The following is a 144,179-nucleotide window of genomic DNA, read 5'->3' as shown; positions in this document are numbered from 1 at the left end:
TTCACCAGGGTAAGCAGGTGTAGGGACCCAAGAGAATTACCATGGGTCGATGAGCCGTTTACAATAAACGTTAAATTTAATTATGAGAATAAGAATATATTTATTAATTTAGTAAGTAGGAAAATGTTTGCTATCAATCTATGCCTGCCCCACCGATAACAGCTGTTGACCTACTTGTAACAGTTACCGATGTCCTTCACTCGCTAAAATGAATTTCTCCTGCGCCCTTATGGTAGGTTAGGCAAAATGCAATACTTCCAGACTTGAATATTTCGTCCAAACGTTAAAGGCTAGCTCTTTAATTGGATATTTTAATGAGGTTATCAGGCTCATTTGGGACATATACTAATTCAAGCAGAAAACACGTTACAACTTATAATACTTTTAAATTAATGATTCCAAATATGCTCATGTAATTGACATTCTCTTGCCTCCAAGTAAGAAAATTAAAGTGAGGGAAATGTTAGTGTTTATTCAATTTGTGATTTCAACCTTTAATTGGCTCTTTTAATATTTCGTTCTCAACTTTGATAGGTACAAGCGCAGAGAATTCTCAAATGGCTAAGTGGTACTCATAGTATGTATCTAACATAGTTATTTAAATTTTTAATAGATCAAATGTGTAATAAATATTAATGTACAAACTATTTGGAATCTCAAACAAAATATCTTACTAGAGATACACTAAAATTATTTTTATTTGTTTTTTTTAGGTTCTACTATTAACTTATGTACAGATCAGAAGATGTATATATATATATATATATATATATATATATATTAATAGTAATCTTATCATATATTTAATTAATTCAGATTTAGATAGGTTTAGTATTTATCAAAGTTTATAATATATTCCTCTTTAGAAGAAACACAATCGCAGAAAATATATTTACATTATCTCACCAAATGATTTCTTCACCACAAAAATTATCTGAGCCAGCAAAAGGTTTTTTTCGCTTGCCGAAATACTATTTATGGTTAGTAAAAGACAAATTTGGACTAGGTCCACTCTACTTATATAACACAGCTGTATCAATGGTCTGTAGGAGAACAAACAGGAAGTTGAGTCCAATCAATTAGTGTAAGTACACATTAAAATTAAAACTATGATAACATAAGGGATGTCATAATTAAACGTATTAAATAAAATATTTCATTATTAAGCTTGTATTTACAATAAAATCACTGTACACTTTGTTTCCATGGTAATCAATTACGAAAAATCATTCTAAATTCAAAATTGAAAGAAGAAACATGATCAGATCCGACATTAGTAAAATTGGATAATCCAGCTGTCTCTAATTCTGCAATACACAGTTTTTTACACTACAAAACAAACTTGTGTACAAAACAAATTGTCTCCTATTTTTCAAACTGAACATGATTCACAAGATCAACAGAGATACATGAAATATACATAGTTCAACTGAAGTAAATTCAAGGTTCCAGTAACAAGATCATATTAGACGAAGACAATGATTGGAGGTGCCAGGATGAAATTTCTCATACAAGGTTAGTTAACACAGAAATATCATTATTTTCCTCCAGGAGTGAAATTATGAAATATTTTTCATACTGTTCAATAACCACAATAAGCAGACCAGTTTCTGCTGCTCCAGGAACCAAATCTTGGAATTAAATTTCATGTCCTAGTCCAATAAATGCGAGAAGCAGGAAAATTCCTGTTGTTCCAAGAAATAAATGTTGGAATGAAATTCCTTGTTAAGTTTAATGCACACCACAACAAGACAATGTATTTGCTGTAACAGGAACTAAATCGAAGAACCAAATTTCTTGTGCTTGTTCAAGAAACGCCAGAAGCAGAAAAATTCCCGTTGTTTCAAGAGCGAAATCTTGGAATTAAATCCCTCGTACAAGTGTTTTTGATGTACCAGGAACCAAATTTCTTGTGCTTGTTCAAGAAACGCCAGAAGCAGAAAAATTTCCGTTGTTTCAAGAGCGAAATCTTGAAATTAAATCCCTCGTACAAGTGTTTTTTATGTACCAGGAACCAAATTTCTTGTGCTTGTTCAAGAAACGCCAGAAGCAGAAAAATTCCCGTTGTTTCAAGAGCGAAATCTTGGAATTAAATCCCTCGTACAAGTGTTTTTTATGTACCAGGAACCAAATTTCTTGTGCTTGTTCAAGAAACGCCAGAAGCAGAAAAATTTCCGTTGTTTCAAGAGCGAAATCTTGGAATTAAATCCCTCGTACAAGTGTTTTTTATGTACCAGGAACCAAATTTCTTGTGCTTGTTCAAGAAACGCCAGAAGCAGAAAAATCTCCGTTGTTTCAAGAGCGAAATCTTGGAATTAAATCCCTCGTACAAGTGTTTTTTTATGTACCAGGAACCAAATTTCTTGTGCTTGTTCAAGAAACGCCAGAAGCAGAAAAATCTCCGTTGTTTCAAGAGCGAAATCTTGGAATTAAATCCCTCGTACAAGTGTTTTTTATGTACCAGGAACCAAATTTCTTGTGCTTGTTCAAGAAACGCCAGAAGCAGAAAAATTTCCGTTGTTTCAAGAGCGAAATCTTGGAATTAAATCCCTCGTACAAGTGTTTTTTATGTACCAGGAACCAAATTTCTTGTGCTTGTTCAAGAAACGCCAGAAGCAGAAAAATTTCCGTTGTTTCAAGAGCGAAATCTTGGAATTAAATCCCTCGTACAAGTGTTTTTTATGTACCATGAACCAAATTTCTTGTGCTTATTCAAGAAACGCCAGAAGCAGAAAAATTTCCGTTGTTTCAAGAGCGAAATCTTGGAATTAAATCCCTCGTACAAGTGTTTTTTTGTACCAGGAACCAAATTTATTGTGCTTGTTCAAGAAACGCCAGAAGCAGACAAATTCCAGTTGTTCCAAGAGCAATGTCTTGGAAGGAAATGAAGTTTAGCACACACCACAACAAAACAAGTATTTGGACAACAAGGAATGAAATTAAGGAATCAAACTTCTTGTGGTATTAAACACCAGAAGGAGACGAGTTCTTGCTATTCCAGTAGCAAAAGTTTGGATTAAAATCTTCCCTGCAAATTTAGAAAACTCCAGAACAGACACATTTTCGAGACACATCAGTTCACGGATAAAATCAACACAGTGGAAAAAATCACCGTAGTTCCAGACGAGTAACATTTCAAAATAAAGTTTGTCGAAGAGGTTCAATAAACATTGGAAGAAATCTAAATTTGGATTCCAAATCTAATACAGGATCTCCACAAGTACTTCAAGTTGAACATAAATAACAAAGAAAGATTAATTGAACACTACAAGAATATTTGTACAGCTGGATAGTTCAAAATTAATTGTACATTGCTTATTTGTTTCATTTATGTATATGTATTCTGTCAATAAAAACCTCCTAAAATTAATATCCTTTTTATTGACAATTAAATACGCTTACAGTGATAAATTTTGCTTTCCACAATAATAAATACAATATGGCTGTTTAGTAAAATTGTGCCCTATATCTTATATCAAGGTATTTGCATAAACTTAGTATAATGAAACATTTTAACCACATTATATACTTACTTCATAAATGGGAAATAGTTCAAAATCACCACTTTATAAAGAAGTGTTTGCGACACATAATACAACTTGCATAACAATAATCAGTTGGCTATCTCATCATTTGCATTGGTATTCAAAGAAACATTGTTTTCAGAAATAAAAGAAATGCAATTTAATATTACAACCTAGATTTGTGTTCTTATATAGACTGTTACATTTATAATTTTCAATTCGAGATATAAGGACCCGCCTTGGTGACCCAGAAACCACAAAGATACTAGGTAGAGGACCTCCAAAGTACCAAAAGTAGGAACTCGGTATTTATGATATTCAAATAGTTGTTAATTGCAGGGGATGGGACTGTTAAATTTGGCAGGTCAATTTCTTGAGTTGGTTTCGTGATGAGTATATGATGCTCTTCTACTTCGGTTTGCTTCAAGCATTTTTATATTGTACACTCGTGCATATTTTCTATTATGACTAACCGTGGGGATTCAATTCAATTTTTACTATAAATGGATACTCTGAGAGTTTCTTCAGTGTAATATTTGGATCAGAAGACAGGTATGCTCGGAGATCAATTGTGATGGTTGGCTGCACTGCTCAGCTATTCACTTACCTCATCACATTCATCAACATTCGTGTGTTGGACTTTATGCGATTAAGTTGTGGTTGCCGATTCTCGTGAACTGTAGCTTGAACTTATAGCTTTCGACCAAATCTCTGTACTTCTGGTATTTTAGTTTTATGGTTACAATGTAATTCTCTTCCTGTATATCTTGTGTGTTCATCTTTTCCAATAAATTACTAATATATTTTACCATATAACCTGTCCTTACAAATTAATATAAATACATAAATAGCTTAAATTCTGCACGTCTAGGCTGGGCCTGACATGTCCGGATCAGGTCCAGCCAACCCAGCTCAAATGGCGATGGACGCCTTTGAGCTTGAGAAAGCGGTAGAATCAATAATTGATTCAAATAACCTCAATAATATGGAATCAGACCACTCTTATAGTATATCTACTACTGACAATGAATTAAAACGTAAAAGGGACCATACCGATGATGATCATGACGCTAATTCACAGTCAAAAGGTATAATAGAAACAACGTTGAAAAAAAGTTTTACTAAAAGATACTATACAATAAAAAATCAAGGACCTTATGAAATAATAATCCAACATAAAGAAAAACGTAAATTAAATCCATTTCAAGTAGGAAAAATAATAAAACTACATCACAATGATATAGATTTTATTACACGTGTAGGTAATAACCTTTCAGTAATCTGCAAAAATTACACTGCGGCAAATAACCTAATTGACTCACAACATTTAATGAATTACAATGTTTTTGTCCCCTCCATCAGGATCTATTCTATAGGTGTAGTATATGTAGAGCCTGATGTGAATGAAAATGATATCCTAGCTGAAGCGGTCAGTGAGCATTCTCTAATTCAAGCCCATAGAATTAAAAGGAGAGTAAATAATACTTTGGTAGACACACATTTCGTTAAAATAACTTTTGAGTCGGACAATCTCCCTGAATTCATTACACTTGACTATGTTAGAATGAAAGTTGAAACTTTTGTGATCCAGGTGTTTACAGTGTTACAGGTGTTTCTCATACGGACACGTGGCTAGCTCACCATGTAACAAGGACAGACTATGTAGGGACTGTGGAGAGAAATTCCATTCTGAGTCTGAACCCTGTTCACAACCCGTTAAATGCATACATTGCTATGGTCCACATAGCAGCTCATCTAAGCTTTGTCCTGAATATCAAAGACAAAAACTCATTAAAAACAGAATGAGTACCAATAAAGAAGACTACTTCACTGCTAGCTCACACTATCCTATTACTTATAAAGTAACAAGGGAAAATCGTTTTAAAAAACAAACTTATGCAGATAAAATAAAAACTAACTATGATACTGACTATCCTGAGCTGCCCGTTTCATTAAATAATAGGCCTACTTACATTAAAACTAACAGATTTTCACCTCTTAGTGACCTAATTAACAGTGATAACAGTTCTAGTGATAGTAAATATGTATATAGAAAACCTAAAGATAACACCTTAGGTTACAATAGTAATAGAAACTACATACAAACTTCTTCAAACAGTAACTATAATGTCAACAAAATAGGTCAAAACACAGTTCCAATCTATAATCAAAGTAGGCCTACAGTAAAACAAATCTCTTCACAGTCGGATACTGAAAATAATAGGGATCAATTAAAAGTACTTCTACATGATAAAATTAATGAACTAAGGGGTAAATGCCTAAGAATAAATTTATCTAATGCTAATACAGCGAAAAAACAAATTGAAGAAATTTTTTCTTCATACCTTATAAATACAGACAGTCTAAATAAAGGTAAAAATGTTAGACCACCAGGAAGACAAAACAGAGTTGATATAATTGGTAAAGGTAATACCATCAATACTAAAAATAAATAATGTTAATCATCAACACCAAGAATAATTAATGATAATTGAACTTAACCATTTCAATGGAACTCTAGATCTCTAAAACCTAAGTGGCCAGAGATCATACAAATATTTAATAAACAAAAAGTTCACATAGGTTTAATACAAGAATCATGGCTAAATGATAACGACATGTTAATGGATAGTAACTATTCAGTACTTAAAGTTAATAGAAATGACGGCTATGGAGGGGTAGTGTGTATTGTACATAGATCGCTGTGTTGCAATACCATTTATGCACATAGTGATAGTGCAGTACAAGTCCTGAGTATTCAGATTCAAAACTTTAGAGTACCTATTAATATATATAATATATATTGTAATAATAAATATATACCTCGGTCATTTTGGAGGGATATTTTTGGAAATGATCATGGTTATACAATTATTTGTGGTGACATGAATGGTCATCATCCTTATTGGAGCACACAAAAAGCTAATTCTAGGGGAAATGATATATTTGAGGAGTGTAGTAATTCCTCTTTTATTTGTATAAATGATGGTAGTGTCACAACTCTACCAACACCGTTGCATCAACCATCAGTTATTGACCTATCCTTTGTAACACCTAGTATGCACTCACTCCTAATTAACTGGGAAGTAAATAAGGATTCAGTTGGAAGTAACCACTTTCCGATCACAATAAAATTTGATGTCAGTAGCATAAGTAAAAATGTAACTACAATACCGATTTTGTGTGAAGAAAAAAAATTTAATTTTAAGAAAGCTGACTGGTACACATATAGCAAGATAGTAGAAAACAAAATTAATATCCTTAAAATACAATTAGCTGATATAAATTATGATGAATTGTATAATATTATAATGGAAGCCGCAGAGGAAACCATACCTAGATATAAGCCTTTAATAAACCCCCAAAAATCGTTTAGGCCTAAAGCATGGTGGACAGAGGAATGTTCAAAAGCTGTGGCTAAGAGAAGATTAGCTTTTAATATGTTTAAAAATAACATGTCAACAATAAATTATCATCAATTTCAACAAGCACAACTAGAAGCTAGAGAAGTTATACAAAAAGCAAAACATGCAGGGTGGGTAAATGTCTGTAATGAAATAAGTAAACAAAAATCTTCTTCATTTGCTTGGAAGTTAGTAAAAAAATTAAAATACAATAAGGTATGTACCAATAATGTGTCCGAATTAATTAAGAATGAGAACCTAGGAGACCTATTCATGAAAAACATTTCACCAGATTATGTTCCTAATAAAAATGAAATAAATTACACACAATTTCAACTGGGTAATCCCAATTTTGGTTTTTTGGATGAAAACTTTACAATTGAGGAACTAGAAATAGCAATTCACTCTAAAATAAAGGATTCTTCCCCAGGATTTGACAATATAAACTATAAAATGATTAAACATTTACCATCTAATGCATTAATATTAATTTTGAAACTATTTAATGATATATGGAATAATCATATACCAATCCCAGCAAAATGGAAACAAATTAGAATTATTGGTTTGTTGAAACCCTTAAAAGACAAACATGTGGAATCCTCTTATAGGCCTATATCGCTTATTTCATGCATGGTTAAAATTTTGAATACTATGATAAAAAATAGGTTGGAGTGGTTCACCGAAAAAATGAATATCATACCAGATTCTCAGTATGGGTTTCGGAGGAGGAGGGGTTGTAACGATTATATGCTATCGTTTTTGTCGGAAATCCATACTGCACTATCTTTAAATGAAACTTTGATTGCCGTATCATTAGACATTAGCAGTGCATATGACAATGTATCTATTCCTGTACTATGTAACAAGATGATTGGTTTTGGGATTTCTGAGAGGTTGGTTAATGTCACCAATGGTTAACTGACAGAAATCTAGTTATAAATTATCCAAATTCCAACATAACACGTCATGCCTATAAAGGCTTACCACAAGGGTGCGTTCTGAGTCCTATACTATTTTCAATTTATATTGCACAGATAAATAATTTTGTTACAAGTCCAACCAAGTCATTACAATACGCGGATGATGTTCTCTTATACTCCATGAGCAAAAATTGTACTCAGACTCAAATTAGTGCTCAAAATGCTCTTGATTCGCTTGAAGAAGAATTTGAAAATCTACATTTAAAATTCAACTGTGAAAAAAGTAAAGTAATAATTTTTTCTAGAAAGAAAAATGTAGGGCATATAGAGATTAAACTGGATGGTAGAGTCATACCTGTAGTTGAACAATGTAAAATACTTGGAGTTACATTGGATAATAAACTTAAACTAAGACCTCACATTGAAAATATAAGCAGGTCATGTTTAAAGGACATTGATATTATTAAATCTATATCATGTGGGAGTAAAGGAGTCCATCCTGATTTAGCTTTACAGATATATAAGGGCCTTATAAGACCTAAAATAGACTATTGTAGTTTTATCCTAAGTAATGCAAATAAGAAAGATTTAAGAAAATTAGATCTGATTCAAAATTTAGCTCTTAGAACTGCAATCAGAGCTATGAAAAGCACCCCTATTATAGCCTTACAAACTGAGTGCAATATTACCCCACTTAATATAAGGAGACAAATGTTAACCGATAGATTGGTATATAAAATAAGCTTAGAAAAAACTCACCCAACTTGGTATAAACTCGTGTATTTGAGATTATTGACCTCGAATCTGGTTTATTGGAAAAATAAAAAACTGCCAGCATATATTCATTCCTTAGATATGATAGATAGCTTTTGGCTTAACTCTGAGAACAACCTAAATTTAAAAAACTTAAACGATTTTGACAAACCCCTAGCCCTCAGTAATATAAAACTAAAATGTATTGACACGATAGGATATAATATTAACAAAAAAGAAAATAGTACGATTGTTTTAAAACAATCATTCAATGAATGTCACATAACCTCAAAACAATACATACAAAACAAGAACGGTATACAAATATTTACGGATGGGTCAAAGACCAAAGAAGGCGTAGGAGCTGCCTTCTATATACCTGAGTTAAATGTCAGTGGTAAATATAAGTTAAACAATAGGGTATCCAATTATACTGCTGAACTGATTGCAATATTAAAATCTGTAGAATACTTAAATAGTTCCTCCTTTGACACAGCCATCATTTATAGTGACTCCCAGGCAACCATAAAAGCACTTGAAAAAGCGAAACACGTTTTTAATAACGGGGATTGGTTTACACTTACGGTATTGCATGAGATAATGAATAAGAACAAGAATGTTATAATCCATTGGGTGCCAGGACACTGTGGTATATCACACAATGAATTTGTTGACAAATTGGCTAGGGAGGCTATAACTGATGGCGTTGATTTACAAAATACTGTTTTGCCTTTAACAGATTTTAAGAAGTTAACTAGTAGAGCATCATTTGACCAATTTAAGAAAGTATTCAGTTCTATCACAACAGGAAGATGGTATAAAGAAATAGTGTCTACACCTACAGGCCAGCCCTGGTTTAAAAATGTTAAATTTAATAGAGAATATATAGTAAATATATGTAGGCTAAGATTTGGTCATGCTAGAAATAATAGTAGACTTCATAGGATGAAACTATATTTCACACCATTGTGCCTTAAGTGCACGTTGGGTGTTGAGGAAACTTTGGAGCATCTGATCTTAGAGTGTCCAATGCATAACCATGTCAGGGAGAACAATTTCGTTTATATTAAACATAAATTCGGTAGTCATCCCTATAATTTAGTAGGTTTATTAAGATCTGCAGATATGCATGTTTATGAGGAAATAAACACTTACATTAAAGTGGCTAATATTATCTTATGAAACACTAAACAGGCATATACACTGTGCAGACACCAATGTATCATTCTCCTGGGTGCTAGCTTCCGAGGCCTACCTTTTCGGGTTAGGAATGCCTGATCGGCCCCAGGCGAGAAGACAACTAAAGTCCATACCTTCAATTCCTGGAGCTTATTCCTTCTTTAGAAAATTCCCAAATCAACTATCATAGTAACAACACTTTGTGAACAATAGGTACATAAATGTTACTACTAACATATAACAAAAAAATTAATATAGCATACCATTTAAAGTTAAACTAATAACCTTTTTAAAAACTCTGGATCAGCAACCACAACGTAAATTATTTACGTATATTATAAATTATATTTAATAAATTTTTACCGGAAATGTACTACGTAGCTTCATGGCAACCCCAAAGCTAAAAAAGAGAAGAAAAAAAAAAAAACATTTATCAACCTAGCAGATACTGCGGTGTTTGGCAACACTGACCAACCGAGCCTCATAGCTCCAAGGTAAAATACAGATTTTTCCTTATGGCAAAATATAAATTACACAACATACGAGTAACACAACTCGTTGTTAATATCGCACTGACCATGGGCTAAGCCTGAATGCAGCTAAATGCAAACCGATAATATTAGGAACACCTCGTCTTTTATCTAATGTTAACTTAAATGAGATTTTGCATGTAAAAATAAATGGTTTTGCACTTAATTATGAGCATACTGTTGTTAACCTAGGTGTTAGTGTGTAATACGCTGTCACGGTCGGAACAAGTTAATTATATTCATAAGAGAGTATACCAAAGTTTGTATAGGCTTAAGAGGCTCTGTTTCAATCCAAATGTACATATAAAAAGAATGCTTGTATCTACCCTTATTTTTCCATATTTTGACTATTCTAATGCCGTATTTTGTGACATAAACAATGAACAACTGCAAAGGCTACAAAGGGCACAAAATGTATGTATTCGGTATATCTTCAATTTACCAATAGATGCGCATATAACTGTTTATTTTAAAGAGCTCTGTTGGCTAAAGATCAATGAAAGAATTGAAAACAGTGTTCTATTACAGATGTATAAAATTTTGATGTGTGAGAAACCAGATTATTTATTTCATCAATATGTAATGATGAACCGTGTGCATGGTAGGGAAACAAGATTTGGTAACATGACTTTACAGTTTCCAATTCATAGAACTGTAACATATAATAAATCTTATCATGTAAGGAGTATAAGATTATTAAACAACTTAGATGACAGTATTAGATAAGCTCCTAGTATTTCTTTGTTTAAAAAAAAGGCTAAATAATCATTTGTTGGCTAGATATGAGTAATTACTGCATCTTTCTGTAAACACAATATATGTGATTAATTTAATTTAATTTATATTACCATGTAAATAATTGTTCTGTGTTGTTTTCTTTTTGTTTTTTATAAGTTATGATGAATATTTATTAAACTCCCCATGTAAATAATTGTTCTGTGTAGTTTTATTTTCGTTTTGTATAAATTATAATGAATATTTATTAAAATCTTGATCATGCATGTCTAAATGTACGTAATGTATGAAAATGTTTACGGTGTTTAGGTTAGTTTGAGAGGGATATTTATATTTATTGCATGTAATACTTGCATTTGATCTCTAATATGTATGTGACTGTGCAATGATAAAAAATAGATATATTTATTATTAATAATATTTATAATATAATTGTGTATTGTAGGATAACCTCGTTACAAGTATGTAAAGACATAGTCAGAAAAGTTTGTTATAATGTAAAAATGCTTGTGTATAAGTAACACATGTGTTTGTCACAACTGTAATGAATGATAAAATTGTAAAATGTTTGGGGCCTGTCCTGGCGGAAGAGTGGACCTTTGGCCTAAGCCAGGGCAGGTAGAAAAATTGTCAAATTCTCTCTCTCTCTCTCTCTCTCTCTCTCTCTCTCTCTCTCTCTCTCTCTCTCTCTCTCTCTCTCTCTCTCTCTCTCTCTCTCTCTCTCTCTCTCTCTCTCTCTCTCTCTCTCCCTCCCTCCCTCCCTCCCTCCCCTCCCTCTCTCTCTCCACCCCCTCTCTCTCCCCCTCTCCCTCTCTCCCCTCCCCCCTCTCTCCCCCCCCCTCTCTCTCCCCTCTCTCTCCCCTCTCTCTCCCTCCTCTCTCTCCCCCCCTCTCTCTCTCCCCCTCTCTCCCCCTCTCCCTCTCTCTCCCCCTCTCTCTCTCCCCCCCCCTCTCTCTCTCTCTCCCCCTCTCTCTCCCCCTCTCTCTCTCCCCCTCTCCCTCTCTCTCTCTCATGATATTAACTTCTTATTCTTTTAAGAAAACTAAAAAAATATATCATAGTTCTTGGACTTGCAGATAAAAATGCCCTCATGCCCTCATTTTTAGTTAATCCCCTAACTCTTAAATAGTTACGTGTACTGTTCCATTTTAAAACAACCATTGTAGCCAAATATATGTACATATTAATTGTTAATACAATACATTACTTAGTGTATGTATCATGTGTATATTAGTGTAAGTGGGGCGACCTGCCACATTGACCGCATCTCCCTGGAACAATCAGAAAATACAACATATATAAAATGTTAAATTATTTATGGTGCCAGTCATATAGTTTCCAAAACTATGCCTTAATCAAGTACGTATTAAAAAATTCAGTAAAAATATATTCATAAAAAATAATGTAGATTAAGTCAAATATATGAAGATTAAGATAGTATACCTTAAATTGGTGTGTGATGGAGAAATATTTGTTGAAGTTATGTGCGAATTAAAATTCACACACACTTTTTCCCACTCAATCAACGTGCATAATTTGCGTGTTTTGCAACATATGTGGAGAAGTGTGAGGTGATCACAAAGGGGACAACGCAGAGACGAAGCCACCTGTAAATAAATAGGACAAAACTCTTGTAATACAAACACTAAACTACTCAGTTTCTTATTAAATTTCTAATATATTTTATCAGAATACAAAAAGCAAGATTTGACTAAGTCACTTGTTTCAGAATGGCAATAAAATTTACAGGTAAAATGTCCCAAATACTTACGGTACTGGGTCATCTCACATTGAGGGTAAGTAATATTGTAGCCTGAAACAATTCCAAATTAGTAAGCAGTACATATTAATTAAAGTATTTGCTAACATAGATTGTAATGGTGGTAATGAAAAGTGTGCATGTATATATCTACTAGACCACCGTATTCCATCGAATGTAAATAAGTAACTATACCAAACAGCAGTCAAAGAACAGTCAGTGCAGATGGGTTAGTAACAGAACACACAGTCTCTTGTATGAATGCCAACGACAGTCGCAGTGCGTGTGTGTTATGTTTTTGGAGTGATTAGTTATGTTATAAGGCCATATTTCACTAAATTGGAAAGATAATGAGGGAGGTGTCGTAGGAATTGTGTTCCGGTACTGAAAGTTGAGACACACAAAAACGAGGAACGTGTGACCAAAGGTAGGAAAGATGGACATGATGACAACATTGGATGTGATGATTCGTGTGAGCTGTGGTTTCACATTGGTTGTGTGCAAATGTCTGAAACTGAATATTCCAAGTACGCATCGGACAACAGGGGAAAATGGTTCTGTAACTGGGTTGACTGTATACCATGTGACGAAAATCCCTATATGAAACTGTCCAATCAGTTTGCTGGCCTCATCCAGAGTGTTGCTAATTTGTCTACGAAAGATGAGATAACTTCTATTGTCAATGGAATTGAAAAGTTGAGGGAAGGCATTAAACTGCGTCTAACTAAGGTGGAGTCCCGTGTTGATCTTGAGAGTGTGGTGATGTCCTTGCAGAATCAGGGACATTTTTCTAACTGCTGCCTTGAAGATACTTTCAAAAAGTGAAATTGTTTAGAATTGGAAGACCTAACCCTTTGCACTCCAAAGGCCTGCATTGCAGGCCATGGCGGTCCACGGGCAGACTCCCCACCAACTCCAATTAAAATACGTTAGCCTGTCCCACAGCTCCAGCGGCCTGCATTGCAGACCATGGCGGATTCCCCCACTAGCTCTTATTTATTTTTGCAATGGACGTGTTTGCACTCCACATTATTTTGAGCCAACCATTGCGTAACAGTTTAAATGCCAATTTTAAGGTCTACTTTACTAATAGCTATTTAAGTACTAAGACTTTGCAAATTTTTTAATTAGTTAGCTTATTTCATGTATTTTATTAGTTTTTCTTAGTTATCTTTTATTTAATGTACAAATGATTTTAAAATAATACTTTATTAAAAGGTGATACTAGGATAAATAAATAGTTTTTAATCGATTCAATGGTTTTTATTATTTAAAAAAAATTTTTAAATGAATTAAACCTAACCTAAACAATATACAGTAGTGTAAAAACCATAGCATATTGCTATAACATAATATGTATGTTTACAAGACAAATTTACCAAAAACATACAAAAATTGCTAATAAATTAAATAACTTTTTTAACGAGTTACTAATAATAGTATTTGAATAAAATTAACTACAACTGATGTGAGACATTTCCGCCTTGTCATCGGATGTGGTAGATGTTATCTTTGTTTACTATTCGTGTAACAGATAAGCTACATAGGGTGGGACCGAGCTGTAGGACAATCGAGATGTTGCGTCATCTCCCCTTTCAATGTCTGACATAGAGATAACTTGATATCAGTCAGCAAGCCAAAAAAAAGGTTGACCAAAGCATGATATGCAATTCCCTTACAAATGAGATATAAAGAATTGCATTTAATTCAACTAAAAAATTTATTACTGGTTATTGAAAATATTGCATTTTATTTACTGGTTATTTCTAATTCTGAAAACTTGATTTGGTACCATATAGATACACTACAAAAAATCATAGAAAATGAAATATGACGCAATACGTGCTGCCTGCAATGCAGGCCATTGGAGCGTTCAAGCAAATTAGTATCTGCCTGCATTGCACGCCATTGGAGCGCAAGGACGAAAAATTTATTTATGCCGCCGGAGCTAGTTTGAGTATGGCGCTGGCCTGCATTGCAGGCCACTGGAGTGCTGGGACATTCTATAAAATCATTCTATGAAATCCATTGGAGCGCTAAGGGCTAAAAGAGACAGTGCCCGCCCATTGAAGTTTATTTTTAAATCGGTGTCTGATGTTAAGCTAAAGAGCTTAACATCAGAGAACTTATCCATAAAGATGGATAAGTTCTCTGAAGCCAAATTGAAAGGCACAGGCCCTAAATTCTCCTCTGTAGCAGCGTCCAGAGATAGGACCGATCGCGAATGTGAATATTTGAACTCTCTAAGGGCGAAACTTGATGATCGAACCAAAAATGGCGAGAAAGATTTCCCTATGGTGTACCTACTATCGTATCTCTGTCAAAAAACTATTAGATCTTCGTGGTGTTAGGTCTGTTTGCGCTCATTGCCAGAATGTTAACGAACTACGGAGCAAGCTTGATCTGATAAAAGGGAATCTATATTCTCTTATACTTATGAAATTATCATTCTCTTTAAAACCAATTTGTCCTTAGGAATTTCAACATCAGAACTTCGAATTTCTAACTACAATGTTTTCCGCAAAGATCGATCTCATGTAACAAATAATAAGGAATCAGGTAGTGGAGTTCTGGTTGCAATTCATAATAAACACTCGTCTTCAAGCATCTTGACTTGGGTTGATAATGTAGCATGTTTGTTGATTGCGGTTCATATTTATGATCTACCTGCAGTAATTGGAGGTGTTTATATTCCTCCTCAGTCACAAAGTCAATATTTTCCAGCTTTTGTAACTGTTGAAGTCTATGCCTCCTGTAAACCGAATGCAAAGATCATTCTTGCCGGGGACTTTAACCAGCCCGAAATAAACTGATCCTCTGAAACTTGTGTAGCTGTAAATGCTGCATCTGAACATCTATTGAATCTGCTAATTTCATTCAAGTATCTTAAATTAACACAGTGTGTAATTCACATGGAGTACTTCTTGATCTCATTTTTCCCTCCGAAGAGAGTATAGTGGTAGAAGTTGCCACTGATCTGATTCTTAGACAGGAAGCTTTTCATCCTGCACTTGACTTTTCTGTATCACTCGCCTGCGTGAAGCCCTTTGATCGGAATGTTAACTACGACTTAAGGAGATGTGACGTTAATGGAGTCAGAACTGAATGGAGAGTGGATTGAATCACTTGACTATTCGATATTGATCATGTAGATACTGATGACTTTTTCACAGCTTTGCTGTGATTTCGGTGACTGTATTTGTCGTAACTTTCCCTTGAAGAGAAAGGCAAGACAGAGCTTTCCACACTGATTTTAGGCGGAATTGAGAGCTTTCATTATTAAAAATAAAATCGTGTACAAGAAATATATAAGCAGCTTGTCTGACACTGACTATATTTCTTTCAGGACTGTTAGATATCAATGCAAAGCTCTAGCTAGATTGTGTCATAATAAATATTGTATGGCATGAATGATGATGTCTGAAATAATCCTAAATCTTTTTGGGATCCTATGAAGTCTCTGTGTAAAGATAACGTCAGTCCCAATAAGCTTCATTATGACCAGATCACTGTGGAGTAACCACAACAAATGTGTGACCTGTTTGCTAATTATTTCGCTACTGTGTATGCCGCTCCCATGAAACATGGTGGTGCTTATTCATATGATTCTAACGTCAACGTCTCATCTTGGCATATATCTTCTGAAGAGGTTGAGAAAAAGCTCTGCTGTTTGGACAGTACAAATGGCACTGGACCTGATACTATTACTCCAGCTGCTCTTAAAGCGTGTGGTTCCTACATTGCTCCTCATCTGTCTACCTACTTCAACCAGCTCCTGAAAATGGGAATATTTCCCGACATTTTGAAGCCAGGATATTTGGTACCTGTTCACAAATCAGGTGCTGTGTGCGATGTAAAAAATTACAGGCCTGTGGATATCCAGTCAGTTATTGCTAGTCTTCGAGTCTTTGATACTGGAAGTTTTGTCCTTCACCTTCAAGAACTTAATTATTGTTGAACACGGATTTTGTCCTGGGAGATCTACAGTTACCAACCTGTGCGTCTTCACTAATTATGTGTATTCTGCCTTCTCCAACCGTAATCAAGTGGACTGCATATACCTGGATTTTGCTAAAGCTTTTAATAGAGTCAGTCATGCCCACCTAATCTCTAAACTTAAAGCGCTTGGAGTTGCTGTCCCTCTTTTGCAATGATTCCAAAGTTATTTGACCGGTTGCACTTTACAAGTGGAGTTTGCTTCGTCCCTTTCTGTTTTTCTGGTGCAGGCTATGTCTGGTGTGCCCCAAGGGTCACTCCTGGACCCCTTTCTGTTCAGTCTGTTCATAAATGATATTGGCAGACTCTTGGATTGCAAGATTCTGCTGTTCGCAAATGACATAAAGATCTTCCAAGAGGCGTCATCATTTTGCCAGCAGTATTCTCTACAAGCTAACTTGAATATTGTTGTTTTATGGTGTGAGTAGAACGCTATGCGGTTGAATGCGGCCAATTGTCAAGTGATGACGTTTGGGAGATCAAAATCTTTGCTTCCTTTTGATTACCAACAGCATGGAAGACTGCAGAAGCGGGTTACTATTGTGAGAGGCTTGGAGCTGTGATTTTCACCTAGCCTTGATCTGGGAGAGCAAATAGCAGTTATCTGTGCAAAGGCGAATAGAGTATTGGGACTTATTGCTCGTCCATTAAGGAATGCTTTTTCACTTGGTACCATCAAGTTACCGTACGTGACACCTGTGGGCTCTATCTTGGAATATGGGTCTGTGATTTGGGCACCCTATCAGGTTGGACATTGCTATTCACTTAATAATGTACAGAGACGCTTTCTTCTTTTAATGGGTGTTAGAAGTGGTCTTAATTACTCTGACGTCGACGTCCATTGAATTGCTAATGAGCATAACATTAACTCCCCTCCTCCAGAAGAATTGCCTTGGATTTGATTTTCCTATTCAAGGTTTTTAATGGCTTACTTGGCTGCCCCGAGCTCCTTCAGCTGACCGATATCCATATTCCACAGAGAACTCGCCTGATACAGACTTTCAAGAGACATCACCATCTCACTGCATATGTCTTCACAGCACAGTCCCTCGTCTTATGCGCTTGGTAAATGCCTCTCAGCTGGAGTTCTTTAGAATGTCTATCCAGACCTTCAGGAGGCAATCCCTCTTGTTTGCATCTGAGTCTGATCAATTTACTTTCTAAGTCGTTATATCATATTATTGCTTATAGTGTTGTATACCTTGGGTGAAGTGAATAAAGCTGAGCAAATGCTTTCCTCCAAAAAATGAGTACGTACTCCAGTTTCATGTGAATAAAAAGAATTTGCTCAGTGGAGGCTCGGAGCACTTTCTCATGTTGACGACTAGACAATTGACTTGGAGTATCTACTCACCTTTTTAGGTGAATAAAACTAGGCACTTGCTTCAAAATGTGAGCAGGTACTCCAGAAATACCGATCTACTCATTAGTAGATACAACTTGCTCAAGTAAAGACGTTCAATCTTGTGATGGCAGAGTTTTTACCTTTTCGTGCTGTAAAACTTTGCAGAGTGCGTCGGGAATCTCTAGAGCAAGACTACCGAACTCTTTATCATTTTAATAAAATGAATGTTGAGTGGATCAGTGATCATTTTCTTGGGGAAAACTTTGAAAGGCGTGGTGGTGCGTTGCCCAATTTGGACAGAATGCGTACTTTTCTTCGATATGTTGGTGATCCTGGGTTTCAGAGTAGTGTTGCCAAAGATGTTGGTATCGACAGAACTACAGTCACAAAAACCATTTCAGATGTAATGGCAGCTATATTACTGAAGAAAAACATATGGATAAAATTTCTTTCTACAAGAGAAGAAATGGAACAACAAAAAGCCAATTAGCAAGAAAAATACAGATTTCCTTCAGCCATTGCAGCTGTTGACTGCACTCAAATACCTATACGCAAGCCTTCTGACCATGGCGATGAATGTATAAATAGAAAGATGTTTCCAAGTATAAATGTGCAGGCAACTTGTAATTTTGCTGAAGAGTTCACAAGCGTAGATGCTTCTTGGCCAGATGCTCCTAATTGGAGATTCGGGTTAAGGGATAGCTCTCTGGCTTATGACGCCCTATGAAAACCCAATAACTGCTAGAGAAAGGGCATACAATCTGTGTTTGGCCCGAGAAAGAGTAATAATTGAACGTTGTTTTGGTCAGTTAAAACGTTTGCCAATTATGCAAAACAAAATTAGGATTAAAACTGAAAATGTTCCATTGATGGTTGTTTGTTGCTTTATTCTTCATAATGTAGCAGAAAGACTAAGTGATGAAGACTTTGACTATAACATTGAGGAAAGGCAAAACAATGAAGTTGGCAATGTAGAGAATCGTAACCGAAGAGACATCCACAACAGAGGACAACAGAGAAGAACCGAAATTGCTCGGCTGATACATGGAGTTTACAGCTTAAAAAGAATGTACTGTGTAAATAAATGTTTTGGTAAAAGAATAAAAAATACCTACCTACTTCCAATTCCTAAAAAAACACACAAAAAACAAAAACAATGCCAAAAATATCTAAACTCTGGGGTCGTAATGACCATGTTTTACGTGCGTACGACTTTCAATAGAACCAGTCTTACAGCCGTAAAGCCAGTGTCTGAGACAGTCGCTCAAGGGTCTCATGTAGGCAGTGTGTACGTATACAACACGGCCACAAGCCTTGTTGTAACACAGTAGGACTTAACCTTTGCTTGTGGCCGTGTTGTATACGCGGTTGTACACACTGCCTATGTAATACCCTTACGAGTGTCCCAGACACTGGCTTTACGGCTGTAAGACTGGCTCTATTGAAAGTCGTACGCACGTAAACACGGTCATTACGACCCCAGAGTTTAAATATATTTGGTATTGTTTTTGTTTTTTGTGTGTTATTTTTAGGAATTGGAAGTAGGTAGGTATTTTTATCCTAGGATCAGGATGAGAATTTATTTTACATTATTATACATTTATTACAGAGTAGTGAACTCCAATCCATCACAGTAAGTTGTCGAATAAGAAGTTCCAATCATAGTTTGTAGTTCCTCTGTTGAAATTCCGTTTTGCTCAGATGGTGTTGTTGATTGTGGCTGATCGATTTCCTTAGATTCTTCTCGTTTCAATTGTATATCAACCAATTTTTCAGCTTTTTTGAAGTACTCAAGCTGCTTAAGTAACACCAAACGTAGCTCAGGCAAGGTCAAATCTTTAGTTTCCTCAGTTTCAATTAATTTAAGTTTTTTTCTTTGCTTGCTTAACGCTTGGTCCTGTTACTTTACGTTGTTCAGCAGTTGAATCTTGCGTTCTTCCTTGTCGATTCTCAGTTGTTTTGTCCGAGTTAGTTTCAAAGTTGGTGGAATTCACCGAAGAGTCAAAAGAAACACTGTTTTCATTCTGAGTCTCTTCAGTCCGCGCAGTAACAGCACCTGAAAACGTAAAGTTCTTTATTACAAGCGTAGTTCTGAAAAAAATTAACACAAAGTATACCAGTACAATATGAAGAAAAAATGAGAGTTTATTTATCATGCCAACAAGATCAAATAACTGTTATAAAAGGCAAAATTATTTATTTAGCTGTTTTAACTGAACTTACCTTTTAAACGCACAATACCCGGGTTGTCGGTGTCACCTTCAATAAAATTAAGTAACTCCTCTTCCCATGGTTTTAAGATAACCTTCTTGTTTGCCAGTCTTGTTAGTATCTGCCTTTGACTTCACTTTACTCTTCATATTATTGAATTTTTTCAAAATTTGGTTTGAGTCGAGATGCAATCCCAATTCATTATCAATTCGATTTTGAATCTCTTGAATGGCTATGTTTCTTTTGTTTTTGATACTTGGTATATTACTCTTTTCCAAAATAATTGGACATTCCTTTATAATCGAAATAAAAGAAGCCTGGTTTTCAAGTTATGGGTTATTCCCTTTATCACAAGCCATCACTTGTTTTGTTGTAACTCGTGAGACAACTAAAACAACAATGCTAATGTGGACGCGGAATATTAGTGTTATCTGCTCGATATCTGGACAAGTTGCAACACGTCTGTCTAGCACAAGATAGGGAAAGGGAACTGTGAGCACTTGCTCCATTTGCCTGAGCAAGTCCTCTGACCCAATATTGACTTTTTATTCACATCGAATCAGAGCACTTACTCGTGTTAGAAGGAGTTACTCCTCACTACCTGAGCATCTGCTACGGAGCATGTACTCCAACTTTATTCACTTCACCACTTATCTACTATATTTTGTTATTGTCATTCGATTACCTTATATAGTCTATTAATGTTATTTATTATCACGAGCTTACTTGTTACTTTATGTGTATGCACGTTGACGTTATTACTTTGTTACTGTTGTGTTTGCTATTGCTATACTGTTATGTTATTGGTATTTATATAATTTTCCTTGTGTTACCACTATTTATTGAATCACTGTTTTAGTATATTAAGTTTGCATATTGATTTGGCTTATTGTTGCACATGTTGGTTGGCGTGCTTGCAACATGTTATTGTATTGTTCCTTATTGATACTCATGTATTGTTTTTCTATAATTTATATTGCTATTTTAATATCCTTATCTGTAAAATGGTGTATTACCGTTGATAAATAAAATAAATGGGCATGTTAGTAGATGGACAAATATAGATAAAAACGATGAATGCCCCACGCTGCGCAAGTAACAGTTGTATGAAAGTAGGAAGTCACATGTAGACTAAAAATAAGAAATTGATGAATAATTAATCAACTAAGAGTGCCACTGAAGAATGTTACATATACATGGATTTACAAAAAGGATAAACTTACCGAGTGTTGGTAGGTAATACGTTCACGCGACTGAGTTTATCACGAATCCATATTTATACAAAATGGGAATGTATCAAGTGTTAGTAAATAAAAGTCACGTGAGTTCAGTTAAAATGTATGTTATACATCAAAACAACAACAATAACAGATTAGAAAGGTAACGTTGTTACAGTATTTGAGATTTGAGAAAAGAAGGAAAAGGTGCGTAGGTTAGATGGTAATGGAAGTCAAATAATACGAAGGTTAAATAGGCTATACAATTAAATAATTACTGAATAATGAACCAGTGTAATTTTAAGGCAGACATACACAAATTGGACAATCGGCCCAATCGTGGTCAGCTAAGTCAAGGAAGGAAGACTAGCACAAGATTGGCGATATTGGATATATTACAGTAGCGATAATTGCACTTAACAAAGTTCAGATATTATGTGATAATAGACATTGTTGCCAATAAATTGATCATTTATCCTATTCATCTGTTTATTACTAATCCTAATGCTTCATTAACCCACGTTAGATATTGCCGGGAGAAAATATTTAGGGTACTTTGGGATTATAACGAACACACCCAGACATGAATCGTTATTTCACATTTTGCTTCTACTGATTACTAGATTAGCGTAGAACAATATTTCGTCAATATAAAACAGGAATTGTCTTATCGCAAACCCCTCCCCATCCTCAGACAGAGGTCAAAGTCGAGCGGTCTAGTAGATGACGTGATTGCAGAGTCTCGCCGCCCGTTCAGCTGGTGCGTTGCTTTGTTGTACTTCCTTATTTTACCTCTACATTTCTCCAAACACAAAATTCAATAAAAACAAACATTACCAAACAAAAACTAAACTATTGATTGAAAAAAAACTCAAAACTTGTTTTTATTCTTGATCACACTCCACCACCCAAAATGCGAGTGCCTCCGTCCATCAGCGCGGGCTTCGGCTCGGTGCTGCCCCGCGCCGATGTCAACAACGAAAGAAAAACATCCCTCGAGATAGTACCTATCAGTAAAATACCAATTCTAGAGGGGCTGATCAGAAATATAAATTGAATTGTAATGGAAAGGCAATTATGTACCGTGCAAAAAACTTAAATAATCATGTGATGCCGCGCGCGGCCTGCCGTAATCGGGATTCTCGAGAAAGATAAGATAACAGCGACAACAATACCTGGAAATTCTTGTAATTTTGTAATTAAAAAGTTGTTTTTTCGTTATATCATGTTTGTTTCTATAAATTTATATTTTGTGTTCTTCATACTGATGTGGTCGGTATAATCCCAAAGTACCATATTTAGTAACTATCCATTTGGACCCTAATTATTGTAAATATAATTTTATTGCATAAATAGTCGGATTTGTAATATTTTAAATATAACTATAGAATATTGTTAGTGTTATGTTGTAGATTAAAATAAAATTTGTAGACTAGTCATTTCCAAGCTTTTATAAATAAAGATAATTAACTCAATTCTTACCACTAGATTACAAAGATATGTTGTTTAAACTGAACCAAATTACAAATAAACTCACATCAAATCAAAACCCGTGACATGTAGTTTAAAAAACATTAGAACGATTAAATTGCCAAGGCTCCGCCCCACTGCTTCCTGAAGTTGAGGAAATCTCTTTAATAAATGCATTGGTGAATGCATAGTCTTGTTGAAAATAAGAATATTTAAATAAGACTATTAGGTTTAATAATGATATTACTTATAATATAATTATTAAACTCGATAGTCATTATAATATCATTGTAATGACGTTTTTGAAGAAACGTCATAATACAATGTCACAGAACATAGCGTAATAAGTATCATAATATCATTAACACCTCACTACAGTAATATTCTAGGAGAAAAGACACACATTTTCACGTTTTTAAACACATAACTGGTCTTCATTGAATTCGAGATAAAGGAATTTTTCTAAGACACAACTCGATCGTCATTAACACTATTTTTCTTTGGTGTAAAAATGGGATGGTATAGAAAGGGTTAAAAATATAAAGAAAACATCTTTAGATTCCTGATAAAGCGTCGGAACTTTATTTTTTCTTGACTCTGCTGCTCCGTCAAGAAGTCTATGTGATTTCTTTCAATACTAGCAGTTTTTACATTTCTTAAGCCACACACTACAACAAACTCACCTTCTGAAAGTGGCTTTCCGCAAATAAAACACAAATCAGCCACAATTCTCTGAATAACTGAAACGCAACACATAAAATACCAAAAACGTCCTTGACAATTATTTTTCACTGCTTAATCCTCTGCTCGAACATTCTTTTGCTTGACCCTTTTGGACGAACACCAGCTTTAAGATGTTAAAATCCAAGTGATATGCATCATCAGAAAGAAACACAACGACGTAATGGTTTGCGTTTAAAGTAAATCTGGAGCTGCAAACAAATGATTTACCTTCACTTAATTTTTTTAATGGTAATTTGCAAAAACGCCTCTATCCGACAGTTGGCCTGGACTACCCACATTTACACAAGTAAAACAATACTGAAGGTTTACAACTGACAGCAGCAGGATGTTGTATAAACCCCTTATATTTGAAATAGTCACTAAGAACTTTCAATGGATGTCTTTTGCATGCGTTTTTGAAAGTATTTAAAATAACGTATACAGATTTCGGTATTTGATTACTTATACAGAAGCAAAACATCGAGTTTATGCAACAAAATACAAACAAAAGAAAAGAAGTACCTTACACATAATGTACCTTAATAGAAAGGTTATTACATTTTTGCTCAAAAACTCATAAGTTCTGAGGTATTTTTTCAACTTTATAATCCTACTAATATTATAAATGCGAAAGTTTGAATGTTTGGATATTTGGATGTTTTGAGGTTTGTCGTGGAATCACGCTGAAACTGCTATACGGATTGTGCTGAAATTTGGAACAGGTATAGTATAGATTTTGGTCTGAATTAACATTTAGAGTGCTTTTTACCACCCATAACACATTCATTTCACCATAAAGTCGAATTCAAATTGAAAAATTAGTTTGTTTACATTCGAATGTTATGATAAGATAATTATAATATTTATGACACATAATCCAAAGTTAACTGACCCTAAACAGCTGTTGGCACTTTCAGCTTAAGTTCATCAGTGGCAGAAACATGTTTACATTTAAATTTTAGAAAATCTTATAAATAAAAATAATTCGCAAAAAGACATTAATATATCAATTTTACTCCAGATTGCGCCGATGACGAATTAAAATCATCTAATGCATTACGCAAAACTTTAATAACAATTATTTTGGAATATTTCAAAATCTTAATAGGGATTTTCCTCTTATACCGAAAGTACATAGTAAGTAGGTAGGACTTCCCCCTAGGTCGTAATAGGCTTTTCGGTCCTACTTATGTGTGTATTTTCTTCATCATCAGGACAAGGCAAACTTAACTATGTCAACACGATTTTGACCAAAATAGATTTCCGAGAACTAGATAATCGAACGTATATAGTATTTTGATCGAGGCAAGCTAAACTGTGACGTAGTATGTAAGTGAATTTAAACAGTCTTAAGTAGGCACTTTTTGACCGAAGTAGGTATGTCGGTCCTTCGTAAGTATATATATTTTTTTTCTTCGTTAGAACAACAAGGCAAACTCTACTATGGTACTGGAAATATCTTAGACCTGAAATATATGACAAAGACTGGAAATATACGCTTTTTGACCGAAGTAAGTTTCCGAGACCAGTGTGATCGGAGATTTGTGTTTTCTTCATCGGGATGACAAGGCAGATTCAGCTGTGACGTAATGTATATAATTAATTAGAACCAGAAATGCTCCTACACGTGCCAAACATGATACTGTATAATAATTAAGTTAAACTCTGACACTATTTACCATGAACTTAAATAATATCTATCTGATGTATGCCTACTTACGTTTTTAATTTTTTATAGGACTCCCATCATATTACATCATAATTGCTTTTCCTAAGTAATATAAGGATTTCGGTACTAAACATTGCGTGCGAAGCCGTGGGTAACAGCTAGTGTAGCTATAAATTATTTATTGCATCTCATAATAATATGAATTTCTTTCCAATTTGTCCTCGAATAAGCAGCATTATAAGTACTTAAGTTTGTGCTTGTAATTCTTAAAAAGTTCTTTGAACTGGCGTTAGTTTTTAATTAATTTCTCTGTTAAGAAGTCTTCGTCATCTCTTTGAAAATATAATATTAACACATCACTACAATATATTTCTTCCTAGCTTCCAAAGAAGGACGCAACAAAACCCGCCTTTTACTTATTTAAATATTCTTTGCACACCATATAACCACAGGGCACTCATACGGCAGAAGCGACCATCACGTCCATACTGCTTGAAATTCATTTGGACTAGAAGCGAAGCTTTTAAACATTTTGTAAGAGTCAAAGAGTGTTTCAGGACAAAAGAGATTTTTAAAAGTTCATTAAACAAACGTCTTATTAAACATCTAGAACAAACAAAAGTTTATTAAACAAGTTGCATAGTCTAAACGTGACTAATATTATACTAATGTTTTTATACTAATATTATAATGTATTAAAACACGGTGCGGGTAATTGTAGCAGTTCTTGTTGGCTATAACGAATTCAATGTTATTGTGTATAATCAAAGCTTTTGTTTGTTTATTTTAGAAGTTAAGGTTATGATATTGTAACGAAACAATTTACTGTAATCTGTTCTAGTTCTGAAAATAGTTGTAAAGTTACTGCTGTTACTAGTATTGGTAGATTTCGACAAATTTATGTTATACTACAAACTAGAGTTAATAAATAATTGTGACTAGTTTGTTTATGAAAGAAGGTTGTGTTTCAATTATGTCAAGACTGTTTAGTAAAACAATATCTATCAGCTATCATTTAGTTTTGTTAAGAGTTAGGCCTACACGATTATGTTTAGTTCGATTTAAGAATAATCATATTAAAACTAACGAATTTAAGAGTCAAAATGCAGTTGAAAGTATTAGAACTCTTTTACAATGCTCAATTGAAGAGGCATGTTTTTTATACCAAAACCATAACAATATTACCAGTAACATGAATATTTTAAAACAGAATGGAATTGAACCAAGTACTGTCAAAGATAATTTGTGGCTACTGAAATATGATAAAGGTAATTTGGCATAGAACAAATTGTGTTTAGAATATGAAAATGTGTGTTCAGTTGGTGCAGATGATGGGTAGGGTACACGATAAGTTGACCCGGGTTTTTATATCGAAGAATATAGTCTTCAATACCTAATATTCGCATCTCAAATCCTAGACTATCAATCAATATAAAAGTATCTATAGGCTAGTCCTCAATAACAATCATATGTTTTAAATTAAAATATGAATTTAATATTTACAGTGATCAAAAAATTTATTATAACAAAAATTAGGAAAACTGAATACCACCATATTTGCTCCTCTCACAGAAATGTGTTCCTTTCCCAAAAATTTCACATAATGGGGTTTTCGGTACGAGTCCAACATGTTGAAGCCACAAAAACAATATATTTAAGGTAATTCTAAGCAATATATGGGTCAACCTCGATTTTTCTCATATTACAATATAATGTTCCAATAGTCAATTAGAAAAGGAAATGACTAGAATTTCTTGCTGGAAAGCAGTTATAGGGAGCAGGCAACCGCCAGACGGTCATATATTGCTTAGAGTTACCTATTAGTGATCAGGGGCACTGACGTGATCTGGGCTTCAAATTTGGAACTACTCAAGTTAATTTTTTTTTTAAAGCAAGCAGCGCGAAGCGCTGCGCAGCGGGCAGGCATCGTGCGTGATCCTTTTTTTATTAATAATTACTGATAAATTGTTATTACATATTACAATATAATGTAGGCAATGTATATAAAACAATTTTAAACACATAATTACATGCTGGAAAGCAAAGTAAACCAATATAATCCGCCCAATACAAAATCTCCGTAAAAATCTGGTAAAGAAATCTGTGTCATTCCTTTGGCCTGAATTAATTCAGTATATATCCAGATCACGCACGATGCTTGCCCGCTGCGCAGCGCTTTGCGCTGCTTGCTCTTTTAGAAAAAAAATTAACTCGAGTAGTTCCAAATTTGAAGCCCAGATCACTAATACGTCACTAACGTCAGTGCCCCTGATCACTAATAGGTAATTCTCACGGTTGCCTGCTCCCTATAACTGCTTTCCAGCAAGAAATTCTAGTCATTTCCTTTTCTAATTGACTATTGGAACTAATATGAGAAAAATCGAGGTTGACCCATCTATTGCTTAGAATTACCATATTTAATTTATGTCTTATCATCTTTCAAAGCAATGTCTTGTAGTTTTCTAAAATTGACTGCCATTTTTAATAATTAAAATTACTTATGTAAAATTGAAATATTACCCTACATGTATTATTTTAAAGTGTTTACAGCTGTTTTACGGCAAAATTCCCTGCCGAGAGTTTATGTTCTACATGATCGTGTGTGTCCGTTTAAAATGAAAGAGGTGTTTTCTTGGCTTTCATAAACATCGTTACAGTAGCCTGTAAGAAAATAGATTTTTATTCAATAGATCTTTGAAGAGGTTATGGTTTTTAAAATGCCTAATGCGTCAAAAGTAGCTTCATTAAACTATATTTGTTTTTTATTTCATCATTGTCTGGAAGTTGTGAAAATCATATCAAAACAAAGAAGAACTTCTCTAAGCTACAATATCTTCACTGAAGGTGTTAAGTTAGTATTTTATTTTGTTTTATTGCACAACCACTGACTCAGCTAGTAGAAGATAAGAATTATGCATCATGTGGTTGCATAGTGATTTCTCGGGTTTTTATTAGACCATTAACAATACTAGTGTGTTGTTTGCTATTTATTTGTACCTTATAGATTTTTCATTGTTTAGTGTGTATAAATAGACATTTGTCTAGTGCTTAATAAATTAGTGAAGTTAAAAATATAGAAGTTTGTGTAAGTTTTGATTGAATTGATGGTATTTTTGTGAAACTGCAGGTTAGCCCATGTTGATATAGGTTCAAATTTTTATAGGTTTTTTTGTTGAGTAATTTATCGTACATTTCACAATGATTGTTAATTTGAACAGTAGTGGCATTAGGAATGTACTGGCTAGTGACTCAGAAGACATAATTAGGTTGGTTATGGATGAAGTTTTTTATTTGGATGAACCAATGCCTAGTGAAACTTTCTATAAGCCTATAAATAATTTTTGAATGAAAACAGAATTGTTACCTAAAAGTGGTTGGGCGGTTATTTCAAAGTTTTTACTTTTGTAACATTTGAAACATTGTTGCCATAGAAATAATTTTATATAAAATAAACCTCTATAAATAATATAAAACACTTTTTTTATATTTTGGATTAATTAATATAAATTTAACATTGACTGTAAGTGTGCTATACATTGCAGGATAAATTTAATTCTTACTACTTTTTTATGTTATTCAATTATTTTTAAAAGTAAAATTCTAATGGTTTAATTCTTTTGTTGTAAACTACATTTATTTCTAAAAAAATTATATTTTAAAAATTTATGATTCTGGAAAAATAGATGAGCAGTTAATAAAGTACATGTATGTGTATCATTCGTCTTTTTATAATTTGTTGTGGTTCGCAGGACACCTTAACCTACTAAAATTTAAAATCGTACATAATTCAATTTATAAATATGAGCAGTAATGACCATTGTGAAGTAATTTCATTACTTATTAAACATTACTTGAGTTATTCTGTGTTTGTAAAATTAACTTGATATTTTTGTCATACCTTATGTATTAGAACTGTCACAACAGATGATTTTTTTATACAATTACTCAAAACTGTATCTACAAATCCTAATCCTAACAACATTATAAATGCGAAAGTATTTTTTTTTTTTTTTTTTGCTTTCACGTATAAACTATTCAACCAATTGTGCTGAAATTTGACATGGATATTCTTAGGGTCTCTGGGATAAATATAGGTCTATTCTTATTTCGAAAACCTCTCCAGGTTACGCCCCACTGGTGTTAAAAGTAGTGAAAAAATTCCACCTTGGTCTGTAAAGTTGTGAAATAAAAAAGTGCATTCCTAATATAATCAACTGATCTGTGTAAACATTGTTTATTATTTTTAATTTGTTTACATTAATAGTGAGTATAAATACATTTTTAACGTTGTTTTAGATTTCAGCGATTAGATAAGTATTCATCTATCATACAAAATTCCCCAAAACGTAGGATAGTCAGAATTTGACACCGAAGACTCCATTTGAAGCAGTTTGCAAGAACTTTGTTATATGAAATTTCGTAGGACTGTGGTTTTGAACTAATGTACTGATTCCAGCTCTAAATGTTCTAAAATATTAACAATATTTTTCAGTTTATAAAGAAACAAATGCATAGTGGCATTGTTAATGTTATTTTAGCTGTTTATTTATGTTAAATATTAGATCTAAGAGACAATGTTACTATCAAACAAAGTAAATTAGTAAATGGCCATAAATATAAACTTTTTTATATATTTTCTTGATTGTGGCAACAAGGCAAACTCAACATTCACATCGGAAATATAATTCACTTGAATCAGCAGTGGTCATACATGTGCAACACCTACTAAATTGTGTACAAAGGAGTGGTTAGCTGCTAGCAGATAGCTAGTGCAGATATAAGAGACAATGCAGTCTAACCTTTACATTTAAAGCCTGTTATCAAACCTAAATTAGTTATCTTTTAACAAAAGTAGGGTTCTCAGAGCTGTGTATATATTTTATTGATCATGAAAGAGGCAAAATCATCAATGGAACAAAAAATACTATCATTGAAGTAAATAACTGACCATAAATATACACTTTTAACATATTTTCTTGATTGTGCGAAGAAGGCAAACTCAACATTAGTGTCGTAAATATAATTCACTAGAACCAGAAGTGCTCTACAGGTGCAAATCAACGAAATTACTTGCAAAGCTGTGGGTAACTGCTTTTATATTTATAAAAATCAACTAAAATTGCTATTCCTGCTACAGTATTAATCTGAAACTTTCAATAAATATAGAAATATAACATACAAATAAGTTTAATAAATATACTTTTACTTTTCATACTCTCAGGAATATGGATTATATATTTAACAGTTAATTTGCAGTATCCAAAATTGTCCCGCCATAACAAAAATTAAATCATATAAATACTTAAAAGTATTCCTATCTCATGAATATGTTTGACTATGATAATGTACAAGTATAAAACATTGGTTTTAAACATCTACATTTCAAATCTGTCAAAATATGTGACATAAAAGTTTTAAATACCCAGACATTTTTCAAAATAACCTGTCCTTAACAATAAAATGGATGCTATGTACATTTTCCTTTAGAATATCAATTATATCTTTTGTATTTCTTGAAATAAATACATTAGTGGCATAAGCATATAAACAAGCAGTCCCATCCCCTAATGCTAAAGCAGGAAAACTCCTCAAGTAACAAAATCGCAAGATAAGTGTCCAGGTTAGACGAAAGATAATCTGACGATATGTGACGCCATGTTGTTGTGAACTTCAGATTCATATTCAACGATATTTACTTGAAGGATTATAGATAAAGTGTTCTACATAATAGTAAACTATGCATATTTTCGATATACCTTCATGCAATATATGTATAATTTGTATATATAATGAAATATATTTTTAGGGCAGTTAGAACCAAGACTAAAGCTTCTAAACAAGTGGTTGTTTAAAGATCTCAACAATGGTATAAGTATTTTGCAACTTCCATTTGGGCAGCTTATGAAGCACACAGGCAGAATTAGCAAAGAAATAAGTTGTTTAGATGGAACGAACAGGATTACTTATTTTGCTCTATTTGTGAAGGTAAAGTTATTTTTAATAAATTAATAAATTAAAAATTAATTTTTATTTCAATGATAATTTACATAATCTTAATCGAATTAGATATGTTAGACACAGCTAAATGTACAGTATATGAGAAAAGTTAAAAGGACCGTAATTCATTTAATTATTAAAGCATAATGGAATCATGAACGTTGACAATTTGTGTTGGGAATCAAGACAGTACAGTATAGTCAGAATAATAACTCATCTGAATTGTTTTTATAAAATAAACGGTTAACTTGATGCCCCTTATTCTTTCTGTACTACTGTAAGTGATAAAATAACCTTTGTTACTTTTTAATTTGTTACATTTAATGCCGTATGAGTAGACAGATTTTTATCGGACAACAATTTGCAATATTATGATTTAGACCTTGTACCGTGAATTTAGAAAATACCAACTAGTATTTGATTACAAAGGTCATCAGATTTATGCTTATTATTAAAATGTATAATTATTAATAAGGTATTAATATTGAAAAATGGCATAATTATTATAACTTATTTTATATAGATTGGTTAAGGAAATATTAAACAAATAAAGAAACAGGACAATATGTTTTCCCACTTCTAGTAGATATTAATAATTTTGTAGCCCCTTTCATTTTCTCGTTCATTTAGAAAAAAAATATAAGCATCAAATTATTGTACCAATTTTGACAACAGTTTTTCCACAAATATGTTCATATAAATAATCATTACTACTCCATTTTAAGCAAAAGTTACATTTAAGCATTGTTATAAATATAGTACCTAGTTAATTAATTTTTTATGTTTCACTAAATAAAAATAAAATTTCAAATAGTTTTTTTAATAACATTATTTTAAAATTTATTTTGTTAAGTAAAATAAGGTGTGTAATTTGACAAAATATTAAATTAATCTGTTTTTCAGTGTAAAGAGAAGCAAGCATGTGATGTCTTTATGAAATATACTTTCATGTTGGCTCTCAGGTTGGATTCCATGAAAGAGATTCTACTTATGTTGACAGGTTAGAAGATTAGTTAGTTTTATGCTAAAATTAACAGTATATATAGTCACAGAAGAAATTCATTTTTAGATCATAGAAGGTAGGCGAGGACATTCACTTGTATCTTGATCGGATATTGAAGATGCCATTGAAACCTCAGCAATGCTTGAAAATGTAGCATTCCTCTCTCTTCTCTTATCTTTATCACAAGTTTGTGCTTTGTAAAGTAATGTTGAGAAAGTTGAGATTGTTGAATATCCCTGTTCATAGTGTAGTCTTGCGAAGATTGTAACTGATCATTGATGTTATTACTGTCTTATTTTATGATAAGATAATAGTAACAGTGTTTGATGAAAGATTGAATAATACTCTATTACACTTTTGTCATTCCTGTCATTTCAAGACCTAATGATCATTCTTAGTCGTTAGAGTTATGTACTTAATCTTACAGTTGAAATGAAGAAATTTTAATTGAGAAATAAGGGGGACTGGAGGCTTTAACTAAAAGTCAGTTATTGCAATTCCTAATTTTATCAGTTTTACAATATTCTTATTACATACTTTTTGAAGAGCCAAGTAAAATATTATTCCATAGTTAAGAATTCAAAATACGGTAATCAGCTTTTGTTTTAACATTTCAAATAAGAACTATAATTTCTGTGACATCTGTTCCAGAACAAGGAGTCCAGACCGAGGATTTGTTACATGATCTATGGTTATTCAGATACAGTCCTCAGTTCATATCTGCTAGAATCAAATACTTAGATCACATCAGAGCTAGAGAAAAGTGCAAGATAATCAAACCATGGATGTTACGATGTCCAGAGCCCGTACTTAACAGGTATAAATTTCCAACAATCTCTTAACTTATTCCACAGAGTTTTTGATCTAATGAAAGATTTTGAAGGCGGACCTTCTTGAATATGCATTCCTGTAGTTCCAAAGCCACCTTAAAAACACACTTTGGGATAATTCTCAGGAGTGACATTCATCTAATATCCCAGCAATGCTTAACTGAAGGAAGAGACATCTTTCCTCAAACTGATCTGTTTGGAGAGCAGTGTGGATTTTTGTTTCAATCAGACGCTTCTTCGATGGAGGCCTCATTTCCTCTGCTGATGAGCCATCCAACATCAACCATTTACTTGCTGGAGTGGGGTCAGTCCCTTCACAGGCGGAATTGGCTCCCTCTTCTTCCTAGCAGCAAGGTCTAACCCATTCTTAACCCATTGGCCTAACAGATGTTGGAAGCCTGTAACGCCCCTGCACTACCAATTAAAATGGCCTTAATTCATTTAAATTCTAGCATTCTTTTCTAGCACCAGCGTTTTGTTGAAATTATTGTACTTTTAGTTAGAAGTGTTATAACTAATTGTAGTTCTTCTTCAGAATTAAATTATCAACAAATTGATATCCAAATTGTTTTTAATTACCGTACAATTTTGTTTGAAGTTAAAAACATTATATATAGGTGTATAAAAAAAATTGTATTAAAAAAAGATGTGGTGTTTGATAGGAAAAGTTATTTTGGCATTTTTGTAATGGATTTACTGAAAATACACATAATTTTGCACACCATATTGAAGATTTCAAAAATAATGAAGAGATGTGTACTGAAGTATTTTCTTTGTTAACATGAATTATTGTTCATTGTTTATTAATTTTCCGTAGTTTAAATTTAAGTGACAAACTAATTAGGCATTTTGTATAATAAATCAACACCCTAAATTTATAATAAACATTGGGAATCTACAGTATATATAAAACTTTAATAAAGATTGAATCATCAAAGTTAATTGATTTACTGTTTACCTCACTACACATCACTATTTACAATATAATACAAGATATCTCATATGACTTTATACGTACATTCCAGTGCTAATTTCCTGCAAAACAGCACAAAACTGATACCAAATAAAAAATTAATAATTATGCTCTTTTGAATATTTTTATCGAATATAAAACAAAAACTGTCATGTGATGTAGAGATTAAGTTTTTGAACTATGTCACATAAAATGGTAAATAGAAGATCTTTTATTTCATAACTGAGATAGTGACTTTTGTCTAGAATAGACCCATACCAAGCAAATGGAATGATCTCATACAGTGGCGTAGCGAAGGGGGGGGTCCAGGGGGTCCGGACCCCCCCCCCCGAAATTTTAAGACATATTAACCCTTTTAGGACCAGACCAAAATTTGACATGTGCAAAGAAAATTTTTGCGTTTTTCTGGCCTTGCTCCAAGAACTGTGCACATTAAAAATGTGCGATTTTTCAAGCGTTTGAGAGAAAAATCATATCTTCAGAACTAATTACTGTACAGATTTGTTTTTAGGCTTAAAATGTTTATAATTAAATTGTTCATTGTGAAAAAATAAATTTAAGTCGTTATATAGCAAAAAACAATTTGATTTATCTGTTTATCAAATAAAAAAAAGAACAAAAATTAAAAAAATTGAGTTTGATCTTCAATAACTACCAAAAATAAGAATTAACTATCTGTGGGAAATGGTATTTATTAGTTCTACATATAATTCTCTATAACTGTACAAAATTTTAAAGCCCTAGAATAAAAAATAAAAAAGTTTATAAATGAATTAAATTTTTCTGTAACACTGGTTAAAACACACTTTTCAGCATCAGCCCAACATACAAAACCTTATAGGCTACTAAGGATATTATTCGGTACTTTGGGATTATACCGACCACACCAGTATGAAGAACACAAAAATATACATTTATAGAAACAAACAAGATAGAACGAAAAAACAACTCTTTAATTACAAAATTACAAACTTACAACGATTATCAATAATTGTTAATGGGGTCAGATTCCGTTATATGGCCCCAACGCTTAAAATTTTGTCAATGAACTTAGAACGTTATAAAACGATGTAGTTGAGTAACAGAACTAACATTCCATCAATCAACAAGCGTTTCCAGGTATTATGATCGGCATTGTTGTCGCTGTTATCTTATCTTTCTCGAGAATCCCGATTACGGCGGCAGGCTGCGCGGCATCACATGATTATTTAAGTTTTTTGCACGGTACATAAAAACAAGTTGTGTGTGTTTTTTTCAATAAAGAGTTTAGTTTTTGTGTTTGTAGAAATGTAGGGGTAAAACACGGAAGTACAACAAAGCAACGCACCAGCTGAACGGGCGGCGAGACTCTGCAATCACGTTATCTACTAGGCCGCTCGACTTTGACCTCTGTCTGAGGATGGGGAGGGGTTTGCGATAAGATAATTCCTGTTTTTATGGATGAAATTTGTTCTACGCTAATCTAGTAATCAGTAGAAGCAAAATGTCAAATAACGATTCATGTCTGGGTGTGGTCGGTATAATCCCAAAGTACCCTGACAACATTACAATGCAACATGGCCGTAAAATATTTTTTTTGACCAAGCTGATGATTCCAAAGACGTTTAAAATTTGATATCATAGTTATAAACGTACAGGGAATAGAAAAATAGTATATTTATTCCATATAGAAGATTAAAATATCTCTTAAAAAGATGAAAAGTCCGCCGGCGATAAACTAGACGGCTGGTCCTTTTCGCATAGTACGCCGCCGGCGATAAATCAGACGGTTGGTCCTTTTCGCATAGTACGCCGCCGGCGATAAATCAGACGGTTGGTCCTTAAAGGGTTAAAAAATAAAGCATGGAGCAGGAGAAAAAAGGAGAGTTATTATTATTCTTGTCTCCAAACATTGAATTGATTAATGTAATTGATAAAAGTGACTGTTGTTAAAAATATAATTGTCCTTTCGTTTAAATCAGAAAGTATCAAACGATACTTTTGGGCTCGGTCTTTCGGATAGTGTAGTCAGTAGTGTAATCACGGTATTTCTATAGGGCGCGGTCACGTGACGTCGCAAAGTAACCTGAACCGTAACACGGCGAACAGTTTAAATTAGCGACCACTTCGTTCAAACTCGTCTTGTGGACGTAAAATGGGTGCTTAGAATTAAGTTACGACGTTGATTTTAGGTGTCATTAAACTGTAGACGTGTATCGAAAAAAATATATAAAATCACTTTCTGTCGGAAAATACACTTGAAAAACACTACTGATCAGAACTTAACTAATTTGGACTTCAATGATTGAGGTAAACTTGGTGTTTTCCATTGAGTTAGGACGACGATTTTTGTTATCATTAAACTGCACACTGTACCTATATAATTATCGAGAAAAAAATAACTTCCGGTCGGTAAATACTGAAGAAAAGCTCTCTACAGATTCAAGTTTTGACGATTTTAGATTTTACTGGTTGAGTGGTTGTGGTAAAAGTGGTACTTAGAATTATGTTAGAACGTTGATTTTAGGTATTAATTCAACGCCGACTAATAGTCTACATATATAATTATCGAGAAACAAAACAATAAAACAACTTCCGGTCGGTAAATACCAAAGAAAAGCTCTCTACAGATTCAAGTTTTGACGATTTAGGATTGCACTGGTTGAGGTAAAATTGGTACTTAGAATTATGTTAGGACGTTGATATTAGGTATTAATTCAACGCCGACTAATACATATATAATTATCGAGAAACAAAACAATAAAATCACTTCCGGTCGGAAAATACCGAGGAAAAGCTGTACTGATTCAGATTTTGACGATTTTGGATTCCACTGGTTGAGTCGTTGAGACAAAAGTGGTACTTATAATTATGTTAGAACAGTGATTTTAGGTATCAATTAAACGCCGACTAATTCCTATATAATTATCGAAGAAAAATTGAGAAAATCACTTCCGGTCGGATAATACACAGGTAAAACTCTACTGAAGAAGTTACGACTACTTTGGATTTCACTGGCTGAGGTATTATTTCATTTTCCTTAGTATATTCAGATCGGAAATGATTATTTTTGTTTTTTTTTCTCGATAATTATACAGGCTGATTATGCTCCTAGAGTACAAATCTTATGGCGTCTTAAAAACACAGAAAGACTGGCAAGTCGGCGATTACGGTAGCGAGCTTGATACTCTCTTTGTGCAGCACGCGCATTTCCATCACAAAACCCGTAAATAAAGTGCATATCAGCGTATTCTCGAGTAGTGAACTCCATGGCAGCCTACACTTGACTAAATTGAGCAGAAAAATAGTCTATTGAAGGTAGAAGTAATTCATGTGGACACTGGTCTTACAACACAAGATAAGGAATGAATGTACAATACTGGTGAAAGTGGTAAGATAAGGAGTTAAAACATTGATAAAGGATGTGACCATTAATCTGTAACTAGCATCCACAAATTATTTTAAACTGCTTTACTTTTTGTACTCCAATTCCTTGTTTTATGAGGCAGTTTTATAAAACAAAAAAATTAAGTACATTTGTTATTAAATTGTTTTGCTCTTTTTGTAGCTTGCATGTTTTTAATATTCAAACCGATAAAGGTAGGTAACCGAATACTTAACTATGGTCACATGGCATACCATTTTAAAGCCTATTAAATGGCAAAGTTTTTAATATCACTTGACACATTCTTGTGTACAGGGTGTGGTAAAAAGATGGGGTTCAATGATATTTCAGTTTTTCTGAAACTTAGCAACTTTGCCATTTGAATCGACCTAAAGCTTAATTTTCTTTTCTTACCGTTTGAACTGATAACTTTTTTCAAATTGAAAATTTAACGGAGAATCTAAAAATGATGTAGTTTGCTCTCATATGTCTATACGTTGCTGAGAAATATCAGATTTACATACAAAAACACGGGTTTTTTTAGAAAAACTGAAAATAATTCATTTCAGGCCTAATTTTTGGAGTTAGACTTTTTTATAACCGCCATTGTATCACATTTACATTGCATTATAACTCAAAAAATTTTGTCACACCAAGAGCCACTCACCCTGTATATTTATTGGCATTCGGCATTGAATTAAAACCTGATATCAATGTCCTAACATAATTATAAGTACCACTTTTACCTCAACCACTCAACCAGTAAAATCTAAAATCGTCAAAACTGGAATCTGTAGAGCTTTTCTTCGGTATTTACCGACCGGAAGTGATTTTTTTCTCGATAATTATATAGGTAGTAGTGTTCAGTTTAATGATAACAAAAAATCGTCGTCCTAACTCAACCAAAAATACCACGTTTATCTCAATAACTGAAGTCCGAAGTAGTTGAAGTTCTAATAATTAGAGTTTTTCAGGTGTATTTTATTTCCGACCGAAAGTGATTTTTTTCCCGATAATTATATACTCGTCTACATTGTAATGATACAAAAAATCGTTATTATAACTCATTCATAAATACCTCAATCAGTGAAATCCAAAGTAGCCGAACTTCTAATCTGCAGAGTTTTTCCGGTGCATTTTCCGACCGTTAGTTTGATCTGTACCCGAGCAACGCTCGAAAATTGCCCTCCTTTTCTAAAGGGTTTTCGGCCGCCGGTGGCCCAATGTCCCCGAAGGAGCATTTCATTTTCTCCACAGAATATAGTTGTGTCAATTATAAGCTTGAGTGAAGCTCTGTTTTGTTCTTTTTCTTTCTTATCCGTTGAATCCAACATCACTTTGGTGCCTTCTACTCGGCCAAAATCGAACTTCGTAAGGTTTCTGTAGCTATACAAGAAAATGTGCGGTACTAGAGTTGTTGTGAGAGTTGAATTTGCCTATTACATCTTTCCACTTTCTAAAAGGCGTAGTTACTAAAGCTTCATATTTTTGGTATTTACCTTTTACCAGTGAACTCATTGGCAAATAACACAGAAAACGTCCCCCGGATCCCCCGATTTCGGACCCCCCCCGAACAAAATTTCTGGCTACGCCACTGATCTCATATGTCTAGACATAGGTCTCTTCACGCCATAGGATTGGAAGGCGTAAGTCACGGCCGCCAGAATACATCCCTGCTATTTGTATGCCCAAACACCACTGTGTATTTTAGGACACTGCATGGCCTTAGATGTTGTGTTACCCCTATTAAATCTGAGTGATTTGAGGAGATACAATCCTTATCCCTTAGGAATCAACCTGACTTGAATACTTATCTCCTAGGCCTTCCAAAATTATGATGAACCTGCATTCTGTCATCTGCAGTAGTGTTCAGTTTATATGAAAATGAAGAAATGTAGAATGGTGTGATTAGAAAGTAGCCGTCCTACACTTGACTAAGTGTTATAATTGAGGTGTATGCACGTAGTACTGTACATGGCAGTGCCTAAAGATATTCAGTCATGGAAAGTGGCTGTTATTTTAGAGATTGTATCAGTAATCGTTACCATTTCTTGCAGGTACTTGGAGCTAAGGGATGAGAACATTGCAGCACTGGGCTCCTATTCTAACCTAAGAGAATTGCTCAGTAACGAGTTAGCCCTTAGCTCTGATGATGTACAAGAGATGATACTGAAGCACCCGCCTGTTGCAAAGATAAGCTACTCTAAGGCCAAGGACATGATAGATTTCTTGAAGGCTCAAGGGTTCGACAGTAAAATGATATACCAGGTCCCAAGGGTACTGTGCCACAAACAAGCTACATTAATGGTAATTTACAATTTTGCATTAATGGTGCTAACTAATATACTGCTATGCATCTTTTGAACAAAATGACATTGCCATGACAAAATTTCTACAGAATGGCGTTTTTGTCATGTTATGATTTGGTAGCCAGATGTTTAGGTAAATGTCCAAAGATATGTAACATTTACTTTTTATAGTTGGGAAACATTTAAAAGGTTCATCCTATTTTTTGATAGCCACAGATTTAGTCAAACTATTAGGTCTATGCATATGCAGAATTTTAATGACAATAAATGTGTACTGTTACAGGCAAGAATGGTAGAACTGAAAAAGGTCAGCCCAAACCTCATTAACCTACAAAATTTATGCAGAAACAAGAAAGATTATGTTTCTTTCTTAAACAAAATGTCTTAACACAGTAGGTGAGTAAATTTATATTTAGATTTCCTGGTTTCTAGTCACGCCTTTTGGGATGATTAATCCTATATCTTCCAAAATAATAAGTATAGTTTAACATTAAGAAAGGCTAGAATTAGATACCTGATCTGTTATAGCTGATATTTTTATTAATAGAAAAATAATTTATGTGAGGCTTAAGTGATCGTAATCAATAAATTTGTGTGTGTGCGCATGCGACCTCAAAAAAATTTTTGTACTGAAATTTAAGTTTTTTGTTATCTTACTAAAATTCTTGTTAGTGAAATAAAATGCAATTTTCTTTATGTGGATATTACAAACTGGACACAAATAGCGTATAAAGCAATGGATAATTATATCTATTATATATAAACATGAATGTTTGTGTGTTTGTCCTTTATAGACTCAGAAACAATTGTACCTATTTTGATGAAATTTTTGGTGTATTTTCAGTGGAATTCGATAATGGTTTAGATTCACAATTTTGTCCAATTTAAATAGTTTATTTAATTAATTTTTTAATTATAAATTGTTGTTGATGTTGGAGTGTTTTATATTGGATCCGACAGACTACGCTACGACACGTAATACAAAGCGAACTGATACTTAACAGCTGTTAATACTTTCAGCTGAAGTTCATCAAAGAGGCAGAAACATTTGTTTACATTTCAAATTTAGAAAAGTGCTTGATCAGTAGTGTAATGGAGGTTGCATAGAAAACGTCATTGCCTAATTTTAAATTCAGATTGCACCAATGATCAATAAACTATCTAATGCAATGACAATACCATTAAACACTATTATGAAAACAACCTCCACGCTTTGTTGCTAGCACACATACTGTCATTCTTTACCTATTTACATTCTTTTCAAAAGATGGTGAGAGTTGATGGCCATTGTAGACTAAGGCAATGGATGCCGAGTAGCATAAGTTCAGATCCAGCCTAGACCAGAGCACATTCTAATAATACTATAAATTATCAACCGGCCCCGCCCCTTACTGTCTTTATGAAGTTTGCCACCCTGCCATAGGGTCATTGGAGGAATACATACTGGCATCTGCAGTGTGAACATCCATTGTTAATTCTCCTGATTCCGTCACTTGGCTAACTGAAGGAACTACTACTACTACAGTTGAGAAGTGAGATCATACTGCACTTCTTAGTTTTCCACTACAATGACAGGTTAACATTCAACTGGTTTTTTAGTAGATCATAATTATGACATTATTGTATATTGGTCAGGAAAAAGGGGTTTAAAAAGACAGGAATAGTTGTTTAACAAAATTTGTATTGATAATTTAAATACACAAAATGTTTGCTAAAAATTTCTAACTATTGGCAACCTTTTTCTTAGTGACCATCTGCTCTGACGCAGAGTTTAGATGGACAAAGAGAACGGCGGCCGCAACACGTGCTTGGAGGTCTAGCTGGCTGAGGTCATGTGCCCACTCCACTCGACCCCAGTGTCCACACTACACACAATACAACAAAATCCTACAGTAACTGTTTATAGTCTTAGTTCTTGAGCAAGATCACAAGATTATAGTTACGAGTTGTCTAGAACTACAATATTATGTTATTATGTGTAACTCTCAAATAACCACTGGCGGTTTATCTGCGGCATCCTTGGTAAAGAATGTTACAATAAGAAGTTTACGAAAATAAATTTTTAAACTTTATCAATACAGTAAACTCGTGATTATCCAAGGTAGTTGGAACCGGAACTGACTCGGATATGGAAAACTTAGATAATATGGAGTTTATGAGGTAATAGGCTAAATTTAATGAAAAATAAAGTTGAAATGTTTATTGTAGGATTGTGAATTAAACATTATTACATACCTTTAAAAATTGAGAAAACATGACACTTAGTTTTCAACATGAGTTTTTTTTTAAGTCTGAATTTGTGTCGACCTCTGCCCTCTCTTAGACGATGCGTTATTACGCCAAGACACATTATAACGTGTGGTGTGCATTCTTCTTGTTTTATTTAGGCAAGTAAGAGCAACATCGATTGCTGGGAGGCCATTGCAATGTGATATTTTTGGAGTCAACTCATCCCTATCCTTGTTCTCTTCACAATTTTTATCATTAAGGACCACATCAATAATTGCTTAATCGGTGATCATTTGCACATCCTCATTGCATCAATCACGAATGTCTGTGCTCTTGATTTCTGATCTTTAACAGGAATTTGCTAGTTGCACTAAATCGCTCTCATTGTTATCTCCTGGCATCTTTATGGGGGTTTCTTCTAAACCAAATTAATTTAGATCAATCCAGTATGCTAAATCTATAATCAGCTAAGTGAACCCGATGATTTTGATTGAGTATTAGTCATCATACGCCACACAAGATCAGCCTAGCAATAGTCATATAGACTGCTCAAATTGCACTTGCATTGCTTCTCACTGTAGTGACCCTTTTATGTAGCTCATTAATCGAGGTTTTGGTAACAGGGACTTTGATAATTGCGAATCCACTGTATATCAGAATTGTTAAATGGATTTCATATATTTTTTTAATGCTATGTCAATAAAAGTGCTCATAATTAATAGAAGACCAAACTGGAATACTGACCCTTTTAATTAATCATGGTCATTGTTGTTTCGGAGGAAAATAAGATGGAGGAAGATGAGGATGCAAAAACAAGTGAGCCCTGAAATTGCTCTAGGACACATGTAAACAGACTCCGAGACATCTCTGGGTAAAAAAACACTTTATGACCAAATTTGGTCAACATATATTTTTTCGTAAATAAAGAACATTGTGATTAATACAAATAGGCAAAAACAGCTGACTGATTTTTTTCTGTACAAACTAACCAAAAGATTCCTGTAAGTACTGTAATTTATTATATAAAAATGAAACTGTTCGTGTGTGACAGCATCACTCACAAACGGCTGGACGGATTCGCCTAATTTTTTTTTTAATTTGTTCGTCTTATAGGAGGTTATAGGATACTTTTTATCCCTTTCCCGATTCAGGATTCCGCCCCACTGGTTACAGAAATACCCGTAAGAAATGCATTGCAGCAAACATATGTTATTAAGTGAAAGAGTCTTTTCAAATTTTTAATCAGCTGTTCTTTGTAAACATATATAATGCGACAAAAAATATATTTATATATAATTTAATTACTACACTTATAGTTTTAAAGCATAGAGTAAGCTTAAGAGAAACGACAAATTTTGTTTAAACTGTTTCTGCAATCACTGTTAAACATAGACTTTACTATCCAGATAATACAATTCAAATTTGACGTAAAAATTCACCTTTAACTGCAATATTTATTTAATATAAACCATGCTCATGCTTGATCAGAAGAGCAATGCAGATATCATAATTACTATCTTACGTTGGCTACAAATATAAAGAATGTTATAAAATCAACCTTAGTTGTTTTTTTTTGACAGAAGTATCAGGAATGTGGTACATACCTTCATAATGCGCCCAAGAAGCTCACGAAGGAACGACTATCAATTATCTCAGCAATGTTTAGAATGTGATAGAAAATGAATAAGTGAATATAGTGTACTGTTTTCAACGGGAAATTGCGTGCGAAGCCGCGGGAAACTTATTGAAATGCGCAGCGAAGCGCGCCGGGTCCGCTAGTGTACATAAAGTTCTTTTAATTTACTCAAGGGTAATTGTATATTACTGTATATTAATTGTATATAATTTTGTTGTAAATATTGTATGTTCGTCTACTGTGATATTAATAAAATGAAACCAAGTTATTCACCACTGTTAGCAAATATCGTTTATTTCCTTTTCCCCTACCACTTGCAATCTGAGATACGGGTCATTCCACTTCAAATCAAACTAAGACAAAATAATTTTGGACCTTCACCTTTAAGATTTTGGTGTTTTCTGTATGGAAGTTACTAAGACTAATTCAAATGCAAAATTTTACATTTTTTGGGTTTTTGAGTAACAGGCTTTTTAAAACCCACAAAAAGGCAGTTTTTAGTCATATGGCAGTATTTTTTTATCACCATAGCTAAAAAACTATTAAAGCTAAAGAGCTCAAATTTATGGCATTCTTTTCTATTGTAAATGTTCTTTAATTTAATATATCATTTGACATTTTTTTATTCTCCCAAAGACTGTTTTTAAAATACCAAAAAAAGTTCCCTGTAAATTTTTTTTTAAAAATATGTTACTTTTTACTATAACTGACTACATATTTGCCAAATTTAATAATGGAAAGTAAATGTGTTATCATATTTACTAAAATGTATTAAAGAATAAAACTTGTACTTTATATTAATATTCAATTACTTAATAATTAAAATTATATTATATGGTTAAATTTTGTATGAATAAAAGAATGTTTATGTTAGTATACTGTAATGTAATTTTCTTCATCCATACAGTGGTAAAACCGAACAAATGCAAAAATATTCATAACAATTTTATTGATTTCTTACAACATTGAAATTTGAATTCTTTAAAAATGCTCTACCTTCTCTAACTTGGGAGTTTACTTACAATCAGTGATTTTTATTATCATGGATAAGAGCTACCAAAATGAACAGCTTTCATACGACATGCTTTATGTTGTTGATCAAAATGTCCCATTTATGATTAGATTTGCAAAATCAATAGTAATTTTACTTAAAAACATGTTTTAGCAAGCAATTATTTAAAAAAATTCAAGACTTTGAAGAGACAATAACAAATTTAGAATAAATAAATCATTAGTCTCAAGAAGCAGGTAGGTAATGGTAACAGTAATAAAGACTATTGAATATGCTAATGCTATTTGAACTATTCTGGAAAAACTAGCCTAATTTAAGAAAAGGCAACAAAATGGAAATGAGTAATGTCCAAGAATTTACTATTGTAACAATTGGTATTGTTCAGTAACCGATGTTCAAGAAAATTTAGAAAGCAACTTTTAAATAAGATTTTTTTAAAAAATAAATTAAGTCACATCAACAACACACTCAAATAGTTTGGAAATAGTTTTTGGACAATACGAAACAATACAAATGTATTACCTGATATTCTTCTTCTAGCCTTGACAGTAAAACAGCATTACTGATATTCAGGCGACGCTCCACACACGCAGATGTGAGGATGATTGACTTAAGAGCTTCAACAGCAAAGAGAAAACCTAAAACATATGAATGTTACCAAGATCAAAATTGCCAATATTCATATTAGACGACAGACAGGGTCTAGCGTCTTTTAAAACTTAAGAAATCCAGGAATCGTTTGGAAAGTTTCTAGATTGCCAATGATTTAAAACGACCTAATGAATATTTTTAACATTACACTTAACTATTAACTGTTGAAAAGCAGAGTTTTAACATTGATTAACCCTTTACGGTGCTAACCACTGCCGTTTTTTTTTACCAGTTCAGAGTTGTTATGTTGTCCTTCATGCAAGGTGACCAGCACTACTGGCCAAGTTTCTGTGTCAGCTCAAACAATTTAGTAATTAGCTTTTGGGGAGACACAATTGGCCATTCAAAGCTTCTATTATATTCTATAATGGTGTTTTTATTTTACAGTAGTCTTATTATGTTTTACTTGACACTATTCTTGTACATGATGTGCATTTCACAAATAAAAACTTTTTCAATCTTAAATCTATATGGTGGCTGGTGAAACATAAGAAAAGACCCACTTGGCCTGAGAGGACATTTTGGTAAGTGCAACTACTGGGCAGACACAAAATAAAAAGTGGCCATATAATATAATGAGATAAAGCTTAAAATACTATTCGGCGCAAAGATTAAAAAAAAGAAATAAAAAGGTTGTGCTTTACATTAGAAATTGTATTGTATGGGAAGTGCTTAAATTCATATTGATATCATGGTAAAAAAAGCTCTTACTCTTAGAAATAATATTTCAAATACATAAAAATTGTGAAATATTTAACCAACCCTGCAACTACTTTTCATATATTACTAATATACGAGGGGGTATCCAAAAAAAACCGGAATTGTATTGCTGGCAGCCGGCAGCGTGTAGTACACATTCCTGCCGCTAGGCGTGTGTCGCGCAACCCATTGCGAGCTCAGTGACCCCAGTTCCGTTGTCCTAGTGCATTCTGTTCGTTCGTAGTGATTGTTTTCGCTAACCCTGTTTTGTTCTTGTTTCGTTTTTTGTCATGGCAAGTTTAAGTGAACAACGTGCAGCTGTGAAATTTTGTTTTTTACTGGGTAAAAATGCTACAGAAACTATTTTAATGTTGAATACAGCTTACAAAGATGATGCTATGGGGAAAACTCAGGTCAACTCAGGTCTACGAGTGGTTCGCTCGATTTAAAAATGGCGACATGTCGATTGAAGACAAACCTCGTTCTGGACGTCCATCAACCTCTCGAACGGACGAAAATGTTGAGAAAATTCGTGAACTTGTGCTCACCGATCATCGACAGACAATTGAGGAACTATCAGAGAGTAGTGGGTTAACTTGGAGCTCGGTTCAGCGAATTTTAACAGGAGATTTAGGACTGAAAAGGGTTGCTGCCAAATTTTTTCCTCGACTTCTGACTGACCATCAAAAGGCACATCGAGTTAAAACTTGCCGCCTTCTGAAAGAACATCTCGAAAATGATCCCGATTTTCTGGAAAAGGTAATTACTGGTGATGAGTCATGGTGCTATGGTTATGACCCAGAAACGAAGCAACAGTCAAGCCAATGGAAGTTGCCATCTTCACCTCGTCCAAAAAAATGTCGGCAAGTCAATCAAACATCAAAACCATGTTGATTTGTTTTTTTGATGCTAAAGGCATTGTTCATTCTGAGTTTGTTCCTCCAGGTCAGACTGTCAACCAAACATTTTATTTGGAGATTTTAAGAAGATTGCGCAACAGTGTTCGCCAGAAAAGACCCGATTTGTGGCAGACTGGAGACCGGTTCTTCCACCACGACAACGCACCGGCACACACAGCCATCTCAGTTAGGCAGTTTTTAGCCAAAAACGGCATGGTTCCGCTGGCCCACGCACCTTACTCGCCTGACCTCGCTCCATGGGACTTTTTTTTATTTCCACACATGAAAAGAGACTTGAAAGGTCAACGATTTGACAGCGTTGAAGAGGTTAAGAAAAAAACGAAGCTCGAGCTTGCAGCCATTTCTAAAGATGACTACAAAAAATGTTTTGATCAATGGAAATACCGTTGGGACAAGTGTATTAGTTGTAATGGAGATTATTTTGAAGGAGATAAGGTCGTATTGTAAAGAATTTGATAATATATAATTTTTATAAAATAATTCCGGTTTTTTTTTTGGTACCCCCTCGTATATCTGTGTGAGTGATTACAAATATTCTAATTTAAGGCATTAAAAACATTAATAATAATTGAAGTCAAGTGTACAAATTTAGTAATAATGGACATGGTACTAAATATACATGACATTGGGCCATATAAAGTTAAATGAATTATTGTGTCAAAAATATGGTAACATAGTGCTGCATTACAAGGTTTCCATAATAACCTAGACTGATGTCTATAAATACTTATTTAATTTAGAATCACATATATTTTTCTCAATCTTCTTGTACTAATTGTACATTTTATAAAATTAAAATTTATATTTGTTAAATAAAATAAAGTATATTTTAGGAATAAAATTTAAAAGTATAATAGTTTAAGTTAGCAAATGCGAGTAAATGTGTAACTGTAAGGTTGATAAGCAGTAAGTAGTAGACTGCAGAACTAGTTGAATCTGGCCATAGGAAAAATCAATACTAAAATAATGAAAAATATGTTCACTAGGTACTTATTAAACCTAATGTGATGTAAGATTTGTAAGGAGAGAATCTTCTACCTGGGTGTAGTTTGATTTAAGAAATACTTGGGGTAGTACACGGTCTAGTTTCAGAGTATATTAGTTGTCTCCTTGAGTTATTTTAAGAAATCCAACAAATTTCATCCCTTAACTTTTTGTAAGCAGTTGTGTATTTTATATCTATTTCACGTAATTTTCAGTATAAAGAAAAGAATGTTAGTATTACTTTTCTAAATTTCCTAAATCTTTGTAAATTGGAAATTTTATAATGTAATACAATACGTTTTTATTGAAGAGTGATATTATGAACTCAGAACATTTTCTTTAAATTTCAAGAAAAATGATTTATTAACTATTATTTTCAAGTGAGAATTAATATTTTGTGGTTAAAAGTTGACTTCCCCGTTTTATTTCGCTTGTTCTTGTGAGAAATCTTTTATTTATTTATTTTTTTGAAGTTATATACAGAGGGGTGCAAAAGTAGGTATACAGTTTTAGTTGGTTGGTAATACCCAAGTTAGCCACCTGATCAGCTGTGTAATACGTTTGCTACTAACAGCTGGCAATGTTTTCTCATTGTTACTGTTGTTATTATTACACTTCTGTCATCATGGCTGGTTACATGACCAACGATCAACGAAAGTGGGTTTTGAAAGAATATTGGAAGACAGAAAACTGTGAAAGAGTTCGAGAGAGATGGAGAGAAGAGTTTGATACACCACCACCAACCAGATTAAGTATTTATAGACTAAGAGATAAGTTTAACCTTACAGGATCTATCTGCAATGGTCCAAAGGCTGGACAACCAATCACTGTCACTACTCCTGAAAACGAAATGATTGTCGCGCAGACCTATGTTCAAAGCCCAAAAAAGTCAAGAAAAAGAGCATCAATTGAACTGGGCATTGAACGCAGATCTTTAGGACGCCTAATGAAACAGTTAGGTTTGAAAATGTACATTCCAAGACTTATTCATGGGGTAATAGAGGACGACCCTCATCGTCGACTGCAGTTTTGCGAGATAATGTTAAACGAGGAACTTCAAGGTGCGGGAATTATTCAAAAAATTGTTTGGAGCGATGAGGCTAATTTTAAGCTTTCAGGTGCAGTCAATAGACACAACTGTGTCTATTACTGTTTTGATAATCCACACTTGACATTCGAAGAACAGCTGAATCAACCTGGAGTAACAGTTTGGGCTAGCATTTCATGTAAAGGTGTCATTGGACCTGTCATTTTTCATAACACTGTAGACCAACATGCATACAGGAACATGCTGACTGACGTTATACCACAAATCAAAATCCAGCAGGGTAATGAGGAATTCTACTTCCAACAAGATGGAGCTCCTGCCCACTATGCGACAATCGTGCGTGACCTACTAAATCGGGAGTTTCCTAACTCGTGGATCGGTTGAATGGCCAGCAAGATCTCCCGATCTGACACCGATGGATTTTTTCTTTTGGGGAGTTGTCAAAGACAAGGTTTTTTCGAAAAAATCTATTTTCAGTATTGATAATTAGGACAAAATAAAGGATTTTGATAAAAACAAATATACTTTGTGACAAAATGGTTTTAACAGATTACTTTTAATTACTTACTTGTACAAAACTAAACCTTAATTAGAAAAACAAGTCATTAATTAAAATAAAATACCGTGAATGGCTGAGAAGTTGTAGGAGAGAAGTTGTCTCTGTAGTGCTGCCTTGGTCTCGGGTAGCACGTTCACTATACCTATACTCTCTGTAGCTGCAAGAGTCACCTCGAACCTCTCACAGAACCAGTCTATCTGAGGCTGCCACTCCTTCTGTTGCAGTTGGTACAACCCATCCTCCTCCTGCACACATAGTCTATACTTGAATAAGCATGAGCTCATTGATAAAATTGTATACTCTGCATCAAACCCTTATTGTAAACACAATACAACCTCGTCTATCCAGATCAATTGGGACCAGAAGTGATCCGGATAGATTGGCATAGTAAACCACAATAGATTACAAATAATAAATAATTTTACTGTTACAAATATATTAATAAAAGAGAACAATTTATTATTTTGCTTTACAGAGATTAATTAATTATAGAAATATCAAATAAAATAACAAGTAGAAAGAAATGTTTATTGTTTTTTGAAAAACTCAGTCAGTTCCTATTCTTTAGCTATGGTAAATACTTCCGGGAGGTACGATCATGTACATGTTTACAGCTATTACTTCCACTAGAAGTATCAGACTTCGTTCATAATACACCATTAGCTGGTATAGCTGTTTATTATTAAAAAAATTGAACATCCACTCTGTAAAACAGATCTGGATAAATGAGGTTTGGATACACGAAGTTGTACTATAATGTCATTTATTGGTTAATCATATGTGTTTTTAAGCTTAGGAGCATGCGTTGATGACCTCCTGTATACCTGGATACTGTTCTAAACATGCAGACAACACCATAATAACCAGTGGACAACTAAACAAGAAATTACATTAACAAAAACTCATATGGACTTGCAGAGTGACAGCAGAATTGCACACATAAGAGGCAATAGCTTGGCTTACATAATAAACTAATACAAATGAAATTTGGCTGAAACTGTAAAAACTGCATCATGATGCTCATTTAAATAAATAAATAATATAAGTAGTGATTGTATAATAAATAATTATAGCTGGGATTCATTTGAAAATTGATGTAATATTAGTTAATTTACTATACAAATTTCAAAGAACTATGAGAAATCATTTGTAAAAAACTCCGAGATTTGAGAATTGGAATATGTTTATCTTTAATTTTTTACAGTTTTAACTTAATTATTTTACAAAGATCAGCGATATATCCATAAGATTCTGTTTGCACGAAAATGTTAGTAGAAGGAGACGAGGAAGGGTATGGGGAGGAGATAAACAGAAGCAATCCTGAAACGATTCTAGTATTTTGATCATCCGTAGATCTATGTTAATGACCATATAAGATGCATCAAAACTTTATTGCACAAAAGAATGCTATGTTAAATTTTAGAGATACTAATGTGTCAAGATCAATTAAATTTTTTCTAGATTGGCTGCACTGTACATGGTTAAGACTATTTTAAGAACTCAAAAAGCCATTTCTCACTGAAGTTGGTTCAAGTGCCTCTTGCAAATATCTATCTGGTTTGTCTTCATTAGAAACCTAAGTGCACACTAGGACAAGTCTTATCTCGTTTCAATTGCATAAAGTAATAACATCAATTAAAAGAAGGTGACAAACCACAAGTCATACACTTGAATATGTAAAATTTGAGCTTGGATGTCCTTGGTAAGAGAAAAAGTCACATTTCTAATTGTTACAGTTCAATTATAGACCTGAGATTTGTCAAAATATTGTCTTGTTTTCAAACTGTGCTTTAAAATTTCATGGGATTTGCTGACTAAAAACTGAACGATACCATTACATTGACTATTGCCAAGAACTTAGATGTATTGGTGTCTAGAATCGGTAGTGTTGCAGAAACATGAGTATGTTTATTATCTCCACACATTGCCCTACCAATATCCCTCCAAGGCTGTGCCCAGTACAAGAATACACAAGTATTTCCATTTATATTGGACTGGTCCTCATCAAATGACTGAACATGAATATGGTCTAAGCATCTCATTATAAGTATACACTATTATATTAAAGGCTTATTCACATATAATGTTAAAAATTATTGTGGAGTCTGTTAATCAATGGAGGAACAATACATATCTCTAAAATTTGGGAAGTAAGACAATACATAAGATACTGATGAGCTATGAGCATGTTGAAAACATTGGTAATTTTGATGGCACTGGTATAAGGTTACCTTGGAATAGAAAAGAATTGTATCTGTGTCCAGGAATGAAAGAATCTGCTGGACGATGTCGTACTTTGTGTTGTTATTCGGGTTGTCGATTACAGTACTGCTCAGAGCTGTCTGCAACAAACATAACAGTTCTTATTAGGTCATTTACTCATCAGAGCAACTTGGCTAGCTAGATCAATATCATGTCTATTTGACATGTAGTAGCTTTCAGGGATCTGGTGGTGACACAACACAATTGGAGTATGATTCATTCATTGGTCAACTTATTTTATTAATACAAATCACAGTGATTGCGTTAAATGTTCTTCTGACGTAATACTGTGTATTGTTCCTGTTTTATTCTGTTGTCTGCTGTAATACTGTGGAAGAAGCATTTCTTGACAACCGTGTGTCACACAAGTAGTTCTAGCGTTTTCTACTAGATTTCAACACTTCTCTGGTTCTCTGTTATAATTGTTTGCTCCTTGGTGAATTCACTGTAGGTGCACAGTGCAGACAACTACAATGTGTTTTTATTGCATGTCACTGATCCTGATCCTGGAGTATTTTATGGCATTATTTCTAGTGTTTATTGTACCATGGAAATGCCTGACTCACAAATACACAATTAGCTTCAGGGTGTTATATAAAAAATAACAAAAATTTGAAAATGACTAATAATAAATCTTTTTGCATAAAGTATATATCTAAACTTTAAAAACCTGTGCCTGTAAAAAACAGCAAATAAAAATTCAACAAACAACATAATTTTAGGTACAAAAGAAAACTGCTATGGAAATCATATTTAACACTAATTTTATGTCATAAGTTTTCATGAACTACATGTATTATAACTATACATATTTTGTAGAAAAATGTAAAAAGAAAGAAAACTAGTGTTCAAACAGAATAGTTTAAAATTTATGATATAGTTATTATAACACAAACAATATAATTTTAATAACATAGTATACAAACACTGAAATGTATACACTATAACCGTTATTACCTCACAATTATTTTAACTGTAATATAATTAATAACTCTTTGTGGTAATAAATTATCACAGGAGGAATTGAATAACTATCAATGAAGTATTAGGTTGGTACAAAAGTTCTCAGGGTTTTAATAGGCAAGTTCAAAGTGACGTAACTTCAGTAATACTGACCCACTTTAATCGAAATAAGCACCAGCAGAATCACCACATCTTTGCTATCTGTTAAAAGTCAATAGATTCTGGCAGCATACAAATTTGGTACTCGGATTTGATGAAGTCAACGAAAGCCATTTTGGCCTGGTTCCAATTAGCGAAGGTTCTACTGGTGAGAAAGTTATTGAAGTGCTAGAAAAGGTGGTAGTCAATTGTCAAGAGGTGTGGGAAGTATGATGGGTGAGGCAGAACTTCAAAGTTATATTCATTTAATTTTTGGATGTTAATTTGTGCAACATGCGGACGGGCGTTGTCATAAAATAGGATCGGACATTTTCTGTTAACCAGTGCCGGCTGCTGTGGACACAATTTTCGGTACATTTAGTCAATTTCCTCCCAATAGAACTCTGCTGTGATGAATTGTAGTGGATCACGCCGACTGCAAATCTCCATACACTGTAACAATAGTATTTTGATTTTTTTTTTTTGCTTTCACCTGGGAGGCTTGTCAGCACCCAAACATCGTCCTGAACGTCTCTGGTTACTGTACAGGATCCATTTTTCATCCATTTCATAATTTGATCCATAAAAGGGTTGTGTTTACAGAAGCGAAACGAACATACCTCAAAATGTAACAATTTCTGTTGACCGTTCAAGTCTTGGGGCTCCAACTTTTTATTTTCTAATACGTTTTAAACCATATAAGACTGCACGGTGACTGAAACGTAGTTCCTGCACAAGATGTTTACGAAGGTATTTTATGTAAACATACAATTCTATTATCACTTATTTTACTACAGCAACTGGAAGCAATTAAGAAAACCTTTTAACTGCTACCTAAAGGCTAAGGTGAAACGTCTGAAGTCCGGTTTGTGTTCTACTAACAAAGCCCTTTAATTTTATGTACAACTCAACCTATGCTTGTATGAATTACACAACTTACTCTGAGAGACGCCCCTCTGATGTGATGAAAACTAGAAAGTCACTTGAAAATGTGGATTTTTAGTATAATATTGATTAACTATCTATTCTTACCTGTAGCAGTCAACAGCTTGGAGGCCAGTTCCAGACTTAATTTTAACACCCTGTATAAATAAATAAATGCATATATATACTGCTTTGTTACTCCATAACAAGCTAATTATTTTACAGCTTTCTGACTCCTTGTTACTTTGTACTTGAATGCATCTTTTTACAATTTCATTGCCACATGGCCAGAACTTATATCATTAAATACTGGGTCCTTAAATCTAAGCCAAATCGTTATGTTTATCCTTTATACTCAATTTTACTTACTAAATGCATATTGTTCCGCTGAATCACTTCTTTCTGTGAATCCCATTCCGTAGCAACAGCCAAAGCTAATGCTTCATTATCAACTTTCAATATTGTTCCTTTTGGAGTTTTCAGTTTTCTTTGATCCAAGGTAATTTCATATTTGCCATCACTTTTCAAAATGCCAACTTTTCGATAAAACCGTTTGGGTGGAGCTGAAATGTGTCAATTAAATAATTATAGGCTGGAATATGTTGTAGCCACTTTTCACAAAAAGTGAAATTACAACCGCCTAAAGGTGAGAATAGTTAAAGATAAACCTACTAATGCTATAACTTGAAAAACTCATAGAAAGTACAGGTATTATTTAGAGGTGACACAAAATTTCCTTTTAATTTGTTAGTTTGTTTGCGTTAACCATATTGTGCAGTATTAATTTGTTTTAAATAATTAACGTAGCATGCAAGTTTTACAATTTTCATTAAAAAGTAATTGTATGATATTCTTTTTTAGCCAGTTATGCTTTAAATTTTAGAAGTAAAGAAAAATCACCATAAGGTGAATCTCTGATAGCTCCCTACTTTTGAGACAGTCAATAAATGTATTCAATCAAGTTCAGAAAATCTCCCATGATAATGCTAAAAATATACATATTTTGTTAATATAGAAACACAAACAATGACGTAATTGCTGAAATAAGACACTTGACTGAAATCTTGTAGCCTACATTACGATTGATCCAAAACTACAGAACACTCATATTTGATAACATGATGCACGACTCAAATAAAGTAACAAATTGGTACCCACTTTCAAAGTTAAAAACTATTATTTGTAATCAGCACCTTCTAAAACTATATTTAGTTTTGGTTTATATGAAATTTACTATTTTTATATTAAAGATCTTATGTCTTATTCCCAGATCGGCATATATTTTGAAGCTATTACCTTACTGTAGCTTACTTGTCCCCCTAAACACTTTGCTTTTATCCACACTAGTAGGATTTACTGATGTCATCTAATAACCTATTGCAGTCATCCTCCTAAACAAAACGATATATAAGGGTATGAAAATGGAGAATAACAAAGCTGTGTGTGGAACTATTTTCTTACAAAATTACAGGAATATTAATTTGGAATATATATTAATATTAATATAAGGAATATATATTACAGTAAGAGCAGAGTATGATAAGCCAACCCGATTTTTAATATCGATTAGCATAATCATCTATACATAATATTTAAATATTGAATACATGACTACCAATGTATATACAGTCATAATAACAATTGTGTTTGAAATGAAAATAATTGGTTTAATATACAAAGTAACAATACTACAATAAAGGAACCATAATGATCACCAATTAAACTTATAACAGGAAATAGGAAAGTGGAACTATTTATAATATAAACTTCATTTCACAGTCCTCCACGAGTTTTTGACTATATAAATATTAGTACCAGTTGCTGTGTCTATAGAATTTTCACTCTAGTTGACGGTTGTGCACCAAACCACATTCACTCAACTCAACCCAAAAATATGCTTTCCAAATGTCAGTGACTATGGTTGTCCACATGAGTTTTTCGACACAAAAACATCTTTAAGCCAAGAAAAACATGTTTTTCATCTTATAAAGCAATTTTTATGTTGTCTGTAATTTTGAATTTGACAGTCGCTTATTAAAAAGTAAAACATTATTTTTATTATTTGAAAAGGTGTTTTACAGATGGTACAATATAATTATTTTGCAAATTAATTAATCAGAATTGGTTGGTTACATAAATAGTTATAATTTAGTAATATCGTTTGTCAATATCAATATATAAAAAAACCGGGTTTACTTTTCCTGCTCTGACCACTATTCTGTAGCCTAGGCTATTCTTTCATACCTGAATAGTTCCTGCATGGTGGTTTAGTCACTATATTTTTGTTAAAAATTATACTCTTAAACGGAAGTTCAAATAATGATTTGGATAAATTTAAAAAAACTTTAGAATGAAATGTATGGTAAGATTGCATTTTTGCAGAAAAATATACGTCGCAACCTTATGCTGTTTTATATTGATCTCGTATTAGTTCATGCATTTAAATTATGTTGAACAAACCAAAGCGATTGTATTTATTTATACTAGGATTTTATGAAAATTACAATCAATGCAATCAATGCACTTAATACCACTTAACCTCTATCGGAATAACTAATACTGTTATTGTTGATTTCATTTATGTATGCTATGGCTGTAGAGATGGCTTCAAGTAGCTGGAACCGCTACTTTGTAACCGCTACTCGACTGGTGCGAAAGTAGCCGCTTCGGATCGGGCCATGAAGCGGTTACAGCTACTAGCGCGCTCCCTGCTACTGCTGCAGTGGTGACATGTGACAAAGCAGTACGACACTGGCGCGCATGGTGGCAAAAGCTACAAACTCAGTAGTAAACAAAAGTAAACAAACCAAATCGGCTTCATATTGAAGTTTTGTTGTTGATCTGTGTTTGTGGACTGACTAAAGTTATTTAAATTACGGTCAATTGAAATATTATATTGACGCTATCCTTACTGCCGATTCCTAACTTTAGTTAATACTGAGGTAGGTTAGTATGCAATATTTAAGCTTCTGAAAAACCTAACACATAACTTAAAAATAGTGTACTGTTTGAGTGTAAAAGTAAAATTTATTATTTAATTAACAGTACAATAGCTCAACGCCAAGATTTTAAGTTTGGCGAGCTATAATAACCATAAACTCAACTTGAACGTTACAAAAAATTAAATTTCAAGCAATATTTGTTAATGTAGTTATTCCATTAACAAAAACCAAACTGAACATAGTTACAGTTACTGCTACTGCTACATGGCTACAAGTAATCGCTACAATAAACAAGGATTTCAGCTCCGAAATCTAGAGTAGCCGAAGCGGCTACTTGTAACCGCTACTTCAAAGTAGCTGGAGCCGATGTAGCGGTTACAGCCAAGTAGCCGTTTGGCCCACCTCTATATGGCTGCTGTTTAGAGTTTTGTAGAGGTTACGTTTAATCTTGAACATAGAGCAACGAGAATTTCAATCTAATCTCGTGAACTACTGCAAGGAAACTTTTTCGTTTTGACTTGGGCTTGAAATGAAATTCATAACACTCATGAAGCCACAGTTATTTTGTCGTTTAAATGTAATTGATGTGTCGTTTTATTTTCACACTGAAAAATTAATACACAATTAATTAGTAAAGAAATCTAGTCTAAATGGGATTATTTATGTTAATTTATTATTACTGTATATACTTATATGTCAATATAGGTCAATGAGATCAAATTCCTGGGAATGCATATTTTATAGAATGCTAACATGGTACACTCATATCGATGCTATTTGTGGGAAAATATTCTCAGGTATCTTTGGCATGAGACACTTAGTGACATTTTGTGATGACGATACATTAAAAATGTCTATTTGTGGCCTTATATACCAATGTTGACATGTCTTGTAGTATTACCGTGTTGGGTTGTTGTTCACATAACAATTTGTACAGATGTTTCGTGTTGCAAGAAAGAGCATTCAGAATAAATTTTAAAACTTAGTTACAGAGAGTCTCTTAAGGAGAGTTTTAGAAGGCAGGAATTGCTGACGCTCCCATCCCTTTTCACGTACGAAACTGCCTCGTACTGTCGGCACAACTACAACTGTAAAACCATACTTGGCAGGGACGTGCATGGGTACAACACGGGGAGGAATGTGTTAAGAGTAACAGGGTATCACAGTTTTATATATATATATATATATATATATATATATATATATATATATATATATATATATATATATATATATATATATATATATATATATATAGTAATGTTTTATAACCTTTCTGAAAATTCGTACTACCACTAACTGGTTAAGCAATTTATCAGCGACCATTAATTTTTACGATGAAAAAGTTCAATAAACCCTAAGTTGATTTTAGTTACTTGTACCAGTCATATTTTGCCCTTCGCTGTGGGTATTACAGAACATAATGATAATTGCTCAGAAGGCAGTATAACAAAAATATCAAGTTGACAGTTTTATATTCAGGAGCTCTGCCTTTCCCCAGCTGCAATTCAAGGCCAAGATAGGGGCCAAGGAAGGTTATTGCCATTATCTTGATATTTTTGTTTTGTTTATGTTGTTGTAATTTGTAAGATTATTTTGGACAGCGTAAGTAATTAAACAAGTTATAATAGAAGTACTGTATAATACCTTTAGAAATTTGTATTTGTAAAGGCAATTTAAAGTCTTTATTCCAGCGAGTTTTAAAACGTTAATTTATATAAAACGGGAACTTTTCCTTCATGGTTAGGCTTCGTCTTTCAGACGGGAAAACAGCACAGATTAAGCAGAACAGGTTGAAAACGATTTAATCTCTCTCTAAACGAGATTTCTATAAAAATTATATTTCAGAAAAGTATATCAACGTTAAACAATAAATTCAACAATTTTAATCAGTCACAAAGTAAATGTATTATAACTTAATGGCTTAAGTTGAAAGAGAGGTTCCTTTAAGGTTTGTCAACCAAGTTATCAACAGTTACACAATTGAGTTAGTGTAAAATACAGACAATCACTTCAGGCAGACAATGATGTCTGTTTAGAGTTTATATCTTTCACTCCAAGTTATCAACAATTACACCATTGAGTCAGTGTAAAATACAGACAATTAATTACTTAAGGCAGATATGATATCTGTATAGAGTTTATCTCTTCCACTCTATTTTCACCTGTTGTTGATTACCCTAAGCTAGGCTATAGAATTTGTTTGTTTCGTCTTTGAGTTCAACATGATGTTTAATATTGATGGTAAATATCTTTTCTTTACACAATTCCAACAAAGTGATAAGCTGCCTCGTTATTCGGTTGTTTTAACGAATTGTTCGCTATATTATCCAACTTCGATACGAAAAAATCGTACACAATAAGAGATAATAAATTACCATAACAAGAAGAATCTTGCTTATTACAATTTTAAAAACATAAATTTAACACTAAAAAGAAGAGTGTAGCAAGAAAGAGCATTCAGAATAAATTGTAAAACTTAGTTACAGAGAGTCTTTTAGGGAGAGTTTTAGAAGGCTTGAATTGCTGACGCTCGCATCCCTCTCAACATGAGACCGTCGTGTACTGTCGGCACAACTGTAAAACCACACCTGGGCCCTGGCAGGGGTATGCATGGTTACAACACAGGGGGGAGGGATGTGTTAAGAATAGCAGGAAAACAGTTTAAAAAGTAATTAAAAAAAAAAAAACTTAACAAGGGGAGCCTTCTATGGCGTGGCAAAATATTAGGGGCTGACATATTTTAAGCTTTTAATTATATTTTAAAGTTTTAACCATTTTAAAAGTATTTATAATTGTACTGTTTTTATTTATACAAAGTTTTTAATTACCTAGTAAACACTGTTAAGTTTTATGTGGCATAACCTGTCTTGGTTTTTGTATATTTGTATTACGTACGTCAAGCTATATACCTGTGTAAATTTTATGTTAAATTTATGTTTGTTTTATTATTATTATCAATATGAAAATCAGGTCCATTTATTGTATTCTACCCTTTCAACTTGCTTTGTCAGTAAATATTGGGTTTTGGAACACGAACTACCATTTTGCATTTTCTATTGATTTTCAAATGGGAAGTGTATAAGAAGTGAATAGGATAGTAATATTAATTATAACAGTAAGAAAAGGCCTCCAAAAGTAAAACAAATCAAATCAAATAATTTATTGTCAGAACACTACAATAGTGTATAACAACGTCAACAAGTTATAACATGTGAAACAAGTTAAAGAAGCATACTGTACTATTACTAGCATTGTAAAATTCATTTACAATATATATATATATATATATATATATATATATATATATATATATACACTTCTTAAGCAACATGTTTTTTATGGAGGTTTCAAACCTAGGCCTAGATAATTTTTTTATATGTTCAGGTAAAGCATTGCACAATTTGATTCCCAGATACCTGAAGCTACTTTGCGTGCTTGTGTATTTACACTTCACCAGCAACAGATCATTCCTATTTCTTGTAAAATAGTTATGGTTAATACAAAGGCTAACAAGGTCATTCAAGTTATCTTTAACATACATCAAAACACTTAATACATAAACAGATGGTAGGGTTAGAATATTAAACTTTGCAAACCAAGCTTTACAGTGATCTCTGTTAGGTACACCAGCAATCAATCTAACAGCCCTTTTTTGCAGAATAAAAAGTTTCGTTGCATACTGTGTATTGCCCCATAAGGTGATTCCATAAGTGATAAAGCTATGAACATAAGCATAGTAGGTATACAAACAATAGATAATAAGTTGAAATTGTACCCTTTAATGCCGTAATTAAGAAAACACCTTTAGCATCTCGAGAGGCTATATAGTTAATATGATCATGCCACTTGAGATTCGACTGAATATGTATTCCAAGAAACTTAATACTATTATCGCTACTTTTACTGTACAAATTGAGAGGTAGGTCTTGAACTTTTTCAATGTTTATGCAAAGTTTATTTGCAGAACACCAATCCAAGACAGTAGAATTCTTATCGCTACGTTTATTTACACTGTCCAAGGCTGATTCAGCACTAACCAATAGCCCCAAGTCATCTGCAAAGAGATAAGTATTTACACAGCTGTCATTTAGATTTCCTGGGAGGTCATTTATATAAAGAATAAATAATGTTCGTGCCAGTATTGAGCCTTGCGGCATTCCAAAGTTAACAGGTTTTGTTACTGAATATGAGCCATTTAAATATACACGTTGTGACCTATTTGTCAGATAAGAATTCAAAAGATCTAAAGCTAATTGATTAAAACCATAAAATTTCAGTTTATTAACTAGAATACTATGTTCAACAGTATCAAAGGCCTTTGAAAGGTAGTAACTTCTAAAATTAACAACATTTTTTTGTTCAAGGCCATCAAAACAAGCACTTACAAGAGCCTATACCGCTTTAATGGTACTGCAATTAGAACGGAAACCAAACTGATAGTCACTGAACAACTTATTTGACTCTAAATAATCCACAATCTGCCCAAGTACCAACCGCTCAAAGACCTTCGACACAGCTGGAATAATAGAAATAGGTCTATAGTTGCAATGCTTGTTCATAGGATCTTTTTTATGATCAGGAATAACCTTACTAGACTGAAATATATCAGGAAAAGTTCCACTATTAATACATTCATTAAACAAGTAAGTCAAGACCTCATAAATATGTTCGGCAGCAGCTTTTTCAAATTCAAATTCAAATATCTTTATTACATGAACATTAAGTACAGTAATTTTGTCAAGTTTTACAATAGAATATAAAGTAAGATATACATATACACATAGAGAGAGAGTTTAAACAGCTTCTTTGAACTCTTCTATGTTGTAGATTGTCTTCTTAAGAAGGAAATTTTTAAGTGGTTCCTTTAGTGGCATTTCCAGTTAGACTTTGTAAGTCTCTCCGGTAGTAGATTTCTAAATTTTCTTCCCGCATAGGATGGTTTTTTCTCAAAAAGTGCTGTTCTATGCTGAGGCAGTATATATCTAGAGGCGTGGCGGGTAGGGTAGTTGTGGACATCTCCAAGGGTTTGCAGATTGAGTCGGGAAACATGTATGATAGATTCATAAATATAAAGAGCTGGTACAGTGAGTATCCCCAGAGTTTGGAATGCTTCTCTGCAGCTTTGTTGAGGCTCAAGATTGGCAAGGGATCTAATTGCTCTTTTTTGCAGTATCAGAATCTTATTCAGATTTCCATTAGAAGTACCCCAGATGATTAAGCCATATCTTATATGAGACTCAACAAGCGCATAGTACGCAGCCTTAGCTGCTGCTTGAGTACAAACTGTTTTTATACGTTTCATAACGTAAATTACCCAGTGCATATCTTGTTGGAGATAGTGTTTTACATGTTCAGTCCACCGAAAGTCCACTGTCAAGTGTTAAGCCCAGAAATTTGACTTGGTTGAGGACAGTTATATCTGGGACATCTGCAGGTATTCCTTTTTTCTTGCTAAAGTGCACTTGTGTTGTCTTTTCAGTATTTAATGCCAGGTCATTTGATACACTATACTTAACAGCTCTCTTGTAAAGCTGTTAGTGGAGTTAGTAGATAGTTCTTCCGTAGAGTCATTTTTAACAAGGAGTGTAGTGTCATCTGCATACATTATACAGTCAGTACAGTACTATAGTTTTCAATAAAAGCTGGGAAGTCATTGGTGAATAGTATAAAAAGTATGGGGGCCGAGCACGGATCCTTGAGGGACTCCTCTTGTTTAGTGGTTTTTGAGTTGATATATATGAGCTAGTAAGGCCAGATTTGGTATCCTGGACCTCCACAACTTGAGATCTTCCTTGTAAGTAGCTTATGAACCACATGTTCTCTTTACCTCTTATACCAAGAGTTTTGAGCTTTTCGGAAATAAGATCGTGTCCCAGGCAGTCGAAGGCCTTGCTGTAGTCAATGAAAAGAGCTTGTTACATACTTTTCTTCATCAATACTGTCAATAATTGATTCAACCAGGCTTATGATTGCAGAAATTGTAGATTTGCCCTTTTGAAATCCATGCTGGTTATCTGCTATTAAATTATGGTGTTTAAGGTAAACCATCAGCCTGTTCAGCACAAGTTTCTCTATAACTTTTGAGAAAGTCGATATCAGTGAGATGGGGCCTATAGTTTTGGGGCTCTGATTTTTAGTCCTTTTTTGTGCTTTGCATAGACTTTAAGAAACTTTGAGCTTTGTAGGGAAGTGGCCTTGGGCAAAAGACTTGTTGACTATGGCTGCTGCGAGAGGATGGGAGATTTCTTGGCGCACAGTATTTAACAATTTTTGAAGAGTATTCATCTAACCACTGGATGATTTATTTTTAAGATTCTGAATTACCTTTTGTACTTCTATCCAGGTTGTAGGTGTTAGTTTAAAATGATTGTATCGGAGGAGTGTGTAGGAGATTCTGGTCCTCATCTATTCTGTCAGTTGGTAGTAAATTATTTTGTTCTATTGTGATATTTGCTATTTGGGTGAAATAGGTGTTGAGGTTTTCAGCTACTTCCTCTGGTCATCTATAGTTATATTGTTAATGTTAAGCTTAGGGCATGTTTGACTAGTCTTATTGCTAAGTCTCTCACTATTTATAACACTCCATAGTGCCTTTTTATTGTGTTGTCAGAGTTTTGTATATATTGAAGGTTAACTTGTTGACGCAGCAATTTTAGCTTTTGGTCATAAAATTTCTTTCTATTCACCATTTCTTCTTTGTCTCTAGTGTTTCCTGTTGTTTCATAAATATTAAGAGCTCGTATATATGAGGCTTTCATCTCTGCACACTCTGAGTCGTAGTAACGTGATGGCTTACTGCCAACTCTGGTTTTGCTTTTCCTCTTTGGACAGGCGATGTCTAGGGCAATGCTGAGTATCTCGTTGAAGTTGTTTGTTGGCTGTTTTCTGCGTCTTCAGCATTGTTGACAATGTCCCAGTTCTTAATGGATAGTAAAGATTTGAGATTTTCCAGATTTTGTTTGCCTAGTTTTACGCTTAAGACTGATGGATGTATTTTTGTCATGAATAAAGTCCACACTACAAAGCTGGCCTGTATGATCAGAGAGACCAGTTTGTAAGATGGTTGCAGCAACTTTTTCTTCTGAGATACTAGTACATATGCAGTCTATAGAGGTGTTTGTTTTCAGCTGTGACACGAGTTGCAGGGAGTGCAAGTCTTCTCATATTTTGCATGGTCAGTTCATCATTAAACATTACACTGCCAGGATTGTTACTTCTAAGACTGTCAATATTTATGTCACCCATTAGTAAGAACAATTTGTTATGAGCTTGGTTATGGTCTAGAATGTTAGATAAGGCGTCCAGGCTATTTCTTATGTTTCCTGCCGGGGGTCGGTATACTCCTAAAACATAGATTTGCTTCCCACTTAGCGTGATACGTATCAGTGCTGCCTCAAAGAGGAGTTCCTCACAGAAGTTATTTATTTCAATAGCCTCTGTGTTACTTGTAAGATTGTCTTTACAGTAAATAGCTGTACCCCCTAGTCTATGCTGAGTTCTGCTAAATTCGGATATAAGAGTATAACCATGTAATTTTGTATTAAGGATTTCATTTTGGCAAAGACCATGCTCAGTTAGAACTACAATGCTGGGGGATGTCTCATTAAGCAGGTGGTTGAGTTCTATTTACTTTGCCAGATAGCCCTCTTATGTTTTGGTGCAGCACTGTCAGGCAGTGGTTTTCCCCCTGCTGTGTATGACCTAAAAAAGATTTCTCTTTGTCGGCAATAATTGGTGAGCCCTGGGCAGTTGGATTGTCAGAGCTCGCTGGTGGTCTCGTTGTAGAAGGGAGTTATGGGGAGTGGAGAGAGTTTTGTTGTGACTTTTGTAGGATGTATGGAGAAATTTAAGTTTATTTTCTTGTAATTGTCAATGTTAGTTATGAAGAATTCCTCATATGTTGCATTTCCTAGTTTCAGTGCTGTCACCGGTGGGCCTTTACACCCTGTTAAAGGACTAGTGTTTGTAAGAGGTGATCTGCTGGGCGGGTTTTGACTAGGGTGGAGTTGGGGCTGACTCTTATTTCCTAGTGAAACTGTTGTATGTTTTTTACAGTTTTTCCTGTATTTAGATGCCCCTGAGAGAAGCACTAAAAATGGTTTTTAGTCTTGATGTTAGGCAGTGAAGATTCAGCTTTTGCGGTCGAGTTCTTATACAATGTAGTCCTGGTTTTGGTCATTGGAAGTTCAGTGTTTTTATCGCAGATTTGACTAACTTCTGCGGTCGAGTTACGGTGAGTCCTGGTCTTGGTCATTGGAGGTTCAGTGTTTTTATCGCAGATTTGGCTGACTTCTGCGGTCGAGAGTTACGGTGAGTCCTGGTTTTGGTCAGTGGAAGTTCAGTGTTTTTATCGCAGATTTGGCTGACTTCTGCGGTCGAGTTGAGGTGAGTCCTGGTTTTGGTCAGTGGAAGTTCAGTGTTTTTATCGCAGATTTGGCTGACTTCTGCGGTCGAGTTGAGGTGAGTCCTGGTTTTGGTCAGTGGAAGTTCAGTGTTTTTATCGCAGATTTGGCTGACTTCTGCGGTCGAGTTGAGGTGAGTCCTGGTTTTGGTCAGTGGAAGTTCAGTGTTTTTATCGCAGATTTGGCTGACTTCTGCGGTCGAGTTGTCATAAGATGTCGCATGAGTACAAGGTTTTGTGTGAATATGTAAAGTCAGCTGATGCTCCAATTGATCCTGGCGAACCTTTAGCTCAGCTAAATTGGAGCAGGATTGACGAGGGATGACTCATACTGTTTGTGTCAGTAGAGAGGGTTTGTGTTTCTGAGTCTCTAACTAAGGGTTTGTTAAGATTGACGTCACTAATATATGAGTTTTTTTTGGCTGGTTTATAAGGGTCTGTAAACGAGCCATTTCTTTTTCATAATTATGAATAATCCGTTCTTTCTCAGTGTCTTGATCTAGGTATAAAAGTTTCGAGTTCATTACGTAATTCCTTTTCTTTCAAGAGCTGCAGTTCAAGTTGCCTTATGGTATCACCCAAAGAAATGGTTCTATCTATTTAACGCTTCTTTTTCCTTCTCCAGTTCTTCAATCTGAGCTTCGAAATTCATCTTGACAAAATCGGTTGATTCAGTAATATGTTTAGCTAGTTCAGAGTTTTTTTAAGGTAATTTCAAACAAGTCCTGCTTAAGCTTACTATTTTCAGCAAGGAGAGCGGAACCTACCTCTGCTGCCAAAGTAAGTGACGTTTCAAGGTCAGTGTCCACAAATGTTTTTAATAGTTTTAATTTTATTCTCAACATATTCAACTGTGTCTGGACTGTGAGGTGGGCCACAATCAATGGTCAGTACACTGCTGTCTAAGTTATCCTGCTGGTTACTTGAAGTACTGTGGTCTACTTTGTTCCATCGAGTGATCATTATCTATACAATTAAAAGCTTGCTCTGCTTCTAATAGAGCTTTGTTAAAAATGTTATTCCTAAAATTGTCCGGTTGTGAGATGCCAAAAACTATGAAGATGTTCAGAGTAGGAAAAAAAAGGCTAGATTCCTTTACTTCTGAAGTTGTATTTTCGCCAAAAAAATGATATTTTGAACTTTAATGGTTTATTTTCTTTTCTGATAACGTGAAGGATTTTAGCTGGCCAATGTCTATATCCTTTTATTTTTGCAAAAACAATGTCTCCTAACTTAAAATTTGTACTTGTCATATTTGGTAAATTCGCTAAATTTATTGTACATGTGCATTGATACCAAAAACATCAAAACATGTGCTATTGCTTAGAATAGCTCCATAGGTTTCCTCCACCTTAATTAACTTTAAAATTAAAGTTAAAATTTATAGTCTCTGAGTTACAATATAATAAAAATAATCATAGGTACTATTACCAATGTTTTTAAAGGTTTCTTCCACAGAAGAGACAAAAAAAATCATTAAAAGTGTCAGGTTTAAGAAAATGATACTTGAGAACTGGCCTGCTGTTGACTTTGGCTGACTTTTTTATTATGCCCCAATCAGCTTTGCTTTTATTTTTGGATCTATCTATTATACTATTGTTATGACTAAGTTTAGCTCTATTAATCTCACTTTTGTACACTGCTATGAGACTTCTATATTTTGCCTTTACATCCTTATTATCATTGGTATTTTGAGTAATAAAATATAACCTATCCAGCTCAGACTTAAGTTTAACAAGACCATCATGATACCATCTAGTACATGAACTTTTAGCTTTTAATTTCAATTTTTTAATTGGAGCAGCCCATAAAAAAAGGTCAAGAAACATTTTAAACTTGGTATTGATACTTAAATTTAGCCTATATACATCTAACCAGTTAATTTGGTTAAGATAATGCACAAAAAAGGATACCCCAGACAAGCTCAAAGGTCTAGTGTTTTAAGATGAGACCACTTCCCGTAGATCTATCAGTCTCGATATCCGCAACAAAGAAGATGATGTTGTGATCAGAAGCAGAATTATGAGCACCGACGATTGTCCTCTATCAGGATGTAGGGAAGTTAGTAGGTTGTCAGTGCAGCTACCCGCAGTTCCATAAAAGTTGGTATTTGGCCTCGTGATATCCGACACAGTCACATTCAATTCAAAACTGTCAATTAAGTTTAATAGTTCATGGGTCTCTTAATTGTCTGCCATAAAGTTTATATTGAAGTTCCCAACTACAATAATGTTCTTTTGATGCCATATAAAAAATCAAAAACGTCATGCAACTTTTCATAAAAAGAGACTAGACTACCTGCAGGAGATCTATAAACCGCAACAACAACCGTCTAACACAGGGAGCACAACAGCTGCCAACTCACTAGTCATCTCCTCCGAGTAGCCAAGAACTTGGTCCAAGATGGAGAACTCAATACCTTGCTTGACACAAATGAGCACTCCACCATGCAAGTGATGTTCTCTTGCAAAATAGCTTGCAACACTATACTCTGGAATTACCAAATGTTGGACTTCAGAGGAAGCTAACCAATGCTCCACAATACACAAGATATCAGAATTAAGTTGGTCATTCAATAGTTCAATGCACAAACTTTATTGGTTAAACTACAAATATTCCAAAGAGTCAATTTAAAATTAAAATTGCACCCAATTATTGTATTTGCATCACAGGATGTAACTTTCAGGTTAGGCCTATCAACAGAAAGTTCAGTTACTATTGAATTGTTATTAGGCTTTTGCTCCAGAATATCACCGAAAAGTGAAAGATCTATTTTACTGTATTTGCCCCTTGACTGGGATCCAAAAAAGAAGGTACTGAAGCACTTTTACGTGAGTACCTAAATCAACTCACATAGGTTCCCATTGGCCAAAAGTCTGGATCATAAACCTTGTCGCAAAGTGACAGAGGAACCCCGATTTTAAAGGAACTGTAAAAACAAATTAATAATCTTAATAAAGTGACACGGATGTATTGGTCTCATGTGTTACCATGTTGAAAATCATAAAAACACAGAATAAACATATTATCAAACAGTGTATTGTGAAGATTAATCCTTTGATAAGTTTTGACATATATCTAATACATCCGTTACCTTGTGCTCGACCCTTTGGTGCGGTGTGGTTATGAAATTGTAAGTGAAGTAACCACATACCCAAGACATCAAGTTAAGATGGTGTGGTCTAAGGTGCTACTCTCAGGTGCAGGAGTTGACCTTGGAGTCGCAGGTTTGACTTCCATACCTCCTGACGTTATGGATTTTTGTGATAACGCTCTAGTGTTCACTTTTAGGAGTCACTGGTCTGTGATAAAGGTTGTCACCTTTATTGGAGACCCAACTTAATTGAACAGTGGTCAGCTTGGGTGGATGTTGTTGGAATCAGTGTATATAAGTGTACCAGACCCAAAACGCCTGTTTTGCATTTTGTATTTTTTTTTAAAGAAGAAGAAAATCACACACTTGTTGTTTGGTTATATTTTACATGGAATTTATCATTAAATCATGACCATAATAATAGTTTTTAAGATTGGAAGACCATTTGAGTCATAATAATACCAAACCATGAAACCCATGTGCTGAAACTACTGCGTCAAAGGATTAATCATGTACTATTTCAGTAAATTATCAACTTAGTTGGCTTTGCGAAGGCCTAGAATCTTTGATCTAGATTTGGAACATAGCTCAGAACTAGCTATAAGTGTGAAAATGTGGTAATTAGTAAACACTATGTATATTTAGTCGACTGTTTTCATATTCCTAGTCCACTTATAACAGAGGGAATACTAAAATCAAACCAGTCTTGATTCATTTCATGGTTTTGCAGATGCAGATGAACTCAGTTGATGTCAGTGTTTATATACATAGAAATTTTACAGTAAATGTATTATTATAATATCTAGGATTGTGCCTTTCACACATATTCACTGGTCGAGCATTTAGCCCCGTCTCTACCATCAGTTGATAACAAAAACTGTTTTCTGTCATTGTATGTATTTGTCCAATGAGATAACTGGGAGGTTTTAAATTTGGATTGAAACCATCTATACTACTTGTATATTAAATTTAAAATGTAAGCATCAGTAATTTTGGAGACGTTCTTTGTCCGTGTTAGGATCTTATCTGCAGTGAGGGTATCGTGAAGCCTAAAATTCTGACTCAAAGGCATGTTTATGTTTAACCTCGTTGATGGTTAGCAGCAAATAAGGCCTAAAATAAAATTGATGTATTAATATATGAATTTAATCTTTTGTTTAAGCAAGATCCTCACACACCCCTACTCCTTGTCGCTTTACCCACTGGAAAAAGGGATGAAAACCCACCCAGTGACAAACGGTTGACATTAGAATGGTTGAAGATCTTATTATAGTGTTGATCAGCAGGATTTTTAGATTGAATTTTTCATTTGTAATAGACAAGAATTCCAAAACAAATCTATATATAAAAGAAAGTCGTGTTAGTTACACTATTTATAAGTCAAGAACGGCTGATCCGATTTGGCTGAAAATTGGTAGGGAGATAGCTAAGAACTGGGAAAAACACATAGGATACTTTTTATCCCGTTCCCGATTTAGGATTCCGCCCCACTGGTCTCTAAAAGTTACGGAAATACCCGTAAGAAATGCATTACAGCAAACATATGTTATTAAGTGAAAGGGCCTGTTCAAATTGAATCAGCTGTTCTGTGTAAACTTATATAATGCGACAAAAGACATATATGTTTATATAATTTAATTACCATTTTAAAGTTCTTTACATTTATAGTTTGAAAGCATAGAGTAAGCTGAAGAGAAACAGCAAATTTTGTTTCAATAAAATAAAAACCATACGCAATTTCGTTTAACATCTGGAGCTCATAATCATTAGACTGTAATAATATGTACCTAATATATGCCTATTTTCGTTTCAAAATTACATTGAGCGCCATCATTTATTACATCGTATGTGTGCAGATGAATTCGACTTTTGACTTCTGTCCACGCTGGGCTAATATAGTTCAATTGTATACAAAAATCATAGAATATTAGAGAAAAATTCCAGTTATTTCACAAGTGCATATTGAGACTGTTTTAAAATTTAAATCTTAAATAGTTCATGAGATTGGAGTATCTTTCAGTGACTATTTATCTCAGAAGGGTAATAAGGACGTTCAAAAGAAATATGCCTCCTATGTCCCAATTTTTCTGCAGGAAATCGTGTGCGAAGCCGTGGGTATCTGGTTGTAATTGGTATTTTATTGAAAATCAAGAGTTTTCGTAATAAAATACTACGAATGTATTGACGAACTAGCTGTTACCCCGCGGCTAATCGCGCATAATTGCTTTTACTAAGTAATATAAGGACTTTTCTAAAGATTGTGTGCGAAGCCGCGGGTAATAGCTAGTTAACCATAAAACTCAGTCAAGGTACGCCAATTAAATTAAATTGCACGATGCGACTTTAGTTGTCTTATACAATTTATTTTCATTCTCAAAGAAGTCAACCTTTTCTGTCGACTGGTTAGCAACTGATACCAAGTGAGACACAAGATATCAGACACCAGTTGATCCTCCAACAAATACAGTTCTGAATTATAAAGGATATGCTGGAATCCAGAAGCCCTAACAAAGTTGAGATGTGAGCTCCCATGGAATGCTTTGTGAAACAAAAACATAAATCCACCAGAAGATGACAATTATCAATGGTGAAGAGTCCAAGTTCTTGCCTTACAACAGCATTCTCAAGGTTGGTATAGGACCTAGGAAACTTGCAGGCCATCCAAGAAAGAAACGTTCTCTGAGCTCTCTCAACAACATATCAGGTGTACCCACTATACACAGCACATTTTGGATGACAGAGGCATATTCAAAATTATATGTCACAAGTGAGTTATACATCATCAGACAGTGTCTTTCGTATGAAAGTATCTCCCAATCCATGGAGACATCAAGATGCTGAGACATTAACAGCTTGGAAACAAACAATAGACCCAAGTCTGAGTAATCATCTTTCGTGCCGCAGGTTAGTCATCAATGACATAAGGAAAGAGATGTATATACCTTCCGAGTAAAAGACACCACAGTCTTCCCTAGGTTCAAGTTTAACATAATGTACTTAGACCACTGAGCACTCGTATTAACAGAGGCTTGAAGAAGATGATCATAATCAATAAAATAGATTGGCAAAGATATTTCGATGTCATCAGCATAAAGACAAATATTTAATTCCAAAACCGATGTTTTATCATTGACGGAAAGAAGGAAGAGTAAGTTGATCAAGATTTGACCTCTCTGACATTGTCGAGGACGCAGACAAACAATCAAAATACACATTTAACCTTTACTCTGAAAAGCCTATGTTGCAAATATGACTGTATCTAAAGAGAAAGATCTGTAGAGAAACCAAAAGCAAGTAGTAGCATTAATATTAAATAGTGATGAAGCTTATCAACAGCTTATAGAAGTTGAAACATATGGTATCAAATTTCCCACGACTTGCAAACACTGGACCAGTAACAACAAAGAAGCCATATAAGATACTCTAGGAAGCCTACAAGTATTATTAATATTAATAATTAATAAGTGGAGTTGTAAATAATACTATTACATCAAAGAGCCCCATGTATTGTAGCAGATAAACATACTCGTGTTGCATTCCACATACTATTGTTTCAATTGTTTTTAAAACAGTACAGCTACCAACACACAAACCTGTAGGTAAACAGTTAAATAGTGCTGTCAGTGTCACATTCCTTCGTGAAATTGCACTAATTTAATATGCAGTTGAAGTACAGTACTAATATTGTAAACTCAATCAAGACAAAAACAACTGCCCAGGATTAACGTTGTATTGTATAATAATACAAATTTTATGTTATATGGCCAAATAATAACGAACAATTTCAAAAATCCATCGTTAACCCTGCAACTGGTTTTGAGCGTTTATCGCCGCATTAACTAAATGATCAAATGACAATAAGCTATTTTTGACCATTAACTATATTGTAGTATGAGCTCTCACCGCACGTCTATTTTTACATCGTTTGAACTAAAACATACGTAAATTTAAAGACAAAGATCAAAGGTTTCATATTATACAGTTAAACATCCTATAGTTACGTTTTATTTTTTTATTAGAAAATTTTACACTTGGGACGTTCACATTTCCTATTGCAATTTGTTCTCGTAATTTCAGAACAAGCAAAAATTACCGTATGTTTGACGAAATTCCCTGTCGAGAGTTTACGTTCTGCACGATAGTGAGTGACGTTATAGAACAGAGTGCATTCTTGGCTTTCAGAAACATAGTTTCAATAGCCTGTAAGCAAATAAATGTTTATACAATACTTGTTTGAAAAGATTATGTTTTTAAAAATCTCAAAATGTCTAATGTCTCGAAAATAGCTTCATTAAACTTTATTATAATTGTTTAAATTCATCGTTGTCTGTAGTAGAAAAATCACATCAAAACAAAGAAGAACTGCACTAAGCAACAGTACTGTAGGTGAGTCAAAAGATGACCTTTGCATACCGGCAAATTCAAGGCCGGTAATCACATGTCTTGACACTGTAATTATATTTCTGATTTTATAATCGTGTGCACTAATGTTGCAGACGTAATTACTGACTTAAGTGTTTGAAAAATAAGGTGATACTACTACGATGCCAGATGTCAGCTCCACCTTGTACTGGGGCAGGGATCGTCTCGTGACTCGCCTGCAGATTAAAGACGATGAACTGGTATTTTATTTTTGTTCTGTTGCACAATCACCGACTGACGTAGTAGATAAGAATTACGCATCTTCTGGTTGTCGCGGTGATTTCTCGGTTGTTTTTACACCATTGTCAATACTTGTGTATTGTTCAGTATTTCCAATCGTGGGGTAATTACCCCGTTTGGGGTAATACGAAAATCTAAACTAGAAACTCTGTAATTAACTGTTTTTTTCTTGACTGACCGTAAATTATTCTAGATGTAACAACTGAACGTTCACTGTCTTTTTCTCGTGAATTTTGCTGCATTCCTCTTTGTAGTTTTTAGTAAATTAACTGAGTAGAGAAAGGAGATTGTATTTACCTTCTGAACTGGACCTGAACATTGTAACAAACTATGGAAACCACTCAAATCCAATTCCCCCCCCCCCACATCAATTGTAAAAGGTGTATCATGCAATATCTTTTTATAAACAACCCCTCCTCTCACAGTCTCACTCCAATTTTACAGGGAGATAAGAGTGTTGTTATAAAGTGCGCTGTAACACTGTAACACTTACACTCCGTTATTTGAGTATATCTCTTTTAAACTATTTTTGTTGTGCGTATATAGTTGCAAACCCTTTAATCTAGGCAAGGGTCAGACTAATACTTAAATACATCTGAGCCCCCAGTGAGTAAAAAACATATTGTTTTTGCTTTGTTAACTACTTTTTATTTAATAAGGTTTATTTAATCTGTGTTTTATGAAATTAATTTTATTTATTTAATAAAATAAAGTAAATATGTCTTATTTTACCAGGCGGAGTTAGGGCTAAGAAGCCCTCTCTAATTCTTAACCTGGGAACCAACGGCTTAAATGTGACTTCTGCTTAAAGGTGACTTCGGAACCACCACCAATGGCCAGGCAGGCCATACTTATTTAATGCTTGTAAATAAGTGATAAATATAAAAGCATTGGGGTACTATAGCTCAGTTAGGGGTATTTTGAGTTAAGTTTTGGGTGTTTATGAAGGCTTACTATGGGTAACTCTGGTATTGTTTGCTATTTATTTGGATCTTTTAGACTTATCATTGATTAGTGTATATAAATAAACATTTGTGTTGTGTTTTATAAACTAGTGAAGTGAAAAATGTAGAAGTTTGTGTTAGGTTTTAGTGAATTTATTGGATTTTTGAGGAACTGTTGGTAGGACTATGTTTAGATAGGTTCATTTTTTTATTGTTGAGTAAATAATGTATCATATTTCATAATGAGTGTTAATTTGAACAGCAGTGGTATAAGGAATGTAGTGGATAGTGAATCAAAAGATAATCCAGTAGTTATCCAAGTCTTATCTGATTTGGATGAACCACTGCCTAATGAATTAATTGTGCCTGATCCTTCTAACAGAAAAAATAGAGATGAAAATGTAAATATTTTTAAACTTATATTTGAATGTATTTTTTATATACCTATAGATAATTTTTGGATGAAAGCTTTTATTTGAAAGGCTTTAGGCTTTATTTCAAAGTGTTTATTTTTGTAAAAATTTAAAAATTCATTGCCATAGAAAGAAATTTTATAGAACATAGACTTCTACAAATATATTTTTCTTCTGCACAAATTTCTTTTAGAAAAAAATGAGTTCATCCAATAGAATTTAAACTGCCTTAATTATATACAAAATATTGCAATCCGAGATTTTTGAAAATTTGGAGTTGTTATAGATACATTTTTCAAAAGTATCACCAAACTTTTTTCCTCAAATATTGTTTAATAGTTTGAAATATTTACAAACTTTTGTATACTTTAGATTTATTCAAATAAATTTCAAATTGCCTGTGGGGGTGGTATACTTAGAGAAAGATTTATTCATTGTAAATTTTTTATGTTAATCAATTTATTTTTAAAGGTAAAGACACTGATATTTTTAAAATGTACGTATATTTAATAATAGAGGATCAGTGATTAAAACTAAAAATCTCTACAAAATTGCAGAAAAGTGCATGATGCCATCCATTTTGGGGAAAAAATTATGGTCATTTCAAGGGTTAAACTAATTGTTTACAGAAATATCTCAGTTGGAGATTACTTATTTGTAAAAGCACATTACACATACAACATCTAAAAACTTGTACATACCTTTAGTATTGTTTTATATTTAATATTAATTTTAGTACTTAAAAAAATCCAGAACAAGCAATTATGCATCATATTGTGATGTTTAGATACAAACCCCCTTCACATTTTACTTGATTTAAAGTAAAATTATGATAAAATTGTCAATTGAAGATTTCTTACTCATCTATAATAACTATTTTTTGGTTTTCAGTAACACACTTCGGTACTAGTGAGTAGAATTTCTGAGTTATGTAAACTGTATCCAGGACATTTGATTTTGGGGAACTGACAAGTACCAGCCAGCACAAACTTAACAGATTTTTGTTTTAATACAAGCTGAACAGAAAACAATTAAGTTCACCATAACACATTAAGTTATCTTCATACTAGTTTTCGATGATCAGAATACCTTTAGTCCCATTTATTGAAAACGAGACATAAAGGTCATATATAATATTACTGTATCACCCCTGTTTCACTCCTTGTTTGTTGATATAGTAGTCAAGGTTGTTTGTCTTAGAGACAATAACCTTTGATTTGATGGTAAGGACTTGTCCAGGTTCTTCCAGTGTAAAAAAATAACAAAATGATAATATTTATTTAAATTTGTATTTGTATTAGTTTAATATTTAATGTTATATTCAACTTCATTCTTATATGCATATTTAGTTTATATCTTCCAATTCTAACTCATTTTCAGTTTTTACACATTTTTTAAGTTATGGATATTCTGTATTATGGTTGATTCCATTGAGCAGTGCACCTCCTAGTTCAGCTATTAGATGTAGTGAAGTTTTAAGATCTTGGTAATTTTCACTTTGTGTGCTAAATTAGATATGTGTACTTTTAAAAGAAATATTTAAGTTACTGTTGGTTGCATAATCTTCCTCTTCATTGATGTTTTTGTACAACCAAAATATTTTCAAGATGTGATTTCATTCACTTAAATTTCTACACAAAATATTCTAGCATTTAAAGTGAAACATAAATTACAAGGTCTAAAATTACATAACTTCAGTTCTCACATTTTTTTTGTAGAACTCTACAGGAATTTTTTTCATGTTTGGAGATTTACAATTCATAATGATTTAAAATTAACATAATTCTATTAACATGGTGAACTGCACCCCAGAGTGTGGCAGACGTCGTTTTTGCCCCACAAAGATTTGGCGTGTGTGGACATTTTGGCATGGAGAGCACCTCCTATTGGACCAATTTTGATATAAGGGTAGTGCAGGTGAACTTTCATACCAAATTTAAACCCTTTAAGTTAAATGGCTCTTAAAGTTTATGCACACAGATGGATTATTACAACAAAAATCTGATTTTGTCATCAACTGGTGGGAAATACTTGTTTAAACACTCAGCCAATTAAATACATTGGCTAATTTATTATAAATATATGAATATATTTTAAGGGCCCATTAACTGAGTTCAATTGTGTCTGTAAAACTAAGCAAATAAGTAAACACTGTATTATTGAGTTATAAATATCTAATTATTTTCAGGTGGGAGAAGGTATTCCCTCTATTTTAAGAGTACTATCATAGGCATGCTAAGAGTAAATGTATGTGTGTGTGTAAAGTTTACATATGTGGAGAAGTGTAGTGGGTAACACAGTTATCACAAGATAACCCGAGACAAGCAACATTGACTGTAATTGCTGCTTGGATGGGTGACTGCTAAGCAATTCTGTCCATGCAAGCAGCCTGCCTGCTGCCCAGCCGTTGGTGATGGTTCGGAAGTCACCTTTAAGCTGTAGGTCCTCAGGTGAAGTGTCTGGAGAGACATACTTAGCCCTAAATTCACCTGGTGAAATAAGAAATTTCTTACCTTTACCTTTATCTGTTTAATTAAATATAAAAAAACACACACATATAATTATAACAATACATTTTTTATATACTCGTATATTCTAAATTTAAAGACTCAGCCATTGCAAAGTTAGTTTCAAATCAATAAATTATTTCTACTCAACAAACAATAAAGGAAGTGAGTTAATAAAAACTTAAATGACCATGTTTGAGATCCATGTTCCATTCATATCATTTTGTAATCTCGGTCAGTCCAAATATCCTGCAGTAAAAAGCCCTTTACCGGTTAGCTTGCTATGAATTGTAGGTTAAGCTAAAATATATAATCTTTGTACAAAAACAACCAATAAAACAAAGTAACTTCATCACATATGTTGATTAGTTAATGAAAATTTTCACATGATTATCTCACCACAGAACACTGTTTGTTAAAAAAAAATTGTTTTGTTTATTTTTGTTATTAACATGGTAAATCTAATGTAACCAGGGCCACTTGACAGTCAGAAATTAGAACTCTCAATGGACCAACGTTTACTTATTTTCAATGCCAATTTAGAGGTAGAGTTTCAAACCAAATTTAAATCCTTTGTGTGAAACTGTTCTTTAGTTATCACTTTTACAGACAAGACAGAAATTAGATTTCTTCAGCAACAGGTGGGAGAGACTTCATTAAACTTTAAGCCAAAAGTTATGTGAAAATTAAAATTTAAAGGTTGTTTTTATTTTAATTTTTGTGGGTTTTAAACATTTAAAAAATGAATATTTTAATATGCACAGTAATAATAATTAAAGACTAAAAGTGCAGTCAGCGCTGTGATGTTACATTTAAAATTAGTCCCCTCTAAAATTGGAACTGATAGATTCCAGGTTGATTGCCCACTACTCTGTTGGCTGAGCTATCACAACTGATAAGAAACCAGGGTCAGAGTATATTTCTCTTTCACTTGTCATGTCAGTTCAAGCTTAAATGTGTAATTTCACTTGAAGCATTAATTTCCCACTCGACTATATTACAGTATATTTATGACAATAATGAGTACATTTTATAAAATTATCTTTTTAAAGTGTATTTATAATATGTCTTTACAGTGCAAGTACTTTTAAGAAAATAAGCACAGAAAGTATCACGACCATGCTGGTAGGACTAGGTTATTACTTATTATTTAATTGCAGATTATCAATGAAAATGTTTCATAAATTTAAAAGCTATATAATTATAATTTATCAAATTTAATTTAGGTTATGTACATAACTAAACGAGAAAAGATTATAAAAATCTATATATATAAATGCGAATGTTTGTTTGTATGTTCCGTATAACTCTGGAACCAAATGCACGAAACATCGTGAAATTTTGTACAGTGATTCTACACGTTCCTGGAAGTAACATAGGCATACATACTAGAGTAAATTTGGTCCAATTTAAATAGTTTATTTAATTAATTTTTTAATTATAAATCGTTGTTGATGTTAGAGTTTTTTTTTTATATTGGATCCGACAGACTGCGCTACGACACATAATACAAAGCGAACTGATACTTAACAGCTGTTAATACTTTCAGCTGAAGTTCATCAAAGAGGCAGAAGAAACATTTGTTTACATTTTAAAATTTAGAAAATTTTTATTGTAAAGTGCTTGATCAGTAGTGTAATGCAGGTTGCCATAGAAGACGTCATTTGCCTAATTTTAAATTCAGATTGCACCAATGATCAATAATCTCTATATATAAAAAAATGGATGTTTGTGTGTTTGTCCTTTATGGAATCGTAAACTATTTGACCAGATCATTACGAAAATTTGTATGTATATGTATTTTTCCACGAAGAAGGTTTTCTATGCTATGTCTATTGATGTAACTCGCCTCCAGGTGGCGTTGCCAAAGATAATAGTTTTCAAAACGCCTGCACATTATAAACTGCAGTTACGAGACAGTTACGAATATTTAATAGCCAAACACTATTTGAAGGCGCTAAGTTATGATGTATATTTGTCTTGAAGATAAATTTCTGGTTGAACTTAAAGCTTGAGTGTTAGACCACTTTATAATAAAACACATGTACGTGTACAATGGCTATAAACATATACAGATTTTTCTTGATCGTGGCAACAAAGCAAACTCTACATCGGCGTTGGAAATATAATTTACTTGAGCCAGAAGTGCAAATACACGGGTAACGCTTACGAAAAGCTGGGTGCGTAGACGCGGGGAAACAGCTAGTCTTCTATATATATAAAAATGAATGTTTGTATGTTTGTCCTTTATGGAATCGTGAACTATTGGAACCCGATCATGATGAAAATTTGTACGTATATGTATTTTTCCACGGAGAAGGTTTATAAGCTATGCCCATCCCTTTCCCGATTCAGGATTCCGCCCCACTGGTTACAGAAATACCCATAAGAAATGCATTGCAGCAAACATATGTTAACGTCTTTTCAAATTTTTAATCAGCTGTTCTTTGTAAACATATATTACACTTATAGTTTTAAAACATAGAGTAAGCTTAAAAGAAACGACAAATTTTGTTTTAAACTGTTTTTGCAATCACTGTTAAACATAGACTTTACTATCCAGATAATACAATTCAAATTTGACGTAAAAATTCACCTTTAACTGCAATATTTATTTAATATAAACCATGCTCATGCTTGATCAGAAGAGTAATGCAGATATCATAATTACTATCTTACGTTGGCTACAAATATAAAGAATGTTATAAAATCAACCTTAGTTGTTTTTTTTTGACAGAAGTATGGTTCTCAAAACTCCGTGTGTACATATTCTCTCGATCGAGACAAACAAAGCAAGCTCAATCGTGGCATCGGAGATATAAACTAATTTAATCTAAAATTTATTATAGTAAAAAAAAAATTTACTAAGTAATATAAGGACTTCGGTTCTTAAGATTTGCGTGCGAAGCCGTGGGTAACAGCTAGATAGAGGCAGGAATATGGTACATACCTTCATAATACGCCCAAGAGGCTCACGATGGAACGACTATCAATTATCTCAGCAATGTTTAGAATGTGATAGAAAAAGAATAAGTGAATATAGTGTACTGTTTTCAACGGGAAATTGCGTGCGAAGCCGCGGGCAACTTTTGCAAAAAATTATTGAAATGCGCAGCAAAGCGGCGCCGGGCCCGCTAGTAGTCTATATATATAAAAATGAATGTTTGTCCTTTATGGAATCGTGAACTATTGGACCGATCATGATGAAAATTTGTACGTATATGTATTTTTCCACGGAGAAGGTTTATAAGCTATGCCCATCCCTTTCCCGATTCAGGATTCCGCCCCACTGGTTACAGAAATACCCATAAGAAATGCATTGCAGCAAACATATGTTAACGTCTTTTCAAATTTTTAATCAGCTGTTTTTTGTAAACATATATTACACTTATAGTTTTAAAGCATAGAGTAAGCTTAAGAGAAACGACAAATTTTGTTTAAAAACTGTTTCTGCAATCACTGTTAAACATAGACTTTACTATCCAGATAATACAATTCAAATTTGACGTAAAAAATTCACCTTTAAACTGCAATATTTATTTAATATAAACCATGCTCATGCTTGATCAGAAGAGCAATGCAGATATCATAATTACTATCTTACGTTGGCTACAAAATATAAAGAATGTTATTAAAATCAACCTTAGTTGTTTTTTTTGACAGACAGAAGTATGGTTCTCAAAACTCCGTGTGTGTACATATTCTCTCGATCGAGACAACAAAGCAAGCTCAATCGTGGCATCGGAGATATAACTAATTTAATCTAAAATTTATTATAGTAAAAAAAAAAAAATTTACTAAGTAATATAAGGACTTCGGTTCTTAAGATTTGCGTGCGAAGCCGTGGGTAACAGCTAGATAGAGGCAGGAATATGGTACATACCTTCATAATACGCCCAAGAGGCTCACGATGGAACGACTATCAATTATCTCAGCAATGTTTAGAATGTGATAGAAAAAAGAATAAGTGAATATAGTGTACTGTTTTCAACGGGAAATTGCGTGCGAAGCCGCGGGCAACTTTTGCAAAAAATTATTGAAATGCGCAGCAAAGCGCGCCGGGCCCGCTAGTAATATATAAAAATGAATGTTTGTGTGTTTGTCCTTTATAGACTCAGAAACTATTGGACCGATCACTATGAAAATTTGTATTTATTTGTATTTTTCTATGTAGAAGGTTTATATGCAATGCCCATTGATGTAACTTACCACCAGGCTGTACTGCAAGATATAAAAGTTATCAAAGCGCCTGCACATTATAAACTGCAATTACGACACAGTTACGTATATTAAATAGCCAAACACTATTTGAAGGCAAAGAAATATACGGGCAAAGCTTAAGAGACGAGTGCGAAGCCGCGGGAAACAGCTAGTCTACTATAAAAAAATGCTAGTTAAAGATTCTTGACTTGTTAAAGATGGTGTACTGACAGTATTAAAAAAAAAATACTCTCCAATTAATATAACCAAATTGTAAGTCAATAGTTTATTGTTGTATTAATATAAGAAATTAAATATCAATAAGTAAAGTAATAATAATCAAAATAATGTAATTAATGATCTAGCAGTTTAACACTTTTTCCTTGTCAGGCCAAGTCCAACACCTGTGTTTTTTAAGATATTACAGGGAGACTTTTTTAAAGTGTCTACCATTGAGATCTTGGCAAATATAAATATGACAGCAAATTTTAAGTGGGGAACCTTTCCTTTATTATAGAGATATTTAAAAATATGTATACAAAACTATTAAAAACTGCTGCTATTTACCAATGTGCCAGTCAACTTGGTTTTTTTCTTTTGGAACAACCTTTTTGTTATTGTTATATTCAATTCAAGGTTTTAAAATTTAAAAACTTTATTCTGAAACATGTTTCAAAAGATGCCAGGGAGTATATATATATTCTCTTAGAGCAGTTTCAAAAGGAAACTATATTTATTTACTGTACAATATTTCGTTGTAATTACAACTTTCTCAAGTACACTGTATACAATACACTGAATAAAAATTTTATTATAAACAAACTAAAGAAGAAACACCTGATAATAAACTTTCTAAATGTAAATAACAATTTTGACATTCAAACAAGTTTTGATTAGTTGTTGATTAAAAAAATAATAACAAAATAATATAATTTAGAATTTATGTAAATTTGTAGATCAGAATCTAAAGATTTAAGTGGAAAACAATAATTTAGCAAATGTTGATCTATGGTTGTTTCGATTTTAATATAAGTTGGTGTGCCAATTCATTATTCTTAAGATTCAAATTATTTTGAGAGCTATTTCACAAGGTTTAATTTTGCTTATACCTTAGAGTTTATAGCAATATATATATATATATATATATATATATATATATATATATATATATATATCAATAAATTACACCAACAATCCAACCAAAGCATTTGTGGTTTGTAGATAGTAAACTTTGGCTAAATAAATGGGAATCCCTTCATACAACTAAAACGGTCTAATATTTTAAATTATGTAATATTAAGTTATAAATTGGATTATAATTTGAAATTGATAAATAGCGTGGGTGTGTAATCTATTAATCTATTCAGTATTAATTAATCTAGTTTCATAGTCAGGTGTTTTGTGTTTGAATGTCTAATTTATTAAGTGTCAAATGTATGTGTATGTTTCCGTATGAAAACAAACAGTAATTGTATAAAGTATAGGAAAATTGCATTAATATTCTTTGCAATGTCATTCTTCCAGGTGTGCTAACTCAACCAAATTTTACCTCAAAATTAATTAATGACAAAATATTTTTCTTTAACCCATTGACTAAAATTGTAAGTTCAAATCAAGTATCAACAATATTAACGTATCAAATAATGTGTTATTTGGTAACACAAAAAGTAGTATTGTCTGCTTGTTTTGCTCAATATTACATGAATTGTTTATGAAAAAAATTCTCACATTAGGCTCCTTGTAAATGCTTTAAAATAATTTCTCACAAATGCTTTTTTGTGATATTTACTGTTAAATGTTACTAATTATGTTATATTTCTTGTCACATCATTTTCTTCTTCGGATACTCTAAGAACATTTTGCTTACTTTCTTGCTCTGCATTTACTTGCTCCTTTTCTGAGTAACGCTCGCAATAAAAGACATTTAAATTTATTTATTCACTAAGAAAATGAGATGGCATAAAATAGTGGTGGACTTGTAGCTGTTACTTGCAGATATTTTACTAGTAACAAAGCGATTTTTGTTGCAAGCCCATCAATGAACTGGCCAACACTTCTTTGTATGTAATAATAGAAACCAAGTGTTACTATTGTATGAGCATTGGGTGGTGTCTTAGAGTTCAAAAAGCTATTCTTGGCCAACCAACAATTGATTATTGAAGTTCTAAGTAGTTCTACTATTTTGTAGAATTATTGAATTGTCTTTCACACTGCAGTGCTGCAGAATGACATCTGATCTGAGGGATCAATCCCAAATTTGGTCTTATTGTAGACAATGATGGCTAAGGGCTTTCATATTTGCGGTCCACCAAATCTTTAGGTCAAGCATAACATACTCAGGCCTGAGAAAAGGAGAAAGTATGTGTTTCCGGGATATAATTTGGAAATCCTTAAGACTGACAGAACAGGTGATATGTTTATAGTTCCGAAGAGCTGAAAAACAAAATATCTGTATTGCAAGCTAAGGAAACAATTTCTTTCTACTATGAGTTGTTATATATATTGGTCCAACAGTGAAATATTTTCGTGGAATTTATAGTTGTAAATGAGTGCCAAGCCAATGTGCACAATGCTTATAAACATAGCTATGAAAAATAAATAATCAAACCGTAACTAGTAGTGTCCAGTGAGGAGGAAATACCTCAATGGTTAATGAGAATATACCTCATCTTACTGCTGAGCATATATGAGGTTGAGAGTTCACATGAGAGAGAGAGAGGAGATGTGTGTAGATTTTATGATAGGGGCACCACACAAAGAGATCTAGGAAAAAAATTGCACTCTACTTGTTTTAAATAGGGGGAAGGAGAATGAACCTGTATAAACATTTTTTTGAGATTGGGGAAGGGGTTTGATAAGTCAGTATCCAATTTTGTGTCAGCTGTATACAATCAGTCAAAAATGAACTACCAAAGCAGTATAAAATGAAGGTTAAACTTGCAATTTGAAAACAAATGGATGAGCAGAGTTGGACCTTGTGAAAACCTTGAAAACAGAGTGCGGGAAGTGTTAACAAACATTCCAGCACCCATACTGTAAGCTTCAGTGGCAGATAACTGACGGCGGTTGGAGAAATGTGTTACCAACACTGGAGCACACGTTGAACTTTAGTTGAATAAGGAAGAAACCTTATTAAGCTTTCTTTTTATACCAGTCACAATTTTCCCATAAAAATATAAAATGGATATTGATTTATTAAACACCCTGTAGACATGAGTTAAGAGAAAGACAATAAATCATTTAAAGAGCGGTGTATTACATTGTACAGTAAGGAGTTAATAACACCAAGAGAGGGAAAGAATGGGCAACATGGAGAAGAAAAAGAGGTACTGGGTGTTCTACCCATAGGAATGGTAGTAATCACATGATCTGCACATTTTTTTTTCTTGTGTCATTCACTATTTACTAATCACATGCATTTCTTCATCGCTAAACATTTGAGTACCTCATACTTAATGGAAAGTGGGCTGCGTTTAGTATGAATCAGACTGGTGAGAAAAGACATTTGGTGAAAGCTTGTGCGTTATTTCAACAAGAAGAAAAGCTTTTTGTGTAGAACGGTGACTATGATGAATATGGATTAATCACTATGATGTTTAATTCAGAAAGTCAACAGTGGAAATGGCAAGCTATTGTTGAATGAACGTTTAAAAGTATTGAACTGTCCAATTGATGTTAATGTAACTTTTGCACAGACACTACTATAGTAGTCAGTAAAATTGTACTGCTGGTAGAAAACTACATTTATCCCTGTCTCCACATATTCTCTAATCCATGAATGCGGTATGGGAATGTGGGTATGGGCTACCCACTTTAAGCAGTACATCAGCAATGTTAACAAAAGCTTGGTCTATATTTATTTCGTATCATACATGTACAACGCCAGAATTATGTAGTGAAAATTTAATAGGCCACGCTGTATCAGACAGTAAATAATCAATATGTTGCTTATTAAAAAAAATTGTTCCTATTAACCTAGAGACCTACTTTTAACTAAGTAATTTAAGTACTTTAGTAAATTCAAATACATAGGCTTAATTTTACAATTCAATGTGATTATGAAAGGTAGTGTCCTTTTTGAGTTGTACAAATGAGGTGACTGTAGATATTGATGAAACATAAGCTCAAAAATGAAGATAAATAGATTTTTTTTAACAAATGAATGGTATTTTTCAGATGAATCAACCTGAAATGGATTGGCAAATCCATCAAACAGATCTCCGATCACGATTCAAACAAGTGTTCATCCATAGCCATTGGACTGATTGTGCGTTCAGAGTGGGAAATGAAGAGACTGAGGTATTGTGTGCCATTGCTTTGTACAAAAATTTATTGTACTGATGGCGAGAGAAAAGAAGAGACCTGGATTCTGGCCTATCTGAAATTTGCAGGCGTTACTACTAGTATGTTGCCGCGCCTTGTTTCGTAATTCCATTATTGTTTCACTGTTCCATTGCTAGGATAAACAATTCGCAGGGTTGGCTGTGGGGCGAAGCGCCTGAAATTACCGCGCGGCAACACACTAGTACACAGCTGTGCGCCGGTACGGGCCAGGTCTCTTCTTTACTCTCGCCAACAGTAGTTACAGACTGGCATAGAAGTACATATACAATTTGCGTGAGCAGTAAAATGTTCCTCTTGTCAAGCATAGTAAGCCTTACTTAGGGATAGCAAATCAGGAGTTTGGACAAACAATAGATCAATACGTATGTGACCAAATTCTTTGAAATTTTAACATGACGGTGGTATTGGGTTTTATAATTTTTTTAAACACTCTAACTCTACAACAGCAGATTCTTAGGGTATTAGTGGAATGAGTTAAGGGTGGATTTAACCTGTAGCTCTAGTAATCTTTCAGAAGTGATGGAGCTAAGTTTTAGCTTCATGTAGATTTTTTAAACTTGATAAATAATACAATGAACTTATTTTATATGTTAAAAAACTATGTATTTTATTGGTTGAGCGTTAGCGAAGCTTACCACTCAAGGGGCTGGAAAAATTCATTTCTATCTATCTACCTGTCTGTCTGTCCACATGATATCTTGAACACAAACTGACCTATTGACTTGAAATTGTGGTATGAACTTACGAGGCATACTGAGTTTTATGGTGGTGCATGTCACTCCACGGAATTTAGCTGAGCGTTAGTGAGTATTTTTAGATTGGTCTCATGGTTAACCATTATGGCAACAAGAAAATAGTGAAATAAATTTGTAAACAAACTCATTATATTCATAATATATTGCTGTAACAAAATGTGAATGTATAATGTGGTAAGATATCTCGAGAAATATTTTATCTGTAAATATGAAATTTTGCATGAAACTTCATTTTTACATAGATAAGGATGAGTTCTACGATAGTGCATGTCCAACCATGGAAATTGGCTGAGCTTCGTTGAAGCCTATCACTCAGTAAACTGACACAATTTATTCTTTTGTTTGCAGGTGTTGTGAAAATGTATTTTCCATATGATTGTTGTCTATCTATTAATAATGAAATGAACTATAAACTTTTGAAATTTTGAATTGAACCTCAACGAAACTTGTTATGCTACTGTACACTTTGTATGGCATACTCCAACCTTGTATATTTTCCCGTGATGTTACAGATTATAAGAGGTCATAAAGTGGTCTTGGCTGCGAGTTCACCAGTATTTGAAGCGTTATTCTATGGAACTCTGGCTGAAAAGAAAGAGATCATAGATATACCTGACCTGGAACCTGACACATTTAGCCTTCTCCTCAAGTAAGATGAAGTGACATCTTGTTCACCCAGTCAGTTTCATATAGGCTAGTGACAGCGTAATTATTCCCCAGTATGAATATTATGGTATAGTTCTTGAGAAAAGTTAGAAACTAGGTACAATAAATGTAAGTTTGCCAGCGGAAACAGTTTAGAAAACCTTGTTATGTTTGGTTATCTTGATCTGGTTATCAGATAGTATCAGTAGGCTCTTGGACTTTGTCAAATGGAATAGGCTATGCACTGACACGCTCAACCAATTATTGAGACACTGTGCAACTTTCCAGTGTGGGTCTCTTAGGATGTAACAGAATTATTCTTTACCCAAAAGTATATTTAGCAGTTTAGAAGCCTGATCAAGATACTAGCTGGAACTCATCCTAAAAAAAACTAGGGAAGTATGATTTTGCCTATTTGTGGTTGGTTACTAACAAAATTTAGTACCAACATAACTGTTTTGTTATAATTCTGTTACACAATAGCATGTAATAGTTATGACGCTATTCCTAATCACCATTATTATGAATAAAGGATTTTGATAGATGGTTAAGAATTGATCTTTCTCAAATGTAGCAATTGTAGTTTGAGTGTGTCGTGTACAGTTTACTGTAGCTGTGTGCGTAATAGCCAGTGTACTAGTACCTGTCCTGCTTATGTTTGGAAAATTTATTGTGTCTGTAGATGAGTGAGTCACCCAGAAGGTTTCTGAAAATAGCCCCCTTCCCCTTTATCATACCCACTTGCTTAGGGGCCACACTGGAAAATCGATTTTCTTTGGCAAACTAAGTATTATATTACAAAATCTTCGAGACTGTCACTCACTCATTCTGTTGCTCACTCTTTTAAATACAAATTGTCCCATTTATCTTTCGAACAACTTTCAATTTATGTCTTAAATAAGTGAACGAAGTACAAGAAGGCTTACATCCTTATTATCTATCCCAATTCATTGAACAACTACTTTTAGAAAGTCGTTTACAGTTTCTGCTTGTCAATTGTGGATGCTTTATGTGTAAACATCAGAACCATCGATAAGCGCGCTCGCTTTGGGGCGGAGATCAGGCCCTTGATGCTGAGGGCTCAGAGGGTGTAGCAATTGCTGGCTTGGACTATTGTACTTAGAGCAATAGAATGCAAGTTGAATGAATGCGAGTGTGTCTTTTTATAGTAGTGTAAATATGCATAAAGTTACATTAATTATTCATGTTTTTTTTAAGCTAAGGTTAATTTAATATACAGTATAATTTAAATAAATAGATTTATTTTTACTTATAAATGTGTGTGTATATATAAAAATATATATGTGTATATATGTTTGTGTACTTTTTTATGAGCATAAGTGGTAGGGAGGACTTTATAGTCCTAACTTCACCTCTAATAAAATCATTTTTCATTTCATATACTATATAAGATTTAACAAATATAATAAATTATTACTTTTTAATGTTTTATTGTGATAGAGCATACTAGCGAATCGTAGTTGCATTACAATGTTTTTTGCAGGTATATGTACTATGACAGCACAGAGCTGGACAGTATAGAGGTGGCAGGTCAGCTGTTATATGCCGCTAGGAAGTACATGATGCCACACCTGGTACGGGCCTGTCTGGATTACCTGTTAGAACAGACATGTATCAACACGCTGTGGCAGGTGCTTGCTATAGCGGAGGACATGCACGAGGATGAGCTGCTCGCCTCCTGTCTTAAGGTGATCTAAAAGAATAACAGGATTTGCCGTCTTTAGATTTTACAAAAATGGAATGATGTTGAATCACATTATAATCCTTTTTTTAATGAAAGGAACTGAAGAACAGGTTCAAATTGTAAGTTAAACAGACTAGAAGAATTTAAAAATAAAAATGAGAACAGATATTTGTGTGTTAAAACTAGGGAAGTATGTTATGCCTATTTAATTTTTGTTTTTAACAACCTCAGGATTGATCCTCAGTCTTTTTAATTTTTTTTTTTGTCTTGTGCTTTGCGATTGCCATTAAACTTATATGACTATCCGCTCAAACCGACGGGCCACAAAGATAACCATTGTATATGACGCAATTACTGTTCATAATGAACATAAATAAAGAATGATGATGATGATTCTTTAGTCTTTTAAGTAAAAGCCTTTTGCAAATATTTAAATTTGAGAAAATAAATTTAAGAGAAATGAGCTTTTATTATAATTATCTTTTAAATTTAAGTTTTTAAAATTTTGGATTAGGCTTTTTATTTGAAGGTTGAAGTAAATTAACCATTATACAATACAATACAATACAATCTTTATTTACAAATTCCTTGGAGAATTGTAAGGGCGTCAAAATATCTTTTACAGTGCATAATATATATACAAGTTTTAGTTGAGTTCAAGGAATTCCTCCAATGAGTAGAATGGGTGATCTTCAAGCCATTTTCTTAGCATGTGCTGGAAGTTCTTGCCTTGAAGTTTCCTTATCTTCGGAGGTAGGTGGTTGTGCAGTTTTCTTCCAATGTAGGTTGGTTTTCTCTCGTACAGTGACATGTGGTGGGTCGGTAGGTGATATAGTTCAGCACCCTTGTGTTGTACTGATGGACATCACTGTTTTTTTGAGGGTTTTCATTACAGGTGCTGGAGATCACTGCTTCAATATAGAGATTCACAACAGTCAAGATTTTAAAAGTTTTAAATGCTGTTCTGCAGCTGTCATTGTAGTGTAATTCTGGCTAGGGCTCTGATGGCTTTCTTCTGAATTTTAAGGACTCTCTCTAAGTTAGTCTTTGAGGTTCCACCCCACACAACCAGACCATAGCGGAGATGGGACTCAAAAACTGCAAAGTACCCAGTCCTGGCAGTGTTTGTATCACAAGAACTTGCAAAGCGTTTTAAACTGCAAAGTAGCCAGTGTTAAGCTTTTTTGCATATGGCTGTCCAAGTGAGGCACCCATGTCAGATTTTTTGTCTAGGGTAACACCCAGAAAACGTAGTATGATTCTTCATTTCCACATTTGGGATGTGTTCAACTATCTCTGCTCGCCTTCCAAAAGCAACTTGTAGTGTCTTTGTAGTGTTTACTGCCAGATCATTTTTACTACAGTATTCATATGCTTTTTTTACTGAAGTGAGACAAGATGATGTTAGATTGTCTGACTTAGAGTTTTTTTAGGACCAGGGTGGTGTCATCCGCGTACATAAGAGTGTGACATTGATTTTCCTATGTACTGAGGCATATCATTTGTGAAAAGGATGAACAAGACTGGGCCGAGAACTGATCCTTGTGGCACTCCTCGGTTGACTGGGTAAGGGACCTGACTTGGTTTTTCCTGTTACCCCCATTTGTTGTTTGTTTGAGTTTCAACTAGCTGACTTCGACCCATGATATAACTTCCGAACCACTTTTTAGCTGTTCCTGTTATTCCAAGAAATTCTAGTTTTTTGCAGTATGAGCTCGTGCCCCAGGCAATCAAAGGCCTTACTGAAGTCGAGGAATATGCTTGTTGTTAGTTTACCTTCTTCGAGATTGTCAATTATGGTTTCAACTATGTCGATCATTGCAGTAGTTGTTGATTTCCCCCTTAGGAATCCATGCTGTGAAGTTGTGATTAAGTTGTGCTGTGTACAGTACTGTAGGAGTCTTTTTAGGACAATTTTATTCTATAACCTTGGAGAATGTGGAAATAAGTGATATCGGTCGGTAATTACTAACTTCCTGTTTTTATCCACCTTTAAATTTCGGGTATACTATGGACAGCTTTAGGTTTGTTGGGAACTCTCCGGCTTTGAATGATCTGTTAGTTATATTTACCAGAGAGGTTTAATTAATTCATTTGAGCAGAACTTCAGCATTTTAGATGAGAATTCATCAAAACCAGCGGAGTTTTTTGTTTTTAATTCCTGAATTGTGAATTTAACTTCTTTCTCTGTTGTGGGAGCTAGTGTAGTCATTGAAGAAACATTGTTTGTAGGATATGGGTTGAGTGGTGGTAAGTTTGAGATTTGTTGGTTCATATTAGCTTTTTAAGCGTGTTTTCAGCCACATTTATGAAGAAGCTATTAAAGTGTTCCGCTAGCTTTTTAGAATCTTTGGCCAGCTCTTCATTGATTTTTAATTCTATTTTTTTACAGTCTGCTGCTTTAGTTGTTGACCATGTATTCTTAATTACGTCCCATGTAGCTTTTGATTTGTTTATCAGCTGTATTGATAATGGTTTGTGGAAGCTTCTTTCCTCAAAGTTTTAAGCCTTAGGTCGTAAAGTCCTTTTCTTTCTGCAGTTATTGCCTTGTCAGCCCTTATTCCCTGAAAGCTCATAGGTTTCTCAGTGCTTTAAGATATTCTTCCTTTAGTGTGTTGGCTTCTTGGTCTTCATTGTCTTAGTTTTTCTTCTCTTAGTTCTGGCTTTTTTTCGTGGGCATGACGAGTCAAGGGCTAATGTCAGGTTGTTTGGAAGTGTGTTTGAAGGCTTTCATCTACAGAAGTTGCCAGAAGTACATTGCTCCAATCTTCTTGTTGAAGAGCACTTTTTAGTTCCTCTAGATTAGTTTGACTAAACGATCTCTTGTATGTGCTTGGCTCGGTGGGTTTCTCATTAACAAGGTGGCAGGTTTGTGCTGAGTGATCAGAGATACCTGCATGGATCACCTTGGTGGTGATTTTTCTCATGAAGGTAGGTTTGAGCATATCCAGTCAATAGAGGTTTGTGTGCTCTTTGTTATTCTCGTGGCTGGTAGTTCAAACCTCTCGATATTATGGGAGGTCAGGATTTCTCCTAATCTCTGTTTCTTTTGTCAGTCCTTCTCAGATCTATGTTGATGTCTCCCATGATAATTAGTGGGGAGTTTTCCCAGATTTTTTTCATTAATTATCTGTGACAAAATGGTGGTAGATTCTTCCAGGTTACTCTGTGGAGACCGGTAAGTTCCCAGAATATTGAGCTTGTCCTTACCATTTTTTACTTGGATAAGTGCGGCTTCTAGTACTTGTTCTCTGCAATAATTTTGACACATTCACTTCCTCAGTGACGTCTTCAAGGAAGTTTTTCTATGTACACAGCAACTCCTCCGCTTTTGTGTTCTGATCTGGAAAAATGAGCCTTAAGATTGTAGCCAGAGAGTATTTTTGTATTTTCAAATCTCTTCCTTTCTGAGACCGTGTTCAGTAAGAATGACAATATGAGGATGTTCTTTTTCTATTAAGTGCTGCAGGCGGTCGATTTTGTTCGAAACATATTGTGTGTTTTGGTGGAGTAAAAGTAATTCGAATTTCGGTTGATTTTCTTTTTTTTGTTAGTCCATGGTTGCGTGTTCTGAAGGAATTATTGGGGTTTTGTAGCGAGTTCATTTCTGAGAAACCAGGCCTAAATAAAAGGCCTCCTTCATTTGGTAGTTTTTTCTCAGCTCTGTGAACTGATGAATATTATTATTAAAGATTTATAAGATTTTAAAGATTATATTGATTTATTATATAATGATAGAATATATTTTAAGAATATTCTTAATTCGTGGTTGCAGGTTATGTGCCAGTATCCAGGGGAGATGTGGGTGAACAATCATGAACACATGGGCCTAGGAACTCTTAGCAATCTATTAGACCAGCCATCCACCAACCTGTTGGAGGTAGAGCTCTGGGAACTGATGGTCAGATGGGCCAGAGATCAGTGTCTGCGGCGCACTCTGGCACCGTCCCCGACCAACCAGCGTGCCTTAATCACTCAGGCAGGATTGTTAGGCAAGATACGCTTTCTCACCCTGACATTGGCCGAGCTTACAGAGATGGTGGAGCCAACAGGGTTGCTGAGCCAGGAGGAGATGAGAGTTCTACGTCAGACCATCAACAAATCCAGTTCACCCTCCGCCCTGCCGAGTGGTTTCAACTCCACACGGGAGATGAGGAAACGTTTCATGTCGATCTCCAGTCGGTGCACAAGACACTGTTTGACCAAGAGGAAAAAGTACACTTACGGAGGGACAGTGATGTCCACAGTGAGTGTGGATAGCCGGATCTTGGTTACCGGATTTGAAGTGTTCACAAGAATCGCGACCTCTTCCGATTACATCATGGGCCACGGCTGTGTGAGCCACTATGTGGAAAATCTAGTCGTGACTTTGAGTGATTCAGAAGGAAATGTGATCGACAAAACCAAAGTGAGCGGAGTTGTAGCTTTCTTCAATGTGACTCAAGAGGTCAACTTGTCACGACCTGTGTGGTTTTTACCCCAACACGAGTACACTGTGACATTTGAGCTTTCCCCGGGCCAGTACCCACTCAGCGATTTGGCTTCCATAGCCTTCTCCAAATCCGTGTGTTTCCGCTTCAGACAGTGTAAACAGTGTGATGAGATCAACAGTGACCTGGATGTTAGCTTTATAAATAGTGTTATATTTAATGTGTGAGCAAAACTGTGTTATCGAATATAGGTATAAGAGGTGAGAAGATTAATATAAATATTTGTTAAAATTTCAGATTGTTTAAGAGGAACAATTGTTTAGGTAAGTTCTGTTAATTATTTCACGTTCAAAGTTTTATTACAAATAAATTTAATTTAATACTGTTCATAACAGTGCTGATCATTTAAGATTGATTCGGCCAAAGGTTATTTTTAACTATTAATTTTTATCTTGAGAAGATACTATTCACAAGAACGCTGCGGCAAATGTTCTTGTACATACCCTGGCCATTAGTACTCTTCCAGTTGCCGACTGTTATAAATTTTTAAGGTCTGGCTCGTTATCTCAGGAAAAACATTATAACCATCCAGTATTATCTACATTTTTAGATAGTAAGACATTTCAGCAAAGCTGACACTTACTTCTAAGCAATGGTATCCAGTGGATAAAATATCAGGGAAAATAGCAATGTTTTCTGTACTTTTACAGGGTAAACTTACTTAACTCTGGAACTGATATGGTTAAGTTTCAAATTATCATAACGACTTAAATATTTGTATTATACACGTTAAAGAATTAATAAAACATTCATGTTGAACATAAGCAGTATAATAAATAATTTGAGTCATTCTGAACAAGAAAATATTGCATTGGGGGCAATATTTTGTTATGTTGGAAATATCAAGGTACAGTGTACATAACCTTTCCTCTAATTACTGGTATGTAGCACTTGAATCTTTTTCAGCCAGTAAAATAGCAAAAACACTATATCCGTCCATTCATGATGACATAGCTAATAGGAGTGCTTTGTGTATGTTATACAAAACTTCAACTTTATAAGGTAAGAAACATGTGGATGTATAGTCTGAACTCATATAAGTTCTAGGGTCAATATTCACTCTTCCTCTATATGCATGAGAAACAATAGGATATATGCAAATATGTTTAATAATTGTGATTGATACAATAGTTTCTTAACTATAATATTACAAATTATTATTTACTTTGTGCGTGTAGCCTAACTGTCAGCACCTTAGCTTTTGTATACAATGTTTGGTTAATCCGTTACTTTATTTATATTTTAGAGAATGAGATGGACAAAGAATAAATTTGTACTGTATATTTTACGTTTTATAAGACAGTTGAAAATTGTTTGTATTAGTGAATAATTTGTGACAAACTGTGTTTAGAAAAATGTAAAACTGTGAAACTGCAATAATATAAAAGTATTGAAGGGCCTACCAAGAATATATTATCCATAGACTTTGATTTTCAATATAAAATGATGATACCTACTTATTGATCACTTTCTAATATGTAATTTTATGTATTAGGCTACATTGACATGAATTGATAATATACCAAACTGTGATGTAGGCCTAAGGCATAAATTTGTGTAATAATAGATCTGCATGTAAATGTTTTTAAACTGTGTGAATATGATAACTGTAAGTATACTAAAAATTGAAATTTAATACTTATACAAAAACAAGAATAAAAAAGCCTTCAATATAGGTCTAAGTTATAATAATATGTTAATATTATTGTTTTCACTCATATTTCAATGAGCAAGTTAAAGTATTATTTAAAAATGCAAAATTATTATCAGGTTACATTACACATTAATTATAGTTCATCACTCTTGTTGGTTGTTTTCATAGAAAATCTTGGATTTCACAATGTTACCTACAGGAAAATATTGGTTTACAAAACTTTATGCACTCAAACCTGTCAGCCATCTGGTAAAATACATCAGGAACAATCTGGTTAGTCTTGCTTTGATTAGCCGAGCTGAGCACTGGCTAGTTCTGACTCGATGAACATACTCTTTGATGTTATGTGGGAAGTTACAGTTTATAATATGTGTGTTATCTTGAATATTGATGCCTCAGGAAGTGTCATCGGTTGCCAGAATCCAGATCTTAAGATCATACAAGGCTCTCTCCTGGTTACTTTGTTCCCTGTCTCCATTACATTGCAGATTATTAACTTCAATGTCAGTTCGCTTGAAATGTCTTTTGCCAGTGGTTTCTTCTCCACATGCACAATCACTTTGTCCTCTGGTGTCATGTTGTGGAAGAATTCCATCAACCGGTTCTCCTTCTCCTGTGGGTCTTGGTGATCTCGATTGTCATGGTGACTTTGGGTGGGAGCTTACACCTGGATAGTGTTTTGCTTGTAGGTCTGGCTAATTTCTTCACTTCTGATGCGACTTTGATAAGGTGAAGTTGGAGTGGTCATGACAGTACGATTGTTTGGTTGGATATGTAATAAGTCTTTCAGATCTATAGTTCAAATCCATTTCTCCAAACATGCAATCCACTTCATCCAGCACCAAGTACATTACAGTATTCGGATTCATTACAGTAGTCTGTATATGAGCTTTCATCCTGATAAGTGTTGGTCACATCAAATCCACTCCTTGCTTGAAACTGTTTTAGTGCTCTCTCCAGTTCCCTTCGCTGTAAATACAAATTTATTTATCCTTCTATAAAAATACCTGTTGGCCTCCGTTTGTATCTGCTCGCGGTGGGAGCCAGGATGAGTGTATTGGGGCCGTTAAGAGCAAGGTATTAGTCAATGAATATTGTCAGTTCAGGTTATGCAATTCCTATTATATCCTTTCTATGTATCTCACTCTGCAGGACAGGGCATACCTGACACTGAATGGGTGAAATCTCGTTGAAATTGTGGTAGTAAATCAATTCCAGTATGTCTGGATAGGTAACGAAATATGTGACTTGCTACAGTATTCTTCTTTTCAGGCCTAAAACTGTTGAACCATGTTTGACTTGTGGATTCTCTTTCTAAAACTCCTTTACAATAGGAGGACACCTACTCCACTTCAACTTCTGCCCTCCTTTGTATTGTCTGTTTGGTTCATCTCAGTCAATATCGGTATAATTCACCTATTGCATATTGTAAAAAGGTGTTACTGTAGCCACTTACCCCTTTGGACCAGAGCCTCTATATGGTTGACCTGCATCACTACCTCCCTTTAGCTACTACAACACTCAACAGCTTCTTCTTTGGTCTTGGTTTGGCTCATGACCGAACCATTCAATGTCACCTGTCTGGTCGTAAGAAGCTGTTGTTCTTCTCAATCTTAATATATGTTTAGTTACTTTCAGTGTCTCTTATCTTGAACAACTTTTGCCAATCCTTCCAACATTTGGTGAATTTATTGTCATTCATGTAGAACTGCTCTCATCTCTTGTAACATCATCTCTTTATCACCTTGATCTTCTCATAATCTCTAACCATCTTTTGTCCCCATTTTCGTTTCCATTTCCACAACCTTTCCGTTCTAACTAATTCCCACCAGAATCATGATAATTTGTATCCAATTCCCATTGACTCCATGACAATTCTGCCCTAGTTTCTTTTGCCTCTCCACAAACACATTCTTAGATCTCTCATCTTGCCAGAGCGGAAATTAACTTTCACGACTAGAATCCAATCCATTGTCTGTCATAATGTCTTGATGTTACTTTATGACATTAACAATTGATTCTGTTTAAAACAATTGGTGACTCTAGTTAATCACAAAAAAGTACAACAAAGATCCAACAAACTATTTTTCCAGACAAAGAAAAGTTTAAAATAAACTAACTTAGCTTGTATTCCTCTATTTATATGAAAAATGTTACTTCACACTTAATTTATTCCACATTTTTTTGAAATACTAATAGATATGTTGTGTCTTGAAGCATTGAAGCAAAGCTGTACACGTGCAAGTTTTGGGTACTGTTACTGCAAAACCAAGATGTGCCAATATCACATAATATTCAAGGAAATAAAATGTCCATTCCCCAGATGTAGAAAAATTTACCAAATTAGTCATACAACTAGTTTATACGAAAGTAAAATCTAGCTAAAAACAAAGAATAATTTTCTTTAAAGGTTTATCCTTGAATATTTAAACAAAAAAAATATAAAATTTTAACAGATTACTCTTTGTGTTTGTAATTTTGTTCACATTAATTTAGCATTACTAATGAAAATACATAAACCAAAACAGGAAGTTATTGTGGAGTATCAAGAATATTTAGAAACATAATGAACAACAGTGAATGCCCATATCACATGCCAAAAGCAGAATGCACAACACAAAATGGTACACACCGTTTAGACCAAAAATGTAGGTTGGCAGAATATATTTATTGGCTAACAGAAAATCGGCTAATAGGAAAGATGCTCTAACTGAGTGTTTTTGTGAACTACCAAATGAGAACTTGTATGATACAACAGACACTGGCTCACTATGTAATTTTGGATATTTGGAGCAAAGTCTACAGTGATGATGTATCTCCATATGGCTTATTACTACTAGTAACCAACAGTATTCCAGAGCAGCTTGAAATTATTTTGTACATTGTAGTTATGTACATTGCAACTAAAATGAGGTTGACAGCACCAATGTCAGTCATTTTGAAAATAAATTTCTTTTGACTTTTTTTAACTTTTTCTTAAATTAAATACTTATAAATTGTAAAACATTACTTTTATACATTTTGAGTACTGTCATTTAGTACTTGTAAAATAACAAATTGAATGTTACTTTATGGAAGCAATGCTTCATGTATTTCAGACTATTTGATTGCAACTATTTTGTATCACCCAATCCTAGACTTTCAAGAGGATTTTGGTAAGATAAATCGCTATTTACCGTCTCCATCAGAAATAATAATTGTTCTTTTGATAGAGTCAAAGCAATCTTCATTATGTGGGTCTACAATTTAACATGAAGTTTTCTGCTACAATGAGCACTTCTACTCCTTTGCTATAAAAATTCACAAACCACGGTTCCAAATTGTTTAGGGGAAGTTTTTCTTTATTCACCTTGGTACCCTTAAGCATTTTACCTATAATAACTACCTTATGTAACAATGTGATGTAATTGTTATCAGCTTTTACAATGTCCATGTACATATACATGTAGTTATCAACGAGTATTTTAGTCTGCAAAGTTTTATAGCTTTTATTTTGGTATGAAATACGAGGAAAGTGGCTTAGAAATCTAATTTATCTGAATTTCTAAAATTCTCCAAGCTTAGATTCATGTTCTCATCACAGGATTAGGCATTAGATTTATGTTTTTATTTGGTCACTCTAGGTCATATTCCTAATAATTTTTTCACTGAGCTTTCAATTCAATGGTCTAGGGATTTTTAAGAATGTTATGTACTGCTTGGCCCAATTAGTGAAAAGCAAAAAATAAATAATAATCTTTGGAAATGCTTCTTACTCTACTGGTTCATGAAACATACTAGCCTCAGTGGTGTTTGCAATTTTCTGGTTGCTTATTTTATCATGTATACAACCATATTGTGTGATAAAACATAGGTACTGAGCGTTAGAAAATTTGTCAGCATAAATACTGTTCTTAAACATAGCTCTTATTATGTATCATCTCCTCTAGGCTATCTAATACTGAGTCTTCTTCAAGCTCATAAAGCACAGTGATGTTTATCTGTATGAATTGTTTTAACATTAAGTGCGTTCCGAGCAGCTGTCTTTTTAAAATCATATACATGTGTTTTTACAAATTTTAGACGTTTTGGATGTAATATTTTGAATGAATGGAAAAAGTTATATCATAACTTTCCACACAGTCTAAGAATAGGAGTATTTTTAAATACTATTTACAGTAAATTAATACAATTATAAATTCCACTTTATTTTATAAAAAGAGTAAGATGTTACCAAGAGTGATGAAGTGTAACAATAATAATATGTAATGTTGGAATTGTACTAGAATTGAAATGAATGAATCAGATTTAGATTTAAGAAATGACTGTAAAATTGAACTTTAATAATATTGTTATTGCTTAATGTTAATGTGTTTCATTAAATGGACAGATTTTTATTATTTCACCACCAAAGGTTTGTTGTAAAATTAAAGTTTAATACAATTCTTAAAGTATTTACATTTATTTAACCAATAGTTCTTGTTCCAACTAAACTATAGTGATTGTGTTTATAACAATATTTGGAATGAATGCTGCTTTTAATAACCCAAAAAACAAAATTAGTAAGTTATGTTGTTGAAGTTTAGATCAGATGTGAAGTAGATCATTAGTTCTTTGTGTAAAATTTGTTATTGACAATGAAAGCTTTGAAAAAATGGGATTTTGGACATTTACCATTGTTAGATGCTACAAAATGTATAATGTTTCGAGGATTGAAATATACCCAATTTTACAAAAAAAAAAAAAAAAAAAAAAAAAAAAAAAAAAAAAAAAAAAAAAAAAAAAATGGGTTTTTTTGGTTGTTGAAATACCCAATTTTTTTTAGGTGTTAGAAATTTAATACATAAGAAAATAGTTAAACATACAACATGTGGAAAAGGACTACCAATTTTTTTATTATCAGAATATTATTTAAATCGTCTCTTTAAATTAGTAGGATTAGGTAGAAGACATTAAAAAGCTAATAAATCTTTACAAGATTGGAGGATTTTCATACAGTAGTTTTCCTAGGAAACCTTGGTAAATGTTCAGAGACAATAACTACTTTCTTTGATTAAGAAAATCTAGAAGAAAAGAAAATAAGACATTTTTCCCAAAGATGTAACAATTTAAAACCTTCTCTTTCTTGTTGGTTGATGCGTTCAGAGACAATAACTGCTTTCTTTGATTAAGAAAATCTAGAAGAAAAGAAAATAAGACATTTTTCCCAAAGATGTAACAATTTAAAACCTTCTCTTTCTTGTTGGTTGATGCTGATATAACTATTATTGTTTGTGTACTCGTATGTTGATTCGTTTCTAGTGTATCAAGCTAAAACAATATGATATGGCATGCTAGGTAACTGTGGATTTCAACATCAATGTTTTGGACCAAACTGAACCTTTAACCCTGCGGCTACATGATATTTTAAATTTTTTCAGTGTTATTTGGTCAGTAAACACACCAACATGAGTGACTCACCACATCGTGCCATCGAGCACAGCCATCGACGTCGTCACAAACATTCCAAATGCCACTATCTTTCTACTAGATGTGGCTATCTCTGACCACTTTAATCAGGAGATCATAATTTATAATTTCAGGCCCAAAATTATAACTCCATCATCAAAAATCAAAAGGGACTTGAGTTCAGAAACATCGCCCTTATGAATTCATTAAAAAAAATGAGTTGTGGGCGTTTTTAAATAACTTTGAAAGTGTTGATAAAGATTTCACCGCATGCCACGATCGTTTTGTTTTTCTTTTACCCATTTAAAAACTTTAGAGAGCAAAAAAAAAAACAAAATTGAATTTATGAATGACTCAGGATATCTTTAAACTACGTAAATGTTTGAAATGTTATAATTCCATCTACCTGCAAACAAAGAACGAACAATTCAAAGCTTTTTATAGAAATTTCAAGACTAATTATTGTAAAGCAATAAAAACAACAAAAAAGCGTGAAACAAAAAGAAGCTAACAAATTCTGAAAACTTTTTCCAAAACTGCTTGGAACATCATAAAAAATTTAACGACAGCCCAATGAATTGAAACAGTCTAAAATTTCAAAATACAAAATGAATTAATTACAGATCCATTAACAGTAGCAGGCGAATTCAATGCCTTTTTTTGTCTGTTGCGTTATCCAATCCATCCATTCAAATGCTCCAAGCAAGTGTCATTGATGCGACCAGTCTCTTCCATGGCACTGTCTAAGGAGGAGATAAGGAGTAAGGAGGAGATGTCCCGTCTGATAAAGAGATGCAAACCAAAACAGTCATGTGACATTAACAGTATGTCTATGTGGATGCTCAGACACTGCTTTAAGCACATTTTGACTTCACTGAAAAATTTGATCAACATGTCTTTCGCTCAGGGCATTTTTCCTTCCACCCTGAAAATAGCGAATGTCACACCAATTTAAAAAATGACGATCCTTGTCTTGAAAGCATCTATTGTCCTATTTCAATCCTTCCAGTCATAAAAAAAATTTTTGAAAAGCTTTTGATGTTCTTTGTTCTCATCAATTCGGTTATTAATGCCATTACAAATTTAATCGAAACCATTGTCAATGGCCTCTAGAGGCGGGAACATGTGTTAGACATATTTGTCCTCGATTTGTCCAAAGCATTTGACTGTGTACATCATGCCAGTTGAAGGCATGTGGTGTCCGAGGTCTGCCGCACGAATGGCTTTCGTCTTACAACAGCATCATGACAACAGCAATCAGTCAAAGCTAGAATAAAAAACTGTTTACCATTTTATTCATCAGGACAACAGCAATCAGCCAAAGCTAGAATAAAAAACTGTTTACAAAAGTTGTAATTTTGACAAGGACATTGATATCCTTAAATCAATCAAAGTTTTTATTTAAAACCAAATTTTACCCTGTTTGACAACTCTTTTGTAAAAACTGTAAAACACATATTATATCACATCTATACCATAAAATGCCACCAGCTAAATATCCTTTGTGGCATATGTAATATTGGTGTCAAATACTCAGGAATACTGTGCACAGGACACTGCCATATGTGGTTACCATTCAGCATGTATCAATCTTTCTGGAAATAAAATAACAAAAATTTCGAAGATAGAGATTGAGTCATGGGTCTGTAGCGACTGTAAAATAGGAAGTGCTTCAGAGAGGTTTTTCCAACAAAGAAAACTCTTCTCCACACAATAAATCTTGCATAGGCAGTGAAAACTTAATTGAAGTACAAAATAAAATAAAAAATCTTGACCAACAAGAAGAACAGGACCTAGAAACATCCCTAGCACTAGCTGCTGAGGCCGGCAGCTTTCTAGTGATGAACTTAAACAGAACTGCTAAATGTTAAAACTGAAAATGCGAGAATGTTAACTGAAGTATGCAGATTGAAAATTGCCTTACAAAATGCGTAAGACCTGGAAGATGCTCTTAGACTCTCTGAAGAGACTGTCTCTACCCAACAAGATCGAATCCAAGAACTACACTTGAAGTCCAGCATCTCAACAGAAAACTAAACCAGGAAATATCTCTAAAAGAGGAAATCATCCATCAAGCAGAGAGTGATAAGCTTATATCAAATAATACTCTTAGAGATATAAAAAGAGAACTGAAAAAAAACTCTCAAGTCTGAAACCGACATTACTTCCCTTAAATCTAAAATAGAAAATCTATTCTCCATTGAGGAAAATTTAAAAAGAGAAATGGAGGACAAAGATAACTACCTTATGACCTTGAAGGCAGATTATGATGTTGTGTTAATGAAACTTAAAAACCAAGAGGAAAAATTAAATCATGTATATCAACTTTCCTCAAAAACGTCAAAAGTAATTTTTCACCTGACATCCTGTTACATAGCACCTCCATCCACAGTAATTCCACCAATGAGCAACTGATAGATGGTATAGAAGAAAGCAAAACACTGTGTAGGTCACCGGTACATACTACCAAAAAAAATCACTGACATTTTGACAAGAGAAACTAAAAAACTAAACCAGGCCGTTGAACAGGAGAGACAGCCAAACTCCTCCTAAAAAACTGAACCCAATTATGACTGGGAGAGACACAGCCAAACTCCTCCTAAAAAACTGAACCCAATTATGACTGGGAGAGACAGCCAAACTCCTTCTAAAAAACTGAATCCAATTATGACTGGGAGAGACAGCCAAACTCCCTCTAAAAAACTGAACCCGATTATGACCAGGAGAGACAGACAGCCAAACTCCCAGTAAAAAACTGACTACAAAGAGAGACTTCCACCTATGACAGCCAAAAATACGAGGAGTCACGCTAAAACCCCAATGTTTGAAGGGACCTCTCAATTCCAGCCCTAGCAGTTACCAGTACTCCAAGTACCAGGATGACAACAGACAGTATTATTACCTACCCAAAAAAAAACTCTATTGAAAGCCCTAATGAGATCAACCATTTTTTAGACTTAACCTCTAAAAACCACACCACAACAGAAAAAGCAAGACAACAAACTCAAAACTCCATCTCTACAAGAGAAATTGCAGAATTAACAATCTTTCATCAAAATGCTGACTGGTTGTCCAATAAAATTGACATAATGAACCACTCTTCCTCAGCACTACTAATCCAGACATTGTAATCATCACAGAACACGGGCTCAAAAAGACAAATCTAGAAACTACTTACCTACAGGGCTACACACTCATTGAAAGTTTTTTGTCGAGTACACCACCAAAAAGGAGGAGTAGCAATTTTGGTGAAAGATGATATTAAAAACTATGCAACCGGTCTGGAGGAAATAAATACAGTCAAGAACTTGTATGTGCAACTTCCATAGATATGGTCTGCTCTAATCAGCTTCCTTGCGAACCAATAGTTACTGTTATCAACACCTTCATCTCTGACCACACAGGACAACTTGTGAAACTAAAAAACTCTAAACAACTATATACCTGACCAAATTATACACAACAGACATCTCACTGACAGAAAGCTGGCACGTTCTTAATAATCTGTTGAAAAAAGAAGGATGGAATGACGTACTTAGCTCTACATCAGCAGAAGTCTCCTATAATAAATTTTTAGAAATCATGACATACAACATGGACTTGGCATGCCCTTATACGCATACCCGCATTAAGAAGAAAAAAAGACAACGGATTAAATATGACCAAGAAACAAAATATAAGTGTGAACAATTTCGTATAGCTCAAGAAGAATACCAGCTAACTGGTACAGAAGAAAACAAAGCTACTGCAACAGAAAGAAAGAGGACCTATGACCTTCACCTCAAGGCCCAAAGAAAAACATCTGACATCCATGTTCATTAATGATGCTGACAACAAAAGGAGAGCTATATGGAATGTTATAAATCAAGAGAGGTGGCAAAAATAAGTGTAAAAAATGAACCAATAAAACTTAAAAACGATGGTACACTGACATCAGACCCCATGATAATAGCAGAACAACTCAACGAATTTTTTGCAAGTATCGCCAACAACACACTTGCTCAAGCTGTCTATGACGGAATGCCTGTTAAACCGCTTCCCAGACTGAAAATAAATGGCACTCTTGCTCTTTGGCCGACAACTCAAAATGAAGTAAGAACAACCAACCATAATGCAAATTAAATCGAAAAATGCAACTGGCTTTGATGACATTTCTACAAAACTGATAAAAACCTGCATTGAGCCACTAATATGCCCACTAACAGACATAATCAATAAATCATTTGCATAAGGTATTTTTCCATCAAAATTAAAATCAGCAAAAGTCTATCCAAAGTTCAAAAAAGGAGACCAAACTCAACACAGTAACTATCGGACAATCTCCTTACTCCCCAGTAGTATCCAAAATTATTGAGAAAATTGTACTGTTGCGTCTTTTAGACCATCTCAATAAAAACAACCTGCTACCAAGCAATCAACATGGATTTGTTGAGGGTAAATCTACGACAACAGCCCTGGCAAGCATTGCTGAATATCTAATGTCAGCTTTAAACGTGGGAGATACAACAACTGCAATATTCCTGGACTTCACTAAGGCTTTTGATTGTTTGAGTCATGACTTGCTTCTCAAAAAACTAGAAGACCAAGGGATCAGAGGAACTTCAGCAGATTGGTTCAAGAGTTACTTAACAGGCAGAACTCAGGCAGTCGAAATAAAAACTTCAAATAATGTGAGGTAACAAAAAGAACTGTCTCCAAAGCATTGCCAGTTGACAGAGGCGTCGCACAAGGATCAGTACTGGGCCCTATTCTCTATATCATCTTTGTCAGTAATTTTCCCTGAATATATCACAAACTACTGCTCTATGCAAATGTACGCTGATGATACAGTCCTCCTACTAAAAAATACAGACCCATCACAATTGGAAATAGAGTCCTATATAGCAATAAATCAGGCAATAGAGTATTGTCAAGCAAATGACCTAGTACTAAACAATACCAAGACCCAGCAACTGGTATTAGGAAGAAGAAAAGATGAAGTACTGAACTGCCGGAGGCCGAAAGGGTGGATAGTGTGAATTACCTTGGAGTAGTCATAGATGAAACTCTCTCCTGGAACGACCAGGTTGACCAATTATATGGAAAAACTTAGCTCAGCATTATATGTACTACGAAGACTAAAACAAATTGTCAGTGCGGAAGTTGTAAGATGTGCTTACTTTGCTCTGTTTGAAAGCCACCTCAAATACGGGATAATTGTATGGGGAAGCTCCTCCAAAATTAACATGCAAAGGGTACTCGTGCTACAGAAAAAGCAGTCCGTATACTAACAGGATTAGGACCCCAGGAATCCTGTAGAGATGCCTTTAAACAGGAAAAATTACTGACTGCAGTAGCTCTGTACATCCTAGAAGCAGTTATTTATGCCAGTCAACAAAACCTGACAAGAGGAGCTGATGTACATTCCTACAACACAAGAGCGGCACAAAATTATACACTCCCTTCCAACCCATCGACTGACCCTGTTTGAAAAACAACCCACATATACCGGAACAAAATTTCTAAACATCCTACCACAAGAGGTCAAAAACACCACAAGACAACAGCAGCTCAGAAGAAAACTGACTACCTGGCTTCTTCACCCGCCCTTACTACTCAATTGAGGAATTCCTGGACTGGAAGAGAAATGATGAATCAACACCTTTTCAACCAACCTGAATTAATACAAATTTACATTATTTGTATACCTATGTAATGACACCATTCTAATCTCAAAGATTATAAATAAAAGCATATTGTCTATTGTCTATTACATCTCAGTGATAGTAGCCAGTGTGTGCAAATTGCGAATCCTTTGTCAGAAAATGTAAAAATGGCCTATGGTGTCCCGCAGGGATCTGTCCTTGGACTTGTATGTCGATGGATTGAATTCTTCGCTCCTAACAGGTAAAATGATTCAATACGCTGACGATACAACGCTCTGTTTCTAAGCGAAAACAAAAAAACCAGTTAGAAATCAGTTCTTTTTTGAAACTGAATTCATGTATTCAGTATTTCTCAACAATGAACCTGAGAGCAAACAATTCCAAATCAAATGTGATAAACGTTTGCCTTCAGCAATATACGCCCAAGGATTGTGCTGATGTGATAGGGGATGATTTTCACCTAGAGGAAAATAATTCTACCAAGTACCTATGGATGTGCCTTGATCGGGGCCTGACATGGGACGATCACATAGAAAGCATCTGTTCTAAGGTTTTTTCGGTCATTTATGCTTTAAGAGTATATTTATACTCAAAGTTTTGCCCCTTGGATGTACTAAGAATGGCTTATTTTGGCCTTGTAAATCCTAATATACAAATTTGAAAGAGTATTTAGAATTCAAAAGAAAGCTCTCCAAATAATTTCAAAATTTAAATTCAAAGATTTATGTAAAAATTCCTTCAGGGAGCTTGAATTGCTGACTTTGCCCTGTCTCTATATCCTATTAAATGTGTACTGCCGATTTAAGTGTGACGGCAGGGACGTTCATCAATATGGAACTAGGGGCCAGGACAACTTCCGTATTCAACAGCACAGAACTGCCATGTTCGAACATTTACCACCCGAGGTTGGTGTTAAGTTGATAAATAAGCTCCTTGATGAGATAAAAAATTTAAATGATCCTACAAAATTCAAAGCTCCATTGAGAAACCTATTGGTGTCGAGGGTGTTCTACTCTGTTGAAGAGTTTATGATGAGCCACTGGGATCAAATTTGAAATTAATTAAAATTAATTGATCAAGTCCTTTAGTTCGGTTCTAAATTTTAAACAGCATAGCTGAAAACTTTTTAATAAGTGAAATGATGTATATTTAAATTTATTTAAACAGTTCAATTTTATTTTACTACATGCATATTGACGATTGTATACAATTTTCTTAAATTGTGAACACAATAAAGATTTATTATTGTTATTATGTGAAAAATTGTCACCATTTTACTACCTTCTTATTTTGACCTCCACCAGAATTCCCTCAGTTGACAATTGATTTATTTCTCCAGGAAAATTTCTGTTTGAATTTCATGAAAACCATGTTTTTATCTGTGCCAATCTAAATTGGCACTCACCTCCCAATCTAGATATTGTAAATTACTAACAGGGGCTGATTTCAGTACTCATGTACATTTTTTAAGCCCTCATCGCTTTTTTGATACTGTATACTCATGATGGTTAATCTAAAGCACTAATATGGATCTGCATTTAGAACACAGGATTTAATTAAACTCTAGCTTAATTTGTACTTTTTTTATTTTACAATTAAATAAGAATTTTATTACAAAATAAAATTAAGTTCACAGTGGGAATTTTCATCGATATAATCTAAATATAATAACAATATATTAAGTGGGTGGGGAGGGAATATTCACAAGAGGAGAGAGGGACAGGTGGGGTGGGTTTAGAGACGGATGCCGGGGTTACGTGAGCGGACAAAGTTGAGAAGCTCGTCACTGTCCTCACAGACGAAAGGCTTAAGATGGTGACAGGCGACATCGTGCCACTTGACTCCGTCCTGATAGAAGTTGTTCAAGATGGCCAAGCAGGACTCGTCATTACCCTGTAACCAACAGTGAAAAGGTTATAGAAGGAGCTTGTGCAGGTTGGATTGTACAGTTGACTTCAAAAGAGGAATACTAGATGTATGAGCAGAAATGTTGTGTGGTAATCGTAGTAGTGTGCAGTGATTTTTTGAGTGGTTTTTTTAACTTGCATGTATATATAAAAAAAAACTGAAAGACAAATATGGAGTTTGAGGTACATCTAGTTCCATGAGAAATACTTACAAGAAAAGTAAACACACTTCTCTCCCACCGTAAAATTTAAAAAAAATCAGTATCCCTAAAACATCTAAAATTAAAGGGGATTCAAAGTGAAACTTATTGGTGAAAACAAAAATTTAATGTTTACTCCTGGTTTACTAATTAATAGTGTTACTAAATTACTGTATTTATCCCTTTTACATTTTTATAAATAAAGATAGAAGTTTTTATTAGTAACAAAATAGCTTAATATTTTAAGAACTAGTTATCTGATAAAATGTTTGTTTCACCAGAAAGTTTGTCTTTAAATCCCCTTTATTTTGAAATGTTCAATGGGGTACTTTGCTATTGAATTGTTCAAGTTTGGGGTGGGGTTTACATAGGTATAAAGTTAATTTTATACCACGAGTAATTTATATTTTTCTACTACAGAGAAATAATTATGATTTGTAGGCTTGGAAACTACACTGAAACACAGAGTGTCTAGAATAATTAGTTATGGATGTCCAGACCATCAATGTGTTTAGCAGGCTGCTTGCATGACATGATTTCTTACCTTTCATCCATACAAGAAGCACCCACACCACCTGTTTTTGCTCAACCCTGAAAAGCCTATAGTATTCAAATGTTTGTTTGTCTTCATTTTATGACGACAACAACAAAAAATGTCTTTATGTCTTTATTTTTTATATTATGGGCTGTCATGATGGAAGTAATTTGAGCAATCAGAAGAGATGTCTTTATTCAGTGATAATCACAGAACTTTTGACAAAAAAAGGCATTTGGTTTCAGTATGGAAGGGAAAGATAATTATTACATGTACATTTATATCAGGCATTTTGTTTTGACATTTACATCTCGTAATCCATGGATTATTTCAAATCAATCTCAACTGTTTCTTAACAAGAATAGTCTGCTAGTGGGAGGTATATGAAATTTATGGCTTAAAAGGTAAATACTTTGTAAAGAGAGAATTGTAACGTGAAAAAATACAATACCTCATACTAGTCAGTGTCAAAAGACACTGTTATATGGTTGAACTTTATTTTTGTGGAATAGTTTAAAGGATTGTATTGTTATAATGGATATTTACTATCTCAATTTGTAATGGTTTCCGAAACTGAGATAATTTTGCAAATAACTGCAATTAGAATAAGTAATTAAATCACTTGTTTAGGTTTGGTACGTTTCTTTAGAATTTTGTAGCGAAGGGAGGGATAACAGAGATTACAATCCTTTCAATGACCCCAAGAGATTTTACATGATCATTCTCAAATATAATCAGAAAAAAATGCATTAGGAAAAGATTCATTTATTCTATGTATCAACAAACACCACTGCGTGATAACTCTATATTCCTCTTAAACTACAGCGCAGGCTATAAGGCTGTGACTATCAAACTTTTAATAGGTCACAGGTTCAATTACTGTGGAGGTAAAATAGATCGCCGCACTTGAATTTGCCAAAATGGGGTTTGAATGGATTTGGACAGTTTTCCAGTTTAGATTGGAGTGGAAAATTCCTAAAAGTTGCCAACTATCTAATTTAAGCTTGACATAACTTGTAGTTCATGAGTTCTTGATGGGATTGTCCATGTCCACATCTAAAAACCCCTTTCAAACTTACTTTGAAAATTCTGGCTTCAGAAATCTTCATCTAAAATGTACATTGTAAGAAAATTGGTCAGAAACAATTCTAGATTATATTGCTGAGACGTGACAAATTTCGAACATCATAACTACAGTAAAACATGTCTCATCTTAGAAAAATTGCACATTTTTAGTAGTAATAGCTTTTTAAGTCTAATAGCGAAGTATGCACAACTACAAAATGTGGAATACTGTCTTATTTGACCTGTCGTTTAGCCTTAGCGTAAGAAGGCCAGGTTTGGATGTACACCACATTAATTTTCTGCAGGTACTGACCTGAGGTGCCTCCCGGTTGTCAGGCTGAGCCTGTCCGTAGCCGCCGGTGGCGCTCCAGTCTCCAGTGTTGCGCTGAGAGGTGGGGCCGATCTTAGCACCAGACCCGGACCAGAACCAGCCGTTCACGTTAGGGGGCTGCAGATCTGGTCTGTCGCACCCGGCGAAGTTACACTTGCGACCGGATGTCCAGATGTATCTCACATTATCTGTAGAAACAAACATTTTATATATAATTAAGCTAGCAATCTCTTCTTGAAAGATTGAAATGCTGCATGTCTCCAATAGTTAATTTTTATTTTAGTTTATGTTCGCTACGTTCAAGGTATGTGCAATCCTTTTATTCGTTGTTTGAAGTTTATTTTGACGATGGAAGGATTGTGAAGGAAACAGGATTTTTCCGGAGATTTGCCATCGTTCAGTGAAACAAAAAATCAGAAACACTACGTTTCGAGATCTGCAATCTGATCTCTTCTTCAGGTAAATAACTAAACTAACACATAATTGCAGGTCCAGATAATTACGTGTTAGGTTAGTTATTTACCTGAAGAAGAGATCAGATTCCAGATCTCGAAACGTACCGTAGTGTTACTGATTTTTTGTTTCACTGAACGATGGATAATCTCCGGAAAAATCCTGTCTCCATCACTTTTATTCGTGTTGTATTTCAACTCATACAATAAAGTTTCTACCATTAATTTAGTTAAAAAAACTAATAAATAAAAAATGAGCAATTTTTTTAACTTTAAAGACTAAATTAGAAGTTATAAACTTACATAGATCAACAACTAGTTCCTTTTTGTATTCAAACTTAATAGTTCGATACCGTACCTAATGTTTTCAAGATTAAAACTAGACCAATTATTTATGGTACGGTATTTGTCTATTTTGTAAGCAAGGTCTCAACGTACCAACATAATCACATACAAAGAAGAATGAAAGTATTCAAGGCTAAGATACCGTTATTAGGAAGTATACATTTTTAAGTGTATGGCTAAGAAGAATATAACATAATACAATTAACTGTGTTATTTTCATCTTTCCTTTCTGGTAAGCAATTAAAGGGAAACTGGTATATGTAATCAAACGTATAAAATTAAAATAATGCCTCGGGGCGTGCAAATAATTCAGACTTGCTGCAACACATAGGCCCATGGCAATTTTTATCTGAGTAAGAGATACATTTTGCTGAGGCTACAACTTTGGTCTGTAAATCACGGGAAACTACTTACTTCGGACTATCCTCTGCTTGACGAACTCGTTCTCCTGAGGGGTTTCCAGGCTGACAGCGTCCATGCAATGTCTGCGGCAGATGTTGCGGGAGTCCAGCCAGTCAACCTCCAGGTTACGAGTAGGTCCGTGCTCCCAGCTGAAGAAGTAGGAGTGTGCCACACCTCGAGCATCTCTGTATGTCGCGTGCCTTACTCCTGCACAGCAATCATTACTCTGTTATTGACTGTAAATGTTTTATATAAGGTCTATCTCTTTTTAGGAGGAGCTTATCAAACAGAATAAGGGGGAGAGTCGATACAGTACAAGGTCGATAGTACTGATAAAAAGCGCTTCACTAACAGACAGGGTTTGAACCTGAGCTATCTCTAACTCAGACTCAAAGTCCAACGTCTTAGACCGCTCGGCCATCGGCACTCCCAATTGTGTCCAGGCTGGCAATCAAAGACGTTTATCTTCGTCTCCTCGACAATTCGTTACCTCAGAATGCTTTTAGGATATTATAAAAAGCATTAAAAGTATTTTGTGCACTTGACCTCATTTGAAGGAATGTGGCTTCTTAGATCAGTTATGCTAGTAACGTCCAATGATATCTTCCAATAGTATCGTCCAATAGTAGCTAAAACGGTACTGTCAACGTGTTCAAGTGTAGGCTAAGGACTTTTTGATTTTGTCGTTCGAGGAAAAGATAAAGGTAAATAATTAAAACCAATAACTAAACTACTAGAAGGAACGCACGATCAGTGGTTACCGAGTTCCTAGAATGTAGTCACTGACTTAAATTCTAAATTATAAAATACCCCAAACCACAGTACTTAAAAGTGTTAATGTAAACATTTCTGTAAATAGAAACTATTCGTCAGACATGTAAATTTGGCCATTTAGTCCTTGAAGGACTCGAGACAGGACAAAATACTTTCAATGCGTGCTTTGCATATATGATCCTTCTTTGAATACTGTGAACAAAATTTAAATTCAAGGTCTATGACGTTTACTGTACTTGAACCCCTAACAAAGACGGTAACCTTTTTCATTGTTGTCCAGTAGACGTTAGAACTATGTGATGGTTTTACTAAAATTGCTTAGGAGTTAATGAACCTAACCTAACCATCCTGGCGGGTTCTTTCAAATTAGAAAAAACCAGAATATGTCAACTCGATAAGACTTGTTTCACATTGAGGAAGTAATGGAAATTAAATTTATTTCAAAATTTATTAGCACAATAAATTATATCTAACACATAATATACAGTAATAAGCCGTATTTTAAAGACTTGTTTAAATTTTCTTCAGTAACTGTTTAAAAGAGTTCGATATAGCAAACTGAATTTGTTGGTATGCTCCATCAGTACTATCCTTGGTAAGAACAACTGAATCGATTGGTTTGGTACAAAAGTTGCTACAATAGATTGAACCTCTTTCGAGTCAAATGAAGTTTACAATGGAGATCTTCTGTGGGACATGCGTCAGTGAGTTTGTTCAGAAACAAACTAAAAGTGGCAGAAGGAAATCATTCAAATTTTAGAAAGTGGTGAACTTAGACCATGTACTAATTACTGATAGACAAACTGTTGATTAATGGAAAAGACATTTTTTAGATACTTCCACATACAATTTTTTTTTAATAAATTTTATGTGGAAGTATCTAAAAATGTCTTTTCCATAACACCTACCTACTTCCACCAAGGATACAAAGCAGAAAATGAAAAACTGTTGATTATTCTACTTCATGTATATATATGTGTACATGTGTATATATATGTGTATAGTTTTGATGTGTCAAAAACTTACTGTTGGCACAACTGCGGGGGTCTGGCAGAGCAAGCCTCCTCTGCGCCACCACCATCACAGCTCCCAGAACCAATAACGCCAGTGACCTTAACATTTTATCTGAAAAAGATAAAAGTTCGAATAAAGTAAAATATATTGAAAACGGAAAATAGGTTAATAGTTAAGAACAAATTAATTACAAACAAAACTATACCAGTATTTATTTAATTTATATAGCTATATCGTTTTACATACGAGAGGATATTCAAAATAATGTTAGAGCAAAAGGCGTTTGTGCTTTGAATCGTACTTTGAAAGAATAAAGCTTGTTGGTGAGATAGATTTGCTATCAGAAAGTTCAGATCTTTTCTATTAAGTAACGAACCAAAGTATTCAGTGGTATAATTCTAAGAAAAAGGCTCGAATCTGCTCATTTTTCTATTTGGGTAACAAATTCAGTGAATCATCCTACTGAAGTAAAACTATACTGAATGAAACCTAAGTGTAAAAGTACGTCGTGACTCAATAGAAGTCGTTGAAATCTGAAGATAGACTATCTGGACGGGTTGCATTATATCGGAGAAACCCTGGTTCCTTGGTAAACCCTTATGATAGAGCTTTGTTTCAGAGAAATGAAAGGTCCAGCTCGAGATTAATGCGCCGACAACAAAAGAAAGCGGGTGAGGAGAGGAAAGCGAGGCGATTGAATGACTATCAAGGAATTAAGTGCGGTAACCCAGATCCGGACACCGGACACCTGCCTGAGGTCACGGGCGAGGCCGGTGCAGGCAGACGCGTACACAGCGACAGACAGTCTAGAGCTGATGTCAGAGGGAAGATTGGGGCACATTAGACACTTCTTAGACACGTCTCCTAATGCAGTAAACTCACAATGTAGGCTAGTATGTTTCAGTGTTTCACATAAAGCACTGCTGGCATTATGGATTATTAAGATAGACGATTCAAACTCAATAGCTTGTTTGTATGTGTCAGAGAAACAAACTGGTGTGTCTGACGGGATCTGCTATAAAACCTGAACTAAACCGAGCTATACATTATTTGGCACAAATAGTTATTTGGGCATTACTTCAAGGAAGCACCATTGCTGCGATTACCAGTGTAGGTTTATGACTCCTTATTAAATGGCCGTTTACGAGAACACAAAACTCAAAGACAATAGTGCTGACATTACTTCTGCAAAATTGTTCGTAAACTGGTGGTAGTCCAAAAAGGCATTAAAGAAACAGACAGGGGAGGTTTCTGCAATTCTGTTGTCAGACATTGCTGCAGAAGCTTCAATTTGTACTACTCCTACAATAATATTTATGGGGCAAAGAAGAAGGAAGAAGTAAGCACCATTTGTGTTTTTCAGCGTAACAAAGATTCATCTCATCAGCTAAGAGACAACGTTCCTAGAAAGATGCCTTACTCCGGGAAAGGTAGGGTGGTAAAGTGAGCAATAAGGAAGTTGTTGTACAGTAGTTGTACAATATCTGTCCGGGGGCTAATAATTATACTGCAACTGATAGTCATCTAGCCCTCCAACTGTTGTTCATCAAAATTTTGATAAACACAACCCAATTATGATTGTTGTTCATCAAAAGTTTGATGAACAAACATTCCCTTGCATAATCACTCATTACAGTATATTCCGGCAACGTATCGATTCGATTCATGCACCATTGGATTCGGGAAAAAAAGCCTAAGGAATACTATAGTTTTATTCCTCTTTGTATTGTAGTTGCAATGTACCAAGTTCGTAGTTTGGAACGTAAAAGATGTGACCGCCATGTTGTCGATGCCGTCTGAGTTGTTGATGTGACGAGTCGTGTTTATTAGTAAGTTTTAGTAGGTTTATTTGTGTTTTAGTGTTGTGTTTAGTGTGTGGTGAATTGTTAAATATTGCAGTAGTGCAAATAAATATATTTTAGAATAAACAAATTTTTCGAAAATTTTTCGCAAAAGTTTTGAGTAATGACAAAATGAAACTTTTTTTCGACTCTTCAAAAAAGAGTTATGGAATTTATTTTACTACTGCTGTATAGTTTACTTCATTCTGAGTAATAAAATATGCAATATAACATGTATTGAAGTAAAACTGTATTAGTAAAACTTTTATTAGCAAACTCTTACATATACACCCTATTTTCACAATTTATGCGCATCGCTGCTTTTTGTTATATAGTGTTATTATAGTTTCATAAATTTGTAAAATGCTTATGTGTTTCTGAAACTAGAATAAATTTGACATAAAAATGGATATCTCACTTTTATAGTTTTCTTACTATAACTTGGTTTGCTAGGTATGGTCCCCCCCAAATTAAAAAATAAAAAATGTAAATTTTGAATTTCATGGAAAAAAATTTTTAGTCAACATTTTTTTAAGGCCAAATTTAAATACTAATATTATTATATGTTTAATTCTGAACACAAAAATATATACTTATATATATATTACTTTTAATTTATATTTTTAATACATTTTTTTAAAAACCCTTGCACGAGGCTCGAAAACATGCTGCCACTACAGGAAAAAATGACTGCCAGTTGGAGGGCTAGATCACAGGTAGAATTCTCTCTCAATTTCAACAACAGTAAACTGTACGGATGCTGAGTCAGAGGCTTTGTAATTGAGTTGAAACTGGTTTAATAGAGAGGTGAAATTGCCATCAAATTGTCATTTGACGACAAATTTGAGTGGTACGCAGCCTCAAAATTAGTCTCAGCAGTTTAAGACTGCAGTCAGATTATAAGATCGTGACCGAGTATTTTGTGTAGGCGTGAGGCAAGAGTAGTACCTCACTCAGATCATAATACGTAATCGATGCTCCCTGTAGAAGTGGATGCACAGTACACTATTCGCCTTTGTGGTGCAATACAGGAAGCGGTCGTAATGGGCCGCCAATATCCACAGAGTAATCAGATGAATAGCTCGCGAGCCGTGGTTAAACATTACAGAGAGGCATTACCGTTATGTCGCGAGAGTGAACCACCGGCAGATGTAAATTGCGCGGTTATTTCACTATGGGGCAATTCGGTTCATCAACCCGGAGACATTACGTGTAGCAAGTACGTCCACGGCTACTATGAGGCAATAGGTCACCTGACTGCAGTTGCAGGAGCAGCGTACAAGTTACGACGCGGCGTACCATCTTCTCGCACGAGCGTATCATTTCATCTTATCAGATGAAGCTGCGGAGCGTGTCTATTAGTGTTGCGACTACCCGTTACACGCCGTTGTTCCTGTTTTTCCACGCCACGAAGCCTGTAAATGGGATGCTCGGGGATTGAATAAGCTTCAAGGTTCGGTAGTTAACACGCAGGGTAGCGGCGTGTAATCAGTTTTGTCCGGCATTCACGTTCAACCGCCCCTTTGGTCTACCCCAGTTTCTGTATTATGTCTTCAAATACTTATTCGTGCCTGCAGCTTGCTTTGTTTTCAGAGAACGTATCAAATAAGTTAAAATAAACATCTCAGTATCCTAACGAATACAGTGAACATTTTAGGTGATTGAATGTTGCGATAAATGTAATTTTATGATAAACACAATCAGAATAGCTAACCTTAAAATAGAAAAAAAAAATGGAATAGTGGAATTTTTACAGATCTAATAGAAACTCAGCTCTATAGAGAGCTGGAAAATGTATCGGTATTGGTTCATGAACATAAGGTTCGGTTGTTAACACGCAGGGTAGCGGCGTGTAATCAGTTTTGTCCGGAATTCACGTTCAATCCGCCCCTTTGGTCTACCCCAGTTTCTGTATTATGTCTTCAAATACTTATTCGTGCCTGCGGTTTGCTTTGTTTTCAGATAACGTATCAAATACGAGTACGTTAAAATAAACATCTCAGTATCCTAACGAATACACACTAGTTTTTACTTGAGTTACAGTTTTCGCAAAGTGATTAAATGTTTCGATAAATGTAATTTTATGATAAACACAATCGGAATAGCAAAACTTAAAATATAAAATAAATATTGGAATAGTGGAATTTTCACAGATCTAATAGGAACTTAACTCTACAGAGAGCTGGAGAAAGTATCGGGATTGGTTCATGAACATTTTATGCATATTAGAAGAAAAATGAAAACACGTACACAAGTATTTATTCATGTGATCGCCAATTCTCGATCTTTTCTGATATGCAGTCTTCACTAAGTCAAGGAAATTTTAAGCGTTAAGTTATGACTATTTGATTGTTGCATCTCGGTGTGAAACGAAAATAATTGTTTGAAAATTACGTCTCACATTCCTTATGAAATGTTGATTAGCAGTACTGATGTTGATTTCATCCCTCTAGTTTGAAAGGATAAAAACATTTTTTTTTCTAAAGAAATTGACTAGGTTGTCAATGCTACTAAATAGTATAAACCATTTAAGATCGTTAATTGATAGTACGGGAGCTAGCAACGTTTCTAAAACAAGAATTTTAGGTCAGCTGAAATTTTGATATGCTGCCTTTCTTGCTCTTTCGGTTGGAGTCCGGGCTCTCTGGCTGGCGGTAGTGGTTGCGTTTATTAATGCGCATCTTACCTTCACAGGTAAAAATCCTGGAGTTTAAAAGAATTTTTTTATGCATAATTTAAAATTGTTTCCCTTTAGATAGATCTACCAGACATTAATTTTGTATTGCCAGACATTTTTACTGTTGTTAATTATGTGCCATACGCGAATTTTTTTTATTAAATAAAAAATTCAAAGTATTTTTGAATGTCTGTAATTTTTATATTATGTTATTTAAACATAAAATAATCTAAAATTAATTTGCCAGACGTTAATTCGATTGGTAAATATTAAATATAAATAAAAACTTAATGAACAGTATTGCGGTATGATACTTGTGGTTGGAGAGAGATAGTTTGGAGTGCAAGAGAGACAGAAAGCGACGGCATTTAATTTAATGGCATTTAATAAAAAAAAAAATCGCGTATGGCACATAATTAACAACAGTAAAAATGTCTGGCAATACAAAATTAATGTCTGGTAGATCTATCTAAAGGGAAAAATTTTAAATTACGCATAAAAAAATTCTTTTAAACTCCAGGATTTTTACCTGTGAAGGTAAGATGCGCATTAATAAACGCAACCACTACCGCCAGCCAAATAGCCCGGACTCCAACCAAAAGAGCAAGAAAGACAGCATATCAAAATTTCAGCTGACCTGAAATTCTCTCTCGAAAACGTTGCTAGCTCCTATACTATGAGGTGGTATCAATAAAATAATAGCTGTAAGTCTTTTGACTGTTCGTTAATTTGACGTACTTAAAATTTAGTGAAGTTATTACTCGTACTCATTAGTAAACTGGTCCATTCTAATACAAACATTGTACACTTGCATTCATTGAAAAGAAATGTAAATGGTTAAATATAAAATGTAGGTGATGTATGATAATATAAGTGCACGTGTTTACTGTACTTAATATGAACAGTAAAATTGTTGCTACTAGCATGTAAAACATTCATGGTCACAGTGGTACTTCTTTTTGATAAAACAGTTTTTCTTCGATGTTACAGTTATAGTCTTGATTAAAGGTTTACGTTTTAGTGATTTTGTTGGAATAATAATAAACTAATCATACGCGAAGGAAACAGGTCTTTTTCCTGACATTTGCCACCGTTAAAAATCAATAACACTACGTTTCGAGATCTGCACTCTTATCTCTTCTTCAGGTAAATAACTACCCTAACACACAATTACAAACTAGGTTGAAGTAAACAAATCATACCAGAGCGTTGTGACACGCTCATACATGTTAATAATCACACGTGTTTAGTTAATAGGGAAGAAAGGACAAATCAAACCATTGGGTGGTAGCGTTGTGTACCGTTTTAGCTCTCGATTTTACCATTATTTCCATGAAACAAAACATAACTTCAACTCAACTGGATTGAGGTGTTATCAGTGATTCGTAGAACCTAATGTGAAAGCGAGCCAAGTTTCAGCTGGAACCTTTGAGGTTAGAATGTTGTTACTCTCGCCTACTCGTACGTGTAGCGGAGTTACGACCTCTGTCCGAACAGGTCATCGATTAGCATCTGACATGATCGATCTAGCGATCAGCTGACAATCTAGGACTTTCTCCAGAGCCGCCCTCCAGCCGGAGAAACCGTACAAGAACCGCTGCATTGTCACGCTGCCGGAACCGTCACGAAGTAATCACCCTTACACAACCTCTCAGATCATACTGGCACGGAAACTGTTTAACTTATGCAACTGACGGTACTAATGGTGTTGATAGTAAACAGTACACCGGCTCGTGGCGATGTAGGCGAGATCTATTTGTGCAATGAGGGCGTTACGCAAAGCTAACGTAGTCCTCCACAGTTAACAGATTTTATCATCTCCAAAACTCACGAGTGCGTGATTGTGAATACGATGTTCACATGGACTTTAGGGCTACCCGGAAATGTATGAAGAACCACAAACAACAGGAAATTATTGGTTTGTTGCAGTGTGGAAGCATTTGTGATTGAGTGCTTGTTCACTAGACAGTATTGTAGAATTGTATTGATAGCAAGCATCTGTCAGCACACGAGATTGTAACACAAGATGTAGCTGTGAAACGAGAATCTTCTATATATTATTATATAGCAAGATTTTATTATATTTGAAGCGTTCGACAATGCAAAACAAATAATTGTGTTAAAGGTGAAAAAGGTGATTGTTTGGAAGTTAAAACCACATATTTGATAATTGACGCGATTGCTGAATGTATTTTATGTTTAGAGGAAACGGAAGTGAGAACCAATTCTACTGGGGAAAGAGAGGGTAATGAATAGCTTCTTACAGTTTTGTATACGGTCCGGAACTTCTTACCGACAGTTTTGGAATTTAGAGCTCAAAATTTTGACTAATTTAGTTAGGGAAAGCTGATTTATATTCAATTTTCTTTTTTAACCATTTATTATGTAAAGTTGTCATTAAGACTGGGCTATGAAATGATATTGAAAGAAACTTGGAAATAATATTTTTATTTTATTGAATGTAATAAATATGTTCAGCAGTCGAGAGCCAATTTGCATGTAAGCACACAACCTGGCTTTTGTCGTAACTGATAAAAGAATTTGTCCTAAGGAAATCGATCGCCGGCCGCGATAATTATAGCAGAGGTCATAACAGGAGGGTATCGAAACAAAAATATGAAACAATATGTATTTCTCATATCAAATATTGAGACACCCTACCTTGAAACACTTACAATCGACCGACTTGCAATCGACCGACTTTACATTCGACCGATTTACAATCGACCATTTAACACATAAATAATACTCATATCACTGTCAGTCAACTGAATAAGGAGATTGAAAGTTGCCACTTTCAAGTTCTGTATATGGTTAGCTGAAGTTGATTTAACATTTATTTGCGTGCCTTCGATTGGTTTTATGTGTGTCAAGGTAAGAAGGACATGATCTGAGAAAATTCGCTATACATTTGATAACCTCCACCAAAGAGCAGCTGACGATCAGTTTCTGTCTCATGGGAAATTTTGTATAGATAAAAAACAGGTTCCTGGACTAAAAAACGGAAAAACATTGTCTTTTAGTATGTTTTCTGGATCGTAATTACCGTTTCCTCCACTTTTATCACATGCGTTTTAAACTAAATTAATTCACTGAAACTTATATAAGTTGCCAAAAGAGCATACACAATTACTTGTCCACTCACAGAAATAATTTTATTATTTAATTTAGTTAATTCTTCAACTTTTTTAGAGAATCCTCATGCTTTTCTGAATACCAAGCCATCACAAATTTGAAACCAGACATAATATAATACAACCATGTTTAGAAAACGTATAAGCAAAAAATCAACCTAACAATTTGTAGGTACCCATATTCAACCATTTTAATTGAATGGATTTTTATTCATTTTAAGCAACTCCAAAATTCTAAATACCTTTTAAACTTTTAAGCTACACTTAAAAAACCCTTTTACGATTTTCCGATAATACTTCCATATATTCAGATTTTATTTAAATCTTCCATACACATTCTTTATTGGTATACGACACATTCATTGAACAATAACTAATTATATAAACTATTTAAATAATGGTGGTAAAATTATCTCGCGATGTATAATCTAAGTTACGGTATTCCTGCGTACCTTAATCGGAAATCATGGGCGTTGCATGTCTCGTCAATTTTTTAAATTATAATATTTATTCTGCATACAAAGTACGTTTGAAAGCACTGACTATTCAATTAGCACTAAGCACAATTATTGTTGCTGTTTATAGGGTAGCTAGAGAAGCAAAAAATTGAAAGAGAAATAAAATAGATTAATTTCTGTGGATTTTCCCAAACTGAAACTCAGAAATCTAAACAGTAATTTCAAAATAATAATATTTCTTCCCAAAAGTTAGCAACTCGGCGTGTCTCCTAACATGGTAGGAATAAAACCTGTGCCTCCACAAACTCTGTCTATGCATGGTCAGTGCTACCAACATTGTCCGAGAAATGCATGCTTGTTAGAGCTGTTTATATTTATACTCTCTACTGTATTTACGGATTTGTAAGTAATCGAGTTTACTAGGTCTAATATATCATTCTGACATGAAAAAAGACAAAAAAGAGATATTATACTAAAACAGTTTACTGTTTCGAGCAAGACAAATTGTATTGTGAAAGGTCTTTCTGATAACACAAGGTTTCAAATGAAACAAACTTATCAGTTACTGGTACTGCAGTCTTTTTGTTCACTTCCAAGAATTGTAAAGAATCCTGGTAGTTAAACATGTTTACAGGGTACTTAATGTCTGTTCAGCATTCTTAGCTAACTTTCGAAACAGCATTATCTCTCGGTAAAAGCCTATTGAGAAACAGCATAATGAAGAAAATTCCACGCTAACCACAATGCATGTGTCGTTAACACGGTTGTACGTTAGAGATAAAACTAATGCTTCTTGAGCAACTTATGCACGACTTGTGCAGGAAAACTGTGAGCAGCCAACAGATCCTTATTATAACAAAATAGCCGCCTTTGTAGTTCTTGCAGGTGCGTAATTATAAGGAGAGGATGAATGGGATAGAACCCCCCCCCTCCCAAGAGCCCTAAAAAAATAAAAATATGTTATTGTAACAGCTATCCAACAAATTTGAAACGCATCAATATTTTTTTAATTTTTTAAAATAAATTTAGATTTATTCTATAACCCCAGGTGTGACGTGCCCTTCTGCCAGATCAATCCCTCCCAAAACCAAGTTTTATCTACGACACTGAGTTTCTGAGTAGTAATATAGTACTGGGTTTTAGTCCTGAAATTTATGATTCAGTTAAGTCTGAATTTAACGAAATTGACGTCACATATTTATCTCGCATCTTTATTAGATATGTATATAAGCTAAAGTATAGAAAGCATAAAGGTTTCTCTGATGGAAGCAGTCTTTGAACCAAAGTATTGATAGAGTAAATAGAATAATTCTTGTCATGTTCAATAAACAATTAGCATTGTTGTATTAACTGATTAATTGATAGATATGGAACTGTTGTTCTGAAATTCGGTGGTCGCTGTTGTACTAATTGGAGCTATCTGAAGGGTTACTGCCTTCCCTCAGATCTCGCGGTGGCTTCGGTACAGTGATGACGACACTGTCCTGGATGCTGCTGCAGGATGTGAGTGGAGAGAAAGGATCTACAGAGGACTCACGGTTGCCGGTCGTGTCCTTCGTGACAACGTGTTCTGCTCGTGTGCCGTCTCTGAACACAATGCCACTAAAGCAGCGTACGGAACGACACCCTGGAGCAGCGTCCTGAGTCCTGACTCTACTTAATCTTCTGTGTCCTTCAGCTCCAGAACTTCGAAGGAGCATTACAACACATCTGAAGACTGGAAAGGATAGATTCCGGTATCTGTCCCTAAAGCTTTTTCCCTAGGACGTTACCGTATGGTTAAGTGAGTTCATTATGTTGGTTAGGTTTTAGATATTCGTGATCCTCCATAATCTTCATTCGTTACGTAATAGCATCCAGGGATGTTTTTCGTTGGTCGCCAAACTCGGTTGGGCATTTATACTAATAGTCGTATTTTCTGTTTTGTATTCTTGATGGAAGGGAGTAGGTTTTAATAGAAAAGACATTTTTCATTCTTTCACATTTAATTTAAATGTGGAAGAATAAAAGATGTCTTTTCTATTAAAATAATTTAGTCAAAGCCCGTTCAGAAACTAGAAATACTTTGTTTAATGATATGTACTATGTAAACAACCTTAAAGACGGTATTTTTGTTTGCATTTCTATTTCATTCGAGTTAAATTCGCAGAAACACTTTTTACGTTTAGGGAGCAAATAACGGAATGTAACTAACTGAGACACTTTAGTATATTTAGCGACAGATCATATTGTAGATTTATGTCATATATGTAAATTTCTTCTGTTCATATCCCCAATCTTCATAATAACTTTTGCTACAAACATGAAAGCAACTAAAAGTGGAAGGAAGAGTATACTCGGTAAAAAGACATTTACGCAGTTTTATAAGAAAATATTACAGCAAACGTTGTACTTCCAGCATTATTTTGGTGTGGAACATCACTTCAATACTGAATTTTAATTCGATATTAATGTTACGTTTTCAGTTATTAGAGTTAGAGAAATTGAGCCATCAATGTGTAGTTATGGAACACAAAATGATACGCTGGAAGCTATCCGGCAGAGAAGTCCTGCTAGAGCGTACGGGATAGTTAATGAGCGGGTGCTGTTAGTAGCTAGATGCTTGCTCAACAATAGAGTGACACAACTGCAGACTGGAAGGGCTGACGCAAGAGATGAGAAGATGAGATGGTCAAGGAGTCCCTCTCACGGAGCCCTATTAGTCCTGGATGCAGCCGCTCTAACAACAACTAAGGACAATTGTCTTTGATAGCATCAACATGGCAAGAAGCCCGAACTGTTTTATTTTGCAGGTATCGTAATAGATGGAAAATCCGCTAATTTAGTGAACAGTCATAGTCTCGAAATGTTAAATTTATAGAAAGTTCTCAAAATGTTAGAAATAAAAAGAAAACTTCAAGGATATTATTAAATGTTATTGTTTATTTTTTAAATATATAGTTCAATATAACTTACGTGCCGTTCTTAGTCTTAAATACGTCATGGCTGCTCAAAATGCAAGACGAATAACAAAACGTAGGGCGATCATCTGAGACATTATTTATTGACCAAATCCAAATAGTACCTATTAAATAGTGTACAGAGCTTTCTTTAAACTGAATGATTTATAAGTTCTTTTGTTTGATGATCTTTTAAATCACTTTATAGACGACAGATTTTTTCAATGTAAATACTTTTTTACAAGGAGCTGATTACGAGCCCTATATATAATTTCTCATTATGTGAAGGTAACTTTTTCAGGTAAAGAAAATTCAGACATAGATATCTCTAGGAGGTTAATAACTAGGAATAGCCAAAAGTTACCAGTCAATATGACTAATCTTAGTAAATAGTAATTAGTAAAAAATAATGAGTAATTCGATAGTGCCACGAGAGGTTCTTCGTCAGTGTGGAGTACTAGGCCTGGCCATCGGATCGCGTTGTTGGCAATAGATTTTTGAGGGAGAGTTCTGGGTGTGCCATTTTCTGTGGTACCAATGGTGTTAATATACACAACTTGTTGCAGTATTTAAAGATTATTAATTATGTATTCTAACTTAAACAAAATATAGCTATGGTGGTTGATTTAACGCGAATGTTGACTTTAGCTCCATTTCATCTTCCGCTTAACGCAGCGTCTAAAATATGACACTGTCACGGACTTGACTCCTGGAATTTGGTACCCACGTCCGTCTGTAGGGATTAAAAAAGTCGGCAACGAAGACGTTCAAAAACGAACTCTGCGTCTTATAGACATCAGAGGCACCTAGACTACAAAATGTTTGGTTTACTCTGCAGCTATTTAGTGTAATCTATATGAAAACGTATTCTCTTTTTGTCTCATTGTCTCTCAGGTGCAATGTTTCCATGTATGAAGTTTGCGACAATGTCAGATTTCAGACGCTGCCAACGCAACAAAAGATGGGATGGAACTCAAATCAACATTTGCATGTTCTAATTTCCTGTATTTCATGGACTAAAATAGAAAATAAGAGACCTGTGCTGCGGTCTTATTAAGTGGAATGTAAGAGAGAGCCGTTGCAGTATCTGGTGGATACTAGAGATAAAATATTCTCCTGTCACAGTGCAGCGCTTTCTCTAACCCAGAGTTAAATTTCAAACCCTTAGGCCGTGCAGTCACCCGGCTACAACTGGAGAGAACGCAACGAAAGTGACAGTAAATAATGTTTAATTAACTTTGCAGATTAAACTTAATAAGTAGAAGGTAATGTCGTCCTGTTTGGAAGCCCCAGGACAAGGACGTCACGCCGTGGTCTCCAACGAGACTGTGACATTTTAGCCAGAAGTTGCACTACTGCGTTTATTGTAGTCGCTGTAGCCGATGGAGGATGTGGCGAGCGCTCATGACCTACAACTGCTGACTTTCACAATCCCTAATTTATAGCCTTCCTCACCACTGCTTTCGTCGACCCTGCTCGATCTCGATTAAACGGGGTCTTATTGGATTGTGCTGGACCATTTCCAGTAATAATTGTCATACAGAATAAGGATACGGTAACAAAACGGATGATAACAAATATGTTTGCATGCGAAGCCCTTTATATCTTGGGTAGCTCATTCTTTAAAAAAAATGTCCAAAGGAATTTGTTTGATTCAATAACAGTGCGTTACTGATAGAGAAAAATATCTTTTAATATTGTAACGTAAATTAAATAAATGGTTGATAACATTTTGTACTCCAAACAGCGATAACACTTTATCGAAACAAAGTAAGAGATGTAGGCTACAAAATTCTATGGAAAAGTCTATAACATTAAGAGGGCGTAGTGGAATTCCTGTTACGTTTATTTGATCCATGGAACTGAGATAAGGATCTCGTCAAACAGATTGAAGATTAGGTACCGTGCAGATTTTATTGATAAGCAGTGCACACAACAGGGAATTGAATTCCTCGTACTTCTGACCTAACGTCTAACCAGCATAAGTTGACAATCGACCCTACTGTTCTGCATTAACTGCACTTCTCTGTCTGGTATTTTGGGTCTTGCATTCACACTGTACTAGAATAACCGTTTTGTTACAATGTTGCTGCTATCTTTATGGTTTTATGTCTTGATCACTTGATGCGTTGTTTTCTGTAATTCATTAAGACTGGTCAAGCGTAGGTGAAAAATAGTGCGAGATGAAAGAAGTTATGGTCAGTAGAGAAATGAATTGTTGAAATTTTAAGGTGACAATCTAAACAATACAGTTTATGTACGCATATGCGAAATGTACTTATTCTATATTTTTTTCGTAATTGTAATAGGGCTCTTGGTCTAATAATTAAATGTCAGTAGAAACCCCTAACTTAAAACACACTAAAACACAGTTAATTCAGTTCCTTGGAAAAAACCATAATGCTCTGATTTATTAATGAAGTAAATGAAACTTCATCAGCACAGTATCAACGTATAAGAGTCAAACTGAACGGATAGAGATGGTTTGTTTATCACGAGTGCTTTTCATTCTCAATGGCATATGAGACCTTCTGAAATGATATACCTCACTGGGAATAAGCATCTTTGTTGCAAAAAAGTTAATTACATATATGCAGAATGCTAAATTTATATTCGTGACGTGATTTATTCTGACATCTTGCATCTCTTTTATCGGTATAATTTTGTTTTATGCAAGGAAGCATCTGTAAAAATCACGAAAATGGTCAGCTCTATAAAACTAGGTGCTTTGATTCACACTTCACATCGCTCTATACGAGCCTCGAGTTCGTGACTTTTAAAGAGCTCTTCAGAGAGCCTGGAAGGCATGGATCAGTTAAAAAATAGAATTTACGGACACACTCAGACTTGAAAGAATTTTATTATATTGTTAAATTCCACTCTGACACCGCGTTTTCAATAATAATTGAGAAAGTACACGGGTTTTGTCTTAAACTTTACACTTGTTATAATAGTATTACGACTTACTAAGGAACAGTAACTCAAATTGAATGTTACAATTTGCGATTGCGGTATTTTTATTTCTATCCTTATGCAAACAGTTAAATGTAACCGATTGAAACCATTATTAAAAATTTGGTTTGTTAAATCTTAATCTTTTTAATAATGATTTCGTTGTATTCTCGTTAAAGTGAATGGCGATTGCTTCCGCCCACCGTATTCGGAGTTGTTAGTACGTTTTTGGGTTATCAGGTGAGGATTAAGTGATAGATTTGGTTCAATCGGATATGATTATGAAAGATATGTGAGGTACTAGTGGCGGTACAGTTACCGGTGACTGCCGGTCACTGACATTGAACTGGGTCACTGGGCAACCGTGATCGTGACACTCAGCTGACTGGAGAAATGTTTTGGATGTCACAGGCAGCAGTTACAGTGCTAGTGTTAGAATATAATTGTTAGTAGGCAAGGACCGGTTGCAGCAACAGCGACACAGTTTAGTTAGTCTACTTGAAGATGGCATAACAGTCACTAGAGCTATTGCTATTGGCAGAGCTGCTAATGACAGTACTGAACTGTTAGCAGATGTTGGTGGCGGGAGAGGACATAGTGGCATTGTAATCCTAACCAATAGGCTACTGTGATACTGTGGTTGGTGGTTGAGTTACTTGGTGTCAAAACAGCTATAGACGATTGCCGGTCACTGACACCGAAGTGGGCTACCGGACAGCTTGGAGATGACCCTGAATTTCCTGAAGGTATCATGTTCTACCGTTCAAAATTTTAGCTCCTAGTCCTACGACCCTATTTAGTCTTTTGGAATAATACAGGGAAATGGGTTCCTTACAAGTAAACAAATTGCAAACTGACACAGCATCAGTTGTACCAAATCACCTCTGATTTCCTTGAAACAGCCTGAGGTAACGTGGAAACGACTAGGGAATGAAATTACTCGACTCCTGATTCATCTTCGTTAAGGACCTACCTCTCTCTTTTACTCTCCACGCATTGGAGACTTGAGAGGATTGTCAGAGAAAGCCAGGTGACGGAATAGCGGTGTCTGCGCGATAGCAGTACGGGACCTGCCATTAGCACTCGGCCGGCCTACCACTTAGCGACCACTGACACAAGCGCATCGGAATGTACAGCGATGCGTGGAATACATTTGTGCTGCAAGTTTCAAGTAGTAATGATACTTTTCAAGATCGGCCCGCGTGTACTGACGCGCCACACTCTGAAACGGGTTCTAGGCTAACGGAATACTTTGGTTGGATTTCATACATCGTCAGTAGTTAGCATGCCATGTATTCCAAACAGATAATCTTGTCACCGATTCGATCATGGTGAGGACAGTTTATATAAAGTGTAAATTCAGCAGCAGAGCATATTTGGTCTAATTATCCTGCCATATCAAAAATTCGGATAAGATTCCTGGGAGCATATCTCCTTAGCCTCAAGGACATCAGACAACAGGAGCCCTCAAATCTGATCGGTTTCTGTAAAACTCTCAAATTCTCAGGACACAAATATAAGTAAGCGAGGCGCAAAGGTCCTCTTTAGAACTAAGTGCGCCCTCAGGATGAAAAAAGTTTAGCAGCTCTACCCAAAGTCCCTTGTTTTTAAAATACAGCGATATAAGTGTAGGATAAAAACTACATTTAACACAAGATCTAGTATAGTTACGGCTTCTTCTGTGCTTAGAAGGGAAATTCTGATAATTATGGCTCAATCTATAAGAGCTATTCTATCACATCTGATTCATTATAGATCCTGGGATGAAAGGTTTAATGAATCAAAAGCAAACTCGAGAGGTTGGCTGAAAATTGTCAATCTACTACATAAACTAAATGATTAGTGCATAACCGTTTTTGGGATACAAATAATAAACATTACTTCCAAACTACATTTACCATAATAGCATAGGTGTATTATAAGAATGCACCTTTGACGAAGTAGTATATAACTATTGATACCATCAGAAATATCTACGGAGCAAAATGTATACTGTATACGTTTAGCATGTATTGTAGAAAAAAGTACATTTTTCAGTATTATGTCTACAAAACAATTTTTAATAAAACTAAATAGTTTTGATACCGACAATTAAATTTCCGAGTTCAGACATAAATAATTAAGTATATGTCCAAATTTAATGTACATTGATGAATCGAGTCGTCTCATTTGTAATTATGCTATGTCAAGTTCACGTATTTGATGTCATTAAGTTCCAAACAATTGAACGGAGCACACTTTACCTTGGCACCCTTATTGGCCCAGATATTGTGGCGTTACACTACCCGTTCATAACGTTCTGATTTAGATAAAAAGTTGGGATCAACCAACTGTTTCCAATTTAGAGGAGCACCATACTTCAGTTCTTTTATTATGTAAACTGGTTTAAAATATTTGTTACGTTCATGGTTTGTTATGCAAAACTGTAATAAACTATTTTCAATAGTTGTCGTCTTCTTGAAGAATTTGGTTGGACTGCATTAAAATTTCTTTCGTTATGTTATAGTAACAAAAGTGCCTTAAAATATATCTACGAAATGAATCTCAGTATAAAGAACAAATTCCAGGGTGATTTAATAAGCCCGTGTGAAGTCCAAAAGAGAGACGAAGGCTGGATGAGACCAAGGTATATTTTATCAATATCAACCATTAAAGGAGCTAACACTACTGTTCCTCCATACTCAGATTACATTTCATTTCCGATCACCAACCAGTTCTTATTGGATATTAAAATCTAAATGGTAAAAAAGTGGTTGGAAACATTTATAACTACTCCTCTTTAAACTTTGCAGACACAATTCCTTAGTAATAAGCTTGAAAGTATTTCTTAATAAGGAAAAGGTTTTTGTAGGCTATTTGTGGACGTTTTTCTTACATCTCCTTTTTATTTAGTCCTATAACGGTGCATATATACACGTATCCGTATTGTTCTTTTCTAAATAGTCTACATAGAATGTTCATTAGACTATCAACAGTTTCCGTAATATTTTCAGCTGATAAAATAATGGTCCGTGCCTTGCCTTTCTTTCCAAGCACTCGCGAATTGACGTAACCTATTTTCAGATACCTGTTAGTAGTGAATAGGTGTTTAATACTCAGAGGTGAAAGTCATGGTTTGACCGAAATAGCTGCAAACCGTTCTTAGAATATGTGGTCCTTGAACTCGTTGCATTGACCTGTCCTAATTCGAAGGCGTTCACGTGATCTGCCTATTATACAGTACATAAAAATACTATTGAAGTGTTTTTACAGTACAGTATCAAAGCCTGCCTAGCATTTATGGCAAAGAGTAGGCCGATAACGAGGACGCTTCCGATTCGAGAATGGTGAGTGCGTGGACTTCAAGCCTGGGTGAGCAGTTGAAATTCTGTAACTTTATAGCGATAAGATATTTGACTCGAATACTAGTTTCGCAAAAACTCGATTTTTACTGGTCATATACAATGTAGAATAATCTACAGAACTGTTTAGGGTAAAATGAGTGTGTAGAAAAGTATTGAACGGTATTTGAAAAACATATTAAGACATTTTTCTTTGAAAAAACGTATTAAGTGATTTTCGAACAATTTCATCTTTGCAATCACCCAACTTGCATGATTTAAACAAGTGCTAAGCACATAGTAATAACCCAATATCGGTGGAATAGGAGTTATTAAACTCTACGACTATTGAGAGTCAACCAGGAAATGCTAGGTTAGAAAGCACATAATTTAGACGATGTAAACGTGTATTACTTTCCTGAGGACTCGAGAGTGACAAGTTTTTGGGCGAGTACGAGGTAAATTACTTTAAAATCTATTAAACAAAATTTCCCAAATAAACTGAGAGTTTTCTGATTTTCTTTTTCTTATTGTTTTTATTCAGTGGTTGAAAACCTTTCAAATGTCCTTATGTCGATTAGGAACGGTGGATACACATGGCTGTAGTCAACAACTTACTATCGCCACAAGTCTCAAATGTGCAATAGTAGAATAACCTCAAGAATAGCAGTCTGGCAGAATTTAAAGTTTGAGTAGTCTGCAATCAGCATGAATCTCACGTACTAGGTGTAAGCCATGATAACCCCTTGGACTCTTGAGAGTCCGGTACGGAGTTGTCATAAATATTCATAAATTCTATTAAAAACCGACTTCTCTGAGAAAAGCGGAGGGTATTGGGCAAGAATGTGTTAGCAATTCATGCAACCCAGTTGTGCCATAGTGACAGCAGCTGCGGGATTGTTACGCCGACGCTGTCAGGGGCGCTGCGCCGCCTCGGCGTTGCAGAAACACTAATGAGTAATGTGGGGGAATAGTGGGGAAATTTTGGCGTCAGAGACACGGACAGGCGTAAGGCACGGCAGAAAGTGTGATACTTTCTACTGCCTTTATCCGGGCCGGCCGGGCCTGCGGCGTAACGCATACAGATGAGCCGGATCCTGGCACTCCCTGACAGACTGACCTCCTACCTCCTGTGCCTCCGTCATCGCGTCCAGGCAAACTGTGGCTAATTAATCTCTGGCCACTCACAGTTAGACACATTGGTAAATATCCTCAACACTCAAGAATGGCGTCCAGTGATGCACCTGCGCAGTAATGTGACGATCGAGTTCACTGTAACGATGGTTACTTCACTGTTTCCTAGAATTGATAGTAGTTAGTCACTCAGTAACCATCTACTATCATAGACTCTTGCAATGTTACTTGGGGTTCCACCAAGGGAATTACGACTATAGCATGAATCCAAGGACGTATCCATCGAGGGGGCTCAAGGGGTCCGGACCCTCCCCAAATTTTCAATGTTTTCTATTACTTTTTTAGTAAATATTATTGTTATTTAAATAATTCAGTATTACTGACATGTACTGCTGAAAGATCGTACTTAACAAAGAAATGGGTCATGACATTTTTAAGGAACAAAATGGGACCTTACTCTTTGTCTACTAAGGAAAATATCAGTTGTTTGGACCCCCAAAATGTACATGTGCTTCCAGGCTACATATTTGCATTAATGTTATACATTTTGGCTATCATCACGGATATTGATTTAGATTTTTATTATGTACATCCATCGATTTATTCCGGTTATAGAATTTAGCTTTGTGGGTTATCATCCAGCATTAACTACCAAATTCCACCCTCTCAAGGTGAAACTCCAAGTTATGAAGGAGTTCTTGCAAACCACAGGAGAGAGGGAGAGCTCAATCTTCAGCATACACGACCTTTCTACCGATCTCTGAGAAAATAAAGTTAATCGTCAAGGTGAAATGGACGTGAACTCAACACTCGCAAGATAAAGTTACGTGTTCAAGCGTTTTGTCGTAACAAACGTGAAACCTAATGAATGGGAAACAGTGATTTTCAGTATTTAGTTTGAAAAAATCTCGCGCATTTGCATAAATTAAAAAAGATATACATCTTGGCGAGTTTATGTATTATAATTTCACAAATGTTGCTGCTAACCCTGCTTAAAATAACTTCAGATTACGTACAAACATTAAAAGCGAACAATAACATTTTCCAAAATATCAAAGTTTCCCAAATTATTAAAATTTTACAGACAGTTCGTTACATAATATTCAATTTTAATGAAAACGTGACGTTTCAATACATTAAAGGCTATAAATTTGTTCGAATGTACTTTATAAATGCAATACATAACTTTCCAAGGCGCACTTTAGTAGAGTAGTTTCTGTTCAAGATGCAGAAACGAAATGGAAAGAAAAGAAATGCAATACAAATTGACATTTTTTGTATACGATGGTTTACAGTTATTGATAAGTTACAAATTATCGTGTTATAACAGACAGAAGAGTCTTATCATGTCTAGTAGACTATCTGAAGTCATCTTCCAAATACAGTATAAAACCAATAACTATATCTAGTTGATTGGTCAGAGAGTTCTAGTTAATGAGCGCTGTGTGTTTGTTCACAGTGATACATTTTGTATCTGTATATCTATGATATAGATTCCTTACGTAGAGACGGGTGCCCGCATGTTGTTGCACCCGCTAGTGTCACAGATAGTTACGACACTGAAATGTAACTCGACTGGTTCTTGCTTGTCTGGTGTAATGGTCATACCATCAAGGTACAAACAAGCGTAATTAAACGGGACTAGTCTGACTGAGCTGAAGCGAAGTTTCTCCTGCAAGATCGTCAGTGTATCTCAGTGTCGATGGCCAAATGAATTAAGCTACAGCTTTGAAATGTTAGTTTTTCGGACGAAAAGAGTTTATTGAAGAATCAATTGTAGTGTTTATTAATATGTATATTAATGGTTTCAATTTAAAATGCTTAAAGAAATAAAAATTATTTCTTTCTCTTTATACGAGGTTATAACTAGTATTCAGCATAGAGTAATAAAAATTAAAAATCTTATGTTTTTTTCAAATATCGTAAAACTACTGTTTTACGATTTGAGCCCATTGTTGCTATAGATGACCAGCACACTATGTGTCTAGTCTTGTCGTTTTATTTATATTTTTTTATTAAGTTATATTTATAATCTCGGAACAGTCTAAAACGTGTTGCCCTACAAGCACTGGATCATAACATGAGGATTTTATCAGAAAATTGAAGTGAACTTAAAAAAGTGGGCAAAAAATTGATAGTACTTATTTTTTTAATTATTGAATGTCGAAGAAACGAAAATACTCCAAATTTGTTTGATTAATTATCAATATAGACTATCAGCTCGTTAATTTCCAGCGTTACTTCATAAAATAACCACTGCGGCATAGGACAGAGATTTCTAAAAAGGAAATGAATAATAATCAATTATTTTTTTCGTGCGCGAAGTATGCGCGTTACTTTATAGAAAATAATTTACAACGGTGTAATCGATTTTGTTTGTTACAGGTTATAATGTTATTCGTTAGAAATTGTTGCGACAAAAATGAAATTTCTCAACAGGTACCGCGCTACTTCTCTGAGAGGAACGGCCTTGAACCCGCGTCAAGTCATTAACTTGACTTATATAAAAGTAATAATATTCTGATATCATCTGTTTAGACAAGAAAGTATAACAAACCTATGTAACTTAGATTTTATCATTATAACCAGAATAACATGATCAACCCACAAACTTAATGTGTTAAATTTTTTAATAATTAGAGTACAAACACAAATCACTAACTAGGTTGCTTATGATTCTTAAATTATTCTAATTTGTGTTACACAAATAAATACTATGCAGTAATTTAAATTAGTTTGAATGGCAAAACACAAATGATACTTTTATTCCTTCTTAAATGAGTTAATATAGTTTAATATTAAAACACGTGATTTGATAGTATAATTAGGTGTAAAAAATAATGCACGTTGTAAAAGTATAATTTGCTATATAGGGGTCTATACTGTTAAACAAAAAAAACTTAGAATCAAGTTTTTTTAAATCGTTAAAATTTTAAGTTAAACATTCTGTCGTTACAGGAAAAAAATATTTGTTATTAGAGATACTTAATATACATTTGTAACATTATAAAATATGTGTATCATGACTATAAAGCTAGTATAACTAAATAGATCTAAATATGAAGTGTAATGAATCTATGAAATAGTTTCTAACTTCTTGTTATAACCAAATTAATAAAACTATAATTATTTATTTATTTCCAACGGACATACTTCTCCATTTTTATACTCAAGATCCATATAATTAACTTATAACAACTTATCCTAAACAAGAATTTCTACGAAAAAACATGTGAAAGGCTGAAAAATAATATTAAAAATAACTATAGTAAATATAACAACTTATGCTAAGTTAAAATTTACTTTTTATATATCAGTTCAGTGTTTCTCAACAACGTCCCCGTAAACATTTATTTTTTTAAGTATAAACAACTGAAATGTTTTAATTGAAAATTTTTTTTGTTTTTTTCTGGAGGCGTCACACAATGTTCGTTCGTGAAACATGAAATCATATAGTGCGTATTTTTTTTCTGGGATAACCTTATTTAACTTTATAAGTTTCTGCCAATAACTATCGTCTTTTATCTTTCATTAACAATATTTGTTTTATATCCTTATCTTTGCTTAATAATAAAAATAAATATTTATTCGTATACACGAATGCTACTTTTATTGATTACACTGAATATTACAGCTGAACATAATTAAATTATTAAATATTTTATTGTGTTAAATTAATAAAAATGTAATATCATTAGCTATATTTCCATTCTAGATCTGTTCAAGTGGCTAATTCAAACATTTTACTTCAGATCATTATTTAATTCCAGTAATACAAATTAATAACGAAAAGAAATATTGATTATTTTATTAATTTTTATTGTGAATTTACTGATTAGAAGTGAAATACTACAAAGAGAGACGAGAAAGTATTTTTTTTAATAACACAGTTATAGTAGAAAAAGATTTTCTTATATGACACACCAATTACAAGAATCGTATGGAAAGTTGACGAAATATTTAGAAATAACAGGCAAAAATATTATTATTTAACTCAAAAGTTTGTATAATTTGTATGGTGTTATCAATTCTACAAAATGATTGAAGAAAAATTAGAATATATTGTTTATGTTATATATTTGTATAACATTTTATGAGTGATACGATTTTTATGGATAGCTATAGTAAAATAAATTAATTATAAAATTTATTTAATTGAAACATATTTTTCTGAATCGTGAAGCGATTAGTTAAGTGCATTCTGTATTAATTGCATTATTACATTTTGAAGTTTTTACATCCACGGGTAAGCAGTACATGTTCAGCACAAAAATTTCACCCTTACGAAATAGGAGGGAACACGCTTGTTTGAAATACGTTTATAAAAATACGTTCTTGTTATTTTATAGATCTACATTTATCATAAATAATTTAAACGTTGTACGTAATATATTAAACTATTATACATTTTGCATTAAAATTTAAAAAAGAATATTGAAAATATGCTATTGAAAATTTATGTATGAATAGTATTGTTACGTTGGAAAATCTAAAAAAAGTAACGCTTAGACGAAATTGAGCTTTTACCGACAATTTAATATTATAATTAATTGTTTCAGGAACAAATAAAATGTCCGTAAACAGTTCAATTGTTATTTAGAAAAACACGCGCCTTATTGTTTCACAAAATGATAAAACATTGTATTCAGTATAGATCCCGGACATACACTGTACCGTTCGACACTGACTGTAGAGAAACACTGACACTGAAGACACTGATACACTGACACTGGGCACCAACCTGTCTGTCTGATTCCAACCGGCGACTGAGCCGAGGCGGCTCGGCTCCCCTCATATACTGTCCTACATCCCGCAGCCTACATTCTCTCCCTCACCCTTCCTTTCATTTTCATCCTCTACTCATCCCGTGCCGGTCCCGGTCATCTCGGTTACGCAACCGTCCATAGGCCGGACTGTCAAGCGTGCTGACAAGCGGACACCCGTTTAGCCGTGATGTGTCTCACAGGTCGCGACGTCTTTAGTTGGCGCAGCCTACATTCTCTCCCTCACCCTTCCTTTCATTTTCATCCTCTACTCATCCCGTGCCGGTCCCGGTCATCTCGCTTACGCAACCGTCCATAGGCCGGACTGTCAAGCGTGCTGACAAGCGGACACCCGTTTAAACCGTGATGTGTCTCACAGGTCGCGACGTCTTTAGTTGGCGCAGCCTACATTCTCTCCCTCACCTTTCCTTTCATTTTCATCCTCTACTCATCCTGTGCCGGTCCCGGTCATCTCGGTTACGCAACCGTCCATAGGCCGGACTGTCAAGCGTGCTGACAAGTGGACACCCGTCTAACCATCAGCTCCCCACATCTTGTAGCTTAAACTTTATGTTGGTTGCTGTGTTCCAGAAACTCGCCTATGGAATAAAATGAGTTTGCTATTAAATATTATTTTAACGCCTTTTTTTAATTTGTTTGATTTGTTAAGGGTTTAATTTTTCGTGTGTAACTAATTTATAAATCTGACTCCTATAATAATAATAATAATTCTTTTATTGCATTTTGGCAATAAGACATTGCATTGCAAAAGTCAGGTTTAAGTTATTAGTAAAAAATCCCTACTATACACATTCATACTTACAATTCAAACATACATCTCTTGCCCATTCACGCCAACATTCATTCAACATGAGTCTCGGGGCTGTAACTAATTAATTTTTATGTAAATTTTGTTTCTAATTCTCCCAGCAGCCAGCCATGAACTCTTCGACAGAATAAAACGCATTCGACACCAGTAGGCGCTTCAGAAGAGCTTTAAACTGGTTTAAATTGTCCTATCTGATATGGGAGATGGCCATGGAGCTGTAGCGATGTCTATTGCTATACGAACACGTCTATTACGGTCGTCCTACTGGCGTACATCTTTAGCAATATCTATTCACTGAAACCCCCATTTTAAAAGGAAACTAACAGGTGCTAAATTCAGGAATATGAATGAACTTAGAGATGTGCTTTGTTTAAACCTTTAAGAATCGCAGTTGCGTAGCAAAAGGGGAGCATGGCCTCCAAAGAGTTGAAAAGTTTATGACACAACGTAATTACTCCCGTATTGTGACCATAAACTTTAAATTTACTGTACTTTTCGGACTAAACTCGAGTATCTGCAAATTTCTTTTTAAAAGGTGTATTTTTTGTTGTACCAAAATAAAAAATTATCTTTTGCAGTAAAGACTGTGGTAAACTAAAACACATGTCCCCAAACACAATGGTGTCCTTCTCCTAATCAGTACTGGGACATAAAGAATATAACATTTGAATTCCTATATAGCACTGGTCCTAGTGAACGACCAGAATACAACAAGTAATACCTATCATACAGTATATATGGATTAATACCCATATTTTGAGGTGGAGTTAGTAATAATATTCTACATTTTTAATATACTACCATTGCAATATTAAATTTGTCTATAAAACATAATCAGGGAGGCCATACATCCTTTTTCCTCTGGGTACGCCACTGCAAAGGTTTAAACAAAGCACAGAAATTGAGCTAACAATTATTGTTCAAGCAGGTCTCCAATTCCAGTTATCCGGTCAAACCACTCTTTCGGGGATCCGAACTGAAGGTAAAGGTCAGCAGTATCGTTCACCTAGGCATTAACGTATGAAATTCTTGGTCAAACTCCTAAACTAAAATCTGTGGTCACGGCGAATCTAGCTGATAGCTATATTACAGTGATTTGCCACAAGATCTGCACTTGACCTGAGCAGTAGATCTTGTGAGTAGATCTGCAGTAGACCAACGCTGAGTTGAATGTGCTTTTATCACTCTCTGGAAATCCGAGAGTACGTTCGTTATAATTAACTATTCAGAGTAATTAAATTATGTTTGCTGTCATCAACTTGTGTATATTCAAACATGTGTCTATAAATTATTACAGTAAACTCTAGAGAGTCTAGAACACACGCGGTGTTGACCGCGAATACCACGGATACAAACTTCGTGGATAATTTGTAAAAGTGCCAGTAGTAGGTAGAAAATAGTCGGTTTTTGATATTTATTCTTCCCAAAAATTAATCCATATACGATTTTTCATTCTACATGTTAAGGTAAAGACATATATTAAACAACTTTAATATTTTTGAGGCAATTGTATATTTTTAAAGTTTAATTTTTAATGTAAATTGTATACCGCCTACTAAACCGCCTGCAAATAATATACAAAATTAAAATCCGGAGTATTAGACAACTTAATTAATAAATTTATATAAAAATTTACATCAGTATATCTCAAACCATAAGAGATGCCATTCAAAAGTGTTGTACTTATGAATGGCATCTACACTGAGTTTTATTTAAATTGAGTCTTTTGAACGAATTATTTTGTCGGATTAATATAAATTATATACAAATCTATTTGTATTTCATATATGTTTGTATTATTTATATGTTTATACAACGCAACTGTAAAGTTTTTAATTATAAAAGATTTAAATAGATCGTGTTGCTGGTTTCTAAAAACGTCCAACCAGGATTAGAGTTATACCTTTAAGTGTATATCAACTGATCAATTCTTGACTATCGCGGACTAAAAGCTTTAGTCTCGGGCTGTTTATTATATTAATCCAGACCTGACTCAAATATGTTGGCGAATAAAGTCCACCTTCAACAGGTACCTATATAAATTATAAGTAACAATCCTGATTTTATTCGTATAACGGATCTAAAACTGTCCAAAAAGTTCATGTTTCTTCATCTATCAGGTACCAGAGACGTCAAGTTCTGAGTGTGTACACGCAAACATTTAAACACAAATAAACTAAAGATGGTAATGTAATAGATTTTTATTATTTAAAACAATGAAATGAAAATGTTTGTATGCAATACAACGTACAACTCAGCTATTTTTGTCAGTTTTTGAATGATTACTGAAACATAAACCTCTCCTCCTTGTTGTAAGAAATGTTCGGCTCCATTAGCCAACTGCTGTCGGTGAGCTGCCTTTCTGCTTCTGGTTGGAGGCTTTTATTCTTCTCCTCCAATTGGGATTTGTTTCAGATTTATTGACAAGCTGGTCAGTGTGGGAGATATAATGAAGTAAAGTAAGTTTCTAAAGTACGTGGATGTTACAGTAAAATACATAAACTAATTCAAAATAGTTTAAATGCAACCGAACATTGATTCACAAGGATCATTTGAAGTTCAAATCACAACTATGGTAGCCTTATTTCTGTTCTCTTGTTCCTTATGAGAGTTACAATGTAGAGATGCAAGTTAAAAATGTTCTCAAGACTTTTAAAAATACCCAGTTTTTATAAATAACTTTGTTTCACACATGCTTTCTGAGGTGTAAAATATGATAAAAATGTAAATTTAATTCATTTAGTATTTTTGAGATTTGAATAAAATATACTAAATATATATATATTAATGGAGAAATTTACAACTCGAGTAACAATTTGATGGGTTTGGTACATCACTACTAAATTTGCTGGTAAACTTGCTAATCAATCAAATTTGTAAACAGTGGAATAGTTACAAAATACTCGTGAATGTCGTTGGAAAGCATCACGGAGTTCGGTGATAAAGTAAAATTGATAGTGAAATTGGTTATCTCAAAGCTCTGCTTTACTTGTATTAAAGTCCATCGTTTCTGTTTGAGTTTATGGTTAACTTAAAACTTCACAAGTTTTGCTATTTTTATTTCTTATGTGTATTTTATTGAAATGCGTAATATTTTTATAATATAGGTACAGCATTAATATACTTTCATTTGATTGCTATTTCTGTATATTCATACCCACGTTATTGTTTAATGCTAAGAAATTAAGGCCAAAACTTAGAATGATTGTAAAAGCTTTTAAGATTGCCATAGATTCTGATGACGACAAGTAACCAATACACTCAGATGGCCAAATCTGAATGTACCAATTCCCATGAGGGGCGCGTGGGTAGAGATCATCGTGATCGACGCACACAAAGGAACAGAGAAAAGATGGGGTACTGACGTGAAGCTCTTTTCAAACCGAGATGAATGTTTCTTTTTCGAGTGTACCTTGACAGAGGTAAGGAATGCTTGACTCTCAGGTCGTGAGGATATCCTTCCGGACTTAAATGGCCGTGGAAGCCGTGATGTCAATATTGGCAGAGGTCCTGGGGGCTTGTCATAGACGGTTTCTATGAGCCATCTCAAAAGACAGCCTGTAGCCTAAAAATAGTTCAGTGTTAAATACATTAAATTTTCCCTAATATTATAAATATGTTGTAGTTTTATATAACAAGGAAAGATGAAGTAATTTATCGATTATAGCCTACCATTAAAATTGCCAATTGAAAGTAGATATCCTCGTAATAGAATGTAAATATAAATAAATAGGATTTGTCTACCTTCACCAAAATTATACACGTAAACATCACCGACTTGGGATGCAACTTAATTCTAAAAATGAACATTGCAGCATCAGTATTGTTAATGTGAAAGTATAGCACTCGTGGTTCTCAATATCTTTTCAAAAGCCAATTATAAAAAAAATTGAAATACGTACGTAGGCGAAATAACATACTGAAAGGTGATGTAACAATATGCTGTAAATATTCTATTTAAAGTATCAATACACATTACAATTTTGGATAAATAAAAGTCTAATGTGCACGAGTAAACATGGAGACAGCTTACTTCACGCGTCTATTTATTAATACAATCATTTCAAATTATCCTCTAATTTCCTAATTATATAGTCTAAGAACAAAAATCCAATTTGCACTATATAAGGACATAACCTCATTTTCTCATATTCCATAGAGGTTTTCCGCAGAATTAAATAAATAATAGATAAATAATAGTTAGCCTATATCATCGTCAAACAACTAGATAAATAAGCTGAAAGTAACTTCTTTGTACAGTAAGTCTATATATCGTTAGCCGATGATGATTCAAAAGTTATTTACACGTCTAACGGTTGGTATAAAGTGTGTCAAGCTAATAAAATCTGAGGACAAAATTATTATTTAATATTTTTACCCTTTTAATACCTTTTAACTTCAACCTAAACCAGCGCGGCTAACGATCGATTTCTCTCTTAGAAAAGATTTCTATATCGATTTCAAGAAAACCCGGGTTGTGAGCTTATATGGTACAAATTGGCTCTCGGTACAAGAACTATAATATTTCTAAAGACGGTAAACATCTAATCAGAAACGAGTATGAGATGAGTGAAGAATAAAATAAGTCGCTTCTTTCGTTCCGCTAATTAAGGAATCAAATGCAACCATAATAATACCTGCTAGTAGTAACATCTTCCCGCCGTATACTGTCTCAGTAGTTGTAGATCTGTCTGCGTTATTTTTTTGTGGTTAGAGAAATTGTGACTGCTCTGCAGGAAGGTAATAAATATCTTTATGAGCAGAACAGGAAGCTGAGTAGTGTATTAGTTGTTAAGAGTAGGTTGCTAGAAGTAACCAACCAAGTAAAGCTATAAACTAATAATTAAAGCACATGGTTTTGACCGAATTATTTTTTTGTATTCCAGTCATAGCCCTTTTGAATACTTCACCAAAGATGGAAAAAGGACAACAAAACTTTCATCACCCTACGAGGCGATAACAAGAATTATGGAGTATTTGTAACCAGGATCAAGGAAAATTGCCTGAAGATGAGGATATAAATATTTTACGATATGTATATAAATGTCCCTTAAAGGAATGGTGTGTTCTTAAAATACAATATGACTCTTGGAAATCCATGGAAAATATGAAATATTACTTAGTAAAATTGCGAATAAAAACACGCCATTCTCTTCAATAATTTGTAATTTGTATAGTATAAAAAATTAATATCCTTTAGCTTCAGCCTTGTTTACTTAGGAATAATTAATTATTTTAATACGGCCCAAATTAATTTTTTAAGTGTTTACAATTCCTTGTTTTATAATTAAAAGTCTTTGTGAAATGTAGCAATTCTTAACTATACAGTAGCTACGGAATTTAAAAACAATAATCCAACGACAATGTATTTTATTTTTGAATATACTAAATAGAAGCCTATATAATTGTTATATCAGCGTCAGTCGAATAAATGGTAACACTGGAAAAACATTTGTTTTTGATCTAACTAAATCTTGTTACGGATCACCATCTTTTGTTTAGTAGTAAAGTCTTTGGCATCAGAATTTGAGGTTTCATTAAATCAGCGTTCATAATTTTCTTCCTGATGGAAAACAATGGTTTTGATATTTTGTGCCTGTAACCTGAACTTTAGTGTGTATAAATTAAATTAGCCGCATCTGACAAAAAACGGTGTAACTTTCAAGACGGCTTCGAACCAAGGATCTGTAAAGCATTGTAAGAATTTTGCCACTGATAGGCTCATTACGGGTGATACATGTCTCAAGACATCCTCTTACAATTAAGCTTACGAATTTAGGTAAAACCGGCTTAGTATTAATATATACTGAACACCAAAATAGTTATCTGGCACAATGTATTTTCTCATGGTATTACGTCCTCTACTCTTATGAAATAGAACGAAAAATTAATGTTGCGAGTAAAATCATTTACCATTTACTTTAGATTTTTTAGTTTGTGGTATTTAGATTATTTTAGTATACCTGACAGCAGAATCGCTTCTAGAGCATATTCTTGGTAGAAAGATGAGTAGCATAAAAGTGGATTTTATAGTTCAGGATGGTTATTAAAAAAATATATTCCACGTTAAATCCTTGAGGAACTCCTCAATTGTCAACACAATTCTCAGAGTACACTAAACCAAATCTAACTATAAATATCCTTTCTAAAAGGATTCAATACCAATTTGTTGCTAATGTATAGGTAGCTGTGAACTCTTCATTTTTGTAAAAAGAGAAATTTTAAATAACAGTCATACCCTCCTCCTATTGCACCAGGCAGTTCCTATAACTCTATTAGGTGTGGACCTCGGCATCACGGCACGTGGCTGTTGCCGAACATGGATATCCGCGAACATCCTCCCAACACATACCGGTGCCGAGTTAGCGTGCCTTTCTACCGTTTAGCCGACCGATATTAATTGGCGAGGCGTAAATAAGGAGTTTCTCCTTGACAGGAGAACTTGTGCTGGTCACGGTTCCATCTTCTACAGAACAAGTGGCCCATTGATGTCAAGGTCGGACAGTCGCCGCCTTGCATTAAACATATGTAGGTGGTGTAGGCGGGCTAGATGTATCATCACAATCTATCATGTAACGTGACCCCGAGTCACATGTATCGTGTTTGCTTGTTCTCTATATTGAGTTTTCGTCAAAAATAATGTTGTAAAAAATAAAATAAGATACTTTACTAATTCCTGCATAAAATACCTCACTGATATTTTTTGTGTTTAAAAGCCCAACCGTATTCTCTCCGAAAATATTAATATTAATAAAACTACAACATCAACTATAAAAAGTTTGTTTAAATATCGTATTCACACTTAACTGAAACGTTATAGGAGAACTAAGTTATAAATTAAATTAATGTACTCTAAAGTCATATTGAAGTAAGTCATCTCGTAAAAGTATTCAAAACGAAAAGGATAACTTCCAAAATTTAGTATCACCTAGTGTTTGTTTGGATTTAATAAAAAGCTACGTAGCCAATAAATACGAAAATTTAAATTTTGGCCCATTGCGTGTCAGGAACATCCACAAATCCAAAAATCGGACTTCTTTCTGCAATTACTTTAATATAATTAAGGACATTTTACTAACAATTCAAACTATATGGAAATAAGTACAATCAGTTTTATTGCATAATTTTTTCCTGTAACTTTTCTTTCTGACATCATAGAATCAACGAAGTAAATTATTAATACCTTATAAAAGTTTAGATATAATAGTTGACAAAAACCTACATTTGTTTAAATTGAATGTGACATAACCTATACTGGGTTTAGTTCTCATTCAAGTACCAACATGACTGACTCTCCTAAAATAAAATAAAGAATAAATAATATAATGTCATATTTT

At 34.2% G+C, this 144,179-nt stretch overlaps 4 protein-coding genes across 11 annotated transcripts; 2 read left to right on the top strand and 2 right to left on the bottom strand.

Annotated features, from left to right (window-relative positions):
- The first annotated feature begins 25,926 nt into the window (after positions 1–25,926).
- On the top strand, positions 25,927–42,740 carry LOC124364462 (transcription termination factor, mitochondrial). 3 transcript variants are annotated; one of them, XM_046819967.1, is made up of 8 exons: positions 25,927–26,706; positions 31,245–31,423; positions 32,339–32,435; positions 33,090–33,255; positions 39,663–39,912; positions 40,198–40,310; positions 41,338–41,489; positions 41,662–42,740. In XM_046819967.1, the coding sequence occupies exons 1-6, from the start codon at positions 26,388–26,390 to the stop codon at positions 40,300–40,302; spliced, it is 1,116 nt and encodes a 371-aa protein (XP_046675923.1). In that variant the 5' UTR covers positions 25,927–26,387; the 3' UTR covers positions 40,303–40,310; positions 41,338–41,489; positions 41,662–42,740. The 3 variants fall into 3 exon arrangements, with proteins under 3 accessions (XP_046675923.1, XP_046675925.1, XP_046675924.1); XM_046819969.1 differs by lacking the exon at positions 31,245–31,423; XM_046819968.1 differs by lacking the exon at positions 41,338–41,489.
- On the bottom strand, positions 41,576–56,472 carry LOC124364463 (ATP synthase mitochondrial F1 complex assembly factor 2). The gene is made up of 6 exons (XM_046819970.1): positions 56,184–56,472; positions 54,309–54,502; positions 51,884–51,994; positions 49,717–49,897; positions 45,314–45,429; positions 41,576–41,779 (listed from the first exon to the last, which is right to left on the bottom strand). Exons 1-6 carry the CDS (start codon positions 56,311–56,313, stop codon positions 41,636–41,638), a joined length of 876 nt encoding a protein of 291 aa, XP_046675926.1. The 5' UTR covers positions 56,314–56,472; the 3' UTR covers positions 41,576–41,635.
- A 1,918-nt stretch (positions 56,473–58,390) lies between these two features.
- Positions 58,391–99,128, top strand: LOC124364460 (BTB/POZ domain-containing protein 3-like). 5 transcript variants are annotated; one of them, XM_046819965.1, is made up of 5 exons: positions 58,391–58,486; positions 85,282–85,404; positions 86,717–86,853; positions 88,354–88,558; positions 92,330–99,128. In XM_046819965.1, exons 2-5 carry the CDS (start codon positions 85,282–85,284, stop codon positions 93,209–93,211), a joined length of 1,347 nt encoding a protein of 448 aa, XP_046675921.1. In that variant the 5' UTR covers positions 58,391–58,486; the 3' UTR covers positions 93,212–99,128. The 5 variants fall into 5 exon arrangements, with proteins under 5 accessions (XP_046675921.1, XP_046675918.1, XP_046675919.1 ...); XM_046819962.1 differs by lacking the exon at positions 58,391–58,486 and adding an exon at positions 72,905–73,001; XM_046819963.1 differs by lacking the exon at positions 58,391–58,486 and adding an exon at positions 77,804–78,030.
- Positions 99,129–107,338: 8,210 nt separating this feature from the next.
- On the bottom strand, positions 107,339–136,082 carry LOC124364459. 2 transcript variants are annotated; one of them, XM_046819960.1, is made up of 5 exons: positions 135,992–136,082; positions 112,808–112,906; positions 111,020–111,214; positions 109,791–109,996; positions 107,339–107,663 (listed from the first exon to the last, which is right to left on the bottom strand). In XM_046819960.1, exons 2-5 carry the CDS (start codon positions 112,899–112,901, stop codon positions 107,505–107,507), a joined length of 654 nt encoding a protein of 217 aa, XP_046675916.1. In that variant the 5' UTR covers positions 112,902–112,906; positions 135,992–136,082; the 3' UTR covers positions 107,339–107,504. The 2 variants fall into 2 exon arrangements, with proteins under 2 accessions (XP_046675916.1, XP_046675917.1); XM_046819961.1 differs by lacking the exon at positions 135,992–136,082 and adding an exon at positions 134,554–134,575.
- Positions 136,083–144,179: the final 8,097 nt, after the last annotated feature.

This window comes from Homalodisca vitripennis, chromosome 6 (assembly GCF_021130785.1).
Source record: "Homalodisca vitripennis isolate AUS2020 chromosome 6, UT_GWSS_2.1, whole genome shotgun sequence".
NCBI classification, from domain to species: domain Eukaryota; kingdom Metazoa; phylum Arthropoda; class Insecta; order Hemiptera; family Cicadellidae; genus Homalodisca; species Homalodisca vitripennis.
This window is presented reverse-complemented; position numbering and strand designations above follow the sequence as displayed.

Bases quoted from the DNA above. Each gene is read 5' to 3' on its own strand.
- LOC124364462 (XM_046819968.1), top strand. From the start codon at position 26,388: ATGAAAGAAGGTTGTGTTTCAATTATGTCAAGACTGTTTAGTAAAACA. The intron at 32,436-33,089 runs GTTAGAAGATTA...CATCTGTTCCAG, and splicing joins GATTCTACTTATGTTGACAG to AACAAGGAGTCCAGACCGAG. The intron at 39,913-40,197 runs GTAATTTACAAT...GTACTGTTACAG, and splicing joins ACAAACAAGCTACATTAATG to GCAAGAATGGTAGAACTGAA.
- LOC124364463 (XM_046819970.1), bottom strand. From the start codon at position 56,313: ATGCAATCTTACCATACATTTCATTCTAAAGTTTTTTTAAATTTATCC. The intron at 54,503-56,183 runs GTATGAAAGAAT...GACACATTTCAG, and splicing joins ACCATGCAGGAACTATTCAG to CTCCACCCAAACGGTTTTAT. The intron at 51,995-54,308 runs GTAAGTAAAATT...TGTTTGTTGCAG, and splicing joins AGCGGAACAATATGCATTTA to ACAGCTCTGAGCAGTACTGT.
- LOC124364459 (XM_046819960.1), bottom strand. From the start codon at position 112,901: ATGTTAAGGTCACTGGCGTTATTGGTTCTGGGAGCTGTGATGGTGGTG. The intron at 111,215-112,807 runs GTAAGTTTTTGA...ATTGCTGTGCAG, and splicing joins CCCCCGCAGTTGTGCCAACA to GAGTAAGGCACGCGACATAC. The intron at 107,664-109,790 runs GTCAGTACCTGC...TGTTGGTTACAG, and splicing joins ACAACCGGGAGGCACCTCAG to GGTAATGACGAGTCCTGCTT.
- LOC124364460 (XM_046819962.1), top strand. From the start codon at position 72,924: ATGCCAGATGTCAGCTCCACCTTGTACTGGGGCAGGGATCGTCTCGTG. The intron at 73,002-85,281 runs GTATTTTATTTT...GGTATTTTTCAG, and splicing joins AGATTAAAGACGATGAACTG to ATGAATCAACCTGAAATGGA. The intron at 86,854-88,353 runs GTAAGATGAAGT...TGTTTTTTGCAG, and splicing joins ACATTTAGCCTTCTCCTCAA to GTATATGTACTATGACAGCA.